This window comes from Hetaerina americana, unplaced genomic scaffold (genome assembly GCF_022747635.1).
Source record: "Hetaerina americana unplaced genomic scaffold, ioHetAmer1.1.p SCAF_4, whole genome shotgun sequence".
Classification (NCBI taxonomy): domain Eukaryota; kingdom Metazoa; phylum Arthropoda; class Insecta; order Odonata; family Calopterygidae; genus Hetaerina; species Hetaerina americana.
Window position 1 is genome coordinate 93,730,777 of NW_027286985.1, and position 144,179 is coordinate 93,874,955.

General features: G+C 39.3%; 3 protein-coding genes across 6 annotated transcripts in view; 1 reads left to right on the forward strand and 2 right to left on the reverse strand.

Moving 5' to 3' along the window:
- Window positions 1–732: 732 nt before the first annotated feature.
- Window positions 733–74,593, reverse strand: Acbp1 (Acyl-CoA binding protein 1). Its single transcript, XM_071589789.1, has 4 exons — window positions 74,463–74,593; window positions 74,284–74,320; window positions 73,487–73,601; window positions 733–1,498 (listed from the first exon to the last, which is right to left on the reverse strand). Exons 2-4 carry the CDS (start codon window positions 74,296–74,298, stop codon window positions 1,359–1,361), a joined length of 270 nt encoding a protein of 89 aa, XP_071445890.1. The 5' UTR covers window positions 74,299–74,320; window positions 74,463–74,593; the 3' UTR covers window positions 733–1,358.
- A 1,126-nt stretch (window positions 74,594–75,719) lies between these two features.
- Pitslre (cyclin dependent kinase 11B pitslre) lies at window positions 75,720–121,567 on the forward strand. The gene is made up of 14 exons (XM_071590732.1): window positions 75,720–75,883; window positions 76,072–76,302; window positions 80,044–80,468; window positions 86,994–87,050; window positions 106,950–107,347; window positions 109,410–109,620; window positions 111,213–111,738; window positions 112,698–112,842; window positions 115,322–115,466; window positions 116,970–117,199; window positions 117,380–117,496; window positions 118,762–118,910; window positions 119,625–119,814; window positions 121,161–121,567. Exons 1-14 carry the CDS (start codon window positions 75,759–75,761, stop codon window positions 121,260–121,262), a joined length of 3,051 nt encoding a protein of 1,016 aa, XP_071446833.1. The 5' UTR covers window positions 75,720–75,758; the 3' UTR covers window positions 121,263–121,567.
- A 528-nt stretch (window positions 121,568–122,095) lies between these two features.
- The window catches only part of GatB (glutamyl-tRNA(Gln) amidotransferase subunit B, mitochondrial), a 25,868-nt gene continuing 3,784 nt past the window's right edge, over window positions 122,096–144,179 (reverse strand). Inside the window, exons 6-14 of one of the 4 annotated variants that reach the window (XR_011701697.1) lie at window positions 141,985–142,133; window positions 139,944–140,182; window positions 137,400–137,633; window positions 135,027–135,163; window positions 133,184–133,307; window positions 132,951–133,040; window positions 131,813–131,968; window positions 128,382–128,466; window positions 122,096–122,283 (exon numbers count right to left, since the gene is read on the reverse strand). Coding sequence is in view for 1 of the 4 variants with exons in the window: in XM_071589769.1 (XP_071445870.1) it covers window positions 131,837–131,968; window positions 132,951–133,040; window positions 133,184–133,307; window positions 135,027–135,163; window positions 137,400–137,633; window positions 139,944–140,182; window positions 141,985–142,133 (1,105 nt within the window). In the remaining 3 variants the exon portion in view is untranslated. Of the gene's footprint in view, window positions 122,284–128,058; window positions 128,467–131,277; window positions 131,370–131,812; window positions 131,969–132,950; window positions 133,041–133,183; window positions 133,308–135,026; window positions 135,164–137,399; window positions 137,634–139,943; window positions 140,183–141,984; window positions 142,134–144,179 lie in introns of those variants that run through there. The other 3 variants (XR_011701698.1, XR_011701696.1, XM_071589769.1) reach the window with 3 other exon arrangements.

Here is a 144,179-nt window from a genome sequence, read left to right on the forward strand (position 1 = left end):
AAAATAGCATACTGGGGCTCTCTCTGCTTCTCTTCAGCTCTTGGGAAACTTCTCAGAGCATCCCTGACAACTGCGAGTGGCCATAGACACTTCAAAACAAGATAAAAGAACAACTGTATGCTGTTCACACCTTACTTACCTTTATCCACTTGATTTACTCTTACTATCAATTCTCTCAATTTAAACATTTTTGTTTGCCATGCTAGTTAATTTTATGCTTTAATTTTTGTTTTGTAATAAAATTCCTACAAATCTGATGCATTGTTAACGATACATGTATAATATGTATAGGTATCTTTTACTTGGAATGCTGTCACCAAACTACAGTGACCAAATCAAAGGGTGATTGAGCATGTGAGGCTAAAGCATCTTACTTATGGTGTGAAAGGTAAGGGTGGAGCCCACCCCATATTATACTAAGCCTAATGCCAGAGTAATAGAGAGTGTCAATATGGTGGCACACTCTATTACAAAAATGTCACAGCTAGGATGCACAGCTAGGAGGGTGGAGGCATCAACTGGATTTGAACCCAGGTCTTCCAGTCAGCAGCCAAATGCTCATCCCAGTAGGCTTCAGTTCATCATTATTTAAACTGGATTATTTGTTTTAATTTGAACTACAGTGGTCTAATCAATGAACTTATAACGAAAGATGTTTTCCACAAACACACGCTCTAATTTACTTGTGATTTAACCACTCTCAAGCCTAAGTGAAAAAAAATACACATTCACTTACGTTATTTATTTTAAGACTTTAATTCTTGTCTTTGATTCAAATATTACAAAAAGAGGTTTTTATTGTGAGTATGCATTTTAAAAATACAGCTATACAAACCACCAACCCTGTGTAAGTCAGACTCTAGCATAGTTTTAAAAAGTACCAATTGAAAAGTGAACATTAACACCAAAAGGAATTAAAAAAATAATTACTTTCTCCTACATAACACAGTGCTCAAATAAAAAACTGATATATAGACAGAAAAGATATTATCTTTCTATGGAGCTGAAAATGCCCTTTACAGGGAATAAAAAATTTGAGCCACAGTTCACATGAATTGCATCATTAGTACTGCTGGTCTGATTCTTTTTAATCTGCACATCACTAAAAAATTCATTGGGTACGAAATGACAGATTAACACATTATAAAATGGAAATAATTTGACAAAACTTGGCAATCACTCACAACCCAAAGAAATCTACACTTAATTAAAAATGAACACCATCACAATGAACAATGTACGATGAATCGAATTGATGCTTTTGCAGCAGTGTATAAACATATCAACATATACACAGACAATTGATTTGAGCGTATTACAGCATGATACAGAATTGTGATAGCACCAGCAAGGGCTCATTAGAACCCAATCGATTCGATGAGCTGTTGTACTTTGGCAATGTACGCCTCCTTGGCCTCCTCACAAGACATTCCCTTCTTCCCGTTCCATGCGTCCCATTTTGCCTTCCCTTTGAAGTCCAGGAGCCCAGTGGGTTTGGCTGGAATGAGAATATATTTCAATGAGAACAAAGTAATCCCAATGTATTATTTGTGAAAGTGTCATTGGTGAAGCACAATAATATAAAAACACAAATATAGATTTTTAAAACATAGAAGTACAAAGAAAAGACACATGATGAAAAAGACATGTAGTTTTGATGGAACAACCCTCATCATCAGAATCTGATCGTGCCATCAAAATGACAAAACTATGTGTGATTGTCCTTTCTTTATATTCTAACAATCTATATGTGTGTATATATATATATATAAGACCCACGGATCTCAGGGTAAATTACATATCCTCGATAGCTCAAGTGGTTAAGAGCATCCGCCCGGCAAGTGGAAAGATCCGGTGTTCGAGTCCCGGTTGAGGAGATATTTTTACTCTTGTGATCCGTTCGATTCCGCCTTCCCCACCTCTATTGTGTTCGTCCTTTATACGTGTTCCTATCCCTTTTCCTTATATATGTTTCTGTATATATGAGTATTTATTCGCCGTTTGGCGGGATTTCGTGTTTGAATGGGCGTATATATATATATATATATATATATATATATAACGATTGTACGGAAAAACTCATACGAGCGGCACAATAATTGGCTGACACAACATAACACAAATAGAAAAGAATAGACACATATAAAAGAACACTTACACGGTAAATTGTTCGAGCTTTCGGCCCTCTCAGGGGCCTTCTTCAAGAGAGACTCTCTTGAAGAAGGCCCCTGAGAGGGCCGAAAGCTCGAACAATTTACCGTGTAAGTGTTCTTTTATATGTGTCTATTCTTTTCTATTTGTGTTATGTTGTGTCAGCCAATTATATATATATATATATATATATATATATATATATATATATATATATATATATATACATATATATATATATATACATATATATATATATATATATACATATATATATATATATATACATATATATATATACATATATATATATATATATATATATATATATATATATATATATATATATATATATATATATATACATTTTACGGAACAATAGAGCACAAAATAAGACAGATAACATGTAAAAGGACAATTACATTATAGATTATTCATATTGTGTCGACGGTTATTTCAGTTTTATTTTGCAAATAATACATCTTGTTTTTTAAAAAGATGTTTAAATGTTCTTTTCCGATCGATCAAATGGCATGTGGTACAATGGGTTTTGAAAACCAAAGTTACAGAACATACCCTGTGCATAAAACCTTTATGAATCGGGAACATTATTAATATCCGGATGTTTTCTTTGGGAAAACGTGGCAGTAATAGCATTATTTAATTTCGGAGTCCACAACTTAGCCTGTAAAAATATCTAGCTATAATGAAAGGATTTCTTGTTGGTTTTATTTTGATTCTCGATGAGAACTCTCAACGATGGCTGGCCAAGGATTTCATGCCATCCCTAAAAATGCACTTGTGCGCGACCCTGAAAATGGCAGACGGAAAAATAAATACCATCGTGCGTTTGGAGATGATGCGAGAGGAAAGATGAATGCGAGCTGCCCCCATATCGGACTGTTTGGAGACGTGCTCTCCTTTTTTTTGCTACAACCGGATGCCGCCGATGAAACACGAGCCGCTGAGAACGGGGTCTCTGCTCCGGCCTCCCCCTTGCTACCGCTTCCACACCCCCCCTGAGAAGTGCACCCTCTCCCACGGCATTCCCGAGAAAATTGAGCGCCGAAGCGTAAACAAAAATGTAATAATTCGCAAGTCACGTTTTAACAAATGTTTCTGCCCCAGACCACAGTTCGGTCCAGGGCCCTGGAGGTCGCTTTTTTCAAAGGTCAGATTACAATACGAACGACGACCACCTGTTTGCGACGAAGACGTGACCGACCATTCGTAGAGGCGTGCCCGCGAGTGGGAGGGGTGATAGTCACGGGGAATGCACATTAGCAGTAGGACATCACCGCACACGCAATCATTTATTTTTAAACAAACATGAGTGTGCATGGAAACCATACACGTATTTTTTCTTAAAAGAATTCCGGAGCGATTTGTACCACTTGAAGCATTTCATGAGCATATCATTTTCCTAAGATTATTTTCACTAACTACGACAGTTGAGACACTGCGTGCCTTCATCATTCTCTAGAAAGATTCATTTACATATTTCGCTAATTTTTTAGTACCCTGCAAGCCACCGCTATGGTGTGTGGCAGGGGGTGAATACACACCAGAATAACTTTGACCCGAAAATAAACCTACCGTGGTCGGACAATGTTATTCTGATCCCTTATCGTTCCTAGAAAAAATGACATCCTAAATCTTTTCTATTCTACACTTAATCTCTCTGAATTTATTGACATGATCTCCCCTACCGTAGAACGATGGGGGCAACAATAAATTTTCAACATCACTGCTATAGAGAGATCCTTACAATTCTTGCAAGAGATTTAATCTGTAATTTAACCTTCGTTCCGTGAGTGATTTTCAGCCTAACTCCTCTTATATTTTTGAATACGCCACTAAGTTTATGTTAACAACGATTTACAAAACTAGATCCTCAGCGCTACACGCGATCCAATCCGATGATGAATCCAACTTCTTGAGTAGTATCTTCGCAGAGTTTGGAAATTAATTCACTTCCATTGCCAATACACCTACTCACTGGCTAATTTTCGATGCTCATTTTTGCCATAAAACTTTGAAATTATTGCAATAAAATCTTTAAAATAAATCTTTGCATAAAGATATAAATCTTATCCAAAAAATATCTTGTATAAGCTTTAAAACCGCTAAGCAAGCCAACCTCATCGCCACCCTCTCTTGATCAACCGCTAATGCAGGGAGGGGGGGGGGGAGTTGTATGTGGGAACGAACTGACCACGGTCGCTATCCTGATAGGCCTTAAGTGAGAGGTACGTTAATTTATGCGTACGCTCACTTCGGGGAAAGCATTTCTTCTACGTAATGTGGGCGAGCCCGCTGTTAGACGCTCTACTTGCTGACGTGTGCGTTAAGTCTGAATTCAGACGGTCTGTTAAGCGGGCGCATGATCGCAGATCGCATTGGCGTAGATAAAATGGCAGTTCACATCATTACCACTGAAAATTTGGCGATGCGAGAGATCTGCGCAAAATTCGTCTCGAAAGTATTGAGCGCTTGAGGCTCCAAGGTAACCGAGTACCTGACGAAGAACGACATCGTGACGATTCCCCAACCCCTTTACAGTCCCGACTTTGCATCAGCAGACTATATCCAATTCCCAAAAGTGAAATCCCCCCTACCTCAAATAACACCACTATGGGACCCCAAGTTCCGTGTACGCGTATCCTTAAGGACCTTCCGGAATACGCCAATCAGGGAGCCTTCGAGTCGTCGAAAAGCCGCCGGCAAAAGTGTGTCGACTATCAATGGATGTACTAAAAAAACTTTTGAGGCATTTAGTGGCAATAGCCGCAATAAATCTATTTTTCAGGAGAAAAAAATCCCGATACTTTTTATACGAACCGTGTAATATGGAGTTTACCGATGACAACATACGTCGTAGCCATGGCAACTATTACTTAGCATCCGAATTTAAGAATCTGATAGGCATTATAAAACTACTGAAAGGGCTTATAAAACCGCAGGCCTGAAAACAATGAAGGACACAAATGCTTCACGAGGTGATATAAAGACTCAACGTTAGATAAAGCTCATTGCAAAAGGCATCGCAACCCTGCGATTTTATAAGGTTTTGGATGGGTAGTTTTGCCGCGACGAAAGGTGGTGATGGGGGTCGCTGCTTTTATTGGGTATCAATTCGGATGCTGAGGCAACACAGTGAGGAGTGAGCAGGCTGGCGGGACAGAAAGGGGCGGACGGGTGATCAGCGTCTAATTACATCGGATTCAAAAACTCTTCAGGGATGTCAAATTTGATTCCTTTCGTAAATAATTATTTTCTTGAAGCAAATTCGGGGGCATATTTATTTGCGAAAAGGTGTTTTGTTAAAAGAGTTTGAGAGCCAGGCAAGAGAGCGCTTTCATGTCCTTTAATTATTACTTTGTAATTGCGCCACCTTAGCGATAAAATTTAATTATAAATTAATTTTTTTAAAGTTAAAGGAACATCGACATTCAACATTCACGTTTTTCCCGAGCACAAATCGCGACCAGAACACCAAGAGATGCAAAAAAAAAAGGCCACCTCACGAGCACGAATCTTGTGACTCCCTCCCGTAACCTTGGCAACAAGGGTCCCGCCTGTCTTCGGCCAAACGTCTTTGTGAAGGCGGTCGATGGGTTGAACATTCCGGGGGCCGTGCAATGACGCAGGGAATATGCCGAGGAACTATTCTCACCCCGGACAATTGATCCGGCAGTAAAACCATCGTTACCATCACCGAAAAAATAACATAATATATTTCACTCGACCCCCTTGGGCATGCCGCAACGCGTCGCGTTTTTCCAATGGCCATCGTTGTTTTTTTGGTGCTGAAGTCCTCCGGAACAGTCGCATGCATTCAACTGGGCTCCCTGGGCGTGTGGGTCGGTGAATATGTGTGCTGTGGAAGACGCGAAAACTCGTTCTCGAGGAAGCAGCCCTCCCGTTATCCACGGGGGAGTGAAGAAGCAGGCGGGGGGGGGGAGGGGGTTTGGTTCACTCGCGTGGGGGGCAGCTGAGAAGCAGGTGCCGACGGTTCGGCCATTACGTACGTACTTCGGAGGAACCGCTGCCGAAAACAGGTCGAACCGTACCGCCGCGGCCGCTGGGTCATGGGGTGAAGGCCCCGGTCGCCTTCATCGACTCCTCACGACAAATTTAACTCCGCTTGTCAAGTCAAAGCCGATTTATTTCGACTCAAAAGCTTTGCATCACCGCAATGATCGCGCAATACAATGCCACGATCCTACATGCTCCTCGCTTTCGGGAACAAAAAAATTAATTTGAATTTCACTCTGGAAGTGCCCTGTCAGATGCGCGCATACTTATTTCAGATATTGACACTAAAATGCCTCAAAATTCTTCAATCAGTACATCCCTTGATCGGCAACATACTTTTGCCAGCGTGTTTTCCACGACTCGAAGACTCCCTGGCAGTCGGATTCCGGATAAGGGTAGTCTTAAGGGTAAGCGTATCGTGCAGGCTTCTTTGACGGCACTTAGGGTCCCATGGTTGGTGTCCTTTGAGGGAGGGAGGATTTCACTTTTGAGAATAAGAAACAGTCTGCTGGTACCAAGTCGGGACTGTAAGGGGGTTGGGGAATCGTCACGATGTCGTTGAAGAAGGTCTTCGCAAGCAGACACTCGATTCTGCTCATGGTCAACCGTCCAAAGACCTTGAAGACGAGTTTAGCACAGATATTTCGCATCGCCAAATATTCAGCAATAATAGTGTGTGCACTGTCATCTTATACGATCCAATACGATCTGCGATCATGCGCACACTTCAACCGATGGTCTAAATTCAGCACTTCCTGCACACGTCGGAAAAAAATTGTTACCGATACTTTTTTATACGAACCTTGTTTGAATGGACAGAATGAGAGAGGGTAGAGGAATTGCGGAGGTTAAAAATGTTGTCTATTGCAATGCCGGTAGTGTTTCGATAGGCCCAGAAGTGTAGCAATGTTTGTCCTCGAAGCGACACCGTAACGCCGAACTGTCTGGAAGTTCAGTCTGCGTGCACCACAAGCTGAAGTTTCACTGGTGCTGATGTAGTAATCACTCTGATAACCGACTGAACTGTCGTAGAAAGGCATATGCAGTCGCCACGGTAGGTTTCCAGAGTTTGGAGTAGGTTTCCGCTGACAGGCGTCCTTCATTCTTCAACTCAACAAATAAGTTCTTCGAAATTCGATAGGCGTCCTTCATTCTACTCTACGTTCAGACAGGGTTCGTCCGGAAAATAAGTGTACTGAGCTCAGGAAAAAAAATTTATTACACTTTTTCATATCTTAAGCTAATATTCCTCAAAATAGGACCCTTGTGAGTCGATACACTTGTTCCAGCGGCGTTCCCATTCCTGGAACGCTCCCGCGAAGGCATCATCGGGAACCTCTCGAAGACTCGTCGTCGACCTCTTCTCTGCCCTCCACGAACATCTTGTGCCACCGAAAGATCATGTTTCTGGACATGGCTGACTCCCCGTAAGCCTGATTAATCATACCGACAGTTTCGGTAGACGATTTCCCAAGGTTTACCGCAAATTTGATGGAATAACGCTGCTTCGGCATCGCGTTCCGTGACGTGGGTCGAGCGTGGAGGTTCGCGTTAACAGAGCTCCTCACTACACCACAGCTCAGAGCCGACTGCCTTTTTCAGCGTCGCTTGCCAACATACCCCCCTCCAATCGCAGCCCGTCAGAGCGGTGCTGGGCGCGCCTGGTGCGGCGGGAAAAAATCAGTACACTTATTTTCCGGACGAACCCTGTACGACTCAAATAATAAGTATTCCCGAGTAGGCAGATAATTGCGGAACGACTCCACGGCCTCCTATCCAACTCATCCTTCGGAGGGAGAGAGAGAGAGAGAGAGAAAGGCGCAGATGAAATGCCATTTCATTCCTTTTTTGTCTTCTTTTCCGAATGCACCAGATGCCGACCGCAGCATCCCCTTCCCGGATCATCGGTTTTGCTCTCTCTCTCTCCCCCCCCCCCTCTGTTACTTTCTTTCACCCCGCTCAGAGTAACGGAATCTCCACTCACTCGGAAAAACCTCACCCCAACGCCCGCCATTCTTCCTCTATCTCATTTTCTCGTACGACCCATTCCTACTGCCGCGCTATCCCTTCCTTTCTCCTAGGCGTCATCAGCCCAACGGACCGAGAGATTCACTCCCTTTGAAAAACGGCGACGCTTGCGATAGACGTGCGACCGCAGATTGGCCCCTTCGACGTCCTAGATTGGCGGATCCCTGAGATGAGGGAAGAAGGGAATAGAGGAGTGGGAGGGAGAGGCAGGTGGGGGTAGACCGGTCAAAGAGGACGACGGCACCTGCGGGGGCGTGGGATGGGAATCGGCGGCCGTAATTTTCCCATTCTCAAAGGGATTTGTAAAATCTATGCATATAATTTATTTCTTACGCTGCGACAGGCTCATTTGGCATTCAATTTTGTTCCGAATTTCGTTTAATTCTAATCAGTTTTATGTGACATAGTAATGAAGGAAGTGAACTCGGAGATGATGGGTGCAGAAAGAAGGAAATAATGAATATTCCAGACGGAGATGGCATTTGGCAGGCGGCGAAGTCACATGATAATTGAAAACTCGAGGCTAGAAGTATGGAGGCACTTGTTTGAAATGTGTATTTGGTGATTACCGTCTCTAAGGCGATGAGGCATGAGCAAGAGCAGAAAGGTGGAATAGATAGAAATATTGGAAATGCGCTGCCGTAGGAAAACGAATCGGCTCAATCGGACGGCTCAAGTTGTTAACGGAGTAGTCCTATGAGAGGAGCAGGGGAAGAAAAGAGCTTGGTGAGGTGACTCTGAAAAAAAGAAGAGATCTTCTCGGGTCCATTTTGAGAGAGGATATAGCCGTCCCTGGTTAAGAGAGAGTCCTCGAGGAAGGAACGAGGAGAATCACAGAGGAAGACCCCGGATGTGAGATAGGATGGAGCATTTATTACTATCAGGGAAAATAAACATGTAGACAGGAAGCGGTTAGCGGTCTAATAGAGGATTGATTGAGGGGAAAATGGCGTCAGTCCAATCTCCGAATTTGATGAGTCGTTGATGGCGATGTAAATTAAGAAAGAAACATTAATTTGATACCGTTTGAAGCACTCAACTAAATGAGCCATACAGACTAAAAGAAATCCAAATATCGATCGTTAAATCTTGAATCCAGACTGCAATTTCGCCTGCCAGACATGTGGTTCGATGCGTCATATTTCTGTTACTCTGGGTATATCTTCGCGAAAGGACCGCCACTTCGGACTAATTGCTATAATTGATACTCTCTCGATTGGATGAAGGTTTAAGGCGAGCACCTTCACCGGGAAAAATTAAGTACTTTTGGACAATTGACAACTATTTCAGTTCGTTGCATTGATTACCCTCAATTCCGTCAGGGATATCTAACACCACCTTCCTACTCCTTCACTGCTTTGTATTTTAATTTCTCTCCAAGTTAACTTTATCTCTTCTACCTGTCACAACTAACAAATCTACGTGCCAAACTCTCAATTTATAGTCATCTGATTTCCTCCTAAGGCCAAGTTTCAGCTGAGGGCACATCTATGCTACAATTCGAATTCTATACGTTGATCTAATCCTTTGATCTTTGCTCAGAGCCTGATCAATCCCCTCTCTCTTGCACAAAGGGGAAGGAAGTCTCTTTAGCAGTGATGTTGGAAATGTATTATTATCCCTATCGTACTACGGTAGGACAGATCATGCCAATAAAATTAGAAAGATCAAGAGTAGAACAGATAGATTTTAGATGTCATTTTTGTCCGCGAACGATAAGGGATTAGAATAACATTGTCTGACTGCGGTAAGGGTAGAAATATTCGAATCAAAATCGGTTTGGGCTGTATTCACCCCCTGCCGCACACCCTAGCGGTGGCTTTTAGGGTACTAAAATAAATAAATATAATAAATCAGAAAGCTCCTCATTCAAATCGTGCGGGTATATAATTGGGTGTATTTAAGATGAATGCTGATAAGATGAGCTCACAAGGGCTTCTTCTGTAATAGGATAATGATCTCTGGTGCGTAGTATACTACCTTGATCAAAAAGTTCCCGGAATAACCACCGTGTGGCGCTCCCATCGTTCCGATTTGAGTTCTGTTTTTTTTGTTAAATTGGTACATCTGTTGTTGATATTCCCTTTAAATCTTAGTGTCATAACTTGACATTTGCAAAATTACGTAGCCAAGAGTACATCTATCTCTGTGTGTGTTGGCGATTTTTTACAATTTCAGAAATGGATTTAAATTTGCAACAACGAACTTGTATTAAATTTTGCGTAAAAAACGGATTTAGTGGCGCACGGACGTTGGAAATGTTGGAAAAGTGTTTCGGCAACGATTCTCTAAAAAAAACGGTCGTTTACCAGTGGCACGGGCGGTTCAGAAGTGGTCGTGAGTCAATCGAAGATGATGAACGCAGTGGCAGACCATCGACATCGAAAGTCGGTGAAAAAATTGATAAAGTAAAAGAAATGTTGGTCAATAACCGCAAATTAACCATCAGAGAAATAGCGGAGGACTTGAACATTGCCTATGGATCCGCCCAAGACATTGTGGTTAATGATTTGGGTTTCCGTCGTGTAGCAGCAAAGTTGGTGCCAAAAGACCTCAATTTCATGCAAAAAAGAGACCGTGTTGACGTCGCAAAATACATGATTTGCGAGGCTGAATCCGATCCCACATTCATCAAAAGGATCATTACTGGAGACGAGACGTGGGTTTATGAGTACGACACGCAATCCAGACATCAGGCAAGTGAATGGCGTTCACCAAATGAGCCGAGACCAAAAAAACCACGTCGTTTTCAGTCAAAAAAGAAGGCAATGCTGACGGTTTTCATGGATTACAACGGTGTAGTGCATCATGAATTTTTGCCAGAAGGCTAGACAGTAAACAAAGAGTATTATTTGGGCGTTATGAGACGTTTGCGTGAAGCAATTCGCCGAAAGAGACCAGAAATGTGGGCAGAAAACTCGTGGATTTTGCACCATGATAACGCACCGTCGCACAGTGCTATCATTATTCGTAATTTTTTGACGAAAAATGCAACAAATACCATCCAACAGCCACCGAATTCACCCGATTTGGCTCCCTGTGACTTCTTTCTGTTCAATCGAGTTAAAAAACCATTACGGGGAACGCGTTTTAGCAGCCGAGAGGAAGTAATGGAAAAATCGCAGGAAGCACTGATGGACATACCGAAAACCGAATATAAAAAATGTTTCGAGGATTGGATCAAGCGCTGGCATAAGTGTGTTGCAGTCGATGGGGATTACTTTGAAGGGGACAATATAGATTTAGATGAATAAACTTGTATTTTTAATTTTCTGAATAAATTCCGGGAAATTTTTGATCAAGGTAGTATTAACATTTTGTTTCTGAAATTTTACAACTTGCTTTTGACAGCAAAGTTATTTCCGGTTTTTTTGACATCCAGTAACGATGAGTGTACAATTCTAAAGTCGCACATAATGAATCCAATTTGAGTCCACTAGGTCGGGAGGGGGGAGTGGATCTCAAATCGACAATTCCGTTTCACAGTGATGAACTAGTAAGGAAGATCCTCAAGGAGAAGATTTCTCAGGCTAATACTACAACAGCCTGCACCATTATAATGCGGATGTGCGCTTAAAAATCTGGGATTCACAAAATGGGACATCAAATTTAATGCTGGATTTTAACAATTTAACAAAGGCACATGGTTTTTATTCATAAAAATATCGGAAAAAGTTTCACTGCACACGATACAACTTAGAAGAAATGCATGTGGTGACGTGAGGACGGCTTGCGAAGGCCTGTTTGTGCAACAGATCTCTCTTTTTTTTTGCAGAAGCCAAAGGGTTGATAGTCTTACTCATTCGGGATTCATATTTCTGTCACGTCTTTATTCCTGCTGCTATTTATATTCCTGCGGGATTATTGCATAGTGTCATCTTGTTTTACGTGTCGCGGAGCAGCGCTGTTGTCACGTGTTATAACAATCACCCCTTCGCAAAATCCTCGCTTCCGATCAGCATATGTCCAAAGCTTAAAAAAGGAGGGGGGGAGTAGTGCTTCTTTAAAGATTATTCCGTACGATTTCTCATAACGTTTCAACACGAGTCCAATTATGCAAGTCATCATTTGATGTATGGTAAGCTGCCTCGGGCGGTGCGACAAACTCCAAGGTTTCAACGTTCAGGACATAAAAAATACTGCTATTTTTTTATTTTTAAGACAATCGTGAGCTAGGGACATTTTGAGGGGGAACACCTTCTTCAAGCAAATAGCTCCGTGTCTCGAAATACTGCCTTATAAGGGGAAGGCTCATCGTGGATGCCTTAAGGCAACGGAATTGTACACGAAATGTCCTTGGGTCCGCCGATTAGACCTCTTTCCAGCGAAGGCACTCTTTCAATATTTGGATGAACTATCTAATTCAATCGAAGAGACAAGTTTCGCCGTCCGGTGGCTTTCCTTTGGGATGCCATCACTTAAACGAAGAAACATTGCTATGGAGAGTACATCTGCATTTCCTACTATAGTATAGACATGCATCGATAGATTTATTTAATTATATACCCTGCAAGCCACCGCTAAGGCGTATGGCAGGGGGAGAATACACACCAGACTAATTTTTACGCGAATATGACCCTACCGCGGTCGGGCAATGTTATTATGATCCCTTATCGTTAGTGGAAAATATTATATCTTAAATATATCTTTTCTACACTTAATGGCTCTAATTTTATTGACATGAACTCTCCTACCGTAGTAGATAAATGTATCGACAAAAAGTTTCACAAAGCTGATGGCTCACCTAAATTGGAAACCCCCTCAGGGATAAAGGATTACCTGGCTTATGGTTTTCGAGTCCTTAAATTGGAGTTTTCGACTTTTTTTCAAGCATCTTGATCATTGCTGACCGTCCCAAGACATCATACCACATTCTTTTTATAACGCTAGAATTTAGGGAATAGCAATGCGTAAACACGTGATAATACAGAGGACTATGAGTAAGTAGGCAACTGATGAACACATTCCAACCATGGAATATTAATCGACCGTAATATTATCACTCAAAGAGGGAAGAACCTAAAAACTAGTAAAAACTATACTACCGCACAGTAGTGTGCAGCTGAAGGCTGGTTAGTAGGAGCGCGACACTCGACATCAACCCCCTTCCACTCGCAAGTGGACACAAAGCAGTGGGCCTTAATCCTCGAAATCCTCTAGTTAATAAAAAATATCCCCAGATTAGTCATTCATGTTAAATTCAAATGAACATACGTAAACACCTTTTCCAGCTACTATCCACGGTCTATTTATTATGCTATAAAATTCTCAAAAATTCCAGGTCTCACGGCTCAATCCCAGGTTTTTTCCTCCAAGGATTCACGGACGGCCGGCCAACCCTATCCACAGAAGGGGCACTTTATTTTGATATTTTAGTACCCATTCAAGCCACCGCTAGGGTGTGTGGCAGGGAGTGAATACACACCAGAATGATTTTACCCCAACATGACCTTACCGCGGTCGGACAATGTTATTATGATCCATTATCGTTCAAGTTAGAAATGACGTCTTAAATCTATATTTTCTACACTCAATCTCTTCAATTTTATTGACAAGACCTCTCCTACCGTAGTAAAATGGGGTTATAAATACATTTTAACATAATCGCTGAAGAGGTATCCTTCAAATTTCTGCTTGAGATTTAATATGTAATTTAACCTTCGCTCCGTGAGCGATTCCCAGCCTAGCAACTCAGATATTTTCGATGCGTTACTAAGTATCTTAGCAACGTTTTACATATCTAGCTCCTCTACGCTGCACGCGATCCAATTCGGCACTTAATCCAACTTCTTGAGGATCCCATATACCAGCAGCATAATCTAAATGAGGCCTAGCCAGCGAAGGACAACGTTTCTCCTCGACTTTTTCATCGCATTTACGTAGTACTCTTCTAATAAATCCTAATTTTTTGTTAGCTTGTCCACACATTCCCCAAACGTGTTTCACCCAGGAGAGGTCGGGAGTGGAGCTAACGCCTAGGTATTCAATCAAGTCTACACATTCCATTTAGGTGTTCCCGATGCAGTAGGCGTTCTACTTTATGCGTCGCAAAATTACCAAATGTTCCGGATGTTCGGTGCCGTTGTTTCGTTTCCCTTCGTTCTCACTTCGAAAGGAAATTGAACGGCGAGGGAGCTTGCAATTCTTTCGCGTCTGCGATGGAAAAAGTTGAGAGCAGTAAAGAATCAACTCACGCGGGAGAGGGTGCAATAAAACCGACCGGAAGTCGAGGCCACTCGGCAACTTGGGGAGCAGAGATACTCGTTCACTTCCCTCTCCAATGGTTCGGAGGGAATAAGTCGCAGCGTAACGCATTATTTACCCAGATAAGTCAAAAGCATCGGGAAACTTTCCCGGCGAGAATTCGGAGTGAAAACTCCGGTGGTCGGAAAGGTGTGCCGGCGTCCAAAGCGGTGCGAAGGACGGTAGCGGACGGATCCCGTGCCGCGCAATTCTCAACACCCCGTCCCGTATCGAGGGATTATTATCAGCGAGAGACACTTCCGTTTTCTTGTCTGACACACGAAAAGGATTGGTGGCTCTTTCGAGGTAGATTGGGTTTTTATACACTGGCACTTAATGCATAATAATCGTTCATTGCACTGTCATTACGAATGCCAAATTAAAACTTCATCATCATCAAAATTTATGACAGCGTAAATGTGTCCATAATTTAATACTAGGCGATATCACCCAAATCGCTTAAATTTAATTGTGTTACAAGTGACTCCAGATTGATGGCGAAGGTAAAACTTGACTCAAAGTAGCTACGAAATTTTTCAACTATTTGGCCAGACAGCAACATTCGTTACTAGTGCAAATCAATCCAAAAATTGTATTTTATATAAGTACCTGCCAGAAGTTAGTCCTCGAAGTCTCTACCGTTGGCCTTATTTAACTATTAATAACACGAAGTGGTTCATCGGCAGCTACTAATCAACACTTTGCTCCGTCTTATACTGAGACACAAATCAAGAAACTAAGTCAAGGCATCATTTTCGCCTTCACTAAGAGAGATTCAAAATCATTGGAACTTACAATACTCGTATCTTCCGATGAAACGGAGAATGCCACGCACATTTAAATCACAAATAATAAAATATTACATTAATGCATTTAAGTATGTGCCACAAAATAACTGCATTGATCCTTCCATTTTTCTTAATGCTTCTAGTGAATGCTATCTACGTCCATATGAGCCCGTCGAAACATTACAATCACATTAATAACTGACTACGGGGAACTTGAAATGGAAAGCGTTGTTATTGGACCTTCAACTGATATTACCTTTGATGATCCTATGTTGACATATATTGAACATCGAAAACCTAGGTAATATCACCATTCCTCGCTCTGGAGTTTGCTGTCAGGTTTTAATTTACTTACAATATGGACAGAAATATCGGGGTCGTGCATAGCCGACGCCGACCGCGCATCCTGTCAAACTCACTGACGAATAAATGCACCACGATCATAAACAGACAAGTAAACAATGAAATAATCGAAATTAAGAATAGCGCCCCTTTGCACATCGGAAATAACAACGCGACTCAGCCGTCAAACAATTGCGTCACAACCATTACATTATTTAAAAACAAAGATTCGAAATATTTATAATATAATAGTAATAGTAATACTGAATAAATCTTCTAGGGAAATCGAAGACCTGCTGACCTTCTCTATTGCTTAAAAACACATTTTTCGTAAAGGCACGAACTATTAAATGAATACAGATAACATGAACTTTATTTACAGGTAACTATGTACACAAGTCCATTGTAAGAACTGCTGAAGCAGCAAACAGACAAGGACATTGTCAAAATCGAATTGAAGTGGCTTTATGCGACGAAAAATTTGCAGAAATGCGTGTGCTGTCCACGACCCGTGTTTGGGTGTTGGCATAAGAGCTAGCAACGCACACGGCTGGCCAAGGCGCCGAATCCTCTCAAAATGGAACCCGCTCAATCATAACTTTGGAACGGAGGCGGGTTGGAAGGTTGGTAGGACTTCCCGTCAATTGACTGCTCAGACTTTCAATCCCCCTTCCACATTTTTTTCCGAGAAGGCATGCGTCACGTGTACGACCCACCGCAGTCATTATCCTCTTCAATGCAATCGTTATGAACATGAAGAGGTTCGGGCGCCACCGAAAAGACTTGTTCTTTTTTTTGCTTGCCTGTGGAAACTTCTCAATGCTTATTTCATGAATCGCTTGTGTTCATTAAATACATGAAAATGCTGCAGAAGGGCATTGGACGTGGTCGGGAGGAAAAAGACTCGAGAAAAACGTCCATAACGAAGGAAGACAAAGAACACTTCCACTGACGTTACGTAAACGGAATCATTACACCGACTAGTAGAAGTCATCCTGAGCGTCAGTCAGCCGTTAAACGCTTTGAGGCAGGTTACGTCCCACGGGGAAAACTCGGTAATTTTCCTTTCACACTTTTTATCCCAAGAGTAGAATAGTATTAGGGGAGATGAGACCGACAGCTGAGGTCATGAGGGATGGATAGGTATGGGAAAAGATGGGCGAAGAGAAACCCGGCGTAGGCATTAAGTAATGATCGGGATACCACTGAAAGAGATCTACCGTCTCCAATATTCGAACGCCAGCCCTCTTGAGTGGGAAGCCAGGGTGCTAGCCACCGCATCATCCCAATACCCCTTTTTATCCATACATACACATAATTGCTCATACGTCTCATGTGCTACGACAGTAAACGATAGCAAAGGATACACAATTCGGATCTGTAAAGAAGAGAAAATGGAGAAAACCATCACCATATTTCCTACTGAATGAATATTTGATCTCGTTTATAAACCTCTTCGGTGCTACCTATATTTCGCCAGAACTCATTAATAAGGCATGCCCTTCCTTTCAACTGTCAATCAAAAAGCAAGCGGAAAAGAAAGAAAAATGAGAAGGACTTTTGAAAATAATCACGTTCCAGGCTAGAGGTACCATTGCCTACGCCATAAGGTTCCCTAAGAGATAACTCGCTTGTTTATATTTTTGTATGTGTGTGTGTGTATATATATATATATATACATATATATATATATATATATATATATATATATATATATATATATATATATATAGGTCGCGGTAGTCCAGGGGTAGAGGGTTGGACTGCGGACCGGAGGGCCCGAGTTCGTTTCCCGGGCAAGCCTCTCTGGGCACCTGCAGCTGCACCCAAGCTATGAGGTTTTTCAGGTACCAGATCATCCTGGGAAACCATACCCGGCACGGGGAGTGGAACTGGCCCCCCTACCCTTATGTGTGAATTTCAAACGCCACATAGGGCTTAGTACTGGGTGAACTCTTCCATCACCTACCAAACCGACCTTCGGGTTGGTTCTGTGTTTATGGTTTTTATATACATGTATGTTTGTGTGTGTGTGTTTATTTATTTTTATATGCTGACGATATACATCACTATATATGACGGGAAACCAATACAGTGCTGGGGGATTTTTCTAAGTAAAACTTGCCAATTAACGATTTTCACAGAACAAACGCCAAAGTATATTAACTTTTCGCCAGGGCGAAGTTCCCCTAGAACACGTGCGTGTATACACGGTTGTCCAGTTCCACGGAAATTCTAATCAAAACACCACTGCGTGCCATCCCGTATCTTAAAAAATTCCCAGTTACATGGGCAAGCATGAGGAAAATGAGCTCCCAGGGGGAACATTCCTGGCTACATAACTGCCCCACCACTCCCACATTTCAATCTTGGGAGTGCTCCTCTCTCTTCGGCCCCGGGGGAAAAGAGATACGGCAATCTGTATGCGACCAGATACATTAATGCCCTCGTAATTCTCTACAAAATCGCCCCGCTTTTCCCACGCTGCTTCCCTCTCCCGACCACAATGCGGAGTTTCGAGTCACGGCGGGCGGCTTCGGAATAGGCCGGGAGCCAATTCAAGTAACTATTGTGAAAATCGATCCAAAACTATAGGCTCGGCAGAATTAGAGGTAGCCTCTCCTCCATCGAAACCGGAAAAATGGGAGCTCTGCTTCGAAATGCAGATAATCCTCGCAGAGCTAAATCAACGGAAATATGTTGCTTTTTGTTACCAAGCACGAATTCATAATGTGCTCAGAATAAATAACCTATGCATGTATCGATATCGACGATGATTCCAGTCAAACGAAGAATTCTTTCGAGGATACCTAAATTCTCCATTTATGTTTTCTCACACAATTATCTCACTTCGCGAACGGGGTAATTGAATAAATATTCCATTACATTTCATTGATATACATTGCCTACGCATTGAATCAGTATAAATTTACACGTTCACCAGTTTAATGAATTGGTCCCTTAAAAAATTTAAATTTCCATTCGACTGAGTCATAATATCACAAACATCACGACCCAACTGATGGGGGCTGGGCCTGTCTAGAGGAATATAAAATAAATTTTATTTAAAAGTTACTTTTCTTACATTGGAAGAAATTATTCAGAGATTATCGTAGGCCATCCAAGAAGAAGCTGGGAGAATTTTCGGCTGACTCTTAATGCGGATGACCATAAAAAGACTAGAAACCATTTTTTCCTGCTACCTTGGCAAAACCAGAATCAGTTTAAAGAACAAGGCGAAAAAAATCACATTTGCGTTGATGACTCAAGCCGCGGGCAAAGCTTCGAGTGGCCTCCGAGCATTTGTGCTTAATCGAAAGCCGTGGGGAGGGGGAAAGACCGGCTCATCAGCATAATTAGCAGAGATCGCGCAGTAATCAGCAGATCCACATCACGCGACAAATAACACTTCCAATTACGCCTCTTCGTACACGTGTAGACGCGAATCACACCAAAAGGCGATAGTAGGCACTCTCGCGTGAAATTTCAAACTTCAAATGTTTAAGCCAGCTGGCGGACATAAGCGCATTTTTTCCCAAAAAAAGCTCGCATAAAGTCAATGCTCTTTCCCAATCCTATAACGGCGTTAATAGTTTTAGAGGGGGTAATCTGGTTTATCACTGCAAAGTATCAGATTTTATTATTATTTTTCCATTCATTTAACTTCCTCCAGACGTAGGCGACGAGGTAGCAGAGTGAACGACAGTCAGTTCGTTCGTACCAGCCGAAAGGAGTTCCCCTCTGGTTCAAACCTCAGTTGATGTTCTAGGAAAACCGACCTTATCTAATGTACAAATGGTCTGATTTGCTGGTCGATCGAGTTTGACAGCCTAATGGTGTCGCAAGGTACTGGAATAAATGGCTCCCACGACCAAATCGTGCGATTTTCATACCACCTAAGGAAGTTGAACGATAACTCGCGAACATGTATCCCCCTATTAGTCACCCATGCATTCACAAAATAACAAATAGAAAAAGGATTATTCACCTTAAGTCAGACAATGATAAGCTTTGATGAAGTAGTACCTAGGGACTCACGAACTAGTTGATTTAAGGGATGTTTTTGATGAAACTTTGCACTATTAAGGCATTCGGGCACTATTAAGGCAAGTCCTGACTAACATTACACCATATGTATATCTTTAGACCCCATACGACATACTACGAAATCTCTTTCTATCGCTCATCACATTTAATAACTTTCTTTATTTCATCAAAAATGCCTATTCTCCTTTCCTCCATCTGTCTCGCTTTCCCAACCAAACTAAAACACTCTTCCCCTCTATACAAGTACTTAAATACTTGTTGTACGTGTGTATCAAAGATTTCACAGAATTCCATTGCCTCTCCTGCATCCACTTGTCCCGCCTTCTTTGGATTTTTCCTAACAGCTCTCTTTCTTCCCATCTCACCATACTTAGAACTTCATCGTTTGCAACGAATGAGACATGGATATTATTCTACCCAACATATTCCAATGCACGGCGCATGAACTTCCTTGAAGATGCTGAAGTGATATATGTTAGAGAAAATTATCTTTTTGGTAAAACGCTAAGTTTCACTCTAAACTTCTTCAGCCACAACGAAATAACACCAAATATCGACCTCATCATTAACTACTTTCAGTCTGACAAGACTATGAATCCTTTATAAAACGTACTATAGAAACAGAAAACGAGGTAGAATAGAAAAACAATTCAATTCGACAATAAAACTAAGTAATATCTACTTATTTTAATAAAAAACAATCGGTTTGGTGGAATAGTCGTCATCATCAGGTAGAAATTACAGGATTTTTGTAATTGTATTTTTTAGTATCCGGCAAGCCAACGCTAGGGTGTGTGGCAGGGGGTGAATACACACCAGACTAATTTTGACCCGAATAGTATGTTAACCCCTACCGCGGTAGGACAATGTTATTCTGATCTGATATGATGGGGTAATAACACATTTTCAACATAATTTTCACATATTGCAGCTAAATACGGAGTATCACTCATTACTCATAATTGCTCCTTCTAATTGTTATTTATTTACGGATGATCCCATCTGATATGGTGTCCTCAACTTGTGAAAAATTACAATTGATTGCGAGGAGGGTTAACCATGTCGCTAGTGTAATGCTGCTGCGGCAATATAGCCGAAGCTATTGCAAATGGCCTCCATTCATACCACTCGTCGGAAAGACTAAACGTCGACTTCCAGAGTCGGATGCCATTCTACAAACCTATGAAAAAACCGAAGGCAGAAAAAAGTGTCAAATTTGTTTGTGTGCGCAACAATGCATATTGATTCACCAGAATGAATAAACGATGTATCTTGGAAGCTGATTCTGCCGTAATACTAATACTATGATTTCAAGAAACTATGGTAGCCTTCTTTGTCAAACAGAAATAAGCAATGCATGGGATCATGCGTACAAAATTTCCGCATTGAATGAACAAAACCATAGTTTAGTGTCCAACAGGAGTTAGTCAACGGGAGTCGAGAGTGTGCCGTGGTTAATCAGTTAAAATAAATTCTGGACTTCCGACTGAGCGACTTATGCAACTCTTATTACCTATTAGCAGCACACAATAGGGCACGATTACTGAAATAATGCTATTTAAATTACTGCTGCGGAGGAAGGGTTGCTCTCATTGGAGAATGATCGCAGTCGAGTGGCGGGTTCGGAGGCTGGTTTGGCGTTTTTTCGTCGCATTTCGGACGATTTAATGCGTCGATACAGGCATGTACATGTGTGACTGTGTAAGAAAAATGGATCCACTATGTAGTACACTCCAAAGACAAAGTAACAGACAAAACAGTTCGTTTCTAAAGGCATTCGGGTTCAGAGGATGGCCAACAAGGTGATTGCCTAGGTTTTGGGATGCACGCTGAATCTGCATCGATTACTCGCAAAAAGGAAATACGATTAATCGAGAGTATTAACATCCGTCGTTATTGCACCGGTTGAGTGAAGAAGTCAAGAGAAAACGTCATTTGGCCAAGAAAAATATCCTCTCCATCAAGAGTACCCACCTACGCAGTTTCGATGGCAAATATTATGGAATTAGGGTTCGATTTGTTATTACAACATCCATAATTATAATCATCAAATTAGACCCCCCCTCCCATTGATTTTTTTATATATCCTTACTTGAAAAAATGGCTCGGCGTAAAACGATTCCGGTCGACAGAGACGGTTTTCGCCAACACAGATGCCTATTTTGAGAAACTTCAGAAATCCGACTTTTTGGGCTGCATACAAAAATTGGTGAAACGCTAGGGAAAAAAAGTATTGAGATAAAAGAAGATTAAGTTGAAAAATAAAAAAATCTACTTACATGTATCATAATTCGTTTTTCCTTTTTAATTATTGAATGACTCACGCTATAATCAGAATGTACAAAAGATAAAATTTTTCAATGCTTACATAGCATAGCGCCGATTGAGAGCTGACTTGTCGTACAACACGAACTTTATCTAATCGCACTCCGCTGTCGCTACGGCATATCTATTTCTGTTCCAATTCCTTGCGCCTAACTTTTTTATTCAATTTCAGAATTTTTAGACACTTGACTCATCACGCATTTGTAAATTGCATCACACTCTCATAATAGCAAAGATATTATTATAACCATCATTTCAAAGAGATCTCATTATCCCATTAAATTGACAAAGAGACGGGATACCAGACAGTGCCCTCTTAAGGAAAGAAACAATTTAGTAATGAGGGAACAATGCGACGGTATTTTGATTCATCTGATTTTGGACCTTCCTTATTTTTCCATATGGATCAAGACGCGGCTCAAGGGTAATTCTTTTGAGATTTTTTTTATCAATTAAACCTTATGCAGACACGAGTAGCGGTATACATTCTAATTATTTCAGTTCAAGCGGGTCTGGGAACTCGATCGCTAAAGGGATGCATTTTGACATTCATCACCTTATCCCTTTATTGCTATTTTTATTATTTTTAAGTAACCTACAGGCCAACGCTAGGGTGCGTGGCAGGGGGTGAATACACACCAGACTTATTTTGACCCGAATATGACCCTACCTTGTCGGACAATGTTATTATGATTCTTTGTGTGTGTAGTTCTAGGAAAAAATGAAATCTTAAGTTTATCTGTTAAACACTTAATCTCTATAATTCTATTGAAATGATCTCCCCATGATGGGGTAAATAATACATTTTCAAATCTTGCAGATAAATACTGAGTATCACTCATCACTCAGAATTGCTTCTCCTAATTGTTATTTATTTACGGATGATCCCTTGTGATATGGTGCCCTCAATTTGTAAAAAAAATTCAATTGATTGCGAGAAACGTTAACCAAATCGCTAGTGTAATGAAGTTGTTCTACAATGACCCAAACTTCTAAATGAAGGCTTGCGTTTCGATTAAATAAATAGTTCAAATGTAAGCTAGGAGAGCATGGATAGGTTATATCAATTGCGTGAGTCCCTATTTCTCACAAAACCGTCTGGCGGACACCAAACCTGTTTCCCAGAATTTTTTTCGACCAGCATGGGAGGGTGTTTCAAATTAGATTCTACTATCGCCATCTCTGAGTGCGGGTTTCGGTTCTATTGTGATGATGTCCTTAAGTTGCACATACATATCCACCGCCTGGGGTGGTGCACTCGTCACAAAGAGGCGGAGAGAGTTGTGTGCCTCACTTCCAGCCGCGCTGCTCGGTGAGGAGCCACCGCTCCGTCGACCAAGCGGATCAAGTGACCCCAACCAGGGCTTTGTTTTTTACTTTTAACCGGAAATTTCTTCAGAAAACTGCTCTTTCCCCGTTAGAGATACCACGGAAGACCGAGGGATACGGGTCAAGTGGCATAGTCCTCTCATTGTTAAGTCGACCTCGGCTCCAAATGTGTAGGAAATATGTAACCTACTTCGGTTTCAAAATAAACCATCGATCCCGTGGGAATCCAAGAAAAATGGAAAGACTCCCAAAATTGAACAAATCATATGACATCCTCTTAAAAATTCCCAACGATACTGTCCCGACGATGATATGTGATCTGCCGCGAACCTCTCATTCCATTACGTGATCTGCCTCTCGCAACCCTCCAGCGAAGAACTAGAGAACAGTTTTACTGTGTACTCTTTGTCTACTCCACTTTAATTTGTTGACCAATGGTTTCTTAAATTCTAATGTGGTACCTAACATGAGACACTTAAACATAACTGTGCTGCTCGCGATTCGCTAAATTGACCACATCTTCGAATTCACTTCATTTCAGTACAAATAGGGGGTGAATATACAACAGACTAATTTTTACCCGAACATGACCCTACCGCGGTCGGACAACGTTATTAATATCCCCTAACGTTCGTGGAAAAAATGACAGCTTTAATCTATTTGTTCTAGACTTGATCTCTTTAATTTTCTTGACATGATCTCTCCTACCAAAGTACGATAGGGGTAATAATGCATTTTGAACATCATTGCTAAAAACACGTCCTTCTCATTTATGCAAGAGATTTCATCTGTAATTTAACCTTCGCTGTGTGTGATTCCCATCCTAACTCCACAAATATTTTGGATACGCAACTAAGTTTATCATAACAACGTTTTAAAAATCTAGCTCCTCTACGCTGCAGGCGATCCAATTCGGCAATTAATCCAACTTCGTGAGGATCACATATATTTGCAGCATATTCTAAATCAGGCCTAACCAGCGAAAGATAGCATTTCTCTTGGATATTTTCTTCACATTCACCCACAACTCTTCTAACAAATCTTAATTTGAGGTTAGCTTGTCCACATATTCCCCGTATAGGTTTCACCCAGGTGAGATCGTGAATGAGGGTAACGCCTAGGTATTTAATTGAGACTACACATTCCAATTTGGTGTGACCTGAGAAGCCGATTCAGTGCAAAGGAGGGTGCAGGGGCAAAAAGAAACGCTGACCCCAAGATGTTTCGACAAATACCGGGGATATCGCGCTCGTTTCGCCGCAAGATACTACGCACACACGCGAAGTCAAAGTGCATGCAATGGAAGGGCGCAAAAAACACCAAGTCTCGGAGAAAGCTATCGGGCAGAGATCTGAGCAGATACCTGACTAATTCAACGCGCCACACGCCAATAATAATAAAAATACCGACAGCAATACACCATTTGCATTTCGGCGCTATGCAATAAACCTGCAATTGAAAACCCCGGATCTTTCAGGAGACCTATTTGGCAATGAATAGATCACTGAATCATTCAAAGGTAGGCTCGGGACATAACGATGATGAAAATGCCGACGACTGGGACGCGGTTCGCGCATTAAGGCGGACAGCACTCCGAATGTGGCCCGTATGGGTGGCGGAGGCCACGGGGGCAGAGCAGGGCGAACGCCAACGCACGAGGGCAATTTGGCCATTTCGCTTCGACTCGCGGATATGGGCTGTCGGCGGCAACGGACTGCGAATGCGCTCCTTAACGGGAAACGATCCCATTCCGAAGGGGCGACCACTGGCCGGTTGTCCACTAAGGCGGGGAGGGATACAGCGGGCGAGCATCGAGAGTCCATCCGGCCAGAACTCAAGGGCTCCTGATGCTCGTCTCTTCGGTCACCCACGGCTGGCAAAGATTTCGGTACTTCGCAACGAATCATTATACACAGCAACACCATGACAACAGTACGCGCATGCATGCAGGTAACAGTACAGAGCATGCAAAGACAGCAGTAATCAACCCTAACGTCGGTTTGATAGGTGCTGGTCGAGTTCACCTAATATTCATACTAATTAGCACAACATAGCGAGTGAAATTCATTCACCAACAAGTTAACAAGGGGACCCAGTTTCCTATATCCTGCGCCAGACGTGGTTTCCCAGAAAGATCCGGTAGCAGAGAAAAATCACGGAACTTGGGTAATTGGCAGAGGGTGCCCAGAAGTGTCACCCGGATTCGAACCCGGATCTTGCGGTCAATAGCCCAGCGCGCTATACCAACTGGCTACCAGGTCCCAATATTTTTATATTATTATTATTCATTCTAACGTAATTTTGGATGGACAAAAATTAAAAACGCCTCTGTTTCATACCTGTAGACTCTCATAATAAAAAGCAACCTCACTCCGTACAACACTATAAACTCTCCTTCAGTTCCATATACTTCTTCCTACCTTCAACTCGTCCAATATTCCTTCACTTTTCCTCCTTAATTCATACATTACTTACAAAAGTATAATATAATTTATGCCGACGGCTGGGAGGACGCTTCGTTGATTGTAACCAGCTGCCGCAAAATTCGACAATCTCTGGTTTATTTCTTTAAAAGTTAACTTTTAAAGTGCATCAATTCGTTGTTTTTCGAGTTCAGTTTTCCTTATGCCTGGCTAAATTGAATCGCATTTGTCCAAAGCACCAGCGGGATTGCGTTTCCAGAGACGACACCGTGATTGAGAAATTGCTTGCCTTAATCAATAGGCCTTGAATACGTATTTAAATCCAGTTACAGCTGTACGGATGAATTGGTCCGGCGATGCCGGGCATAGCCACTAGTCCATGCATTAAAAACCTAGACGAATGTAATTACTGTGCGTGCAGATTATTCTCAAGAACCAAAATTAACCTGTACATTTTGAAACCTGTCAAACTCTGGCGAAGTTAGTAATTCGAAGTGATACACAAAGCGAAGAGAGAGAGTGAGAAAGATATTTGCTACTAAAAGTGAACTGAACTCAATATTTAAATCATCAGGTGATTCCCATGAATGAAACCCTAGATTCTGAACGAAGGCTTCTTTCTGATTCAGTCAACTGGCTACCGAAAATTTGGCATAAAATCACATTCGTTCGTAAGGAATTATTGAACCGCTTTTCATCATTGTGTCGATGATCCGCGGCAACAACATCAGCTTTCACAACATTCCATATAACCAAGACGGCGGCGTGTTTCAGGGCAGTTTACTCAGTCGGACGCCATATTTACATCGCTGATAGAATAAATACTGAGGATTATGCGCGCTAAGAACGTCTATGAATGCATTACAGAATCTGGAAAACTCGAAGAAATCAAGCACGGAATATATATATATATATATATATATATATATATATATATATATATATATATATATATATATATATACATATATATACATACATATAAACATACATACATATATAAATATATGTGCAATGCGTTCATAGACGTTCTTAGCGCGCAGGCGCATTATCCTTAGTATTCATTCTATCAGCGATGTAAATATGGCGTCCGACTGAGTATATATGTATATATGTATGTATATATATATATATATATATATATATATATATATATATATATATATATATATATATATATGTATATATACATACATATAAACATACATACATATATAAATATATGTGTAATGCGTTCATAGACGTTCTTAGCGCGCAGGCGCATTATCCTTAGTATTCATTCTATCAGCGATGTAAATATGGCGTCCGACTGAGTATATATGTATATATATATATATATGTATATATACATACATATAAACATACATACATATATAAATATATGTGTAATGCGTTCATAGACGTTCTTAGCGCGCAGGCGCATTATCCTTAGTATTCATTCTATCAGCGATGTAAATATGGCGTCCGACTGAGTATATATATATATATATATATATATATATATATATATATATATATATATATATTTATATATATTTATACATATTCACACACACAAAATACATCTGCCATCGGTGACGTCAAGGATTTTCATGATGATGTTATTCATCCTCTGGCATTAGAAGTAACAGCGGAGGTAATAAAACACTCGCAGAATTCAAGCATTTGTTTTCTCCGTTATATATTTTAAAAGTATTTTTTCAATATACTCTAAGCCTTCGCAATCGCGTAGCTTTCCAAGCCTTCGCTTCGATTTGACGAAATTGCGATCGTTGCAATGTGGTAAATAAAAGACGAACAATGAAGTTCTTAAATTGCGACAGCAATTGGCGTTTGTCGTCACCACCTCGTTACGAATAAACCAGAATCTCAGCCACGGGTTGTGACCAATGACCTTGGAATACCCTCGAAGCTCCCATTTCCACTCAAAAAACCTCCATCATCCCCTCCCCTCCCTTGGTTCAACAATCGGCTGACCCCAGTTGAGGGTGAGGAGAGTGGCTTTTCGGTGCGCTGCCGGTCCCTGATGTCCCGCGCGAGAGGGAACCATGCACTAACAAGGGGACGCTCTTCCTATTTGAGTGTGTTCGTACACAATCTTCCATCTCCTAGCTGAGAGACTCTTGAGAGCCAACAGTAAATACATACCTCGGCTTCTCCATGATGGGCGTGCCGTGTGATCAACGTATGCTGAGGATTTTCCATTTAATGATCACGCACACATGCAATAGAGCTAGATTATGTAAAATGTTGTCAAGATAAACTTAGTAGTGTCTCCAAAATATTAGAGCAGCTAGGCTGGGAATCACTCACGAATCGAAGGTTAAATCAGATTAAATTTCTTGCATAAATTAAAAGGGAGTCTCTTTAGCAGTGGTGTTGAAAATGCATTATTGACCCAATCGTACTACGGTAAGAGAGATCACGTCAATAAAATTAGAGAGATTAAGGGTAGAATATATAGATTTAAGATGTCATTTCTAACACGAACGATAGGGGATCATAATAACGTTGTCCAACCGCGGTAGTGCCATATTTGGGTTAAAATTAGCCTGGTGTGTTTTCACCCCCTGCCACACACCGTAGCGGTGGCTTGCAGGGTACTGAAAATAAATAAATAATAGGTCTTGGTCAAAGCGCATGCCTATTATAGTAATAAAATGCAAGATAATACATAATAGTGGTGGTGGTAGTCTTAGGCGGCTGCTAATAGTTTTGGAAAGAAAAGAAATCGTGTAAGGGAGACGAGAAGAATACTATACATGGTTACACCTTTGAACGAAGGTGAAGACGAGAAACATCAAGACAGATGAATTACTTGGCGCGGAATTTTCCACAGAAGTCGATCCAATCAGATCTTATCCGTGAATTGGCAGGAAAACAAATGAATGCATGATTAGCGTGTGGTAAGTTCTCCGGCGAACATTCGCAGAAACGTACTTTCGATATTTTTTTAATGGAGATGTGCGTCGACTGAGAACTTAAGTTCCAAATCGCCAGGCTAAGTTTCCATCGGTCGATTATCAAAACTGACAAGAAGTAGTTATCTGAAGGCTGAAAGAACACCTGATTAAACGTAGGGAATCAGTAATGCGATCGAACTATATCTTACTCCTACGAAAGGATCAATTAATCGACGTTGAGCTTTGTTTTCTCGTTTCTAGAGAGTCGAAGGCAGCACCACGGCATACAAGATCAAAAATCTTTTCTTTTGCGCGTAATCGCTCTTAGCAACATGAATTTCCTCCGTAGCACAATAAACCATCACTGATCTCGCGAAACAGACCCAATGATTCGCGATATGACTCATGAATCTCGTTGTTGAATATTGCCAAATTTCGATGTCGATGGCAAAATATTCACAAATTAAACCTGGTTTGACTTGTATTCAATTGTTCCAGGCTCAAATTTGTAGAAGCCCATGCTCATTAAATGAAGAACACAATGCATATTTCCACTGCCCTTAATTTACGTACAATTAGTTTCAGCGCTTAGGCGTCATCATCAAGTACCTAATGATGACGCCTAAGCGTTGAAACTAGTTTCACGTAAATAAAAAACACTGGTTGGACTCGATTTAAGTGTCTCCCAGTTCCATCCACGGGAACAATACCAACTGTTACAGCATTCCAGATAAACAAGACCGCGTGTTTTATTTTAGTTATTTTTGTACCCTACAAGCCACCGCTAGGGTGTGTGGCAGGGGGTGAATACACATCAGACTAATTTTGACCCGAAAACATCTCTACCATGGTCGGGAAATGTTATTCTGATGCCTTATCGTTTCTGGAAAAAATGACATCATAAATCTATCTTTTCTAAACTTAGTCTCTCTAATTTTATTGACATGGTATCTCCTACCGTAGTACGATTGGGGTAATAATACATTTTTAACATCAATGCTAAAGAGACGTCTTTCCAATTTATGCCAGAGATTTAATCTGTAATTTAACATTTGTTCCGTGAAGTAATTCAGTTAGGTAGTAGGTAGTGTTTGAGTAGTGTTTTAGTCCAGTCCAATGATTCGCAAACATTCGTCGTTGATCAAATGAATAACGATAATGCACACACGTCACGAACGCCTAACACTTCAGAATTCATGCACGGAAAATAGAACACCGTCCGTTCGCCACAGGTCAAGGGTGACATTTAGTATATCTATGAAGACGGCACGGATTTCCAAAATCCAGGAAGCGCAGGGGAAAAATCTCGGTGAATTTTTCTTTCTTTCTATTTGGGATTACGGAACGACGGGGACGTGCGGTATAAAAGGAAGCGGACGACGACACGAAAGAGGAAATTTGACAACACGGTAAATATCCGGCGTGACATCAGTCGAATCTCGCGAAAAGAAGTCTTCCGTGTGCCCAGCACTCAACTGCCTTGAAGCTTTGCAAACACGCGTGGGTCAACGATGAGGTGTAATTTCGACAGCCTGGATAGCGTACGACGGGCAAGGAGTAGGGCATCCATTCAAACACTGGACGTGTTATACGATCACCACAAACCGCGCACATTTTCAAGTGCGAGCTAATGGAGTTTCCCTTCAGGTCACGTAAATATCATCCTCAAGCACGCGACATACGCGGAGTAAAAATAGGAAGTGTACTTGTATGAAAGTTGGTCGGTCGCCAAAGACAATCTAACTTCTGCTCCACAAGAATGAAAAAGAGCCGAGACTGAAAGAGACGACGCCGCTTCATGAAGAAAACAAATTCAGAGGTTTGCCGTGATATCCGTGATCCTGAGGACAGAGCAGCTTTATCAGATGACCTTAATGCTATACAACGCTGGTGCGGCACTTGGTAATTGAAATTAAACTTAAAAGTGCGCAGGGATACATTTTTAGAAAAAGAGAAACTCCTTCCCGAAGGGTTACTGCACTAGGAATGTGTAGGCTCAATTAAATACCTAGGAGTTACCCCCCCTCCCCCTCAAGACCTATCGTGAGTGAAAAACGTACGGGGAATATGTAGACAAACTAACAAAAATAGAGGATAGAACAGAGGAGTACTGGGTGAATTTGACGAAAAGATGAAAGAGAAATTTTATCTTAGGCCTCAAAAGAAAATGCTGCTAGTATATTATGGGATCCTCTCGAAGTTGGATTGATTGCCGAAATGGATCGCGTGCAGCGTAGAGGAGCAAAATTTGTAAAACGTTGTTATCATAATTTGATTAGCGTACCCAAAATATCAGAGGAGCTAGACTGGAAATCACTCTCGGAGCGAATGTTAAATTTCAGATTAAATCTCTTGCATAAATTGGAAGGACGTATCTTAAGCAACGATGCTGAAAATTTATTATTACCTTCATCGTACAACGGTAGGAGAGATCTTGTCCACAAAATTAGAGAAATTAGGTGCAGACGAGATGGATTTAGGTTGTCATTTTTACCACGAACAATAAGGGATCAGAATGATATTGTCCGACCGCGGTAGGGGTAAAAATATTCGGGTCAAAATTAGTCTGGCGTGTATTCACCCCCTGCCACACTCCCTAGCGGTGGCTTGCAGGGTACTAAAATATCTAAAAAATAATAATGATGATAATAAAGCAGTATTTTACTGTGAACAAAACGACACAGTCAAGTCGAAAAGAAAAAACTGGAATATTTAATAAGACTACATATACAATATAGTCTTCCGGTCAGAAGTAAGTGTTTGATTGGTCCGCTACTTAAGAACCGCTATATTTCTAAGCTGCACCTAACACGACACTAAATAAATGCAAATCTGCATTACAACATGCTATTCCCACAATCTACATGCTTCCCTGCCTCACTTCATTCTGTCCAAAATACTCATTCTTCCCCTCCCTCCTCCTCGATCACCATACATTCCATCCTACCCTCTCAATCATATTCTTCGATATTCCAACTCAGACAGCATTCTCCTTTCAGGCCTTCGCTGAATGTCTCCCCACAAACATATCTCCTCTCCCACCATGCCCTCCCTCTTATGACCTCTTTGCTTGTCTTACTTTCCGCTCATACAAAATTGAAATGGTAAGTAGATGATGAGATATTATGCAGCAATATGCCAAATTCTCATATTAAAATAAACGTTGTTTTCTCTAACCTGCAAACGTTTCGAATAAACGTCGTTTAAACAATTCTTCCCAACGAGAAGAAGTAAATCGAAAAATGGCAGTGAAAAAGTGAAAGGTTAAAGTATCGCTCAAGTTTTCCGAATCAATATTCCGCAGTCAACCTGCAGTAGCGGGCCGGAGACCTGGGTGTGCAGCGTGCAACAATTAGGAATGCTTCGCCGCCCCTGCGCAGCCATTAATATCCGAATATAAATGAATGCTTGCCATTGCAAAAAGAGTTCTAAGTACTTCAGAGACATTCCGAGGACATGGGTTACTCGTAAGGAGTCACAGTTATTACGGTGATAATATGTTCGGGAAACACTGCCACTGCAACTTTAAAGCAACAGCGAAGTCCTGTATTCTCGTACACATCCCATCCCTCGCACGCCTGAGAAATGAAATCACTTGAACAGATCCGTGCTTATCGAACACGAAGAAAACCTACAATGGTTACGAAATATCGTACCTATAACGATGTGGCCTTCAAGCAACCTTTACATAACGGCGCAGTTTCAAATTTAAGGTCGGTTTGAAACATTTGATCGGTGTTATTCTCTGTCGGGTTATTATATTTCACAGATCTAACAGACGTAAACACTTTTCAAAATTCTAACATGCATACTTGCCATTCCACTTAAACTGCGTCTCTTCCTTTAGATTTAATTTATTTAGTTTAATTAGTAAGTGGATTTTGGAGAAACTTTATTTCCAATCAGCAGAAAATGGAGACATCTAAAGAAGACACTTAGCACCGAATAATATGAAAATACCCTCCCACGTCACGTGAATAAACACGTGTATCAGGTGAAACGCAGTCAGATGAACTATCAGAATTTCTCCTTACGTAGACGTCTGCAACACGATTAGTTAAATTTCAACGCCAAACAACGAAGTAATGAAGGATTAGAACAAGGAAAAAAATTAGTACAATAGTTTCAACAAATTGCAATAGAAATATTCAATTTATACAGGCAAAATACGAAAATGGGTGGAATAATCAGAATGACACGTGATTATCCGTTTGTGGGACTCCTGAAAGTTACTGCATTGGTTGCTGTATTAATTTTTATATTTGATAATAGATGTTTTAGCACCATGCAAGCCACCGCTGGGGTGTGTGGCAGGGGGTGAAAACACACCAGGCTAATTTTGACCCGAATATGACCCTACTGCGGTTGGACGATGTTATTATGACCACTTATCGTTCGCGGGAAAAATGTTATCATAAATCTGTTCTCCATTTAATCTTTCCAGTTTTATTGACAGAACCTCTCCTAACGTTGTACGAGGAGGATAATAAAACATTTACCGATCGTATTGTGCAGAAGTTTCTGAAAAAACGCCACAGACTAATTCATAAATCATGTGAGTTAATATTAGATACTCCTAAGTAAAATATTGATTAAAGAGAGTTGTTCAATAATAATGTTCGGGTAATTAGTTGATCAACTTTACTGAGGATAGTGCTCAAATAAGACGCATCGACAGCTTTCCTAGTTGCGCAGGAAGATGGATCCTCTCCTTGAAGTAATTGTATCTTTCCTATGCACATTCATTTACTGAAAACTGCCAACTGGTGCTACACTTTGAAGATTTTGCTCATTAAAACATTATAGGTCCTCATCATGAATTTAATTTGATTGCCGGATTGAATCACGGGCAGCGTAGATGAACAAAATTTGTGAAGCGTTGCTATGATAAACTTAGTTGCGCATCCAAAATATTAGAGGAGCTAGGCTGGGAATCACTCACGGAGCGAAGGTTAAATCGTATGAAATTTCTTGCATAAATTGAAAGGGCGTTTCTTTAGCAGTGATGTTGAAAATTTATTATTACCCCAACCGCACTACGGTAGGAGACATAATGTCAATAAAATGAGAGAGATTAATGGCAGAACAGATAGATTTAAGATATCGTCTTTTGCATGAACAATAAGGGGTCAGAATAATATTTTCCAAGCGCGATAGGGTCATATTAGGGTCAAAATTAGTCTGGTGCGTATTCACCCCCTGCCACACCCCCTAGCGCTGGCTTGCAGAGCAGTAAAAATATATAAATGAAATATAAATTGTTTTTCAAAACATATATCACGAGCTCGTAGCTCTGGACTACCTTCGGTAAGAATCACTAAGACAACATATTGACAGAACCGTTACATGTACAATATATTGATTAATAATTATTGCAACAATTCCATTACGCCGCTCAGCATTACGTGACACTAATAGGCGCGTAACAATCCCTGGGTTGGCAGCAGACACGACCCGACGCGTGGTAAATATCGACCCCTCGACGAAAGGAGAAAATAATGATAACATTTGGAGTGTACGGGTTTGGCGAAGGCAATCGCCCTGTCGCCGCCACGATGAGTGATTGATGATGACTCGAGGCGTTGCCGTTATTGCGATTAAGGGGATGACAGAGCGCCTTATCTCACCGTCCACATTAGATTCGAATCGCTCACCGTCTGTCTACAGGCTTCCTTCGAACATTGGAGTATTCGCGCTTATCGAAAAAAGTTATGTCATCGCGGACGAGATCACGGGTTCCAACGTTCAACCCGGCTGGGCAGGTCGCTCTTTCCACTGAATCGGCGCGCGAGATCATATGAGTTCCACTCGGTGATAACCCCGAACCGACGGTCCGTCTTTGTTCCCGGCTACGAAAGAGAGGACGGGGCGCGGGTGGAATATTTATTTTTTATTTATGTACCCTGTAAGCCACCGCTAGGGTGTGTGGCAGGGGGTGAATACACACCAGAATAATTTTTACCCGAACATGACCCTACCGCGGTCGGACAATGTTATTGTGATCCCCTATAGTTCGTGGAAAAAATAACATTTTCAATCTGTTCTACACTTAATCTCTCTAATTTTATTGACATGATCTCTCCTACAGTAGTGCGATGGGTTTAATAATACACTTTCAACATCACTGCTAAAGAGAGACATCCTTACAATTCATATAGTTAAGAGCTTCAATCTGCAATTTAACCTTAATTCCGTGAGTGATTCCCAGCCTAGCTGCTCTATTTTGGATACGCTACTAAGTTTATCATAACAACGTTTTACAAATCTACAGGGTTCGTCCGGAAAATAAGGGTACTGAGCTCAGGAAAAAAAATTTATTACACTTTTACATATCTTAAGCTAATATTCCTCAAAATAGGACCCTTGTGAGTCGATACACTTGTTCCAGCGGCGTTCCCATTCCTGGAACGCTCCCGCGAAGGCATCATCGGGAACCTCTCGAAGACTCGTCGTCGACCTCTTCTCTGCCCTCCACGAACATCTTGTGCCACCGAAAGATCATGTTTCTGGACATGGCTGACTCCCCGTAAGCCTGGTTAATCATACCGACAGTTTCGGTAGACGATTTCCCAAGCTTTACTGCAAATTTGATGGAATAACGCTGCTCCAAAAACTTCGGCATCGCGTTCCGTGACGTGGGTCGAGCGTGGAGGTTCGCGTTAACAGAGCTCCTCACTACACCACAGCTCAGAGCCGACTGCCTTTTTCAGCGTCGCTTGCCAACATACCCCCCTCCAATCGCAGCCCGTCAGAGCGGTGCTGGGCGCGCCTGGAGCGGCGCGCCCAGCCCAGGAGTCAGTACACTTATTTTCCGGACGAAACCTGTATCTCCTCTACGCTGCACGCGATTTAATTCGGAAATTAATCCAACTTCGTGAAGACCCTTTTTACTTGCAGCATATTCCAAATGACACCTAACCAACGACAGATAACATTTCTCTTTGACCTTTTCATCACATTTACTAATTACTCTTCTGATAAATCCAAATTTTTTTTAGCTTGCCCACATTTTCCCCGTATGTTTCACCCAGGAGAGATCGTGAGTAAGGGTAACGCCTTAGTATTTAATTGAGTCTACACATTCCATTTTAGTGTTCCTAATGCAGTACGCGTTCAGGTGGAAATTGCTCGTTCCAAAAATTTATTTTATATTTTATTTTATTATTATTTTATATTATGATTCTGTCCAATTTTGTGACACCTAACAAAACACCTCCAGCAACCTTCTCTACATCAGGTCCCTCTTCATCACTGAGTACTTCCTTCCTCCCTTCATCCCGTCCAACATCTTATCCTATTTCTACCCTTTCATCGTTATCCTAACATTCTCCCCTCCATTACAGTCTTCAACATCCCACTGCCGATCAATATACTCTTCATCTATTTTTCCTGCCTCCATAGAATTTCTCCCTACAAACCCCTCACTTCGCCCACCATACGAAGTACTTCCTCATTTGTTTTCTTCTCGGTCCATTGCACCTCCTCCATTCTTCTACACACCCACATTTCAAAAGCCTCCAGCCTACGTCTATCCTCCAGCTTCAATGACCACGTTTCCGCGCAGTACCATAGGTTCTACCAACTTACGCTCCACATCAAAGTTTTCAAGAGTCTTTTCTAAATATCCTTATTCATAGTCTTGTAAACATGAAAATAGTTTCCTAAAGGCAAAGGAAACAATACTTTTAGTTTTTACCAACTCTCAGAACTATCACAACGAGCAGCCACTCTGAGCTCCAATAATATTATTTGCCAATAACATTTACTGTTTTTTACTATCGTTAGAGCGATTAAGAAACCATATAGACATGATTTATCAAAAAAGTGAATGAAATTTGACAGAAATCTAATTTTTGCAATACTAAGGATGATTTCTGAACAAGTCACGAATAACAGCCTTTAATTTTATTTTCAAATCAGAAAATACATTTCCGTCAAATTGAAATAAGAATGGATTACATTAAATTGATGCTGGGATGTATTCAGCTTGCGTCTGGCCTTCACGAAGTTTGATCTCAACATTCATGTGCGGCTATTTCCAAATTTAAAATCAGCCAACAAGCGGTGGGGCACAACTCAATATCCTCAGCGTGATCATCCTCAATACCAAAGGAAAAGTGACCAATCTCAAAAGGTGGGGTTGATAAAGATATTATTCTGGCAGAGTGAGTAACCTAGGAACACATAATATAATCCAACCTACTAAAAGAGGATACCCCCATTAGATTAAAGCAAAATTCTTTCGCGACAGAGCGATTTCAACTGTTTGGTTCTAAAATAGCATGGATGTTAACATTTATCTCCATGAATCCTTTACAAATGATTGGAAAAGTAAATTCATAATTTCGCGAGAAACATAATAAAAAAGAATACTTTTTCTGGAGCCCATATTTCGGCACCAGTCTTTCCAGATATGTAGTGGCTGCTAGTACGATCGCTCTTAAATTAAATAAAGGTTCAACGCAGATTTTTTCAACACACTAGCCGAAAGCATTACACAGTTTTCGGAATACGAACTGGAAAAAAATACGAGCCTCATTGACATAACTGATTAACACTAGTGTTACGAAAATCTTCGCACAATAGTTACACACAGGAAGACAAAAAAACAAAGGACTCTTTGATACACAGTCATCACTTCAATAATTTTACGACTGATCTGAATTACGCGACATTTTCTGTTTCCCATGAAACTGACGAGTAGATAAAAAAATTCCTAGCATATATTTACACTCCGTAAAAATCGAATAATTGGATTCCCAGAAAATTAGAAGAAATACCTTAATTACCACTTAATCGGTTGCTACGAATACAAATGTCCCAACCTGGGGGGCTGCTGTACGTCCTCTCCTTTGTGCGCACGAAATCTTTTACGACGAGTTCCATTGACGTCGTTTCGGCGGACGACAAGGTTGCTAATGAAGCAATTAACGCGAAGGGAAATGATGAGAAACGAGTGACCACAACAGTCCTCCGGTTAAAAGGACCGGGACTGCCCCAACATACACCAAACGAGATCCATTTACAGTTATATTTTCTTTCGCGGCCTTAATGGCCATTCCACCCTATGAAGAAGAATTTACAAGAGACCTCAAACATCATCAGTTAAGAACGGAAAAACAAGGTCGAGACGCAAACAGTCGCATTCCTTCCGGATCTTTTCCTGCCGCCTTTTTTCTCGTGTTCCCGGGAGCAATCTATCTGGATCGATGTGCCTCTCGCGAAGCACACAAAAGTGTACCGGTCTCGAGAGCTAAACCAAGAGTGCCTAACGACGTCATTATTTCATTTATATTTGTTATTACAGTCGTCATACACATTCTTCATGACGCAGTACCTGCAATAAGTTTTTAATTCAATCATAATGGGCTGAATGTCCTTGGCCTCGGATCTGCCATGTTGTATTTGCAGAATATGAAGAGTGAGTGATTAATTTTCTACATTCCCATTATCATCTTTTTCCCGGCATTCCGGACAAGTGTTCCTTCTCCTTCCAGATTACCCTCCGGAAGACTTGGAACCAGATATAATGTACTTTTTTTATTTGGTACATCACCCCCATTGATTAATGTTATCACACAAGTCGGATTTGCGAGAGTATCGGTCAGGGCGCCGGGGTCAGCACGTGCGATGTCCTGCGGCGACCGCGAACTGATCACACCCAAGCCAAATGGAACACAGCACCGGGAGTTTCTCTTAAAATTCTTACTTTCCGTCTCGTACACCCGAATCGCGAATCGAATCCAAGACTCTTTAATAAGAACGCAATTTCTGCCTTAATATTTGGAGAAATTGATTGATTTTTGGTATTTGTCGGAATGAGTTCCCTCCGAAAGAGAGCATCGTAAACAATTATGGATGCGTTTCAATTCCGTCCGGTTGGTTAGCATTATGCCAGAGTGAAATCAGGTTCGGAGAAGAATTAGCTATTCCCTACAAGGGTGAATTTTTTTCTTCGTCATTTGAATGCATAGAGGGCTGTCCAGAAAGTAACCTCCGTTTTAGTGTAGCGAGCGAAGTGGTGGAGGGAGCCGAATGTTTGCTATGTTGACGCGCACAGCCGGTCAGTACGCCTCGAGCCGCAGTTGGAAGGTCGCGTCGGTTATTCTTGGTTAAAAATAGCGAGTCATAATGAACAATACCATAGAAATTCCCGCCAAAATGTGAAGTTCGTTCAGGGATAAGGTTTTCACTGGCAAGAAACTTCAAAGCTGCTGCCATTCATCGGGAAATATGTGATTTGTACGGACGATTTGATGAGTGACAAGAATTGTACGTCAGTGTTGTGCGTTTAAGAGTGAACGCACAAATGTCCATGATGTTCCAGAACTGGCCATTCGTCAGTCCATCTGACAAAACGCTATGCCGACCGCTGCGGTCCTCGTCGTGAATTTTGTTGGAGCCACTTTTAAATTGAATGCACCACTGTCTCACTCCGCCTTCATTTATTATTCTATTTCCTTACACTTAACAAAGTTCCCGATGATTTTCAACTGGCTTGTGGTTTTTTGCCTGTAAAAACCTAATCACAGATCGCACTTCATAACTATTGGGATTTTTCTATTGCAGCGCATATGTTAACAGTTCGCAGTGAGAAAAGTAGAGGAACCACAGTCTACACACACTACCACAGCACGATGCGTACCGAGTGTAGGGTCGTTTAGAGACCAAGATGGTGGCTCTAGCCCTACACACCACGCCACGCTACGACGAAACGTAAGTGACTTTCTGATAAGCCCTCATACGTAAGACGAAATCCATGAATGGAGATTCTTCATTTTTGTCCCCCAAGTGCCAAGCAAACAACTGGTTCCGAAAGGAACGTGTCCTTCCTACTGAAGGCCGTGCCGAATTACGGGGTCACGCTTGTTCAAGTGTGGTGACTTGTACGCACGGTAAAGGTTGGACCTATTTTAAGCCTTCGATCTTCGCAAGCGAAATGGAGCCGTTGCCTAGATTATTTACTATATGGTTCTAAACTAAAATCACTGGGCTTAATTTCGTGAACGAAGGTTTTGAAATCTTCACTGAAAGAAGATTATTGGTGCTTCCTTTCCCACATATTCCTATATCATGCGCACCTCAAAACATTCTGGTTACTGCCAGATGACGATCACGTGAAATGTGATTAGGTATCATACTTTAGTTGGGTCACAGCGTTGATTACATTTGTTGCTCAATTTGATTTACCCGTCGCAATTGATGTTTCAAAGCGAATTGTTTATAGGTAACACTTGGCGAGGATCCAAATGGAAATGTTGTCCGAAAGTCAAATCAATCAGCGAGGGAAGGGAAGTCTAGCTGCCACTAGACATAGGACTTCGGTGGTCAGATTATTTCCACCAATCGAGAAAATACTGCAGCTTACTCAATAGAGCAGGTGCAAGGCTGAAGTCAACGGTATCAAGGGGTTAGTCTGAGATAGGCAAGTTATCCTGACGGAATTTGACCTCTTTAACCATGCTCTAAGAAAGTTTGCTCTAATGGTATTACATAAAAATAGATAAAATCCTCGTGAGTCGAATTTATATGCATGCGCAGATTATTCACAGTAACCTCTTTACTGCTGCAGGCATCCTGGAATGGAATGATGATTAAGCAAGTGTATTTACGAAGATACTCCACGAAAGTCAGAAGAGATTCATACAAAAAAAATGCCGTGAAACTGCAATGGTATAATTATAAGTGGTGAAACCTGAAAGAAGAAATACGTAATGGAGCAATTTAATCTCTAGCCCTGGGGAAACATTGGTGCATAGAAGTGTGACCGGGGAAAGGGGGGGGGGAGAAACCGAGGAATTACTCACGGATTCATTGGAAGTTGGTGTCGACAGCTTTTTTTTCTAAGAAAATAAAAAAGAGGGATTGAGGAGTCGATTACATTTAACTTGAGTAAACTCAATTGCTTGCAGCGAGGGAGAAATTTAATTCACGTCTTGATTCACACTGGCTACGCAACATGCATCATACCACATGATACTATTAGATGCAATAAGATTCATATTGGGTGTCCACCGTCGGAGATACAAACTGGCGAAAGAATTAATTCTTTAAACGAGTACTGAGACATTACTGATAGAGTATTTCAGTAGTATTTCAATCCTAAGATTTGTTTAGTGAAGCCCTTCATTTTTCCCTATTCGGTGTCACTATTTCCCTCTCACCACCTCACAGATAGGGAATAGAAGGAACTGTTTTCAGTCCTCCTTTACTCGTCTCTTCTGCAGTTGTACCTTGGTTTTCAATTGCGGGATCTTCCCCTTCAATTGTTTTTAACTAATCCTCCATTGGACCTACTACATTTGCGCCCATTTCCTTCTAGTTTTCGACTTGGCCGTAGAGTTCTGAAGCTATGCCTATTCTCATTTCCAAGTAATGCTCTGTAAGGGAGAGAATATCCTTACGAGAGGTACTCGTAGTGATAATTCGTCTTTATTCGATAACCTGAGTGAATTCTCTTTCAAAAACGAGTGTAGGACTGCCATCGATTACTCTCTCACTCCAATGCGCTGCGCTTTACATGTGATGTGTGCGATCCTTCCGGATTGCACACATCACATGTAAATGCATTATAGTTTGTTCTACGCAAATGACGCATGCATCCGAAAACTTCCTTGGACACACGTAAAGGTGATTTGTACGCTACATACGAACTCGATGGCTGCCAGTCTAAAAAAAAATAAAAAACTGCCCATCCCCCACTTTGGCAGTAAAGTTACACGTATTGAATCCAGCATCGATTCCCTTAAGCTAAATCCGAAACGAAAAATAATTGCCTGAACACATCATGCAACTAGGGTTAATGTGTCGTTTGAAGAGAAACCTACTTCGCCAACCTTCAGAATGCTTAAAACGCACGAGACACGACTGATACTAAGAAATTGACTCGGGGAAGGTTGGGTGATCAGAATCGCGTTCATTTACAAGAACATGTTCTCACGGAGCACTCCTTATTCGAGAAAAAGGGACGACAAATTGCGTCAAGTCGACCGATATCGAAATTCGCGCGCTGTTTTCACTTCCCCCCCTACAAGTGCATCTGATCTACAAATCTCTTCGGGGTCAGCCATTTAAGTATATAATCCAAGTCGGAGCCTCCGGGCTGTCTCAAGAAGGTGCACAACATGCCCCGGGGAAAGAGTGGACGACGGCGAGACGTCAGCGAATTATGATGAGAAACTGTTCCGTCACATGAACGGATCAAGATCGTCTCGCGTGCACCTTACGGCCACAGAATGTGACGAGATTCAGTTAAACTGTTAACGCCGAAGGTGGTGGTCGTCTAACCTACTACTATTCTTTTGAAGCACTCGTTTTTATTAATAAAGGAATTATATGATCCCAAACTATATAGGTAGATCAGACCACAAAGATAAGATTAGGTGGATAGACTCCAGTACATATGGATACAAATATTCGTTCTTTCCCCGGACTATCAGGAATCATAACAGTAAGAAATCAAATTCATTATTGAAAAAGTAAAGACATTTGATTTACAAGTCAGAACAAGACTAAACACTGCGTGTACATTATTATATTCGTAGGTGCATGTGCGTGTGTATGCTAGTTGAAAGTATAAGTATTTGCATGCAAGTTATAAAAGTTTTTGCATTATACACGTCTCTGCGGGCGTAGATTATAAGGGTAACATGTAAGAAAGGACTTCTATGGTCTCAATTTCGCTCGAATAAAGACGTTTATCTATCTATATAGATTTTCATGAAGTTTTTGGTTTTGCCTGCGGTTTTATTCTCTTTTACGGGTGGTGAACTAATACCCAACCCCCGCCACACGCCCTTGCGGCAGCTTGCGCGATATTTTAAGTATCTTGGAAGTCGAAGAGGGAAAAACAGATTTTCCTTATGAGTAATACCTATAATTTTAGTACACAGAATATGAGTAATACGCGAATTTCTAAACCCGCAGGTATTCGTGAAACTGCCAGCTGGTTTCTTCCAGACGTTCGATTAGGTAATTCACGGGATTTCACCAACAACGACTAATTTCCCGAAGCGAGAACACTTAAAGAGGGCACCTCCGAGCATTGCTTGCACAGCAAACAATACTTTATTTTTTACCAAATCTCCGAACTTTCGCAACGTTAAGTCACTCTGTGCTCCAACAACCAGCAACATTTTTTTGTTTTTTATTACTGTTAGAGCGATTACGAAACTATTTTCACGTTATTTATCGAAAAAGTGAACGAGAATTGAGAGCAGTCTAATTTTTGTAACACGAAGGATGATTTCTGAGCAATTCAAGAATAGAAACCGTTCATTTTATTGTAAAATCATAAAATACGTTTCAATCAAATTGAAGTAAGAATGGAATACATTAAATTGATTCTCGGATATGCATAGATTGTATAAAAATAATCGGGAAAAGTTTGGGAAAAATAGATTTCAGATAAGTCCTCCACAATACCTCAAAATTCTTCAATCAGTGCACCCCTTGAGCGTCGATACACTTTTGCCAGCGGCTTTTTCACGACTTGTAGCCGCTCTGGTAGGCGAATTCCGGAAGGTCTTAAGTAGAGTATGCGTACAAACTTATTTCACGGTACTTATGGTCCCATGTTAGCGTCCTTGGAGGGAAGGAGGATTTCACATTTGGGAATAGGAAAGTCCGTTAGTGCCAAGTCGAGACTATAAGAGGGTTGGCGAATCGTCGCGGTTGAACTCGGGTTTAACTGGAGTTCAAATAGCACTACAACACGTCTCAATGATTCCGCTTCTCAAAACACACTGGATCAATTGCGCAACCTCAAACCTGCGCATGCGTGTTGAGGGGGAATGTTACTTCCACAAGTCACCGGGAGTTCTTCTGAAGGTCATTTTGTTTGTGGCCTACAAGCATGTGTGCATTAGTTGTCAGCCTATCCTCGCAAATCTAGAATTATTGATCATTAGCAATGGATATTGGTAAACCCTAAGGAACTTAAGAATGCTGAGTTGCGCCATTTAAGAATCACGCAAAAGAAATTCTGAATGGGATCCTCAGGAAAATCTGTATCCACGGAACAGGTCACTGTCGCCAAAAATGTCACGGTTTTTAAGTATGAATCCGGAACGTCCAGGTAATAGTTCACCCTTTTGAGGAAGTGATTTGGGTTTTTTTTAGTTGGATTCTTGGTATGACGACACCGCATATCGTGGATTCAAATCCAGAAATATAGTGACGTGACACAGCCTCCTAACACACCCTTAGGAGGGATTCGATCCCTATGTTTGAAACCTGCCAGCCCCTCACTCGGTTTATTCGCAGGTCAACACGTGCCTGAGCTCATTCCTGGGTCACAGACAGAGACGGAAATCGAACGAGCAAAACTCCACGTGGAAGCCTATAATCGCAACCTCGGGGCGCCGAACTCCAAAGGGATAAGGGGTACTGCTCACCCTCCCCTCTTTAACTTTTTCAACTCTTCTACATTTCCTGAAATTTAGGTTTAATGATACATGAAGCACTCTCTCGGCCGACGCATGCAATTAAAATATGCAAAACCGTCAATCAGTCATTATATCCTCTTCTTAAACTTAAGTATGCCTCAATACGGGTTCGAATCCCGGTCAAGGTGAATGATTTCTACACTGAAATTGTTGCATTGAAATGCACATTAGCGGATGACTCCGTTAAAAGTCACTGTTGCGGCATCTCCCGCAGTTTCTTTGGGATGCCATTCCCACATCTTAAAAGATACTGGTTTCCAGCTAATTCTACCGCATTTTTAACGCTGACGAAGTACGCCAAGATACCTTTCAAAAGCTTGTCATTAAACTTTAACGTTCCCTCAATTAATGCATCGGGTTTATCTTTAACGTAGACTACAACATCTTTAACGCCCGTAATCTGATCAAATTAATACTTATAATATTAACCAACTCTCTCGGCTAAACTTGACTCTCGACGCCTACTGCATACTTTTCTGTACCAAGTTATGAAAATCAAAACGCCTCAACACTATGAACTCAATTTCCAAAGTCAAGTCATCCTTTTTTACTAATTGTGTGCATTTATATATTATATTAATAAATTTGGCATGTTTATATAATTATAAACATTTAAATGCTGGAAATTATTTGCCCAATTTTCAATTCTATCATACTTTAATGCATTCATAATACTTTTATTTTTATTTACTTAATGGATTCTTAGCTTGTGTATGTATCGATATCTATGAATGTTTTATCTTAATATTATTATTACTGTAAAAAGTAACATTCCAAATATTATTTTTATATTTATATACCTACTATTCTTATTTATAATTGTTTTTCAATTTTATTCAGTTTCTAATGTGATATTTTTACATACATTTATTCTTCGATTTATGTTTTATGTGATGCATAATGTTTCTTTGTCTTTTCTCATAACATTCGTAACCCTTTTTCTGCTATTAGGTACCCACTTATTAGTCATATCTCAGCAAGCTTCGCAGGAGTTTCATACCCCTTCCCTTTCCTGTGTGGATGGGTGCTCTCGTACAGCGCGTTTTTACCCTTTAAGGATAACAGTCCGGAATCCTAACGCTTTTTCAACTAATTATATTTATTATATATCTTTTCACAAACTATCCGAATTTTCCCTAATATACGAGCAGCATTCGTAGCATTTACTCAATATATTTATTGATATTTTTCATATTTTATTTTGTATTTTCCTATATTAACTGTAAACATTGGCTACACAGTTTGTTTTAATGATTTTTTATTTATTTATACATGTAAATGACGAGTGGTTGGATGAACGAATAGACTATCTAGTCTCAACCTCGACCCAATAACGACGCATTACCGTTATTACCATTTTCCATGAACGCCGATTAATTACCTTAACCCAATCATTTCGCCCTGACGGCAATGCGTGCAGGAAGAATAAGAATTTAGAAGATAGATAGATAGAAGATAGATTCGGGCGAAATTGAGACCAAATGGTCCCTTCTTCCATTTAACCCATAAGAAGAAGTAGGGGGGAAGTGGAAAATAAGCGATGATGAAGTGAGGAAGCTTCTTTTGCCTCCACCCTGCCTAAATTCATAAACGCCAGCCTTAATGTGATCCTGAAAGAGTGTGGGTGCAGCCAGAGCCTTTAAGGGCGCCGTGGTCCTTAAATGGAAGAACCAACAGCCGGAGGGATATGTACAAAAGGCAGTTACGCCGCAAAAAGTACAGGATGAACAAAGGAAATCGAATTCTCAACAATCTCATCCCTCCAGACAGAGCAAACAAAAAGCTTGCACGGGTGCTAAAACTCCACGATCGCGGATTGAGTCGGCAGAGGTATACGAAAGGTCATAAGGTCAAGGCAGAGAAGGCTCGTGAGAAGAAAACAACTCGATTCTCCAGGGTTTAGGAGGGAGTGAGAGGAAACTGCTTTCTCAACGAGGTCAACTCACGCGATGGCGCTGGGAAATTAGTTTCCTTCGCAAAAACAAATCAGTTGACGAACACCTTTCCTATCGGTGTTCCAATCGGCGTGAAACTATTCCAAGCAGGACGGAATACAATGTTGGAAAGTGTTATGCAAACTGTCAAAGGATTTTCGCCAGGGTTGATGATTGTATGATTGTATGCCATGCTAAGAGAAGGAAACACCACAACCACACAGTTACTCTGTACCCTGTGACGAGAGGGCACGGGAGCCACGAACACTCATGCGCCAGATAACACTTATTCGACGTGTGCGTACCGTGCAATTTCACTTACGACGTTTAGGAAATAATCCAAAGTCTCACAATGCACCGATTGGTCGGAGAATAATGGCATAATTTGAGAAGTACGTACCGTAGGATAGTATTAAGGATTCGCTTACCACTCCCGCAAACATCACTACCGAAAAAGTGAGAGGGGAACGACAAACGATTGAAGATCCCTCCCTTTCCTTCCCTAGTTTCAACCACATTTTCAAGGCTGACGTCCTCAAAGTCCCTCCCTTAACGCTCATCCATGAATCCGGACTAGGGGGCACGAGATGGAACTTAGTTCAGCGGCATCACATTTTAGCACTTGCGCGAAAAGTTAACTTCTCCATCGAGTGAAATAATAAGAGCCGAGGTAATCGAGTTTATTCCCGGGATGTGGTGACAAATATTAGGAATGGGAACTTGGCAATAAGATGAATTGCGAAAGCGGAGAACATCGGTCCGGCTTTATCCTCTATCAGCGGAGGTCTCCAAAGGAAATCGGTAGTAAGATACGTTTATTTGCCGACGATGCAGTGGTTTACCGAGATATCCGTAATCCTGAGGGTAAAGAAACTTTATCAGATGACCTAAATACTATATAACGCAAGTGCGACACTTGGTAATAATATTTCAATTTGAAAAAAGAGCTTAGTGGTAAATTTTTGGAAAAGGGAAATTCACTCCCGAACGCTAACTGTAAAATGTTTGAATCTAATCACTTCGTAAAATGTTGTTATAATAACCTTAGTGGCGTATCCAAAACATTAGAGCAGCTAGGCTGGGAATCACTCACGGGTTGCAAGTTAAATTACAGATTGAAGCTCTTGCATAAATTGGAAGGAGGTTTCTTTAGCACTGATATTGAAAATGTATTATTACCCCCATCGTACTACGGTAGGAGAGATCACGCCATTAGAATTAGAGAGATAAAGTGTAGAACAGATAGATTTAAGATGTTATTTATTCCACGGACAATAATGGATCAGAATAACATTGTCCGACCGCGGTAGGGGTTAAAATATTCGGATCGAAATTGGTCTGGTGTGTATTCACCCCCTGCCACACACCCTAGCGGTGGCTTGCAGGGTGTTAAAATATCAATACCTTAAAAAAAGTCGCAGTGATTTGAAGTTCCCTCCGACGGGAGGTCTAATGTCTTAAAAGATGCCCTTCGCGATGAAGAGACTGACTCATTACGCATTAATTTGAGGAATCGGAAAGCCCAGTCCCAGGCGCGGGAAGCCAAAGCATTCGTCTCGAGTATCGACGAGGGATGTTCAACACAGGGAGGTAGTTTTTCGGCTAAAATGGACCGTTTATCACTCTTTAATTCAAATATTAATCCAAATGACAAATTTAAACCTGGTATCACTTACAAGTGTAACATCACATGTAACAGGATTGAATAGATATGAAAACATGTAGGTTCAACAAACAAAAATCACAAAATCCCAAATCCTAGACGAAGGATAACCGTGCGGGGGGGAAGCGAACCCACGACACTGTCCAGCGAGGACGCAATGTCGCCGAGTTAGGCTGGGTTTTATTAGAATTTATTTGGGAGACAAGAGCTATTATACTGAAACATAGCATGAGAAATGTAAATGTTCTCGAAAACACGCACACAGTCATGTATTATATCTTTTTTCCGCAAAACAACCGATAACATACTCCGTAAACCAGTAATTCTGACATTGACGCTTGGAGTGAAGAGTTCTATTTCATGGTCGCTAGTCGATTCAATTTTTTTATGACATCCATGGAGAAGCACTGAATATACAAGAGTGAATGGCTTGAATTAGCGATACTCATAATGTAAAATAGCAGAGGACCACAGGAGTTTCGCGCGAGTTGTCACAACTCCTTTAAATACCGGTGGGAGGAATCAGGATTCAGCGTGACTTTAACGAAGGGCATATTCAGCTTTTATTGAATTCTAAAACGCAAAAAAGATTATTCCGTCACTCTCTTACGCTTCTGTGGCTTTTTAAGTTTTGCCATTTGTTGAATATCGAACGATCTCCAAGCAACAATGCCCGATCTCTTCCACTTCCCAGATAGGAATCCAAAGCAATCTTATCTGACTTATTCCTACATAATTGGTCGATTCAATATATTCAATACATATTCTGGGAATTACCCATCGACGGATAACCGGCCATAAAATTAAATCCCCACCATTTATTCAAGCTCTTAAAGTAGCTGGGGAAGTATGAAAATTGAACTTCCTCATTTGTTTTACTTTCGGTCCATTTCACCCTCTCCATACCCATATTTCAAAAAGTCTCCGATCTACGTCCATCATCCTGCTTCAGTGACCATGTTTCCACACCATACATAACTATGCTCCATGTCAAAGTCTAAACAAACTTACTCAACGCCCCTGTCATCGATTCCACCCTCCTTGTGAAAGCCTCTTTGCCTAGCGCAATTCTTCTCATCACGTCCCTACTACTTTGACCGTGTTGATCCAAAACACTTCCGAGATACGTAAACTGTTCTACATGCTCTAGATTTTGCCCTCCTATTTTAACGTTTAGCTCAGCCTTTTTCTTTCTAGAAATTCGCAAAAAACTTTGTTTAATTAACATTGATTCTCATCCCATATCTATCGCACTGGATTTCCAATTCACACATAAATGCTTGTAGCCCCTTGGCTGACTTACAAATTAGAGCTTAGTAATCAGCAAACCTAACTGATTTTACGAATTCCCCGCCGATTTACATCCCTACCTCCTGTTCTTTCCATGCCTCTTTAATCATTTCCTCTGCATATAAGTAGAACAGCACCGGTGATAATGGGCAACCCTGGCTTACTTCTCTTCCTAACACTGCCCAACCGGACTCTCCATTCCCCACTCGGACCTGAGCAGGCTGAAACGTGTTTTAACAATATACATTCAAAATTCCAGCGAAATCGATATTTAAAAAAAAACCGAGCAAGTTACTAGTAGACATTACTCCGGTAATTGTCTCCTGCATTAGTTTTCTCCTCAGAGGTTCTTATACATGCATCCGCAAAATGCCGCTAGGATCCATACGAATTTATGAAGAGAAAAAAAACGACCCGACCGCCTTAATGGAATCCTCGTATGCGCAGAGGAATGCAGCGGTTCATCCACTCAGAGCCGGCGGAAACCGGCCGTCGTCTTCTGGGGCGGAGGAGAGGGCGATTCTTCCCTAGACGAGGGCGAAGACCGCGGGAGAACGCCTCCGGGGGCAGCTCTCCTCCTCCTCCCCCTCCGTCACCTCAGTGCACACCCAACCCCGCCCCCGCCTGCCGGTGCAAGGCTGTGATGGGGGGGGGGGGGGAGCGAAACGATGGCCGCCGACTCGTTCTTCTTCGCCGGGCTGCGAGCGTGTGCATCCATCCCGGGCACACGCAACCGCGAGCGCGTGTCGGAACCCCCGTCCCCTCATTGCAATTCCCGCACAAGGGGGCTCAAGGGGATTGCGGAGCTGATTTCATCACGGAAAACCGAAGTTCTCATTCTACAGAACTGACCCGAGGAGCGCAAACTTGGATGAGGGAGGATAGGCTCGACATGAGTAAGGGCTAAAGGAAGGCAATGGATTGCAGCGGGAACAAGCAAGACGCGTGAAACAGAAATACATACATGGCTTGCATATAAATAATTGAGAAAAGTTTCGGAAAAATAGATTTATTTAAGATATTGCTACAAAACCTCAAAATTCTTCAAAGTACATCTCTCGGGCGTCGACACACTTTTGCCAGCGGTTTTTCCACGACTCGAAGGCTCCCTGGTAGGCGGAAGGTCCGTAAGGGTACGCGTGCAAGCTTCTTGGACGCTATTTAGGGCCCCAGGGTGGCGTACTTTGAGGGAGGATTACTTTGGGAAAAGGAAACAGTCTGCTGGTGCAAAGTCGGGATTGTAAGGGGATTGGGGATTCGTCTCGATGACGTGGCAGAAGGTCTTTGCATGCAGACACTCGACTCTGCTCTTGGTCGTCCGTCAAGACCTTCGGGATGAGTTTAGCGCAGATATTTTGAATCACCAAATTTTTAAAGATAATGGTCTGCAATCCTTTTATCTATGCTGATACGATCTGCGATATTGCACACACTTAACCGACGTTCTGAATTCAGCACTTGACGCACACGTCAGGAAAAAATGATTACCGATGCTTTTTATACAATCCGTATGTATAGCTCCTAGCATTCTCAAGGATAGATGTTTTCTGAATAATTTCCCCAGGATAAAGCAGTCTCCGGTGATTAAAATGAGCAAAATTCCTTCACCTTGAAAAGAGAAAAAGGGAAAAACAACGAAAAGGTTTTTAGCGTACTTTCTATAAAGAATCTTGGAAGAGTGCCCGTAAGGGAAGAAGAAATTTGATTAAATGGATTAATTTCACCAAGCAGACTTTGGGATCATCCCATAGATGCAAGGAGCATGAGTTTAACGGGATGAAGAATTAGCCAATCGAGGAGGTATTTCTACCAACGGCAGGAACAACAAACGACACCATCGCAGGCACCAGAGCGCGCCGTTTACAATATTTCACACCTGGAGTTAGCATTAATACATCGGGTGCGGTGCATGGGCGGATAAAAGAAGATAAGAGGAGAGATGGGCATGCGCGACCACGAGGGAAAAGTGTAAGCCAAGGGAGTAATGGGAGTCGTCCTTCGAAAGGCGAGCAAGGTGAGAATTAAGAGACAAGGAGAAGAGGGAAACTAATTGGAGCACGAGGCACGAATGTCATTTCCTTGAAGGCCAAGATGGAAGGGAAGAACTAGAAAAGAAGGCAAATGATGGATGAATCCTGAGAAGGAATTGACGGAGGATCCAAGAGGCGCAAGGAGCTATTTAAGAGCGAATGGTGGTGGATTCTGCAAGCCAATCCTAGGATAGGAAACTTGCGATGGAGATTTTTCAGTAAGTTGGAGCCCGAAACAAATGAAAATTCGCTACCCGACACAAAACAATTAGAAAAACGTCTTAGGCAATTAGAATGTAACTTAAAAAAGTGCGTAGTGATAAATTTTTGGATAAAGAGCAACTCCCTCCCGAACGCTTACTGCACTGGGAACACCGAAATGGAATGTGTACACTCAATTAAATACATAAGCGTTACCCTCACTCACGATCTCTCCTGGGTGAAACACATACGGGGAATATGTGGACAAGCTAACAAAAAATTAGGATTTATTAGAAGAATACTAGGTAAATGTGATGATAAAGCCAAAGAGAAATGTTATCTGTCGCTAATTAGACCTCATTTAGAATATGCTGCAAGTATATTGGATCCTCACGAAGTTGGATCATTTTCCGAACTGGATCGCGAGTAACGCAGAGGAACTAGACTTGTCAAACGTTGCTATGACAAACTGAGAAGCGTATCAAAAATATTAGAGCACCTAGGATGGGAATCACTCACACAGCGAAGGTTAAATGACAGATTAAATCTCTTGCATAAATTGGAAGGACGTCTCTTAAGCAGTGATGTTGAAAATTTATTATTACCTCCATCGTTCTACGGTAGGGGAGATCATGTCAGTAAAATTAGAGAGATTAAGTGTCGAACAGATAGATTGAAAATGTCATTTTTCCACGAACTCTAGGGGATCATAATAATATTGTCTGACCGCGATAGGGGTCAAAATATTCGGGTCAAAATTAGTCGGCTGTTTATTCACCCCCGGCCACACACCCTAACGGTGGCTTGGGAGGGTACTAAAATTAAGAAATAAATATAAAGCAAAACCAAACGCTCCATTCGGTCAGGGGCCATTGCCCGCGGCGGGCACTGTTGGCAATTCCATGTTTTTCCGTCGCTTTATGAATGCCCGCTTCGTCCTCTCCGATGGACAGGGTCGGAGTGTGGCGCATCACGATCACGAGTATATTCCAACGGTGACTGCCTCGGAGACGATCACGCGATTTCGCAGGCGTGTGGCCGTCTACAAGGACGATCAAACGCTTACGATGGCGCGTGATTTTCTTGGATGTCCACAGTAGTTTCAAATCGGCGTCTTTCCAAGGTGGCTTTCAACTTGGGAAATAGAAGAAAAGTCCGCTGGAGCAAGATCCGGAGAGTAGGGTGGTTGGGGGAACACTCGGGTGCTGTGTGCATGTACAAGGTACATACGTACATACATACATTGACACTTTTGAGAAATGAACGATTAAAAATATTTTCACACAGATGGCAGCACGTTTCACTCAGAATATAGATTTTAATACGCTCATCCTATACATTTGTCATTGTACGGGAAAATTGTGGTGATCACGAAAATGCTGTTAACTCGTTGGAATTATTCTTCGCAAGAGCAGACAGAAAAATCATCGCTGAAGCGTTTGCAGAAGGAAAAGCTATTTTCCTCATCAACGATTACGTCGAAAGGCAAAGATAGAAGAGAGGGCGGGGTTCGTCGCAAAGGCAGAAGACGAGATCGCAGGACCCGATACACATTTCGAAATATTTTCCGTTACTCGGGGCGAGACGAACATTTTTTAAGGCCCCCGGGTCTTGGTCAACTCATTCGAGGGCCTCATTGCGAGGGGAGTGTAAGATGATCTAAACAAATCATCTCCAATTACATTCCGTCTTCGATTCTCTTCTGACATAACGAATGCCATTTCGGAGACAGCCTTCCTTTTAACCCGTTGAGGTGAATGACATTAAATGAACTGGGTCGGATTATCACATTTTCAACGTTGGCTATTGTTCCTCCAAAGTCGCTTTTCAGCCGACGAAGTTATCAAAAAACATGTTTTTAATCATTGCATTTTTCGGCAGTAAAAAAGCTTGTAGATGCGGAACCCCTTACTACCAAATCACAAATGACTTAACATTGTCGTCCAAATAAAACTCATTCGGAAAAAACCTGAATCGTGTCGAAAACATTCTAACTGGATAAAAAAGTTGTCTTTTATTAAATGTTACTTTCACCGAGTTAACCCCGATTTACAAGTAATTGATAATTTGACTGTAATAAATATGTTCACTATCTGTTTAAACTATAATCGCGGAACGAGTCTCAATGTTTCCGAGGTGATTTACACCACTCTCAATTGATCGTTCAACAAAGAGTAATTTTCTTATTCAAGATAAATGTTTTGGATGGTCGTCCCCAAAAACTATTGTTAGCTACGTATCTTGTGACCATCTGTATTTTTGTGTCTTAAATCATTTCCTCCTTACATGATTTCTTCAACCTGCCTCCATGTTGGTGAAAACATTTCCCTCTTCCACCCCCCGTCCCGCCCACGCAAAATCCTCTCTCTCTCTCAACCACTCTTCGGGAAATCATCCCCAATGTCCCCTCTACTCAAATCTTCTGCCCTCTGCCGACTTACTATATTGCTCCCATTTGGTGACCAGAAAGAAAAACCAGCGCAAGAGAACGATGAACTGATTCCCCTCATTTGGAAGGTTGTTACCGGAGCTGAACTATTAATGCTTAGCGTACAGACAACTTAAAATCTGAAAAAAGACGTAAATACCCAAAACACCAACCTTGGAATATCCTCAAGCTTCATGGCGATAAATGACGTGCGATTGCGACCGCAAATACGGTAATACCAGCCGTGTTTCGGGGGTTTATTTCAATCCTTTAGAATATGCCAGCAAACAGGAATGCCAATGAGGTGGAATTTCAAAACTATAGGACTCAAGGGCCAAATTTATAGCATAAATATACTTGATCATCGGACCAATAGCTCAATCGCATCCGTCTGCCATGCTCAAGAATGTCAATAGCTTCAAGCCAAAAAAAATATTTTAAAACAGCAATTATCCAGTACTGAGAAGCAAAACAAGAGGGATTTTAAAATAGCCTCAAATATATTTTATACGCAGTAGTGTATCTAGGGTTTACGGCTTTCATTTCAACGGATGGAAAATTACCAGATTACAATATAAGGGATCGCACCATGAGATAGGAATTTCAACATGCTCCCATTACGCGACGTAAGACGGGCCATGAAATACTAAAACACATCGCAGTGCATCGAAAACCAGTAGGTTCGGTTTGCGAATCTTTTCGGCTCCGGTCAGCATTTGCGTATTTCCTCACAAAAGTATCGCCGAAGACCGTAACGAGTCATAAAACAAAACGGCAACTCCGAAAATAAAATCACATTCAGAAACTTCCTGCAAAACATGTTTTATTATCTAGTACGCAACCGGTTTCGCATGCAACGGAACTGGAAGTAATTCAATAAGGAAGGAAGGAAAAAATTATTTCGAGACGATTCCGATAAATCTTTCCATTTTCCTTATTGATCCGGTTTCGAATTAATTAGTCGGGGACTAATTTCACTTTCCTGATTCAAAGGCGACAACGATAGATAATGCATTGTAACAGGACAACTATCCTCATTCATTTCAAAGCACAATTTCAGAGTGTAAAAATCATTCGCCTAGACCGGGATTCGAAACCAGATCACTCGTTGTCCGACCGAGTGCTTTAGCCAGTTAAGCTATCCAGGCGTCCTTTAAACTCTGAAATTGTAGGTGCTTTAAAGGAAAAAGATGTGAAGAAATACCGTACATATAAAGCCACAGGCATTCGTAGTCGGTACGTCAGTATACGTATGTACACGTATACTATACGTCAGTGTAAGTATGTACGTCAGAATACGTGCAATGTACGGTATTTCGTCACAACATCTTGTTCCTTTACGGCCCCCAAAATTTCCGAGTTTAATAGGACGCCTCGATAGCTTAACTGACTTAAGCACTCGGCCAGACATCGAGGGATCCGGGTTTGAATCCAGGTTAAGGTGAATTATTTTTGCTCATTGAAATGCATATTAGCGGTTGACTCCGTTTAAATTTACTGTTGCGGCATCTCCCGCAGTTTATTGGAATCCTCATTCAAATTGCTAAAGTTGTATCGACTAATGGACTTTCCCTGGAGGCAGTGCTTGACGAAGGGTAAGATTGCGCCACTGTGAACTTTGAAGCAACAGCTTTGGAAAATCAGATTGGCAGGCGTCGATGGCGCTGGATATTTTTACTAGAGCCAAAAGGGCTTGAGATCTAATTGCGCAAGCGTGAGTTCATGAAGATTTTGGAAGAGGGCGTTTACTTTCGTCTTAGTTTGCTAGCTAAACTGCAAATTCTCTAATAAACGCTCTAGGAAGCTTCCGGTAATTAATTAATACATGAATAATTGACTCAATAATGGTTATTCTTAAACTTGAGTTATATCCATACTCTTAAAATAACAACGGAGTTGAGCATTCCATTCCATTTCATGTCCGCGTTTGAAACCATTAGCGGGTGGAGTCTTGAGGAGGTGGGATCGTGTTACTGCCATCGGGTCAATGTGCCAATGTCTCAGTCCGTCTATCAGTGACGACTGTTGGAAAGGAATAAGACTCCCACACACGAGAATTACGTAAAAGGAGATAAGACACACGAATTGCACAGTTTTTAAGGTACACTTGAGGATTTTATTACGTAAACGGAGATAAGATACGCGACTACAAATGTTTTTAGGACTCTTAAGAGAAATTCCAAGAAACTGCAGGAGATACCGCAAGAGTAACTTTTAATGGAGTCGTCCGCTAATATGCATTTCTATGCAAAAACTTCACAGTGTAAAAATCTCTTTAAGTATACCCTTAAAGAGGTTTTTCTTAACCTTTGAAACATACTCCTAAAAACTTATTCTGAGGTTCTTTTACTTAGGCGGCAATCTTGGAAACTATGCGATGCCAACCGTTTTTTGGAAGAAAAATTAATTGATATTAAGTAAACGACGGGTCTTTAGGTGCTGTTATGTTAATGCAACAACAACTATTGCAAATTGGCATGCGGGACACCAGTTATTCGTGATAACGAGACGTAGTTTCACGACATTCATCCACAATTCTTCGGGAAGTCATCCGATAAGGGCACGCATAAAATCTTGGATTTTCAAAGTCTATTTCTAAGACAACTAACAAACACGGAATGACCCTGTTTCATCATTTTCACTTGATAGAGTGCATTTAAGGCTAGACGTCTAAGAGGTTTTCCCAGATTTTGTCATATAACAGGTAAATTGATGGAGCCTTGATTAAAATGATTCACGATTCAGCAGAAACGCCAACTAAGACTCTGAAAAGGAAACGATGATGCCTTCTAACCAAGACTCCCATAGCAAACCATGAATTACCGGAAGTCGCCGCCCCTTCGCCAATCTTCCACACTAATCGCCGTAACCTTAATCACGTCCAGCAAGTTTTAAATGAATACTAGGGACTTATCGAAGGAGATAGGTGAACAAGTGAGGGAACCGTGAGACGGTGAAACGACTTGCAACGGCCTCCCAATGAAGATCGCCAACGTTAGAAGAATGAAGTAAGTAACATGAGCGGCTACTAATTACACTGCCCATGCCGAGAAAAAAAAAGAAAACCTATTAGCGGCGAGAAATGGTAGAATCGTGGAGGTAGAGTGTGTAATGTACGTTAAAATACGTACCACACTATCATTCATCGTATAGTATTACGCAGGAACAATAACAGCCGCCGCAGAAAAAAAAGAAATTGGAAGTTATACAGGGGAAAGCAGCGCTAGAGGAAAAAATTGAAGAAATAATAAACTCCGATATAGAAGCAGGACTGAAACTAACGACAGAAATAGAAATATTCGTTGTCTCCGGTGTAACTTGATAGAATTTAACACAACATATTGAAATGAAACCATTAAGTTGGTAATTCCACACTCAATCGAGTCACATTCCACACAAGTGTGTGTGTGTGGAATTACAAAGTTACTTCTTTCAATCCAATACAGCAATAGTATGTTAGCTAAAAAAAAGCGAAGAGCGCAAAGAGCACGCGTTAGCTCCCACAAGATAACGATGGAAGTGTGCATGGACGAGAGGAAAGCCTCGAAAGGAAATGCGCGTGTCAAGCGGGCAAAGATACATGAGATGCGGTCGCCGGTCAAATCTGTAAAGATGAACAATAATGCATATCAGGGGATATAAATCCACTCACCCTTATGGTCATTTGGGGGGAGGAGGGTGGAAATAAACAAGCGAAATGAAATCGGAGCTATGGTGAAAAAGACACGACATACTCGTGTCTTTCCCACCTATGTAGACATCTGCGCAGTTGCATTAAAGTCTTCCGAGTTCATCCAGCATAATCAACGCGGAAATATTCGAATACGAAAGCTAAAGAGTGGTGTCACGCCGCGGATCTCGCTTTGGACGGGAGTCGATTATTTGGGAACACTGTAGTGAAGGACTTTTCATTTTGGAAATGAAAAAGACACAAGAAAAATAAGACTCCTTCGTGAATAGTCGTTACGAACGAACAGAAAACCTCACAAGATTTGAAATCTTAAGCTGGTTGCCGATGGGAGCACGAGGATTGCATACACGAATCAAAGTATGAGATAAAATTTTTTAAAAAATCAGTCGAGCTTGACGCTGGCAAAGAATGAATTATTGTAATTCTGCGATACAACTAACGGAGAGAGAAGAACGACATCATGATGGAAATTGTCTGTATAAAGGCCCTAGTAAAGAATCCTGTTTCCCTCGAACTAATCGTGACAGCAGCAAAATTAATCACTCCCAAAAAAATCACCCGAAAAAAATAACACGAATTGGTAATTACACGTAAAAAAAAACTCCAATCACTTGGTGGCCTGACACCGCCCACCATTCCCCTTCTGCCGGTTTGCAATGTTACATGTGCGCGTAAAAAAGCAAAGCCGCGGTGGAAAAATGAATTCCATGATGTAATCGTAAAGCCATCTTCATGAAATCTAATATTACATTTCGACTTCGTTCGAAATCGAATCGAAAGCATTTCAATATGTCAGAGAAAACATTTCATCAGAGAATGCACATTATGGAAGAGAAGAGCAAGTGCGTTGGACTACGCGTTCTATATTTTCACACATCCACACGTGACTCGGTCTTCGCGGAGAAAAAGTTGGCCACACGCTCCTCATTACCAGCAATGAAAATAACACTAATTATAACGGTAGAAAACTGGCGCCTTGACAGTGAACGAGAATGCCCGCGAATGATGTAATTAACGGCAGCCGAACCTTTTTAAACGCTTTTGAGAAGGTTCGGCCGTCACTACGTTAGTCGTAATTGTACGTACCACAACATCCCATTCATGGAGATTCGGTTTTAAATATATTCCTTCATTCAGCTGCAAGCGAAGGATATTTCCTTCGAAAATACTACGTAGATTTTGTTCATTTTGCCAACATAAAGTAGGTAATTAATTTTCAACACGCCTGAGTAAATGCAATGCAATTTCTGCTGGAGTAGTTACGATTGATTCGGTTTTCTGTTCTTCGCGATAAATTTTGAAGGCTTTTAATTCCTTGCATATTTTCGAACCCAATACATGTCCCCATGTTCTCCATAGTAAGGTAGATATGAAATCTTTATTGGACAAAATATTAATCTTTTAAATGTTTACCTCCATAACAACCAAAGCGATAAATGTTAATTCAGATACTAAATATAAAAAACAAAAGAGGACTTTGAGGTATGATATTCATAATGCCAAACAAATACTAATTTCAACTACATATTCTCCGTCTTTGGCGAAAATGGCATGCACTCGTGAATTGGAGACAACCGACCTAGAGCAGCAGCGGAGAACACAACGGATATGAAGGAAGCTAAACGCGTGGGAATAGATTACGATTGGGAGATTAAAAAATCGAGGAAGTGCTCCGAAGAGTGGGGGCCGATAGAAGCTTATGGAGGGCACAAAACAAGAAGTAATGCTGACTGGACACATCCTGAGGCACGATAGCATACAGGAAACTAAAAGTAGTTGTAGTTTTTATGGGAGGCGACCGACAGCTGAGGTCATTTGCGCCATTAGGGATTGCTGTCAAAGGATGAAGGGTGGAGAAAAACCCGGCGTCGGCAGTAGCCTACTCTTGTATTAGAAAGGTGCCAAGGGGTCCGCAGTTTAACATCCCATTTGACGGACGTCGCACTCACTCAAAGTGCTCTCCACAAAGCACCTCAAGATACCACTGAAAATATTTGTTGTCTCCAGGATTTGAACTCCGGCCCTCCCGGTGGGAAGCCTGTGCGTTAGCCACCGCACCATCCCGATCCCCAGGAAACTGAAGGAGACCTAGAGGGAGGGAACTAAATAGAAAGGCTATCGATGAACTTGAGGAAGGAGGACCAGGCGATGGAAAATGTCAATTTAAGGAGCTATGAGAAAATGAAGATATTGGCAGATTGGAACAAGATGTAGTTTGGAACGAACCTACGTACAGAACGAACTACGAACCTGTCTTCTCAGATTGATAATCCCTGATATGGCTCATTCCATTGGCATTTTATTGAATTTTATGTGAATCACGGATATCAAGCCGAAAGATGATTTGGTAGGATTGAGCTCATCTCGTGCCAAGCTCTGTGATGCACGAAATTTACGAATCCAGAGTATGGAGGTCATTTCCTATCCCTTTGCCGCCTTGGGTTCCCCTAGAATATGTGGCACACAAAAAAAAATCACGCTGATAGGGTGTAGGGCAGATGGTCCCTATAACGAACTCGGACCTTCTAGAGGCCGTACGTTTTACCTACTCGAATCTCGCGCCGCTCCGTGATTACTGCGATGATAAAGTCAAATGGAACAGACTATTGACCATTGGGTTCTTAAACAAGTGTCTGCTTTTTTCAGAAAATAATCTACCAATGATACACGAGCCAAGTCAACTTTGACATTCAGCACAACATACACAGACCTTACGAGAATTAAATTTTATTGTATAATAAAAAACATTTTAAAAAGATTTTTAACGTTTACCAGTTAAATTATAAAATAGCAACCTCTCCTTTCGCCGAAATTCACGATTCATTATAGGTTGGTGGCAACGCGGACAGAGAGGTAGGTAACTTGGCCTGAGAGCCCTAGGTTAAAGTCGCCATCAAACCACTTACATCATTGCATGCATCATTTTCTCCCGCCTTTCGGCCAAGTGCTGGGAGATCTCTCCAACTTCACTTATCAACACCACTCCACGGGTTTCTTTGCTTATGAGGATCTGGTTTACCACCTCAGACGGACGCGGGTGCGGCTAAATTCACTCGCGTGGCCAAGATCATGGGTTTTACAGGATAATTCCAACAGAAACCGGAAGGAGGGCCACGCATGAGAGGATGAGTTAGGTATAGGTCTCACGCGGACTGTTGAGCCGCTCATGCATTTAGAGTCCAAAAGTATTCTGGGCTCTGCAGGAGAAGACAAACGTATGCAAGATTCGTATAAAAATTATCTGGGTAACAATTTTTTCCTGACGTGTGCGTGAAGCGAAGAAATCAGACCATCATTATCGCAGATCGTATTGGCATTGATAAGATGACAGTGCACACCATTATCATTGAACATTTGCCGACTCGAAAGGTCTGCGCTAAAATCGTTCTGAAGGTCTTGACGGAAGCCCAAGAGCAGAGTCGAGTGTCTGCTTACAAACACCTTCTGCAACGGCATCGCGACGATTCCCCAACCTCCTCAATCTTAAAATTACGAAAAAAAGATGACAGACGCATCAATAAGACCATCATCTTCGGAAATATTCCAAACTCCGAAGACGAATTCAAACCCCGCTAGCACTCTGGGTGAGCGAATAATGTCACTACTCAAAACGAGACCAAGGCACGAGATAGGGGTGACCAATACGTGACAGTAAGGAGGAAGAGGAGAGGAAACGGGGGAATGAGGTGGGGGAGGGAGCGTGGTCGGGCGGGCGTCGAATGACCGACAGGGGTAGGATTCTCCCGCGCGAGTCACCCGGCCATTCAGTCCAGCGAGAGCAAAACAAAACAGGAACGCGATATTCGCACAAATCGGAACGAGAACCCTCCTCCCTCCCCCATATAGTATGACCTCCCGACCTCAACGACCAAGAGCGAACGCTACGGGCACTAAGAGCTTCATCATCCACAGGGGGGGTTACTCACCAGTTAGCTCATAATAAAAAATAACAGTAGACATCCATATATTATCATCAATTTTGAGTCTATCGATTATGCCATTATCTTCCTCTCCCTACCTCGCTACAACAACGATCTTTTCAATCTACATCGTCAAAACCATCCTTAAACCCATCCTTAAACCCATCCTTAAACCCATCCTTAAACCCATCCTTAAACCGTCCCTCTATCGTAGCCTTCAACATCCCATTGCCAATCAATATGCTCTGAATCCACCTTCATCCTGTCTCCTTTGGATGTCTCCCAACAATTCTCTCTCCTCCCCCACCATACCAAGCACTTCATTTGTTTCCTTTCAGTCCACTTCACCTTCTCCATCTTTTTCCACACCCACATTTAAAAAGCCTCCAATCTACGACTACCATCCTGCTTCAAGGACAATGTCTCCACACCGTGCAATACTACACTTCCATGTCAATTTTTTCACTCATCTATTCCTAGCGTCTCATTCTCTCGACGTCCCAGTCATTGACGTCTCCTCCTTGTAAAAGCTTCTTTGCCAGACGCAATTCTTCTTCTGATGTCCCTACTACCCAGCCCATGTTCGTCCCAAACACTTACTGCACGGTTGTCGAGTTGTGTGTTATAAATATTAAAGTTTAGGCCCTCCAATTTTAACGTTGAATTTAGTCTTCCTATTACTCAAGAACATCATACATTTGGTTTTCAATTCATTTAATCTCTTCCCATACCTATCACACTGATTTTGAATTGGCGAGACAATACTTTTCCCGTATTCGAAAGGCTTATGTCCAAAAATTCTAATACATCGTATGTTCCCATTTTTCTGAGCAGTTTCATCATACTAATCAAGTGGTCGGCACATGAGCGACTAAAAAAATCTCTACAAAAACTATATGGCCACCGTAAAAGTTGCTCGAACCATTATATTCACATTTATGAACACACTATTATCTAAGCGTAGATTGGGTTAGCGGTATCTAATCTTTAATCGTTAAATGCTCATCCTGATGAACCTAGTATTTCCTGTATTCATGACCTCGTGGCAAATATCGATAATTTTGAAAAGAAGGCGAGGCCTTGAAATTTCATGTCTCATATTCCCTCGGGAATCGCAGGACGGGGGTATGCTGTCAGAGCTGTTACCTAATAGAAACCGTAATTTTTCGGTCGTCCTTCTTTGACGTTATCCAAAATGTCTTTTTATGGCAGCGCGCCAGGGGTCAGTGTGGGGACATTTTAAGCTGGGCGATTACGGCGGCAGAGTACAAGAGTGGGAGGGCGAGTCCTTGTTAAAAAATTCCACAATTTTTGTTAGCAGTAGTGCACCAAAAGGAGTCAGGATTTTGATAGCCCAATGATTCCTCAAAATAACCCTAAATTAGGTCTAATAAAATGAAATGAAATTATTGACTTTGTAATTCCGCACACGTTAGTTTGGAATGTGCGGCATTACAAAGTCAATCATATCATTTCAAAAAGTTATGCAAATTCCATAAAGTTACGCCGGAGACGACAAATTTTCTTAATAAGGCCCACTGAACTTATTTTGTCATGTGTTAAGTACTGGGGGTACTACGGATTTTTTTATTTCATTTATTTATTTAACGGCTATTGGGGCGAGATTGAGACTGTATAGTCCCTTCTTCCACCAAACCCCCAAGCATACCCCACATCAATTGATGACATCTACAAACACCCATTCCCTAAGTTGAGGAAAACCCACCTATGCAGGAATCGAACCCGCGACCCCTGGGTTGACAGGCAAGGATGTTGACCACCCACCACCAACTGGGAATAACTATTAGAATTATGCTAATGTTAAATATAATACATGATGGATGACATTCTGGATCTGCTCCGTCAATCATTGTATTAATCACCAAAACAACTTAAACGTACATGTTGAAAAACTCGGCCAGGAGTCTTTTTTTGCGACGATGCATATTTACCCCATTCCGCGCAAATCTACCCTGAGCACCGAGAATGTACACAACCAAGCAATTACTGACTAATTACATTGTGGGGTATTATTCTCTAAACTGTTGGCTAATGATAAAAGTTTTATTTACAGGCATGTTACTGTAAAAAAATATTCTTCCCGAGCTGAATATTTCCACAGCCATTCCCAGTTAACTAAAACTTGTATCACCAAGCGGATTGTCTAAAAGTTTACAGTCTGCGGCAAAAAGCAACTCACCACATCGAACTGTTCATTCGTCAACTACCCATCTCTGCTAAACACCCTGGAAAGGTGCAGTAAAATTAATTTCATTTCCGCATACTTCATACCAGCTTTAATGCCACCCAAAATGCCAATTATTTTCTCCTTTCTTACACCACTCCCTCCCTCCTCTCCATACAACAGCCTCCCGACACCTCATTGCCCTCCAACATACACTGCCCTCCACCTTCCCCGGCCATATTACGCACACCGCCACTTCGTCCGAATCCATCTGCCCGAAAGAACACGCATCTTGGGTTAAATCAGGGGTATCCTAAGTCACCGGATATTCAACCCGGGCTATCCGATCAATAGGCGAACGCTCTACCCACTGGGCCATCACGACCCTAATAATTCGAATTAGGGACCGGATTTCCTACAAAACGGAAAGGACGAAGCCACCACCCGACCGCAAAACGAAAGAAAATTTGAAACCGTTAAACTTATTCCGCGAATTTCCCCGCTTAGCCTCATCTGCAGGTTGCCTTCCTTCTCCCACACCCCTCTCCATCGGTGGGGAGTGGGGAGACTATATCCCAAGCACCTTAGGTTGAGATTGACGTCAAGCACACGTTTATGAAAACACGAAGTGCCTTCCCTCCAATGGCACGGAATCTCGATGACAAACCTTCATTTGATATCTAGAGCTATGTCAACGAGCAAAGGGAGGAGGTGAGAGGGAAGACTATCGGTAAATCGGGAAAGAATAAAAAAAAATCAGTTTGGCGAGATGCCAATTCAAAAGCAATCAGAGAGAACAGAGTTAGGAACCAGACCGCGGGGGCGGGGAGGGATGGGGTGGGGGAAGGGTTGACGAGTTTCGACAATGGGTGGAAAGGGGGGGGGGATTGAAACTCACTTAGGAGCATGATCCAAGTTAGGATGGAAAGACGTCTTGCAAATTGCATCAAATTATATCGATATTCGATATATACCATAAATATCGACTTATACATCGATAGGGCGTTTGTCATGTACTCAAAACCCCCATTGTTTCTTGAGAAGGGGGGAAATTGAACGACAGTGGCGCTTGACCCACGAATACAATAGAAGTCTGCGCGGGCCTGGCAGCTCATTAACTACCAAGGCCAGACTGAAGAGGGCTCCGGGGTCACGACCCGACATTTGCGCACAACCGGCTTTAAGTAGATGCGTGTGCGAAGGGCGAGAGGAACCCAGGATGATTGAAAACATTGAACAGGAACTCGACGTGTCAAACCTTTTGACTTTACCTTCGGTGATGTGCACAAATACAACCATACTAAATACGAGCTTCGTATTTATACCCGTATTTATCGTAGCTTATCATTTCATGGTCTCCCGATTCCGAGGTTCGCTGCTTTTGGTTGGAAATGGCTCATGTCGGCTCGAGGACACGTATCACAAGAAAATTTCTGTCACGAGACTCGCCGTAGGCAGAGATAAAATGAGAGCTTCGTCACAACATAACTGTTATGCACATGCTATCGGGTTTTCGCACAGATGTTACGGTGGCTACACTTTTATCTCTTTGATAACAATATATAAGGACGATAAAGGCTTTTATGTTAAACAATAGACCACAAAAACCCGAACAAAATCATATCTGAAAGTGATATTGCATTGTTCTGCAATAGGATGCCTCGTTACACAACAGTGATTAGATCTCTTAACGCATTAAACAGGAACGGCTGGCAGTGCAGCGTTACCATCAGGTGACAACGTACCGCCGAAGCCTAGGTCGAGCAATAAGACTTGGCGGAAAAAAATAAAAAAGTTTTCTTAAATTAGATATGAAGTGCTTCCATGGCAACACCCGCAAACTTCTCGCGTGTCCAATTCATCACTGTTCCGTAGGTTAATTTTTTAAGTTAGCTTAAAAATTCTCGTTACCTAATTTATCACTTCACTCAAGGCTAATATATTTATGGCATACCTTAAAATTAATTGGTCAGAGAACAATATAATTGTATGACTGCCGTGTCAATTTTTAAAATGCAATCTTTAGAGCAATTTATAAAATTGACTGTCGCACTTTCTCTCGACATGAAGTTCGCTTAAACTGAAAGTTCAACAGGCAAAAATGTATTTTTTTTCTTCAATTTTACATAAATTTTGGGAATAATATTAATTCATGATTTTATATTTATACAAGCGTAAAATAACGAAAATGAAAAAGGCGACTTTAATTAGCTGGCAAATAGTATTACGTATACGTTTAATGCTGTAATTGAAGGATCTGCGCGGAGAACCATTAAAAACAAGAAGTTGGTCGTAATTTTCCGATAGTGAGTGATATTTTGAGGCTCTTGCCGGACACTTTTTTCTTTTTCAAAGGTAAGAATACCCAGCTCCGTAGACACGTGTTTATTTATTTATAAAACAGCCGACGACCTCAAGAGAGACCCGTTTGAAAATCAAACCCACGTGGAGGAACAGCTCTAAATAAAAAATCCATGCTCCCCTTCTCCTCCTCTACCCCATCGTCCAAGGTCAATCAAATATGCACACATTGGCACGTGAGGGGTTCGCTGGACAACGTCATATGCTGCGGTCACGAAACATCGGGGAACCACACACCGATGGTCTCATCTGCTATCCCCGGATAACTATCGCGACACGAGCTGGGAAATCTTAAATGAAAGGTTCAGAACCACAGAGAATATATTATTACAGGTAATCTACCTGTTAAGGTAGGTTTTTGTTGGACAGTAACTACCAAATAATTCTCTTGTATCTCCTAACAAAACAACCCAACATTCTACTCTCCAATAGGCAGATCCCTCTTCATCTCTGTATACTTCCTTCCCCTCTTCATTCCGTCCAACATCCCTATCCTATTCCTGCCCCTTCCTCGTTTCCCTAAAATTCCCTCCTCTATCACAGCCTTGAAAATCCCATCGCCAATCAAATAAGCTTTGTATCCATCTTTACTGCCTCCTGCGTATGTTTCTCCAAACAATCTCTTCTCCTCCCCCACCATACCTAGCACCTCATTTATTTTCCTTTCAGTACACTTCACCTTCTTCATCCTTCTCCACGCCTATCAACAAGCTTCAATGACCATGTTTCCGCGCCGTACACAACTACTGCGTTCCATATCTACAAGTATGTTTTGATGAGCCTTTTCTTAACACCATTACTCAACGTCCCTGTCATCAATTCCTTCTTCCTTGTGAAAGCTTCTTAGCCCAACGCAAAACTTCTTATGTGCCAACTACTTGGACCATTTTGGGCCAAAACACTTCCGAGATACGTAAACTGTTCCAGCCGCTCAAGTTTTTGCCCAATTCTTTTTACGTTTAGTTTATCCTTCCTTTTTTAGAAAACCTTTTTAACTTACACGCATGCCAATACATATACTATCAACTAACATGCAAATGTCACTACGAATATACCTTATGTCTACGCAGTGTTCAGTCTTTTTCTGACTTGTAAAGCAAATGTATTTAATATTTCTTTTGTGACTTTGTTTTCTTGTTATTATGAATCCCGATTGTCCGGGGAGAGTACGATTATTGGGATCTATCTGTACTGGAATCTATACCACTTATCTTTATGGTCTGATAATGGACTACGTCAGTAGTCTGGGGCCATAATAATTCCTTTTGTGTCATTGTTAAACTCGTTTGTTCTGAATATTTCTAAAAGTCTGAGTCTCGCTTGTTCTCTTCGTATTCCAAGTGGCTCCCAGCCTAAATCCCCCAAAGAGACCTGTCACACTTGTGTTCTCATCATAACAACTTTTCAATAATCTGGCGGATTTTCTCTGGACTTGATCTAATTCTTAATGCCAAATCTTCTCCCAAGGATCCCAAATACTTGCGGTATATTTCAAATGTGGCCTAACTAGAGCAAAATAACACCTCTCTTTAACTTTCTCAACATTTCCCCACCACCCGTTTAATGAAGCCGATTTTATTCGAAGCGGATCGGCAAGCGATCCTAATATGTGCTCCCCATGAAAGGCTACAACTAACACCAAATATTTAACTTGATCGGCCTTAGTTAGAACTGAACCCTATATTTCATAATTAATGTCCAACTCATCACTTATTTTGCTCCAAAATTTCAAAACTGCGCATTTGCCTAGCATCAGTATTTCAATCCTAGGATTGGTTTACTATAGCCATTCTACTCTATTTGAATGCAAGGATGCATGTTCTAGGGAGAATACATGTAATGTGGTGGTTTCCCGTTGCCTTCCACATCGCAGAACTGCGGGCGAAACAGTGATCTTCACTCTCGCCCGTAGCTGATGCACGGCCGAATCCACTCGGTCTGCGCCACCAGTGTTTAATGGTGAAACTGCTGCCTTTCACCATTTTTAGTTAGCTTTTTAGTAGGAGCTTTAGTAGAACCACAGGCAGACACGCTACATCTGGTCTACCTCCGCCCGATTTTTCCAAGTTTACTACAAATCCCCATTCCTTGCACCAATCCGATAGGGTGCATAAATCTCTATAGGGCAGATCGCAAACTCATTAGCCCCTTATTTCCCTGCACACCACCGAGTCGTCGGCAAATAATCAGAGGTTGCTACTAACGAATAAGCTTAAGTCATTAACGTTATATTAAGAATAGAAGCGGCCCTTGGTTAACACTAAGTCCAAAAATACTCTCCTTCCATCCAACACTTCCTCTTCCTCATTACCCAATGGTGTTCAAACGACTCATCACCAATTAAAACGCCCTACATCCATCTTTCACGCAACTTTTTAATTTATCCCCTCTCCTCTCTCACATAGCCACACATTCCTCGTTCCCTTTCCTTTCTTTCCACTTATTCTTTACCATACTTCTCCTCCGATTCAAAAGCCTTATTTACATCATTTAATACATCATTTGGCATTTAATTATATCGCTGTCTCTCATATTGACACCTCACCGCCAAAATAGTACCATTTCCCGTATATTTTCAGCAAGCGACTCCCAGCGGCGACGGAAGAAACAACCACAATTCTGAATGCAGTCGCTGTAAAGTTATGGAATCTTCCACGACATGATTTTCAAACTCGATTATCTGCGGAATTCTCTCGAAATGGGAACGCTCGATGCGATCAGCTGCAAGGAAGAACTAGCGCGCGCTGATTGTCAATGTCGACTCAATCGCCCAGTCATCCACCGAAGGGAGATCACCCGCAGACCTTGGGGAAGGTGATAAGGATGAATGACGGGCATCACGAGGCGACACGATGGCACTGCACCCACTAGTGACGCAACAATCCGCAGTACTTGGCACGAGAACGGAGGCGCGGTGCCCCCGAGGATTCATTCCACAATGGCTGCCAGCGAGGGGGAGGCCAAGCACGCGGATTTAAAGTACAAGGGCGACTCGGTAGTAGTAGTATTTATCGGAGGCCACCGATAACTAAGGTCATTTGGGCCATTAGGGATGGACAGGAAGGGATGAAGGGTGGAGAAAAATCCGGCGTCGGCATTAGCCTACTCTTACCGAAACATAAAAATACCCCCCCCCCCGCCACACGCCTTTGCGGGGTATTATGTAGATTTAGAATATTGCCTAAGCTATTGCAAATGGCCTACGCCCATAACACCCGTCGGAAAGACTAAACGTCGACCTCCTGAGTCGTATGCCATTCTACGAACTATAAAGAAAAACCGAAGGCAGAAAAAATGGTGTCAAATTTGCTTGTGTGCACAGCAATGGATAGAGATTCACATGGATGAATAAACATGAATAATCTCGGAAGCTAATTCTCTCGTCATACTAAGGCTACGATTTCGAAAATCCAGGCCAGCAATCTTTGTCAAACAGAAATAAGCAGAATTGGATGAAGAAAACCGAACATTTGCGCTCCCAAGCCGTCGTCACAAAACAACCGGAGAGACTGCACGAGAGTTGTGCCAGTGTGCCTCACTTCCAGCCACCGCTCCGTCGACCAAGCGGACCAACTGACCCCACCAGGACTTTATTTTTTTACTATTAACTGGGAATTTCTTAAGAAAACTGCTCGTTCCCCGTTAGAGATACCACGGAGGAGGAAAGGATACGGGTCAAGAGGCATAGTCCTCTCATTATTAAGTCGACCTCAGCTCCAACCATGTAGGAAATATGTACTTTGGTTTAAAAATAAAAAATTAGTCCCGAAGAAATCCAAGAACAATTGAACGACTGCTATTACTGAAGAAATCATTTGACATCCTCTCAGAAACTCACAAAGATACTGTTCCGATGATGTGTGAACTGCCGCTAACCTCTCATTCCATTACGTGATCTGCCTCTTGCAACCCTCCAGCGAAGAACTAGAGAACAGTTTTGCTGTGCTCTTTGTCTAGTTCACTTTGATTTGTCTTGTTATACAATAAGTAAGTTATTAAACAGGCTAATCCTTCCCAATACTTTGCTGGATGGCACTAAAATTCTGCGATAAATTGTAACAAATACGGAAGTGTGATGCTACGTAAAAAACGAAAAAAGACCAAAATACATCATTCTTTAAGGGAAAGCTATTCCACTGTTGAGATGACGTCCACTCCAGGCTAAGCATAATTTCCCCCCACAAATTCCACGGCATCATACATTAAAAAAGTTAGCTAACAAATTCAAGGCGATGGATGGCTTAGAGGGAGGCAGATGAAATATTGAACTAGTACCTTGTCAACTCTATAATAGCTTGAATAACTGTTTAACGTAATTAATTTTATCCATATCGAAATGTAATCTTAAAACTCTATAATATCACGAAGTACTCTGCAACAGAAAAAGTATTCAAAACGGTAAAAATGGATGTATGTAATTCACACAAATGAATTCTTCGAACTCTCTTCCCTTTTACCGACCGAAACTATTGATAAATGAAACAGCGTTATCTTCCGCCGATCCCCGTTGATATCTCCATTCGGATTCGTGCATCGAAGAAGATTGAGCAAATGAACAAGGGGATAGGACGGAAACGAAAGCGGTGCTTGACCTAAAGTAAATCTTACACCCTCATCTATTCGGGTAAGACCTTGGGGTGACTAACAATAGAGCCACTTCCCACTTTGTTGATTTACATGTATGTAAGTCGACAATGGAAACCACCCTTCGATACGCATGCACGCCTTGACGGGACTCTCGAAGCCCTCGGCCAGCGGCGGCCAGTACCCTTCGCGAGAGGAGAAAGAGAGCGCGGAGGACGGGCGATTTCGTCCTCGTTGAAGGCGGAGGTAACACACCCGGTCAAGCAACCGCGAGGGGGGTCGACTACTCCCATCCGCGGCGAGGAAACTGGTTTTTCGCTTTGGAACCGAAGCAATGGGTTATCTAACGGATGGGGGCAAGGGGTTGGGGTGGGAAAAAAAAAAGACGAGAGAAGTGGCGGTGGGAAAGAGGCTCGAGCAAAGGGTCCATTAGGAAGAAAACGGAATAGCGCACGGGTCGCTATTCGATGACATCTCAAAAATTCCAGTAGCCATAATCGACCGAGGGATGCCGTCGGCCGAGGCAGCAAGTTATCCATATGGCATACCTACTCGCCCACGGGGTCGAGAGACGAAGGAACTCAACATGTATCACGCTCTTGCGAAATTTCAACCCGCACAGTCCCACTAAATACGTAGCGATGACTATGTGCGATACATGTATGTCTGCGATAACGATTTAATAACACCGCATCGATTTTACAATATGCAATGACACCATTCTTAGCATTTTAACGCTTATGTGTGTACAAAACCATGAAAGCAATGTAAAGGACAACTGGCAGTGGGTGTAAGAACACCAGCGTAATATTTTATCCAAATACTTGACAACCACCACCAAAGATTTATGACCTTAAGCTACTAATCAAAAGAATCTATTATCATTATTATTGGTCGTCAACCTCAAAGGTAAATTTTGGATGGACACCGACTGAGCGTTTCTACGTTTCTTAGCCTCGCCTAACCAGACAAAGCCTGATACACCGCATTACAATGAATCCTTCTAGGTTACAACAAAGTTTAATTCGAGTTCGACATTTCGCAAGTTTGCTCGAACTGACAAAATGGTTCACAGAGAGATCTCTGCTAAAATTGAAATTTTTATCAAGAGTTAAAACATAACTACTCACCAAAATAATTCATTCTACCTCCATATCAAATCCTACATATATACATAATCATAGCCATTCTTTAAACGACAGTTAGGAGGGACAGTCTTTTGAATTTAAAACGATGCCCACTCCACAGCTGCTACCCTGGAAGAGATGAAGGCAGTCGGAAACGACGCATGCTATGCGACAAGGGTCAAGGTCTCATCGCTTGGATCATCCGTCGAGCAACGGATGCTGTGAAATGAACGTCCCAAGGGCTACGGCACGCTTGACGTCGAGAAAAGTGAAAACGTTCCACTTTAGAGACCAATTTAAAATTCCAAAGAGAGACCAATTTAATGTATTACCCATCGGGAGATATTCCAGTTGAAAGAATATTTAAGTTTAAAATGAATCCCCTAAGTGTCCGGGCAAGTAGGGCTTCTCGCTTTGCTAATCTGGGGATTGCGTGGTAGGGTCATCCGCGTCTCACCTCGCCACAGGTGAGCAGGGGGTGAAGGGTGGGGGGAGACAGACCCATCCATTAATACGAAAGATAACACGTGAAGGCTCATTGTTCAACGGGGTTACTAGCCCCGCAGGCTTATGGTACTCGTCCCCCGTGAAACCAGATGGCAATCCAAGGGCGACTTATTGAAATTACACAAACTGCGGCAGACGTAACAAAAAATCCTAAACTTCCCTTTCCATCTGATTGCTAGGTATGCGTGGGTCTTGACGATATTTTGATTTCTCAATTTGAATGTGATCACGAATCCATTCCGATAGCCCGTTACTCCTCTTAAATTTGAATCAGAAAATTTTTAATTTACAATTAATGAATGGGCAAAGCTATGAAAAGGGAAAACTTACAGGGATCGAGCCTTGAAAATATTTCCACAAGAGGGCTTAATTCATCGATTACGTACGTCATCAGGGCTACATAAAAAAAGGGCAGAAAATATTAGAATAATTCACTGCGATAGATGCGAACTATCAAGGCGACGGTTCATTTTTCGAGTATCTAGTGGCGACGTCCACACTTGCTGGAGAGAATTGACGCATACTCTACGGCAATGAAACTCAACAAAACGATGACAAACCGCGTACCAACCTCCGGGAGTATGCAATCGATGAATTTCCCATGCCAATTCTTAAAGAGCGGTAGTTAAGAGCTGTCAGTTTAAATGAGTGTGTCTCATTCGGGCCGTCAAGTTGGGACGGTTAAAAGATGACTTATAAACAGTAGCTCGCTGGTCAAAAATACATATTTTAATGCACTCCGAGATATATTACACAAAACCTTGGTCTTTTCAACACTACCTAATGTGAAACCCATTTGCATTACACAATAAATCAGTCTTAATATGAAGTAATGAACGTTTATACGTTTTGATGTCCTGTTTGGTGAACGGGTGAGATATTCTGTGGCTACATAACAAAACATTACCTTCCAAAGTGTGTAATGCCAAAAATATTGCGAACGTGTGTATTGCCTTTAGTAAAATGTGCCAAAATAATTCAGGGTTTCATAACGCAACTTCATCCAGATATAATTACTCGCTATGCGCTAACATGCGATCATTCATTCAACGCTTAAATTGCAGTAACGCGGTTGACTAAAATGACCGCAGCAAAGGCTACAAACTACTGATGACCAGACACGAAGAGCGAATATTTCTCGACGAGAACTTCTCACGCGCTAGCAAGTTGGGAGCACAAATGATCGATTCTGAACACAGAGGGAGGGCAATCTCACCCTCCATATTCGCAGTTCATGCACCAATATCAGTATGCTTCCGAATGAAGCTGAATCCATTTTGAAACAAGCACGTCACTTATTTGCCGAGGAAAATTGGCGATGAGAGCAAGATTCGATAATTGATCCCAATTCCCTTGAAAGTCTGCAACACGGTCTGCATCCCTCGAGCGAAATGTTTTCATTTTTTCCCGGCGTCGACATCCAATTACAACTCGCAACAATTAGACGATCGATGTAGATGTAAATTGGGGAGGCCAGTCACATAGATTTTAGGAATACTCACGGACATTCACATCACCAACAGATCCCTGCTTAAACAAGGCGTAAACCTCCAAGAGGTCATCGTCCTTAGGAGAGGTCTTCAGCTTTTTGACGTCTTCCGCAGCCTTGTTGAACCTCTGATTAAAGAAAGAGCAATGAATTTCATGCCATTTATCAGACGCCGAGTTAAATATACGAGCACAGACTAAACGTGGGTAGCCAAGCGAAGATCAGGGGCCGGTCCAACGATCTCGAGGTTGGGTAAATATAGCATCTTGCGGGATGCTTAGGCTCTTTTCCTCTCTCTTAACATTCTGACTTCAGCAGATATGATTAAAAATGACACAAAAACCTGCTGTTATTCTCTCTATTGCAATAGATATTATGCATGCACAAGTACTGTTGACTGGCAAGTCACAACACCAGTAAAGTCAACTAAAAGCTTGCTTCATCCATAGGGAACCTGATACCCAGAACCGCCATTTACCGCCATAGATAAGAAATGAAAGGAACAAGGAAATTAACTTGCAATAAATCTATGATAACCAACGAGAGGCAAAAATCGCCCTGGCTACACGGAAGAATCATGGTGCCGGCAGTTCGATATCTGTACAAAGATCATTCAATTTCGGCAAATCGCAGTCACAAAAAACAATAGTAATTTTCAAAGACATTTTATATAACCATTATTACCAATGACGAAAATCCCGATGCGTGCCCTGATGAGAAATGAAGCCGCCGGTACGTTTTCACGCCCATATCGATAACAGAGAAAATACAACAATTTATTGCAAGAAGTTGGTAAAACTAACTGCTTACCTCGTCAAGGGACATTTTGTCTTGCTTCTGGATGTCTCTGAAACGAAAGAGTGACGATTTAATAAAAGTTCACCCCAATATTTATATAGCTGCAAAGCGTAGCTTCATAAAAAGCATTTCAAAAAACATTAAAAAATAAGAAAGCCTCTTCAAAAGATGACAACTGCTACTTCTATCACCTTGGAATGAAACACTAATCCGAATGTATCAATTGCCGGGTAAATGAGAAGGTACTTTTCTTGAGAACCTCTTCTGAAGTTTCTTTCAACGACTCGGCAATCCTACTACTCAAATCGTTGCTCTCATAGTCGGTACACGAACGCTCTCTACCAGAGCTTGAGGTAATCACCGTAACAAATGACAAACTACAAAGAAAAATTATCTCCAAACAAGGAGTACTGCGCCATCTGTTGCTTGAAATTAGTACCTTGTCAATGGAAGGATTTCTGCTTAAAGCACTCTTTAGAGAGGAGAAATATATTTTTCAAAAGAGTGAAAAACTAGCTGGGATATCGATAATATAGGAAATCTTTTCCTGAATATTTGGCTTGACATGTATAAAACAAGAATCTGAATTTCCTTCATGTCTTCACTCGGCAGTGTGATAAATCATTGGAATATAACGGCCTGTTTCCTTATTCTGAGCAATCTACTTAAGACTGAGTGGGGGGGGGGGGTAAACTGGATAAAGTCAATGAGCAGCAGGTAGGGGACTGTTTCCTTAAGCAAGAACTTAAACTTCCAAAAGCTCGCTCATACAGGCAATAAATCTCCAAAAACATATCACGTCGCTTTGCAGTAATAGATCGTTGTAATTATTTCTTATTGCATGAATCGCCGTCCAATAGCCATTATGATTACGGGAATTGAAAATTCTATTTTTAGCAATAGTTAAAAGGCGCCACATGTAGCAATGAACTGGTGTAACACTATGAATAAATTAATTTTCCAAGGTAAACACATAATGCCAACATGACATCAAACTAAAATCTTACGAAACCATTAATTTATCAAAGCTGCTAATTCTCTAAGCTTGCCATCAAAATATTCAATTTTTTCTCATGGATATCTGCACACACGAAAGAAGAAACCCGGGTGAAAATGGATTATATTACACACTCATCGTTTTAAAACCGATTGCGCATTACCACACCATTTGTAACAAAAATTTTCCGTAAAACCGATCAATTTGAAAAATTACTTACCAGAACTCTTATCTTACCGATATTTGCGTGGCTTCTTTAATCATTGATTTCCATAAATTGTAACGCAGGTCAAATTTTTCCTTCCGCCAAAATGTAAAGAATTCTCCGCAAAATTTTCTAGGCTAGCATCGTCACATGTGCTGCCACCTTAAAAAATTTTCCGGCACTAAATTTTTAAAAAATATGAAAACGCCTGTGCGCCGTTATTGTTTTTACTTGTTTTGCCGATTGAGTACAAGTAAATGTGTAAGTTTGAAAAAGTGAGTTAAAATGTCTGAATATGAGGACTCGGACATTGAAATGGATGATCAACGTGAGGATGGTGAAATTAGGAAGAGTCCGTCGAAAAAATCGCCCCTATCTGCCAAAAAAAAAGAACTAGACGATAATTTCAGGTAAGCGGCAGAAACTCATTGTGTTTATATATCTTATAAAGATTTATTGCTATTATATTATCACGAAGTAATTATTTTTAGTTTTATTAAGAGCATAAACCGTAGATGAAAGTGTTTTGCTGACCTTCTCAATGGTTTATTGTGAAAGTGTATACTAATTTCTAGAACGGTTAATTGATTTTGCTTAGCAGTATATCCTCAGAGGATGAAGCGGATACAGCTGATTCACTTGATATTAAGCCACCTCAAGCTGCTATACACCACAAGGATCGCAGTAGTGGTCGTAAACGAGAGAAAGGAGACCGGGGAGAAAGACGTTCACACAAAGATTCCCACCGTAGTAAAAGTCATCATCGCCCCCGAGAGCATAGAGAGCACCGAGACCGAGAAGATAGACACCGTGAAAAAAGGCACCACAGGTACGCCAAGTTATTCCCTACCTGTCAATTATTTTCTACCCAGCAAGGCTTAACGGAATGGAAGACCCGCCGTTTGTCTTATGGTTAAAAGTAATCAAGTGTGAAATGAGTGGATCGTAGTATTTCCACAGGGACTGGAATATGAAGTATAAGTATTGATGTTCATTGTGACCAATTATTTGTTTGTGAATCGAGTGACTGTAGACTTCTACACATGATGATTTTCCTCCTTTATTTTTCTGTGATAGTGAAGTAGTTGATTAATAATAAGTATTAATTAAAAAATATTTTTCTTGCGTGATCGGTGTATGTTTGTGTTCTTGGGCCTTATTAATTTTAAAAGTTCAGGCCACACATATGTTGGGTCTACAATGTTTTGCTTTCTACGTCAATCCCAATAATCAAGGAAACAGCCATTTTTGCTACACATTTCTTAGTGGAAACCAGCATGGATTCGTCAGATAGACGTCGCGGAAGCCTAAGGATTAACATTTCTTAGTGTATAAAACTAATTTTCTCCCTATCTAATTGGTTTGTATCACCTGAATGGGAGAAGTCTTCATTCCATCATAGTTTTGTACATGTATGATTCTTTCCAGTACATTGTGTGGTAAAGTAATGTGATGAAATAGCTCTGCTCTTCTTCACACCAGCGTCTTCCATAAAATTCACTTTTCTCTGGTTTATCAAGGTCCTCATGACTGTAACTGGTGCCTCAGTCTCTCCATTTAATTTCTATTAATCCTTCCCAATGCCACTGGATCTGGTCTGTGTTCTGGTCTGGCCTCTCTCCATCGGGAAAAGGTGCATTCCAGTGCGTGCTTAGTGAACCAAGACATTCAGATGGGTTTTAGTTGATTTTAGCAGTTATTGCTGCCGTTTTCAGTTGAAGCTGAGGGCACACTACAATAAACATGGGAAAAAATCCATGCCAGCCGAAAAAATTAGCCTCAATGAGATTGAAATTCACAGTGCTAATGTTATCTGACTGGTATTCTACCAATCAGTCTCTATCTTATTATTAAATTTTATGCGTATTTTTCATTATATCCTGAATTTTTAATTCATAATATTTTCAGTCTTCTGTTGCTTTACATTTCTTCCCTCCTGTACTCTCAACACAAATATGAAGCATGTGTATTTCCTTCAAATGCATCTCGTCATCTTTCATTTTTTCTTGGTTTTCATCTAATTCATGCAGTTTACACAATTGCACTGAGATAAAAGCCAGAGTAATTTAAATCCTGCAGCTAGCAAACTTATCACCACTTTGTCAGAAACAAATTGCTCGGCAATTGACGTGATTGCCCATTATCATGCTTACATGGAAGGCAAAAAAGCCTTTTTTTTCATTTTAACCATTCTCACTGGACTAAATATTATGGGGAATCACAATTGATTTAGTCAGGATATATAATGCAATTAATATTACATGAGTAATGAGTAAATCTCACAATGCACTCATTAATAATGCATATGTATGTGAAACCTTAAAAAACTAAATTGAGATAGATTGGAAATGGGGAATCAGTGCTTGATAGGTTGGGAGTATATGGAGGATTTCTTGATCTTGTTATTAGTTGACAAAAATTACTAATTTTATGTTATATAAATATTCATTGCACTCTTTCGTGCACGTGAGACAACTATGATAGAATTAAACACTCATGAAGAAAAATTTTCTTATATACGGGTTGTTACCATCATTTACAACAACAGAACTTATTCATTTGTTGGAACATACCGATTATTATCCAAAATGTATGGGCCAGTTGTAGGTATGTTACAAAATGTAATGTGTTCTTATATATGTCCGCATTAAATCTTTTATTATCGATGATCACCAATGAAATATCATCTCAGGTTACTAAAGATTTAAGTAGCTGATTTTTGGGATAAGTCTTAAGGAGGTTCTCCTATAACATAACTCTGGATTTTCTGGACAATTTCACCTTAAAATCTCTGAATGTGGCTTCATTCATTGAAAGTGGTAAAAGCTGTACTTCCCTATTTTTCCCTTTCCTTTGTATGTTTCTATATAAGATCCTATGGTTATTGCTCATTTCAAATGCAAATGAATATCCCAGTTTTCTAAAAATAATTGTATAATAACTAATTGTGACATTTTAATGTTTGTGAAAAAATGAACACTCCTCTCCGTGTTAATACAGAAGATGCGATTGTCTAAAGTCATAATGTTTTTTGATTTCTTGTCCAGAAGGATATAATAGCACCTTGATTCAGATACATCGTGTAGTTGATGTGTTCTCAGTTTAAAGTTAAAGTCATATGTTGATTGCTAGATGCCTGGGAACTATTGTGTCCTCTTTGTAATTAAAAAATGCAAAATGTTTTAGGACTTGGTTTAAAAATAATTATGATGGTACAAAATAATTTTTCATTCATTTTACCATTGATGAACATTGCTTTCTTGTTAAATATTTGAAGCTTCCATAGTAATGGTGATCAATGTAGACAATAGACTTCTATTTATAATATTTCATTATCTTCCATCATTATTAGTCATAATAGTATGCATTAATATTGCAAGCATGATTGTGTAATATTTAGTAATGATGAATCAGTTTTATTGTGATGCTATCGCACTGGCTTCCTACCTAGAGGGCCTCGGTTCAAATCCTGGTGGTGTTGAATATTTTTCAGTGGTATCTCGATCCCTACTTGAGGTGCTTTGTGGAGGGCACTTAGAGTGAGTACTAAGTCCGTCAGATGGGATGTTAAGCTGCAGACCCCTTGGAACCTTTCGTAAGGAGTTGGCTAATGCCAATGCCAGGTTTATCTCCACCCTTCATCCTTTCCTGTCCATTCCTAGCGCAAATGACCTCAGCTGTCGGTAGCCTTCCCTAAACACTACTACTACCTGTAGATCGGCTCTCCGTTGACATAAAGATAAGCCATGCTTCCTTGTTTGCGACCTCAGGTTCTTTGAACACAGCAGTTTCCTCCTCTTCACGAACGTCTTCTTAGAATGAGCTATTCCAATTCATAGAGGGAGTACTCATTTGTGGTTAGCCATTCAATCTGCCCATTTGGTTTGATAATGTTCCTGCATTAGACCAAGTTTTGGTCAATACCAATTTTCTGTCTTATGTTGTTATCAGTGTTTCTGCCTCATTGCCATAAAGGAGCATGCATTGTCGGCACTGGTTATACATCCGAGGACTAGTATGCGGCAGTTCTCCAAACTATCCTGCACCATTCCAACCTCTTCATTCCCTCGGAGCTCCTTGCTCTTGTCAATTTTCAATTGCCCGCTTCTCGTAGTTCATCCTAGATCCTCTTCTGTTATTCTTCCTTTTTTTATGTTTCCTTCAGTAATGGTCTTCAGTATGTTATCATGGCTCTGGATATGTCCTATTAATTTCCCTCCTCTTATGGTAAGTTTCCTCTGTTTGTATCTCTCTTTGTCCTCTTTTTGAATTACATGCTTCTTCAATTTTTACTTTGTATATCCATTATTTTGCTGATGAACATAGTATGCTTTAATATAAGTATTTCATTACATTTTTGTATTACTAATTTTCATTCGAATGCTAGATGATAGATTGTTTTCCTTGCACGAGCTCTCCCATTGATTATTTCCTTTCTGATTCTGCCTATTACACAACAAAACTTCTGCAAGTACATGTATACCTATGTTAAATTGTTCTGTGGGTGCACTGAACTAGAGGCATGAGTGACTGTGGTGGCCGCTTTTCATTCTGAATGGTTTTGTTCCAGGGAGCGGAGGGAGGCAAGGGAGAGTCACCGGGAGGCACGGGACATGGGCCGGGACCGTGGATCCTCCTCCGTGTCTGGGAGCAAGGACCGGGACAGGGATTCAGGGAGCGTGGGCAGTGGCGGTGGGAACAGTGCCATAATCATGGAGGACTTGAGGGAGCGGTTGGATCGGGAGAAGCGGAGGGCGGCTGCGATGGCCAAGTCAGGGGGGGTGGGGCGGGGCAAGGAGGAGGGTGCTGGAAGGGGGGGCAGGGGGAGTGGGGGAGGGGAAATGACAGAGCAGGAGATGGCGGCTCGTGAGGGGGTTAGGCGGAGGGAGGAGGAGAGGAGGGCCCCGCTGCCACCGCCTCCTCCCAGGGAGACACAGCGGGAGAAGGCTGAGCGTGTCGAGAAAGAGAAGAGGAGGGAGCGGCTCTTGATTGCAGGTGAGTGGGGTGCGGCAAACAATCACCCACACCTCTGGCCATCAATGCTCATGACTTGACATTATTTATATTTTGATTTTGAAAACATGCTGGTACATTTTAATGCACTAGTAATGCATTTTAGGGTAATGATGTATATCAATATATTGATGGGTTTTATTTTAATGATATACTTTTGATTCGATTCCATTATCAATGCATTTTAATGGCATGTTTCAATTTATTAATGTGTGTCGATGTATTGATATGTTTGATTTAATTATAAATTTCAATGAATTGATGATTTAAATTAATAGTTCTTTATATTACAGAGAAATTTCATACTTACCAATATCAATCCAACAATTTCAGAGTGTAAAAATTATTTGCCTTGACTGAGATCCCAGTCAAGGCAAATTTTTACACTCTGAAATTGTTGCTTTGAAATTCACATTAGCGAATAAGTCTGTTAAAAGTTACTGTTGCGGCATCTCCCGCAGTTTCTTTGGTATTTTCCAGTATGTTGATTTATTTGCTTACATAAACAAATATTGTATATTTAAACTGAATTGATAAAGAAAATTTTGTGTCTTTAGCTGTGTAAGCAGATTCTTTAGCCCAATCACACATGTGAAATCGCTGTAAAACTTCTCCAGTGTCCTGAGTACCACAAGGAACTCCAGACTTCTCGATTGAACGCTCATATAATGCCTCTGAAGCTTATAAGCTCCCAGGTATACCATTATATGAGTTGGGTCCCAACAGACTTCTTCCTCGAAAACTGGGCATTGGTCATATCGATCAGGAACTTTTCCAAATTAGCAGCCCCTCTTACGTGCTTAGCTTTCCCCTAGGTTTCATATAAAATGAGTTTTGAATAACTGATTTTATTAATTGGTCAGAATGTTGTAATAAAAGATATTTTTTTATAGAGATTGCATGAACGTGTCCTGTAATAATGTAAGTCTTTCATAGAAGACATATTGGAATGCTGTTAGCAGTTTCATTAAAAAATTTGTGAGCATGCAGGAAAATCTAAGGAATTTATTTCCAAATTTATATTTTTGAAGAATTTAACATCTCTCTCATCGGCAAAACTATTAGCAAAACCACTGCATAAGCAACTGTTTGACCATGAACACATCTGTTGAGGATGCTTGCCAATTTGGAAAAGTATGGACCAGATTTCTTCCCAGTTCATGGGGAAAGAGCTGTGTCCTGCTGAGATGGGAGTCTTCCTTTGAATATCATTCAGACTGTCATGTTCAAATACATGAGATTTGTTCCGTAGCCCATCAAATAAACATAATATTCAGCATTTTTGGGAGGTAATCTTGTGATGTATAGATAAACTTTGGTTGTAAAAGGGTTGATTTGCATTGATTGGTTTGCAATGGATAAGATGAGTGATAAAAACTAGATTTCCTCCCTGAGTAAAGTGCTTATTTAAACAATTTGTTCCTCCAGTCAATAATTACAAATATTTATATTTCAATGAAGAGACAAACAAAAATTTCAATGTTATTAGAATATTTCAAACTTTCAAACAAGCTATCATTTATATCTTACAGTAATATTTTATATTGATATGCAATCTTAGTGATAGATTATAATTAATATGTCAATCTATTCAATGTATTGGATTCAATGTATCATATAATGTATTTTTGTATCATTGCATCTACATTTTTTGGCCGTCCCTGCTTGCGCAATGCCATGTTGTTCTATGTACTCAAAAATTGGCAGTTGATCATCCGATCCCTGAAGACAGTTATTGCTCGCCATGGATGCATTCACAATGGCTTAGATGAAAATTGTATTGAGAATTGCAGAAGAGGAAAAATATGTCCCGTGAAATCCATTCTGAATGATTCCTATGCTGTTTTTTCGGCACCCTTTGCATCCTGGGCTTCAAAAAATTATGCCATCTTTATGTCAGTTTGTTTTGACTCTAGATTCTGAAGATATCATATCATTTGTCAAAATGCAATTGATGCTGATGAAATCCAAAGTGTATCTTTTCCTTCTCTTCTATGACAGAGAAATTCCAATTTGTAAATAAAGCCTGTTATCATTTATACCACACACTGAGGATGCCATATACAAGTAATCTACTAATTGGGCCCACCCATTTTCCAATCCCACGGTTGGTGGTTCTACAAATGGTTTGATGATAGAGCATCTGAAAGGGAATCGGAAGGCTTGTACCTTAACCTTGATATGTTCAATATAATTTTCATACCTTCCACAAATTTTCATCCCACAGTTCAATAGAGTATCTGATAAATGCTTTGATAGTATGCCAACTTGAATGCCTGTTTTCAAAATTTATTGGTAACAGCTCCTTCGATGATAATCCAATCCTTCTGTGGTGTCATTCATTGATAGTAAACTAATGTCGACAACAGATTTCTCTCATCCTTACTTCCACTGTCAGTCAATGCCCCTATTGACAGCAACAAATGTTCCATCAAATTTTTATTTCAAATGCTTTTTTATGCAACCTCTTTCCATGATAACCAGTGTCAGTTTGCTTCTGACTAACATGACATTGCACATGCAACTCACCAACGAAACTCCCTGCCAACTTTCGCACTGCTGAATGTACTGCAAGGATTTGGTGATTTCCCAGCACACAATGTGAGTGAAGTTTTCATTGGTGGTCCACTTGGTCTGGTGATATCATTGTCAACCAGTGAAATGTTGGTAGCTGAATATAAGACCTGGTGAAACATCCACAAAGACTTCACTCACCAGCTGTGTGCTGTCTGTCTAATGTGGATCATCTGAACTTGTCATTGAATTTATAGAATTATGAAAATATTTTGAATTTCAACACTCAACCAATGAATCATTCCAGTTATAAAGTGGAGATTTGCAAACATCCAGTTAGGATGAATAGTCTGAGTAGACAGTAATCGACTCAAAGTTTGGTTCTGATAGGTGAGAGTGGAGTTCACCTCATGCAGAGCACCAATGTGTGTGTGAAATGCATGTATTGATAGGGTAATTAAGAGGCTCAGTTCATTTCCCTTTGCCATGTGCAGTTTTCAAAGAAGGTCTTGTGCCTGAAAAATGACGGCTTGAATGAAGTTCAGGGCATCCAGAGCTGTCACCTAGATTTGAACTTGGAAGCTGAACATTTTCATCTACCACACCTGTCTTTGGTTGCATTAACAGGGATTTCACGACCACAATTTGGAATACTTGTGAATCTCTATTTCATTGGTCATAAACAAATTTTGCCATCTAATGTACAAGGTCTGTCCAATCATTAGTGTTCATAAGTTTTTATTTGCATAACTTAAACAATCCAAAAAAAATTAGTTTTTTGCTTTCAGTTAATTTTATTTCATTTTATTATTCCCTAAAATTTAATATCTATTCAACTTAATGTGTATTATATGCATGGGTGAAGTTTGGTTGATTTCAGCTGTTGCTGGGAAAACATGTTCAGTTCACCTTCAGCAATGCTTGTGATAATGAAAAATACTTGCCGCAAAGGTGTTTCTTCACATTTAAGAACAAGCAAAAATTCGAATGGGGCTAGTTCTGAACTGGATTGAGGTTGAGGAATAACACTTCACATTGATTTTTGTGAGATAATCATGATTTCATTGTGAATTTGTGAAACTCACACTGTACAAACATGTCTCATGTGCAATTTTTTGCTGTTATTGATGTGTGGATGGAACCCAATGGAATTTTAAGTATCAAGGTAATTAGAAAAGTTCTCGGATTGGAGTAGAAATAAACGACTCACCATTGTGAAACAATTTTATACCTCAATGTAGTCTCCCTGTACACTAATGCACTTGGTCCAGCGGTGTTCCAGTGCCTTGATCCCATCTCAAAAATTAGATCACTTCAGGCCTGCAAAATACCCATCTACTTCGGTTGTTAGTTCTTTGTTTGACAAGAATCTCTGTCCACTAAGGAAAATTTTGAGCTTGGGGAAGAGATGGAAATGTGATGGAGCCAAATCAGGTGAATAAGGCAGTTGTGGCATTGATTCATATGTTAGCGCATATACTTTTGCCATGGCGACGACACTTAATTGTGGACGTGGATTTTCTTGATGAAAGATGATTTTCTTCCTTACCAAATCTGGCCTTTTTTCACGTATCTTTTGCTTTAGTTGGTCCTGGAGGTTAGTGTAGCATTGTCTGGTGATTGTTTGACCAGTGGGAATATCATCTATGAGCAGAATCCCATTTGCATCTCAGAAAACTGAAGTCATCACCTTTCTGGCCGAACGTATTGTCTTTGCTTTCTTTGCCAGAAAATCAACATGTTTCTGCTGCTTTGACTGCTGTTTTGTCGTCGGAGTATTGTAGTGGACCCAAGTTTCATCTGTGGTCACAAACCGGTGCAGAAAATTCTGTTGGTTGCTCTTAAAACGGGTCAAACATTGTATGGAAATTTCTATTCTGATGCATTTGTGATCCTGCATCAAGAGCACCCATTAAGCAGATAATTTTCTCAAATCCAATTCCACTATTAAAATGTGATGTGCCCATTCAGATCACATCCCTACAGCTTCAGCAATTTCTTGCACTTTCAGTTTGTGATCTTCCATAACAGAAAATAAATACTTGCTTATTCCATGTATATTTTTTACTAAACACGACCCGGGTTTCGACTTACAAAGTCATCATCAGGTGTCAAGCCAATAACCAAATATTTATTTTCTGAAAAGAATCGCTTTCACAAAGTGATGCCTGAAACCATTCTATTAATCTTCCATGACCATTTTATACGCTTTGGCAATAATTTCTGGGAGTTTGGCACATTTTGGATGACCACTACGCGAGTCATCATCTAAGCTATTTCAACCAAACTTAAACTCATTTGTCCACTAGGCAACATTTGAATTTGAAGGACCAGACTCACCCCGAGTGTTCTGAAACCCTGCATGAATTTCCTTTGCTCTTAGAATTGTACCTTTCTTTACAAAGTATTTAATCACTGTGCAAATCTCAATTTTTTCCATCTTCACAAATCACTAGATGGGAACAACAACAGAGAGGTGTCTACACCACAGATATTTTCCAAGAGCCCTGACATGCCTCGGGTTTACTCTTAACTGATAACCTATTACTACGTGGGGAACTTGTTGTGCTAGCACTGACGTCTGGTGATGATTCAGAGAACCTTTCTAACTACCCTCATATTTCTGATAATTCTCTTAATGCTGTTTGGCAAAAGATTTGTAACAGATATACATTACACATCAAGCTAAGCAATATATTAAGTTAAAGGTTTGCAAAATAAATTATGTCAAAAAGCTTATGATCACTCTTTATTGGACAGTCCTATTAGTCAAACTATGTTTCTCACTCATTTAATAGGATGGCTGTTGCCTGGAAAACCAGAAAGTATCAGGAAGTTCGTATGTCCAGGGTAAATCAGGGTGTTGTGCTCCAATTGCCCACCTAGCTTGCTCCAAAAGTAGGCAAAATCTTATACTTATTTGTGAATGATCAGTTTCTTATTAGATTTTTTAGAAAAGTTTTACTGTTCTATAGGAAACTCACTTATGTTGGTGAAATTGAACTATAAAATTAAATGTATATATTATTTTAAATCTTCTCATACAGCCACATGTCAACTTTTTCAAAAATTGCATTTTGGAAAATGGTACGGAAACTTGTTTGAATATCCAGCAAAAGTCTGGGCTGTAAAATGTTTTTTTTTAACAATCTTTTGCAGACTCCCATTAATACCCACCAAATATTCATGTGCACCACCATTATATGATTTCCTCCCCTCAACTTCATCATTCTAAGAGGGTGGAAAAAGTTAATATGTGAAAAGTTGTTCAAATAATTGTATATTGATTAAAATAAATGGTATGAAAATAGAATTTTGCTAGATGTAGGCAAGTAGAAGTTTCTCCCGCAATCATGTGCTTATCTTTTTTGTTAATTATGCAGGTTAAATTTTGTTTACTGAAAGGTGATCTTTTAGAGTCATTTGCACAACACACCTATTAAGTATGAAGTGTACATTGTTGAGTAAATAGGGTAAATTCAATTATGTATTTTAAATGTTAGGATGAGTGAAACGAAATATGTAAATTCTTTTCTTAAGCTCGCGCACTCTTTGGTGGTGTAGAAAATCTCAGGGGAGAAGATCTTTGGGGTACTCATGAACATTTGGTGTCTATTTTATTTTGTCATTACTTTTGGTGAGTCATGTAAATCAGCATAGCCTCATTCGCCAATATTGGAGTGAGAACACTTAAACTCATATATTTTAATTGTCATCAGAAAATATCAAAATTGTAATGCAAAAAAAAACCATTTGATTCGGAAAATCATAGAGTTGCCATTAATCTTTCCTCGATAATTTGACATGCCCCTTTGAAATAACCGGCACTCACAGTTTTCCATTAACTGTTGGGCATTGTACAAAATTTAAGATTTGGATATTTAAAGTAGTTTATTGATTACCACAATAATAATAAAAAATAAAAGTTTTATGTCAAGGCTTACACATTGATTGTGCATTGTAGTGATTAAAGTTCATTAAAAACATTCACAGAATTACAACTGGTTTCGGCTAATGATCGCCTTCGCCAACACTTCTATGCAGAAACAAGTATGTATGTTGTGACCCCTTGTTTGTGTTAAGTAATGAATGTGAATTGGTGTTGAAAGAATTGATGTCGTGGCAAATGCAGAGGGAGTTTGTGAGCTATCCCCCAATGCATTCCCAGGTAAATGTAATAAAAAGATGGTGTAGCTCACATAATTCGGGGTAATACTCAACCCTTTTGTGTATATCCTACGTAGAAAGTTAATTACCAAATTAAAAGATTAGAGGGGAAGAGTTAATTTGTGGCTCTGTGATTAAAGGTGATTGTCCAATTGAGGAACTATTTTTTTTTTGGTAAATTCTCTCATGCCAAGGATGGCCTGATAAAATGGCTAAGCCCAAATTGATAAAGAATGAAATTCCAATGATTTATAGGCCAGTCAGTCTATCATAATAAATAAAGACGTGATGAGTTGAAAACTATTATCACAGGATGATCCCATTACAATATTTCCTCTGTATGTTTGTTGTTTTCTCTGTATTTAGATTCCGTAATTACAAGGCAATATATTATTCCTGACATAATGTTACCTGCATATGTACTGGCCAGGGATATTGGTTCTCAGCTAATCTTAAATCCCTTATAGGAAATCGGTCATAATTAAGAAATTATAAAAGTCAGTTCAAAAATACATACATAACTAATTAACAAAAAAAACTGAACGTCTATTTCTGCTGAATTGCTGATAATTTATGACATACCTGATTAAATTTTTATTTGAGATAATTCTAGTAGTGAAAGGAATGGGTATTTTTGCAAATATTTATTAACCTAGGTTTTGAAAATACTAGATTTCTCTAATTGCTGGGCAGGTAACTTATTGTATTGTTTGTTATTGTGTCGTATGGGCTTTTTTATGTGTGTTATGGAGTTTTTTGTGTTGAATGTCTACATTTTGTTAAAAATAATGGAATATAATTTTCTTTATTTATTAGAGTATGAAGCAAGCTATGATTTTGCACATGTGATGGCTCTTAGCATTGGAATGCTGCATATTTTATTTTAAGATATTTTATTTCATAAATTATGAGTCACAGGAAGCCTTGTGACTAATTGCAGCAATGGCCCTGGGGGATATTTCTTGTAATTTAACAACACGGGTACTGTAATCTGACTAAACTTCGAAAAACTGTTATCATTGTCGATGTTAGCCCAGTGGGTAGAGCATCAGATTACCGACTGGAGGGCGCAGGTTCAATTCCCTGGGATAAATTTTTAGCTAAATTGTGTTTTACGAAGTAAGGAAACTGGAATTCATATGTCTCCATGGCTAAATTATGGATTGGAAGACCTTCCTTGTGTGTCTTATTTTCTTTCCCATTCTGTCTTAGTATTTATTACATTCCATGCGGAATTACTTATGTATAGTGTTCTATTTTCATAATGGCATGTAAAATTAAGAAATATCCTTGAATGGATTTTGTTTTCATTTTCTCCTTTCCAAAGTGTAGGGGAATACGGCAAAAGATTGAATGGGGATAGATAATGTAGAAAATAGTGCAGATATGCTGTTGTCAATTTGAAAACTTTTACTCTTTTGTAGTTTTACACCAAGAGAATTCTGGCAGATTTGTATGTGTTTTAACTATCAGAGGTTTTTGATGCAGTTTCTACCATCACATGGCCTTATTTTGTTCTTGAAAACATTAAAACATTAATAAAACATTAAACACACTAAATTAATCATCTCTGCTTACCATCTTCTTACCTTTGTGCTATCTTAAATGCATCTTCTCTGACCTCTGTACCCCTCCATCTCTCATTATCTCCTCTGTGCTATTTTTCTCCCTCCTTCAAAATTCCTCTTAAAACTTCCTGTCTTCATTATCTGAATGGAACACCTTTGATTTTGCTTCTCTATTAATGTTTGTCACTTATGCTATTCTCCTTTGTATGCGCATCTCTTATGTCCTGGACCACCCTCTCTTCTCAAAGACCAGGTTTAGGAGCCATCAGAACAGAGCTTCATGTCAAAGTCTTCACTGACCTTGTCTGTTCAGCTTGATGTCAAGTCCATATGATCAATCCCCTGTTATTTTCAATTGCTTCTTTTGCCGATAGCAAAACAGTTGTCCACACACGATTTCAAGTGGATGGGTTTTTGATTCTACAAAACATGGCTCCAAAACTAATTGAAAGCTTGGGCCACTATAACTGTAACATGCTGATTCAGTTTCCAGCCCACTCCTGTGCTCACCTCGCAGCCCTTCCCATCCCCCTTTCTCCATTTCCTCTAAAATTTGTTAAGCATGAGCAATCATGTACAACTCTGTTTCACTATCCCTGTCTGCCGATCACTACCCATCCTGTTTCTTCACCCACTGCCCTTATGTTCATGGTCTAAGTCACCTAGCAGTTTCAAATAAAATGATTGTCCTCAATACTCTGATATTCTGCAGTACTATCATTAACTTGATTCGCTCTACTATTTACCTCTTGAAAGCCTTCTTTTTATATTAAAAGTTTTTTATTTGCTTATTATTTTGAAGAAGCAAATAAAAAAATGTTATTATATTCTCTATTTCTTTCTTTTGTCATTCTCATGATTGATTTGTCAAACTGCCATGAAGGTATATGGCAGGGGATGTATAGGATACGCCACTTTTTATTGTGTAAATTTGGGTGGATGTGATATGTTTGTAAAATGGATTTTTGAGAACAGTGAGGCTCTTTTAGAATTTTGTTGGTGAGGTTAACTTTGTTCCTATTATGGTGCAGGAATTTATTGAGTGACGAAGAGCATCTCAATATCCCAATGGGTATACTTTGCTGTTTGCATGTGCTTTGGCTGTGCTGTAGTTTTATCTCACTCTTTTGATGGACTGTTTTTAAGCACTTATGTCACTTGAAATAACTGCAATGATGTATGTAAAACATATTTCAGCAAAGTTTCAATTCCATTATGAAGTATTTACCATCATTATTTTACAGGAAAAATAAATGAAGTTACATTACAGGCACTCCCCTCTCAATAATGTTGGGTTAAGCCAGTGAACATATGTCTCTCTTGCTAAATAATCTGGTAGTAATGATGATAAAACATATTGCCATTTCCATAGTTTTACCTTGATACACAGTGTGGTTCACGCAGTGAATGGGCTCAACCAGCTCTTAGGGACAACCGGACCCCATGTATTAAGCCTAGTGAGTACATTTATGTGGATAGGGTCCTCCCCAAGGCCATAAACTGTGTATGTGCATAACTGAGATATGTTGGTCAGGGAAGTGCTGCAGAGAAAGGACTTCATCTTGAGTACACCCACAATCTGTGGGAGGGAGACAGTCACAATATTTACCATTACTCAATATTCTTGCTCATTTTGCCAGCATTACAAATGAAACATCAGCATCATCATAGGCCATAAATCAGAGAATTCATGACTGTGCAGCTCCCCTTTCCATTACCCTCCTCTCAATTATCTACATCTACATCAATACCCTGCGAGCCACCCAAAAGGTGTGTGGCAGGGGCTGCAGCACCAGTAAGAAAGGGTGAGGGGGTTAGGATTTTTCAAATGGGTGGGGGAAGGTAGGGGGAACTTACAGAAATATATATATATATATATATATATGATGATATATATATATATATATATATGATGATATATATATATATATATATATATATATATATATATATATATATATATATATATATATGATGATATATATATGATATATATATATATATATATGATGATACTATTTGCCATATATATATATATATATATATATATATATATATATATATATATATATATATATATATATATATATATATATATACATCATATGTGGCCTTCCTCTCATTCCACCCCTCCATATTTCTGCCAATTCTGATCTCCAGTAAACTCTTGTGCACCAGGATATGTGCAATCAATATCCTTTTCATCTCGTAAATGTCCTCTGTAGACTTCTCTCATCATATACTCGTTTGTGTTCTTCTTCCTTTTTTACTGTCTTTCATTTTCATCATTCATCTCTGGTAGAGCCACATTTCTATCACCTCGAAACCTTTTCTTGGCCAACCCTGTCATTCACCCCACGCATCCAAGGAAAGGAGATACTGTGTATGTATACATTTTAGGACATCCCTTCCTTCTGCTCATGATGATACTATTTGCCAAAAGTAGTTGTTTCTTCTGATATAAAGTCATTCCTATTCCACTTAAATATCCCTCTTCCTTCTCCTGTTGATATTGCTACCTGAATAGCAGAACTTCCATTTGTTCCAGCCCATCTTACCCTAGTCTTACGTGGAGGATATCTTCTCAACTTGACTGCAGACCAATGCCTTAGTTTTTATCCCCTATATTGAAGCATCATACAAACTCTAATTTGAATATGTTAAACCAAAAATATTGAGGAATATTTGAGTGCTTCTTGAACATCCCATGAGTTGAGCTTGGCTGAAGCTTACAAACTCCGATTTCAATGAAGACTTTGGTGATGATGATTTCTCTGTCATAATCTCCCATGTATGCCAAAATAGAAATGTGAAGATTGTTATATTACCTATTCATTTGAATACTTTATACCAAGTGAGACTGTTGATTCATCAAGATGGCTGTATTATAAGCACGGGTAAAAGATTCATGTCAAACATGTAGTGAATTAAGGGAAATAGGAATATATGTACAAATTGTACAGTTGTGTATAGGTAAATTAGAACTGGTATGACAATTTGACTCAGCTGTGACAGTACTGAAGCTTTATTCCATTCTTTAGTTAAATTGTCTGACTATAATGAAGTGCCATCATAAAATAAAGGACCCAGAGAGATTCAATATCTGTGGTATAAGAAGGGGCAAAAGCAAAATAATTTTTTAAATATTTTGAAGGCAATTTAGGACTGATGAATGTATGTATTAATATGTGTATACATGCTGCCAATTCTAGAGTTTTTTATTTTTCTCCAGAGAATATGAATTAGCAAATGAAAAATGAATGAAATAGTGTGTGTTTACATTTGTTTTCTTCTCTAATTTTGAGTCTTTGTAAATGGTTTCTGTCATTTATGCCCTTGCTCCTATGATAATCATTTCTAAATCAAATGCTGCCTTTCCCTTGCTTTCAATTCAAGAAAGGCTTAGTCACAAATTTGCTTTAATTCCACTTCCTTGTTCAGAAGTTATTTGATTGCCATAGATATCAATATGTTGAATATTATCCAATACAGATGTTCTTCATGATCAATCCAAGAAAATGCACCATTTAGGTAAAGTGAAGTTGCATTATGTGAATTGATACTTAGTTATATTTTTAAAGGCACTCATTGCCTTCTAATTCAGTGTAATCTAGATCAGATTCTCTATTTATGTACATTACAGATTCAGGTGTGATGTGGTGGAACTGTTTCATAATAAAAGAGATGAAGACTATTACAATTTTCCACTTAATAATTACAAAGTGGAAAATTGTAGTAGTCTTCGTCTCTGCTCTATTAGTGGTTTTACTTGCACTGGTATTTCAATTGTGTTGTATTTAGATTTTGTATTCGTCTTTTTGAATTCAAATTTTAGCAAATTATCTGCAGTGAACTTGTGAATTAAAAGAGAGACTTATTTTTTAAGCCGTCTATTTTTGTTGGTGATGCATTGTGAATACTTGGTAATGTAGGGCGTTGAAATGATTCAATAGAGTGTAGAAAATATTTTCCTGCAAGTTTGGACACGACCTGCCTTGGGTTTGAGATTTAACAGATTAGATGGGGCCCAGACGTAAGGGCTGACATCAAAGGTGATGAACAATGTTAGCTTATGTGTATCAAAAGTTTGTTTGGAATTCAATCATAATTCAAGGAGCGGAAATTCAATCATAAGAAGTTAAGAAATCATCAGTTAAGAATAATCTATTATTTGGAGTTAATATTATTAAAATATATTTGTTATTTTTGTGAATGAGTTTCCAATTCAAATTAATGAACAAAAAATGAGTATTTTATCTATTATTGGTCTTATTGTTAAAGTCATTGTTAAGCAAGCCATTTTCATTTTTCTCATGACATAATCAATTTTTTTAAGAAGTTGCAAAGCTAAATTGAACATTCTGGCTAATATACGAGGGTAATCCCTAAAGTAAGTTGTCCAATTTTTTAGAAATAGAAAAAAACATTTATTTTATATGACATATACATCATTTTAAAGATTGATCTATTTTTAAAGAATTATCTATTTTTCTACTTAATCGCCATTTTGGTCAATGCATTTTTGTGAACGCTGTGACAGTATTTGTATACCCATGTCATACCAGCTCGCTGCCATAAACGAGTTTATTCTTCACGTGAATTTATTCGCCGCTCTGCAGATGAAAAGGATGGATTTTTGGACTCAAATGTCACGGGTGATGAAACCTGGGCATTCGGCATTCCACTTCACACCTGCAGCATCCCTCTTTGCCCTGGCTGCAAAAATTCAAACAAACACAGTCTGCTTGTAAAGTCATGACAACGTGAGTTTTGGGATTGGAAGGGGGGTATTGTTGGTTGACTTCATGCCTGCTCGGACCACAATAAACACTGACAGGTACTGTGAAACATTGAAAAAACTCAGATGGGCAATTCCGAACCAAAGAAGAGGAATGTCGAGCAAGTGCATATGTATTCTCCGCTACAATGCTTGCTTACATGTTGCCCGCCAAACCATCGCTCTCCTGCAAGACTTTGGTAGGGACCACTGACCCTATAGTCTGGACTTGGCCCCCAGCAACTTTCACCTGTTCCCTAAGTTGAAAGAACATTTAGCCAGAAGGCGATTCAGCTCCAATGAAGAGGTGAAAGATGAAGTTCAACGTTCCCTCAAGGACATGGTGGTAAGCTGGTACGATTTGGGCATACAAAAACTGTCACAGCGTGTACAAAAATGCATTGACCAAAATGACGATTATGTTGAAAAATAGATAATTGATCAATATTTAAAATGATGTATGTATCATAGAAAATAAATGGTTTTTTTCCATTTCTAAAAAATTGGAGACTTTACTTTTAGGATTACCCTCGTAGTATGAGGGTATAAATTAGATAATGGATATTTGGGCAGTTTTCCATGTGGGAAGCAAGAATAATGTATTATGCTTGTAAAATATCTCCATTTGGTGCAGTTAGCTGGATTTGAGGGTTAAAATCGCATATCGTATAATATTAAGTGGTTTAAATGATAATGTATTTCACCCTTGAATGAAACCATAAAGGAAATTAAAATGGGAATGATATTTTAATGGGAGAACTTTGGCTTTTCTCCATTTTCAGAAGTCAAAAACATTCATCTACTGATATCTTGGGCATAAATGTTTCATAAGTCAGAAGTGAAACTCTTCAATATGCTTGTCAGTGTAAAATGAGTTTAGTATGAATGAGAATACAATGGCTGGATAAAAGATTCCTCATAGAGATTTCTCGTGCAATTTATCGGCATTTTGTTTTGAACTAAAATACAAATGTGTATCCATAGTTATTTAAATTTTCATTGGAATTGGTGGCACTGGGAAGTTTAATTTGTATGAGTCGGATATGAAAGACAATATGAATATGAAACTGTGGCCTTAATATATTGTGCTTTGATGTGCAATAAAAATTATTGGCTACAATAAATTTGAAGGCATATTAATATTGTTCATTATCTAATAGAGTGGCACCTCTTCCAGCAATATGTTTATTAAAATTTGTTGAATATCCATATTGGGTATAAAAAATTACCCAAATTGGTGCCTGCTCTGTTAATTGACATATCCACTTGCTGCAAAATTTGCAGCTTCAACTTGGTTTTAGAATACATATATTCAGTTATTTCATGTTGAGATACAGGTTCGAAACGGCTGAATTATGGTGGGAGTTGGCAAAAATATAGGAATATGGGAACTTTTAGTGAATTTAGAAGTTTCTTGAGAATGATGCGCAATGCCACGTACATGTAATGAAGTTTTAAGGAGGTAAATGCCCCAAAATAAAAAGTCAATGGCAGTTGATTAATGTTTAAGTTATAAAATAGCTATAGAGAAGTTCTAAAAGGTGTAATATCAGTGAAATTAAATTATGAAGACTTGTATGTATTTTTATCAATTACAAATTGGCTGCCACTTCATTTGATTGATAGCACAAGCAAAAGAAAGTACTTACCTGGAAGGAATTGGCCCGTGCATGAGCCATTCTATTGCATCTTGTAATTTATGCTAATAACTAGCGAGTTTTAGGATGGCCTAATGTAAAAATCTTTTTTGTTGAAATTAGTATCAATAAATAAATAATAGTTGTTTTAAATCTTGGCAATAATAAAATAAGGAATATTGTGCAGATATTGGTTTCAGAAGATTATTACCCCAACTAATCATTACAACGAACCATTCCAATTTTGTAGTTAACAGTAATGCTTTGCAACACAATTGAAAATGAATTACCAGCAATAAAAATTGCAAAGGAGCATTGTAACCTTATTGCTGGAGGATATTTTTGGTTAAATCCTACTGAAAATATGTATGTGACTGGCTGTGGAAGAATTTTTGATAAGAAGGGAAGTCAAACCACAACCTGTGAAGGTGAAAAGCTGTACCAATGGAAATAGAAAATGAAATGAAGAGTTGGGTTGCAGGTCAAAGGAACCTAGGTACTGCGGCTACAGCGAAAATATCATATATATCGTTTTTAAAGCTAAATTGAGAGTAGCTGTATGATGAGATTGCAATATTTTGTGCATGGTACTATAGAGTCATGAAGAGACATGGATTAGCTGTGAAAACACAAATGAAAATAGTACAGTAAATGCCTTACGAATATAAGAACATAATTATTAAATTATACATGTCCGATAGGAAATAATGATGAACTCGGTCAACGGGAAAACGTAGATAAAGTAGCATTTTTCTGTTGATGCACATTTTAATGAGACGGTTGATGCAAAAGGTGACAAAACAGTGTGAGTAGCTGTAATTCCTGGAGGAGGAGGATTAATCAGTCAATTGAAACCCTTGAATATCTTAATAAATAAGCCTTTGAAAAAGGGTACACACAGAAAGTAGGGATTAAACGAATGTGGCACTCCTGCAGAATGAGGTACCCTTAAAGGACACTGTAAAAATATCTGCAATTGAATTGCTTCGCTTGAGGATCAATAATTGTTTGGAAGGAAATTGAAATGGGGACAGCTGTGTGGTTATTAATGAAGTGTGGCATTAATCATGCTCTTGACACTAAAAGAGGTTATTTTTTGTGAATAAACAGACATTTCTGACTCTAAGAGCCTTGGTGACCCTAGGCGTTGGGCTTAGGAATGCATGGCAATGACTAATTTTGATGAAATTAGGAATTATTTTAAAGGATATATATATATATATATATATATATATATATATATATATATATATATATATATATATATATATATATATATATATATATATATATATATATATATGCAAGAAACATATTCTTATTTTTATGGAAAACAAGAAATTTTATAAAGTTTATTATATAAAGTGCTTTAAAAACTGAATACTGTTTAGCAGGTTGTTATTAATTGTTCTAACTGCTATTGATAAGCATTCTAGAAACATTTATATTGCCCAAATTTGGCTTAAATTATTATTATACTACCTTGATCAAAAAGTTCCCGGAATAACCACCGTGTGGCGCTCCCATCGTTCCGATTTGAGTTCTGTTTTTTTTGTTAAATTGGTACATCTGTTGTTGATATTCCCTTTAAATCTTAGTGTCATAACTTGACATTTGCAAAAGTTACGTAGCCAAGAGTACATCTATCTCTGTGTGTGTTGGCGATTTTTTACAATTGCAGAAATGGATTTAAATTTGCAACAACGAACTTGTATTAAATTTTGCGTAAAAAACGGATTTAGTGGCGCATGGACGTTGGAAATGTTGGAAAAGTGTTTCAGCAACGATTGTCTAAAAAAAACGGTCGTTTACCAGTGGCACGAGCGGTTCAGAAGTGGTCGTGAGTCAATCGAAGATGATGAACGCAGTGGCAGACCATCGACATCGAAAGTCGGTGAAAAAATTGATAAAGTAAAAGAAATGTTGGTCAATAACCGCAAATTAACCATCAGAGAAATAGCGGAGGACTTGAACATTGCCTATGGATCCGCCCAAGACATTGTGGTTAATGATTGGGGTTTCCGTCGTGTAGCAGCAAAGTTGTCAAGTGCCAAAAGACCTCAATTTCATGCAAAAAAGAGACCGTGTTGACGTCGCAAAAGACATGATTTGTGAGGCTGAATCCGATCCCACATTCATCAAAAGGATCATTACTGGAGACGAGACGTGGGTTTATGAGTACGACACGCAATCCAGACATCAGGCAAGTGAATGGCGTTCACCAAATGAGCCGAGACCAAAAAAACCACGTCGTTTTCAGTCAAAAAAGAAGGCAATGCTGACGGTTTTCATGGATTACAACGGTGTAGTGCATCATGAATTTTTGCCAGAAGGCCAGACAGTAAACAAAGAGTATTATTTGGGCGTTATGAGACGTTTGCGTGAAGCAATTCGCCGAAAGAGACCAGAAATGTGGGCAGAAAACTCGTGGATTTTGCACCATGATAACGCACCGTCGCACAGTGCTATCATTATTCGTAATTTTTTGACGAAAAATGCAACAAATACCATCCAACAGCCACCGAATTCACCTGATTTGGCTCCCTGTGACTTCTTTCTGTTCAATCGAGTTAAAAAACCATTACGGGGAACGCGTTTTAGCAGCCGAGAGGAAGTAATGGAAAAATCGCAGGAAGCACTGATGGACATACCGAAAACCGAATATAAAAAATGTTTCGAGGATTGGATCAAGCGCTGGCATAAGTGTGTTGCAGTCGATGGGGATTACTTTGAAGGGGACAATATAGATTTAGATGAATAAACTTGTATTTTTAATTTTCTGAATAAATTCCGGGAACTTTTTGATCAAGGTAGTATGTTAGATTAAACCGTATTAATGGTAGATGTGTAAGAAGTGGGTTTTTTAATAATTTCTTAGACAATCCAAGAGATGGGGCTTGTAGTATCAGAAAAGGTTTGCTTGTAGTAAGCCTCATGTTCCACTAGACTGACACTAAAATTTCAACTATATCCATCTCGTAGTTTATTTTCATAGATGCAACAAATTTTTGTTTTTGTGAAAAGCTGGAAAAAATGAGTTTCATGCCATGTTTAAAAAGCTTTAAAGAGTTTTGTTGATATGATTAAGGCTTTTGACTGTGTACGACGGAAAAAAGTAATTGAAATCCTAAAAGAAAGAGATGTGAACTGGAGAGATAAAAGACTGCTTGGAGTATTAGTGGTAGATTTAGGGGAGGCTACTGACAGCTGAGGTAATTTGTGCCATTAGAGATGGATGGGAAAGGAGGAAGGGTGGAGTCCAAACCCCGGTGTTGGCATTAGCCTACTCTTAACGAAGGGCGCCATGGGGTCCACAGCTTAACATCCCATCCGACAGACAGCGTTCTCACTCAAAGTGCTCTCCACAAAGCACCTTATTCATAGAGATCAGGATATGACTGAATAATATCGGCCATTTCCAGGAGTTGAACCCAGGCCCTGTGGGTTGGAAGCCAAGGCACCAACCTGATCCCAACTTTGATTGGAAATTTGTACTAAAACCAGGAAGTGTGTCTCAGAATTGGTAAAAAGAGAATGGATATTGGGAGGGAAGTTAGGCAGGGGTGCTGTCTCTCCCCCAACCTCTTCAGCTTTTTTGTGGAAAACATAGAACATGCTGGAGAGAAGATATAGATGGAGTGTCAGTTGGAGGAAGGACTGTGTGCACCAGGTTTGTCGATGACATGATCCTCTTTTTCTGTGTAAGAAAAACAGTTAATTTGGATGTTGCAACACCTGAATGGCATGGAGAAGGAGTGCATTTTGATGATAAATTGGAGCAAAATTTAAGTGATGAATGCTGGTGGAGATGAGGAAATAAATATTTGAATGGAAGGAGAAAGGATGGAATAAGTGGAGGGGTATAAATATCTGAGTGCGGAGGTAATAAAAATTTGAAGAATTGAAAAGGATTTAAAATGAGGATACTGATGATTAAGGAAATGTTTAGCAGAAAAGAAAAGTATTATGTAACTGAATGGTATTGGGCTGAGAAAGAGACAAGTTAAACGTAATTTAGTGTTATGTTATTTGGAATTCAAACATGAACTGCATTAAAAAAGGACCAGAGAAGGCTGGAGGCATTTAAGATGGAGAAGAATGTTGGTTGGTTGGGGAGAAGAATGCTGGATGTAAAATGGACAGACCGGGTGAGGAATTTGGGGGTGTAGAAGAGAGAAGTTCTCCGAAAACAATCAAAAAAGGAAAAGAAATTGGCTTGGATATGTGCTACAAAGGAAGTGCTTCTTGAAGGAGGTGCTGGAAGGGTCAAGCAAAGGATGGCAGAGTTTCTAAAGGACGGACTGTGTGGAAGAAGGTGATTGGTATGTAGAAATGAAGAGGAAAGAAATACATAGCGGAGAAGGGGCCCCCATGGGCCAATGATGCACCACGGCAGATGACCTGTGATGATTTAATAGGCCTAACACCTAAAGAGAGCAAAGATGAGTTGGGTGAAACTCATGGCACACCTGCATCTGTGTTTGTGACTTTTAACAATTGGGAAAATATATTAAATATAATATAATGTCAGTCTGATGATGAAGGTCTCTTAGAATAAAATAAAAATGCCAAAACAATAAAAATTAAGAACACCTCATATCATCTCAAAGAACAAACCACGATGTGAACTCTACTTTTTTTGCTTCTTGTCAGGAAATTAACAAAATAATGCAAAATCAGTGTTTAGATTGATGAGATTTCATTACCAAAGATAAAAACAATAAGTCAACATGATTGAAACAGTTTCCACCTAATTAGGATAAAAATTTCAAATGGGCCCCAAGTCTACTCCGTGTGCGAGTAAGAACAAACAGGCTATTTCTTATATATATAGTCTTTCGGGAGTGACTTAGTGGAATTTTTTCCATGAAGAATTATGTCAAAATGAAACTTATTCAACATATGAAATACACGTTAATTCAAGTTTTCACTGCTGTACAGTATTAATAGGCAAAGAAATTACATTATATATATATATATATACATATATATATATATATATATATATATATATATATATATATATATATGTATATGTATATATATATATATATATCTTCGAAATGGAATGCTCTTCGGCAACGCACAAATATATAAAAACACGGATGTAGATTTGTAGAATATGGAGACACATAGAAAGGACACTCACAATATGTTATTTGACGTTTCGACAGCACAGCTGTCGTCTTCAGAATCAAGAATGTGCAACCATTTTTGAATTGCTCAAACTATTCATCAATATATATATATATATATATATATATATATATATATATATATATATATATAAATTCATATATATACATAGATATATATTAGCAGATACATGTGTGTGTACATTTATGGGCTGTAGGGGTGGGTCAATAATTGGGAGAGGAATAGGTTGAGGGTGTAAGGAGAAGAATAACAACTTCCTTATCAGCCGATTTGGTTGTTTGGAACAAAGGAAGGAGAGGAGGCGGGCAGAAGCAGGCCACAGGATTTGGGTTCCTCTGAACTGAGACTCATGTGTTTTGCCACCCTGAGGAGAGAGGAGTACAAGTTAAACACAATGTCATTCCTTTCTTTTTTTCCTCTTTGGGATTATTTCTACGGCAGTTTTTGGAGATTTTCAGCCTGGCACCTTTCGAAGTGTAGAACGTGAGGGTTGAAATCACAGGCATGTTGTTTTTAAGCAAAGGAGCCAGTCCATCTGGTGCATATTCATGATGCACAAATCCTTGCATATCAAAGAATGCAGCATAGCCTTAATTTTGCTTCTCACATATCATGCTTTTTCTGCCTGTGGGGACTCGGGATGCTGCCATTGCAATGACCATGCTTTTGTTTCCGAGTTGTACATGTACACCAATGGCTCATCTCTAGATACCATAGTGTTCAGAAACTTGGAATCAGTGTTGGATAAGTCCAGCAGGTCCTGGGCAACCTCAAGATGGAGTTCTATCTGTTCCATTAACAGCAGCATGGGTGCAAATTTCACAGCTACTCTGCAGACGTTCAAATCTTCATGCAAAATTGCATGTGCAGAATCTTTACTTATCCCAACCTCTTTGGTAATTACTCAAGCGGCAAGATCCCATCACCAGATTTCACACCTTACAGCAACAGCTGTACAAGTGGTTTGTGGCCTCCCTGAATGCTGGTCACTCTCGTCTAATGTGCAACCATTTTTGAATTGCTCAAACTATTCATTAATGTGTGTTTCCCCCATAGCACATCATCTCCAAGCACCTGCTGAATCATACAGATTGTCTTGCTTTTGTGAATCACCAAGCTTTTGACCAAATTTGATGCAGTATCTTTCCTTGACTCATTCAGTCATACTGTAAGAAAATGAAAAGTGATGAACATGTACAAGTGAGTACAGGCCCTCACTTGAGCCGGCCACCAGGTAGCGACTGGCTCAATAGGAGGAAGAGAAAAAATGCAAGCATGTGTTAATCCAACTCCTTTCACTGTGTGCAGTGGTGTCATCCTGGCATCACTGCTGTGCACAGTAAAATTCAACATTGGATACTTTATCGTCAGGCCATGTATATCTGAGTGTGGTTTCCAGAGGTACCAGCTGTATCATAACCCAAGTTCCTATGATCAACAGTCAAGTGCTTGACAAACAAAGCAAACTATCCCTGATAGAGAGCTGAAACTTAGTTTGGGAAAGAATTGCATGCATAATTCATTAAGCTTTGAGGTGAATTGCAGTGCTTTGCTTGCTTCATTGCTTCCATATTATGTGAAGTTTTTTGAATAGGGGCATCGATATAGAAATGGTTAAATATTGATGCTACAAAATTAAGGAAAATTAAAAGATCAGAGAAGAGACATTCAAAGTTCCACAAACATATAATGGAACTAATGCTCTGGCCTCGTCAGTATTTTTGCTGTGATATTACCTTCAGTGCCTACTTATTATGAATTTATTCTGTGATAAAATATTCTCTATATTTTGGGAAAGTAAACTGGCAATGAGGAAAAGATGAAAAGGTTTTCTAGGGGTATATCATAATTTATGGAGTTTTTTTTGCTTATATGAGTTGTAGTTTCCTATGTCCCTCCATTGATTATACCAGCTAATGCATTTTATACCATTTCCATTTTGCCTTTCAGGGGCTGTCTACCTGAACTGTTTCTTAAAACAAGTCAGAGAATATACTCTATTGTTTCAGGCTTCACTTCGTGGAAGTATTTAATATCCATTACTAAAAAAGAAAGAAAGACTCGTACTTTTCCACAGATTTTATTATACGGTACAACGCGTTTCACTGACTTGCGGCATCATCAGGTACCTGATAATGCCGCAAGTCGGTGAAACGCGTTGTACCGTATAATAAAATCTGTGGAAAAGTACGAGTCTTTCTTTCTTTTTTAGTAATGGATAAGTCAGAGAATGTTTCTATGACCATTAAAGTGAAAGGAAGTATGAGGAATACTTTGAGCTGATACTCTTAGTGAACAGAAAATGGTGAATAAATTGTTATTTGATGAAAATATTTAGGAATTATATTAACATACAATGTTAAATTAAAGAGATCATAGTGCCCAACACATGCACACTTCTGCACTCAAGTTACTGCTCTGCAGTGTGTGAAACACATTAAAATTACGTATTTGTGTGATTTCTTAACATTTTCATTAAATTCCATCTTTTCACCAATTTCTCCCAACAAAGAGTATTCATGTTTGATCTTTATAAGGTGGCTAGCCAGGTCAATAACTGACCGGAGAGTTTGGGGTTGATTTGTGGGTGTGAACACTAAATAAAATCAGTCCTAGTTGACAGAACTTCATGGAAAACCAAATTATGGTACAGGAAAAGTAACTGGTCTTCCTAAATCACCCTGTTAATATATGAATTCATGCATTCAATGAGGCTTGGATGGAGTTGAGTTCTCTTCAGTTGTCAAACCTAAGTGTGGACCACTGTGATTAATAATGTGATTCTGATTGCTTTATATTATGCTTAGGATTGTTTTATGCAGACTTGTAAAAGAAATTACAGATGCTTTGATGAATGGGGCTGTGTGGTATCCTACCTCTCCACCTTCCATCAATTAGAATTTTCAATATGGGTATCATTACTTCCTATTGCGTTAGTCTTTTCTGTGTGATGCAGTATTATCTTTCATGTATGAAGTGGAATGCAAATGTCTAATGGAAAATTTTTCTATCAAATTGCATAACCATAACAGTTGTAATTAACGCAGAGGTTTTTTTTTTGATGGGTGATTGTAGAGTTTACCCAATACTAAGCCCGATAGGATGTGAAACTCACAAATCAGGATATGATGGGAGACTAGTTCCTATCCCTATGTCACCTCTTGTTTCTAGGGAAGTTCTGTGGTAGCCAAAAAATCATCAAGTTTGGGTGAAGCTGAGAGTGCCCAGAAAGGCATGCCCTAGAATCAAACCCAGACCCTCTGGTCAGTAGTCCAATGCCCAACTATTGGACTACCATGTTTCTATATTGCTTATAATGGAAGAAAAAACATTGTTAGCTGTGAATAAATTCAATTTCCCTGAGAAAATTTTTAAATAGCTATGATTTCATAAATAATGGTTAACACTGACCACTCATAGAATGTTCATGGTAAGGCATGATTACATGGACAGATTCAGAGATTAAGGAAGATTGAGATGAGGAAGGGAGAAAGGGAAGGGTTCATAGATGGAGTGGAAAGTGAAGTAGGTTAGCGGTAGTTAGTGCAAGTGGCATTAAGGGTCCATTTAACCAAGAGACATCACTTAGTTGGCCACAGAGATTTTTTTCCAGGAAGGGATTTTCACAAACATCAGCTACCCACATAAATTACACAGTTTCAGGCACCACATGGTGGAAATCCTTCATGATGAAAGGAGACACTGTGCTTTTCCATGTAGAATATTTTTATTACGACCTAGGTTTCATTACAGAGTAATATCTCTTCTTCTTTTTCATTTGCCTAACCTACATATGTCGCAGTGTTCAAAATTCCATCTGCCATTGAGCCCATTATTTAGGGCAGGGCTTGCCTGGAGACAGAGTAACTGTCACTATATTCCTGAGCCTCATTCAGTCTGACATCCCACAACAGATCCTTCTTCAATTCTGCATACTTCCTGCCTTCCTTCGACCCTTCCAGCATGTCTACTCTCCTCTCCTCCCGTCTCATCCACACCCAACATTCTCCCCTTTATGTCGCAGTCGTTGAAATTCCATCTCCAGCCAAAATACTTGGTATTCATTTTTCTTGACTTTGGATTTCTCCCAACATCCTATATCATAGCGCATATTTATTTGATTATGTTATTATTATTATAGGTAATCTACCGGTTAAAGGTAAGTTTTGAATGGACACAACTACCAAATGTTTCTCTTATTTCTCCTAACAAAACATAAGCCAACATCCTGCTCTACCACATAGTCTCTCTCCAACTCTGTGTACTTCTCTCACCCTTCATTCCGTCCAACATCTCTATCATATTCCTGCCCTTTCCTTGTGTTCCTAATATTTTCCCCTATGTCACAGTCTTCATCCCACTGCCAAAAAATAAAAACAAATGGATGCTCTGCATCCATTTGTTCTGTCTCCTTAAAATTTCTCCAACAATCTCCTCAACTCCCCCACTATACCTAGCACCTCCTCATTTGTTTTCCTTTCTGTACATTTCACCTTCTTCATGCCCAAATTTAAAACACCTCCAATCTATGCCTATTAACATGCCACAATGACCATGTCTCTGCACTGTTTACTTTGACGATTTCAGTACAAAACGCTTCTGAGATACATAAACTGTTCCACCTGCTCTAGTTTTTGCCCTCCTATTTTAATTTTAAGTGTAGCCTTTCTATTTCTGGAAAACTGTATAACCTTTGTTTTATTTATATCAACTGTCATCCCATATCTACTGCACTGAATTTCTAATTCACTCAGCAATGCTTGCAATCTCTTAGTTGACTGAGAACTAAATCTTGATCGTCAGCACACCTAACTGATTTTATGAATTATCTGCTGACTTTCATTCCTATTCCCAGCTTCCCATTCCTATTTCATCATTTCCTCCACGTATATGTTGTGGATTAGTCTCCTATCCTTCCAATCTATTTCTATAATATATTAATTGGTTTTCCCATTTCACTCCTATAAAATGCCTTTTTGAAATCTAAAAAACAGGCAAATATGTCCTGATTGTATTCTATATTCCTCTCAATTAGTGATCTCATTACTGCAATGGCATCACGCGTGCCTACCCCCTCCCTTAACCCAAACTGATCATCCCTTAATTAATCATTTTCCATGCTCTCCACACTTTTTTTGATGATCCTGAAAACCACTTCAGCTGTGTGCAAAATCAAACTTATTGTTCTCTAGTCCTCACATGAAGTAGTGTATACCTTCTTTGATTATGTCATAATGTATATTGTATTATTTATCATGAAAGTTCACTTGAATGTGATGTGTTGGCTGTGAAGATTTCAGATTATAATTTGTTTTTTGACCAATTGTAATTGAGATCCCTAATTATGTTCCCATCGTGAAGGAGAATGGTGAAAGCGAAAAAAGTATCTCAATCTGTCCAGCCTTTGGGCTGGAGACTTTGTTTTTGTTTTTATGGCAAAGAACCAACGAGTTCATTTTACCCCACTGTTCAGTTGTGACCCCATTGCATTGCCCTCCCCACATTTTGCAGGGGTGTGGTGGTCCTTGGGCCTTCTGAAGCATGGGATTATTTATTGCTCACCCCTTCAGATATGAACCTCTGCACATAATCATGGGTGAGTGCATTCATTTTGACTCTGCAGATGTCCAACCTCTCTGTGTTGTTGTATGTAGATCAGATTGAGAGATTCCATGCTTTAAGATGAAGAACATAAGGATATAAGGATCATTCCCCCTACCCGTTCACCTGCCCTCCACATTTACTCTTATTTTTCCATCCCCTTAAGGTGTTAATAACCCCCTACCCCTTAAGCTTTGGGTGTGTTTGTGTGTGTGTATGTATATTATCTATATATGTGTGTATATGTATGTATGAGTTTACATGTATTTATCTATAATATATATATAACATATATATATATATGTATATATTTATATATGTGTATATATATATATATATATATATATATATATATATATATATATATATATATATATATGTATATATATATGTGTATATATATGTATATATATGTATATGTATGTATATATATGTATATATATATGTATATATATGTATATGTATGTATATATATGTATATATATATGTATATATATGTATATATATATGTATGTATATGTATATATATATATGTATGTATATATATGTATGTATATATATATATATATATATATATATGTATGTATGTGTATATATATATATATATATATATATGTATATATATGTATATATATATATATATGTATATATATATATATATATATACATATATATATATATATGTACATATATGTATATATGCACACACACATATACCGGTGACAAATGTGGAAATTTCACTTCTGAACTTTATTTTGGACTATGGATACTTAAATATTTCCACAAATCCATAACACCCAAAAAAACAATGTATTTTTTAATTGAATTTTTTATTTGGTGCATTGCATTTCACAAAATGTGCATCCTCATCCGGTATCACTGTTTAATTCATTCGACTGAATAAAAAATTCCTTGGAAAAATATTATTTTCCCTCTGACATTATGGATACATTCAATTTCCGTTAAGTTATTAAGCCTCATATCCTTAAAAAGTTTATTTCCATGACAAAGTCAAGCCGGAAACTTTTGAATTTATTTTTAGACCGAGAGATGGTTCGCCAGAAGGAAGTGTGGCGCCGTGAGTTGGAGGCAAGGCGTGAGCGGCGCCATCTGGAGCAGCAGGCCCAGGAGAGGGTCTTGCGGGAGATGGCTCGTCAGGGAGAGCGGGGCTGGGAGAAGATGAAGGGTGGCGACCCAAGGGTGGGGGGCCAATCGGGGGATGGCAAGGGCCTCGAGGGTGGTGAGGGGAGTGGAGGAGTGGAGGGTTTGGGGGAGGAGGGCGGGAGGGGCGAGAAGTTGGGCCACGACTCTCAGGAGGAGGAGAGCGACGACGAACTGTACGACGAGGAAGAGGATGATGAAGAGGAAGAGAGTGAGGAGGTGGACAACGACAAGGGGGAGGGGAGCAAGGGGGCGGAGGGGAGTGAGGAGGAGGAGGAGGTTGAGGAGGAAAGTGAAGAGGAGAGCGAAGGGGAGGAGGAGGAGAGCGAGGAGGATGATGAAGAGGAGGGGAGTGAGAAGAGCGAGGGAGAGTGGTTAACCTTAGATATCCCATGTGAGTTTTGCCTTTTCATTTCAGTGTGGCTCATCCGGTACAAGTCCAAACATTGGGTGGAGGGTTGCAAAGTTTCAGGTCACTCAAATCGAGAAAATCAGGTAATTGGGTTGAATTTTAAGAAAAAAGTGAGGAGTATAATAAATGATTTGAGAATTCCTGATTAGAGCAATAGTCCTTTTATTTTTTTGAGACTGGTTCATTTTGTGCATGGTCCATTGTACATTTACAAACCTTGGGGAAAAAAATAGGGAGAAGTGGCAGGAATGACTGTAGTAGTGTGATGACACATGGCATGCAGAGAAATATATATGAATGAAAAGTGCCTTATCAAATTCCCAGTGCACAGGAGAAGTTTAGAAAAAAAAAGGGTGGCATTTTCGTTTGGAAAATGAAGAAAGATTTTGGATTTGGAATCTAGAAAACGTGTCCACACTCTCTCTTTTCTTGTCAACTTTATATCCCATCTTGGTTTTGCCTAAGGGTTGAATAATGAAGATTATCTCCCTCATAGTTCACTTATTGTGCCTGTTTACCAAGTTACAGTATCTTCTGGAAAAGAATATTCAAGGAAATATATGGTGACAGAAGTATGGGTTTTTAATTTCAGTGTTGCTTCAATAACGAGTTGAAACCTGAACTAGTATAATTTACCATATACCTACTTTTATACAATAATGTAAAAGAAAGTTTAATAAGAAAAGCTTCAGTTTTTCCCTTCAGAATTATGTCCCTTCCTAGTGAGTATTCATATTCATTTTGACTTGGAGCTGAGGTGATTCCTTTTCTCATTATAACTTACGTACCCCTCCCATGCAATGCCGTCACTGTGTCTAGACAATGTTGCACAATTAGTCGAGTGGTACAACTTCCCTGATTATATGGTTTGATAGCTGATACTGAAACCAATGATGGCAATGTTTTGATAGTACATTATTTCCCCTGGCACATACAACCACGTGAATTTTTAAAAAATAAAAAGCATTCAAAGGGAAATATTGTCTGAGCAAAGCTACTTGAATTAAACTAGTGTATACACTGGTTCCGGGTGCATTAAAATAGCATTTGATGCTCAGTTTATCAGGGGTGCGGCATAATAGTATGTTGAAGGATTCAGTTTGACTTTAGGGCTTGAGGGTTGGAGTTCAATACTGGATGACTTTTAGCTCCCTTGACGTAACCCAAGGAGTTAATAATTTTCTGGGCAATAAATCTTTATAGGAAATCACGCACGTCTCAGGGAAAGGGAACTAAACGTGTGGGCCACCTGTGATATAGTTTACCAGTTAAAGCTAAATCATTCCAGTCTTGCCTGACCAATGAATATAATGACACCACTCGAAGCTCATGGTGAGCCAAATCTTATGCAACTAATTTTTTTATGCAGAGTTAATATGGGCTATAAATAAATGCCTTAATCTTTATGTTTAGTTTATTTTTTCATGTATCATTTGTTTTCTTGACTCATATGATGATGTTTGTGTGGTGATGTGCCACACTTTTGGGAAACTCTGATATAAATTTTTCTGGGATGGAACCCAAATAGATCAAGTTTAAAGAGTCTCTGCGATTGAATTTGTTATATTTATTGAATGGGTATAAGTTGAACTCAGTAAACTTATTTAACTTCAGTAAGCTCTGGAGCTTGAGCATTTAAGGTTATCCCAATTAGGACGATAAACTCAGTACAAGAAAATGGTGTGGCATATTGAGACTAGAACCTTTGCTAGGGCAGGAGTCGAACCCATGGCCCGAAAGATAGATGGCAAGGATTATCCCCAATGGATCCCTTCCTTGGGGTTTTACGTACTTACTGTTGACGGTTCTATCATAAATCATGAGGAAGTAGTCATGCTTATATACATGTGCCCTATTTTCTCCCTTCCACGTCCAGCTTCGAAGCACATGAAGGAGCAAGAGGCCGTGAATCTGGTGACAGAGGAGGAGGACGACGATGAAGAGGAGGAAGATGGGAAGATGATGGTGGATGGTGGTGGAGGGGGGATGAAGAGGGGTGGAGAGGCGGAGGATGGGGGTTGGGGAGGAGGCCAGCAGGGTGCAGGGGGGCAGGGGTCAGGGGAGTTGGGCAGTGAGGAGGACGAGGAGGAGTCCAGTGATGGGGAGAGCGAGAGCAGCACAGACACAGACGAGGACGCAGGTCAGTCAGTCCAGGTCAATGCCTTGTGTGGTCATTGCATCCCACAGGCAAAGCGTGCATGCAAGCCTGTGGGATGCAAGAATCTTGTTGTGGTTTAATTTTGATGTGAGCAGGGGGGACTGAGTGATCTCGAGGATTTAATATTTCCCAGTTTCTGATCACTGTACAATAACTTGTTATCGTTTACAAAGTCCATTCAATCTGTGTTTTGAGAAAGAGTGTTCTCAATATTGAACAAATAATGATGAAGCTAGTACGGTAGACAGTGGAATTCATTCACCAAAACCATCCACAAATGTTTTACAGTTGCACTAATTCCGATTATAATGCACAGGTGGGCGATTCTCAGTTTTACAACTGTCGTCTCAGTTTTCACAACTTAACTGCATTAGAATTTCAAAATACGGAGAATCTCATAAATCTGGCATTTCCTTGAGACCAAGAGGGAACAGGATTTTTGAAAATACTTTTTCAAAAAGTATTGCTTATAGAATGCCTTTCTCTGGGAGAAAGTGCTTAAATATGAACGATGATGTGTAGACATGCAGTGTAGAAATATGTATATGTCTGTACATTACATATAAAGAGGAGAAGTATGTCGTGTATTTTAAAATTTAAAAATTGGTGCATTGCCAAATTATGGATTACTTCAAGCTCATGGATATGTATATGGCCACATTTCAATTAACATTCCATTTAGATAAGTGTATACAACAAGATGAAGGAGAGTTGAACCCTCACCTCAGAAAAATGGTCTTCACCCATGGTCCACATCATGTTATTTCTGGAAAGATTTTTATGTAGGCAGGGAGAGCTTCGTGTGCATTAACTCTCTGGTAATTAATGATATAAGAAATAGTCTTCGGCATGTCTTAGTTGGCATCTTTTATTCTTAGAAAGTTTGGTGAAATGAAATTGAAACGTCCTGTAATTTTATTGTTTTTCATTGTTCTAAGTATTATCACCTGATCATGTTGCATTGCAATGAAACCATATTTGTGGGTATTAAAATCGCGCTTGGAAATTGCAGTGTTATTTCAAAGAACTGCAGGAGATGCCATCTTTTCAGCAGCAGCTCAGTAGCTTTTAATGAAGTCAACTGCTAATATGCCGTCAAAGCAAATGATTTTTAGACTTAAGAAATTTCTGCATTGCACTGTTATTTCACCAAACTTTCAAAGTATTTGCGACTTTTGCCAAGTGTTTCTGAAGATTTTTTTTCATTGGAGTTGGTTGATTTATGATTTTTCATTTTATCACAGTATGTATGCTACAAAATCATACCCAAACTTGGAATGATTAATGAAAGTGAAACAAAGAGTTGTTAGTTTTGGAGGTGAAAGGAATTAGTGATCAATTAGAGAGTGCGGCAAACCAGCCATGTGAAGGAAGTCCGTAGTATGAAAAATCTTGTTTTGGGCAGGAGATGCTGTTGAGGGCCCCACTGCTCTGGAACCCCACAATGAAACAACGGGTTGAAATTAGTTCCATTCTGTTTGACACAGTTTAGCTCCTTTGTTTTTAATTTAATTCTGCCCTTTCTCACCGTAAACCTGAGGACTTAAATAGTTGTGATTTCATCCTACTCACAGATACAGACGATTCTCGCCACAAGGACAATGATCGTCTGTCATCCCCTAACTCAAAGCTGATGATGAGGGCAGATGCAGAGAGGAGGAGGGGGTTCTTGGGCATGGGCAACAATGCCAGTGAGGACTTCATGAACATCGGGATGCCATCATCATCATCAAGAAAGAGGAGGGCGGTGATGGTGGAGGGAGCAGAGGATGAGGGAGGGGGTGACCTGGATGCCACCGGGAGGAGGCGTCGGAGGCGGGCGCTGGAGGAGGGGGTGGTCAAGGAGCAGAGGGAAGAGGTGGACCGGGATGGCATCCCTTACGTCAACGATGACTCCCCCAAGTCAGATGTGGTGCTCCGGGAGGAGGGTGATGAGGATGGGGAGGAGGGTGACGAGGAGGGGACCGGGGAGCAAATGGGGGGGACCACAGCCACTGCTGAGGAAGAGGAGGAGGCAGGAGAGGAGCAAGTGGTACTGCCACCTTATCTCCCGGCCATCCAAGGTTGCCGAAATGTGGAGGAGTTCCAGTGCCTGAACAGGTTCGTTTCCATTGGAATATCTGCGTATTTTTTAACCTTTGGACATAAATATGTGGTGTGTTTCAGGAGGAAAATGCAGTGTAGTGGAAACCAGTTCATGCGAAATGTATGGGGCCAAGTCTCTTGTTAACCCAACTTTGTGCTCTCAGAATTCCATTCTCATTTTTCCTAACCCCTTTTGAGTTATTTATCTATTAATTAAGGGTGCATATCATATCCTTCCTTGGCAACTAGAATACATGCAAGTATGCATATCTGTCATCTAAAGACTTTGCCATTCTGGATGAAACATCCTTTTCTGGACCCTGGTTGATAATTTTTCCTGGTTTGTGATGATAATGGAAAAATTGAATTTCATTTTCCAAATTTTTGGCAGATTTATGTTTTGGATCTTTCACCAGTTTCAAGGCTTGGTGTGAGGAAGAGTTCCTTCTGTGCCCACTGTCTGCAGTTAACAACTGGACTACAGACATTCGCTTTGCTTTTACTTCCTCTAGAACAACTCTCAATACAATTTTCTCATCTTGATAAAGGTCTCTTCATTAACCAAAATAGCAATATTAAAATATCTTTTTTTATTATACATTCCTCAGCTTCCAAGTACCCTTTGGTATTGTCTGCTAGCACCGCACAATTATTTCAATGACCTGCTCGTCAGCCTTAAGCTCAAAGGGGTTATATTCGATGGCAAAACCAACTTTTCACTCAAATTATGTGAATTGAAAAGTTCCTAAATGGGATGTTGAAACTTCTGTAGAGTTTAGAGCTCTCATTCACTTGTAATTCAGAAAATATATTCACTTATTTTTATTTGAAATGATTTGCAATCAGATCAAAACAATCAATCTAATGTGGAACTTAACTTAATTGTTAATTGACAAGTTCACCAAGGATATTATTATTATATATTTCTGTCCATGTTTATGCTATTTAAGAAGACTTGGCTGATTTACTTTTAGGATTGAAGAGGGAACGTATGGCATTGTCTATCGAGCTAGAGACAAGAGGACTGAAGAAATTGTGGCCCTGAAGAGACTGAAGATGGAGAAAGAAAAGGAGGGGTTTCCAATTACATCATTACGTGAAATCAATACCCTTCTGAAGGTGAAATATTTTCTCATTTGTATTAATATTTTTATAGCCATTTTTCCTTGGCCTTTATTTTTATGTGCAACTATTTACATGTGCAATATCAATAATTAGGTATGCATTTGTACAAAATTTGGCAAATTCGTTACTAGCTTTAAAATTCATAGATTAAAAGTCAATACAGTGCATGTATTTAAATGTATACAATGGAAAAATATCTGATGTACCATCTGATAAAATTCCGGGAATTATTTAAAAAGTTATTTCATATCCTTCAATCAATGATGACATCTGTTCTTTCCATTTGGTATTTTTGTGATTGTCTGTGTCCCTCCTCACCCTGGAAAAAATAATTTGGATCTTTTTCTGAAGTTGATCAATCGCATATCATTAGAGCAGAAATATTCAATTTGCAATAAAACGCCAACCTTTCTGGCCAAAAGATCAAAATATTTGATCTTTAATCAGAATATTTTTCACTAACGTTTTGGGCTCATTCAAGCACCGGTTAATCCAATCAGTTAACATCTTCGCATCATAAACCCTCTCCTCCCCTTTGCAGACACTTCTTCACTTTCAAGATCAGAGAGCAGGGTGTCCTTACATTTCAAAATTTGTTTTCTCACTCATAATTTTTGGAGGGTTTCCTTCATTGACCAAGATCGGACTATCACATTGTGACTGGTCACACTCATGTTGACAGTTCATTATCCAATGGAGGTTCATTACAGTACAACAATTTCTAAGTGTACAAACTCATTCACCTTGACCAAGATCCCTCTGTATTTTGGCCAAGCGCTCTGCCAGTTAAGCTATGTACCTGCCAGTAAGGTATACTCATACACACTATAAGATTTTTTGAATGATCTTTACTCCATGACATTTTTACATTGTAATGCACATAAGTGGATGACGCTGTTAAAGTTACTGTGTCAGAATCTCCCCCAGTTTCTTTGGATAATGAAGGTTCAATTAACATTTGTTCATATGGAGCATTATTCAGTGTCTGTAATAAGTGGTTGTTTGGGAAGATGGTTGTCAAGCCAGAGAACTGTGCTGAGAACAATCAAGGGGCATTTTTGAATTTTTCTTTTATTTTGGTACTCAAAAACAAACAAAGGGTGCATATATTGTATGAGCATGCATAGTACATACTTTTATACAATAATTTCATTTAGATAACTAAAAATTATCAGTGTTTAATGACAAGGGAATAAAACTATAAATGTTCTTGACTACTAAAAAGTTCATTACCAGCATCGTGTACATTTTATAGCTCACTTGAACTATTTCAAGTCAGCTTTTTATTAATTTAGAGAGTGCAGTGAATTTTATTTAAATTTTAGGTATGAAATGTTGTGCTCTCAAATCAGAAATGAATTTATGAGAAATTATGTCAAAATTAACTTTTAGATTCCACTGGGTCCCTCCCCCCCTCCTCACAATGGCTTTGTGTTGCAATAAATTTGATTTATAATATCTTCTCTAAGAGGGCACCTTGATAGCTTAACTGGCTAAAGCACTTGACTGGACATGTGGATTCTATTCTGTTCCATTCTATTCTATGCCATCCTCAGGGAGATGATGTAAGGAGTTGAAAACTAGGTTGTACCGCGCAAAATTTAAAGCTTTTTCCTTTTCCTCTCTGATTTATAAATGCATTACAGTGAGTCTGATATGTTATGCCCTGATTTCATTTACAAACTCTGATCATATGCACATGTAGAAATAGGTCAGTTTGGTTCCCATTTCCACCGGTTTTAACATTAGACTGGGAGCAAAGTGAAAAACCTTAGTTCTGGGGTACAAGTATTTACTGTGATTCTAAGTCAGATGTCTTTCGTGCTCTTAAGCATCATGTAAGAACTTAATATTTGTGGAAGACACTTGAAAGTTGTTCACACAGAAATGGGCTTTGCCTGCCTCACTCGTCTCCTCATACTCTGGTCCACTTCCCTCTTACTCTACCCTGGACCGTGCTCATGTTTACACTAACCGTGTAAATTCATTCGAGTTGCCCATTTTTGTTAGAATGCCTGCTTATTCACTTCAAGATATTGTGAACTGAATTACGGAAAATGATGAAAGCTCATAATTGTAAGAGGAGTAATTTGCTTTTTAACTCCTACCAGTACTCAGTTTACACAGAGGGGGTTTTATGTATTCTCTACTTTCTTTCTAATCTCTTTCTCGTTGCGAAAACTTAAAGATAAACCTAAAATTACAAGTTTGAAGATGGAAATCTTTTTAGCTTTTTAGGTTAGTAATCATCTTGTCTTGATGTCTCTGTATTAGCAATAATGCTCTTGATTTAGTAGAATTGATCAGTATCCTAGGTATTAACTCCCACGAACCTCCTTGGATCCACTTGTCCATGGCACTAATGAAGTCGGACATGACTTTTGCCTCACTGCATTGGAAGATTCATGTCTCTGCTTATTTCACTGATATATTTATTAATATGTAATATATCTTTATCATTTCTGATTTTCAGGCACAACATCCAAACATTGTTACAGTGAGAGAGATTGTAGTTGGAAGCAACATGGACAAAATATTTATTGTGATGGACTATGTGGAGCATGACCTCAAGTCACTGATGGAAACAATGAAGCAAAGGAAGCAAGTTTTCATTCCAGGTTTGCTGCTTTTTTATTGACTTCTTCTGTCTCTGTACACTGCTCAGATTGTCCTTGAATGTGGCCCATGGCCTTTGCTCTTATTTGATAAGAACTCAATCCTTATTAACTTTACAAATATTGACTAACTTCCTGATTGGTAGATCAGCTTTTAAAGTATTCTGGGATCATAGAATAAATGCCTCTCAAGGTATAAATCTACTATAGTAGAAGTAGTTTTAGGGAAGGAAACAGCTAAGGCCATTTGCACCATTAGAGATGGATGGGAATGGAGAAAGGGTGGAGAGAAACCTGGCATCAAAATTAGCCTATTCTTAATGAAAGGTGCCAAGGGGTCTAAAGTTTAGCTTCCCATTTGACAGATAGCGTACTCACTCAAAGTGCTCTCCATGGAGAACCTCAAGTAGGGATTGGGATACCACTGAAAAAGACCTGCCATCTCCAGTATTCGAGCTAGGGCCCTTTTGGTGGGAAGCCAGTACGCTAACCACGGCAAGATATCAATACTCTCTTATTTCAGTTTTCAGAACTAGATATATGATATTATTCATTTGCAGGGTCTACAGGGGAATTTTCATGAAGTGCATTTTCACAAAATTGTTTACCTTTTGCCTTTATTAATTTTTTCTTGATTTCTTGAAATATGATGAAGTCATGACTCATTATTTTTTTGTACCCTAAATACTTGTTCAGTCATTGATGATCCTGGAATCTTTTTTGTGAGGTCAACAAAAATCACTTCTTTCTTCTCACAAATGATGTTCCAATTAACAGTATTGCATTTCAATTGTTTTTCATTTATCACTATGAGAAGCATTCTTTCAACGTGATTGAGAATAGGTTACCGCTGTGCTGATATCATTTTCACTCCCTTTGAACCATCTATCCCCTTAATTTTGTCCTTGTTCTTGAGGACAGTGCAAATTGCTGATCTATTCCAGGGTTATTTTTGTTCACTTAGGGCTTTTTTCTTGTGACTTTTTCTTTGGGGGACATATGCATATTAAAATATGCATAAAATATTATTAAACTTTTCACAAAAAATTACAAGTAATGTCTGAACAGAAGTTTGGAAAAAATGTGTTATCACTAGCGACCCTTAGGTGCTAGCAGAACAAGTGCTGAGTGCCAACTGAAGCAGCTGGCAGGCAATCAATTTGGGAAACCCCCTCACCTAGTCATTTGTTGTGTGAAACTTTGCTTGTTAAGAGAGTCATTTTTTAAAAACATGTTTTGCTCATTATGCTAATGACTCATTTTGTGAGGCGTTCATCAAGCAAGATTTCACTATAATGTTTGCATTTTTCCTGGGAAACATTATTTCTGGTTCAGAATCTCTTATTGTTCACATTAAACCAGAGGTGCAGAACTTTTCTTTTGTCACAGTAACCCATATCATGAAATAAAGTTTTAAATACTCTTCAAATGTGGCAAGTTCTCAATTGGCATTTAGCTGACCACTATGAATGATGAATTATTATTATCATTATTTTTGATTTGCAGGTGAGGTCAAGTGCCTTATGCAGCAGCTTCTTAGAGCGGTTGCGCATCTCCATGACAACTGGATTCTCCACAGGGACTTGAAAACGTCAAACTTACTTCTAAGCCATAAAGGCATTTTGAAAGTGGGAGACTTTGGCCTGGCGAGAGAATATGGATCGCCTCTCAAGCCCTACACCCCCATAGTTGTGACGCTATGGTATCGATCTCCAGAACTACTTCTGTGCACCAAGGCAAGATGTTTTGAATTTCATCTGATTATTGGTCACTTTCTCAAAGAAAAATCTGCAATCCTGTGATTTTTGTGCAATGTGCTCTCTCAAGCATATGTTTACTCATGCATAGCTTCAGATGTGCACAGCAGGCATCAGTAAAATTAAAGAGTTGATGAAGACTTGGTTTTTCTTCTACAGGAATACTCAACACCTGTAGACATGTGGTCTGTAGGGTGTATATTTGGAGAGTTCCTGTCAATGGAACCACTTTTCCCTGGGAAATCTGAAGTGGACCAGCTCAATAAAGTATTTAAGGTATGTTCATCTCATGCTAAGGTATATGCCATTGTCAAATGAATGACAAATATACCAAATGAATGCCAAACAATTCCGTTATTTGGTCCATCTTTTTAAACTCTGTCATTTGTTTAGTGGTGTATAGATACGAAGGTATGATATGGTAAACTTGTCAAAAGTTAGTACTCAATGCATTTAACTTTGAGAAATATTAATTCAGGTAATAGATAATGGATGAGACGTACCAGGGAATGCTTTTTGGCTAGATTTTTGTATACCCCGGATCCCTGATGGGTAGCACTAAGCATAAATACAGCATTTATGAAGGCATGATCATTAGGGTAGTCCCTAATCAACAAAATAGAAAAAAATCAAATGAAAATGTTAATAAGGGTGTGATGCTATACATGAGTCACCTTCTTGAGCAGTGAGAATGATTCCATAAGAATCGCTAACAAATCTTTTTTGCCATAGTGTTGGTTAAATTGCACGGATTGGCCGGCCCTGGTGGCGGTGGGTTAACGTCCTCGTTTGCTAATCCAAGGGTCATGGGTACGATCCCCGCCTGAGTGGGTTTTCCTCCACTTAGGGCTTGGGTGTTTGTAATCGTGTCCATTGCTATCATTGTTAATAGTCCGATGTAAAGGCCAAAAAGTGCTGTTTTCGAACTAAGGTGAAATAAATAAACAAGGTTAATTAAGAGTAAAATCACAAATCTGTGGTGATACCTAGAAATGTGCTAACATGTAATTAGTAAATGGCCCAGTATTGCTGTTCAAACCCACCTTTAAAAATTCAAGATATTTTCCTTTTTCAAATTTTTAATGTTCTTGAAATTTTGTTTGTGCTATTCTTAAAATATAAGAGATAAATACAATGCATTTTTGAGGATTCGGTTGGTGTGGCAGCCAATAGACTTGGATGGACTTCCTGCACCTAGGGCACATGTTTGAATTTGATTGATTATTGGTTTTTCACAGAAATTTCATTGTCCCCTATACTATATACACACAGTTGTTTTTCTCCATTATATTGCACGAAACCCTAACTATGAACCTGAATCTATGGATATTGTCATGATGAGGGTATTCCACAAAATTAAACCTGAAACTGTCCTGAGTATTGTCATAATTTGGTGAAAATATTTGATTGTCATCATATTTAAAGCATAGCACAAGTCAATTTTCACACTATTGTTTCAATGCAATGATTATTGAGGATGATGTATATAATGGTATAAATTTTGTTTTAGAAGGATTTAATAACTTTTATGTGTGTTTTAGGATCTGGGCAGCCCAAATGAAAGGATATGGCCGGGCTACAGTAAGTTACCTGCTGTTCAAAAGATGACGTTTGCAGAATACCCTGTGAGCCAGATACGTTCTCGCTTTGGTACAATGCTCACTGACCTTGGATTGGATCTCATGAATAGGTGAGAGGCATTTCTCATTCTTTTGGAGTCCATTGAGATATCTAACCACTGGAAGTTATTAAAAAGGCCAAAAGGGGCTAAATATTATATCCTAACCATCAATTAGCTATTCTGTTCTACTTAAACTAATGATAGACTTACCTGAGGGTTTGGGCTGAAAGATTGGTGTGTTTAAAGAAATGCTTGAATGTTTCAATATTTTTGAAAGTGAAGTTGAGGTTGAAGAAGACAGTGGATTTGGAATGTAGTTAATCTTTCTACCTTTTATCAGAAGAATTTTACTGAACATTATTTACATCAGATAGGAATAATTCATTGTAATGATCATTAGTTCCAATTAATACTCGAAACAAGTAAATACGTGTAAATAAATACAGATACCAAATCTTTGCTTTGTGTGCTTCAAATGGTTTCTGTAACCTCATCCCAATCAATGTTTAGTTATCATCTTAAAAGTTAGCCGTATTAATCATTCTAGCAAATCGGGGTTACCTGTTGAAAAACCTTAATGCTTAGGGCAAGTACATTAAAGTTTTGTTATTTCTATTATACAAAATGGTACCTCTAATTATCACTTATGTTGTACGTATTATTGTTATATCACTTATGTTTGTCAGGTCCTGTTGATGTAGTCTGTTGATTTTCTTTGACATGCACTAGTGGTTTCAGAATATATAGATATGAAATACATTTCACAATGAATTTTCTCCCCAGGTTCCTCACGTATGATCCGGCACAGAGGGTTACCGCTGAGGATGCCCTGAAGCATGGGTACTTCAAGGAAGCACCTCTGCCCATTGACCCTGCCATGTTCCCCACGTGGCCAGCCAAGAGTGAGCTGGGGCACAGGAAAGCACCAGCCAGCCCCAAACCCCCATCTGGAGGGCGAGAATATAAGCAGTTGGTACGTGGCTGTTTATTTTGTCTTCTCTCTCGCTCTTAAAAGTTGATTAGCTGTAATTTCATGGGTTAGTGTGGGTTTTTTAGGACCTAGGCTCTACTCACTACTTTACTCGTAACTAATACCACACAAAATATCAATATACTCCTTATGGCATGTTAAAATAACTCAGTCTTTAGCTTTTCATACATCCTACCTTCCAATTCTACTCAAAATGTTTATTCTTTTCCTCCCTATGCTTTGATTTCCTAGCACCCTACTCTCTATTCACCATCTTCAGCATCCCATGGCCTCTCTCATTACCTGCTCCATCCACTTGACGTGCCCTCTTTGAATTTTAACCAAAAATAATATTCTCTCCTCCCCTTCCTTGCATAGAACTTCATTTTTTGTTTTCTTTCCCATCTGTTTATTTTCTCCCCTCTTCACCTCTCCCACATCTCAAAGCCTCCAATCTACGTCTATCCTCTTACCTCCAAGTTGCCATTCCATGTTAAACTATGCTCAAAATTTAAGTTCTCACCAGTCTTTCCTTTACTGTCACCAACTCCTGCCTCTTGTCTAAAGTTCCTTTACCTGATTCAATTCTTCTTTTAATATCCTCACTACTTTGCCTACCTTCTGCTGAATCACTGCCTATATGGATGAACTGTTCTAGTTTGTCCCCCCCAAATTTAATGATCATTTTAGCCTTCTTATTCCTCATTACCTTCATTTTATCCTGATTAATTCTCATCCCAGACCTATTGTGCTAATTCTGCAATGCAATGAATCTCACAAAGGTGTGCCCTGAATTGTCATGAACTTATTTCTCTGAATTACCCATCCCTACTCCTAACCAAAGTTGTGTAATTTTTTCATTATCTGGTAAACCTCTTTGTATCGCTTTCTGCCTCTCAATCATGTTCAAATAGGGACTGCCTGGATGTTGCTGGAAGAAGTGGCCAAATGGCACTTCCTCCACTCTCCTCTGCCTTCTCCCATGCTCATCTCCTCACACTCTCTTAAAATATGAATTTCACTTGCCAAAGAGCTAAGTACAAGGCGAGCTCTACCCTCACCTATCAACCCAACCTATGGATTTATTACTTTTATTTTCTTGCAGTTGAAAATGAAGTATTTCACTCATGCACCCATTTAAACATTGCACAGTAGAAGTTGAGTGCAAGTGACTTAATTGGATATGACTTTCAACTGCTTCATAATAGATTAGGGTGGATAATTTCTCTTATTTTTGCATGTACATACAGGCTTCATGATTTGATGTTCTTTTATTGGACTCATGAATTACCTAAATGATAATTGAAATTTGAATGACCATCTATTTTATAAATTTTCATTCAAAACAGGGCGATACAGATGATGATGTGACTGTTGGCGGAGGTTTCCACATGGGCCTCATAGAGAAGGGGCGAGCGGCCATTGGGGCAGGGTTCAGCCTCAAGTTTTAGAAGCGCATCCTCATGTGTAAGTATGTGTGTGTCTAGCCAAAATATGTCATCCCTCAAGTGCGTTAGCTTTTTGTGGGGTGGTTGGAGCCTGCACAGTGCAGTGATTGACAATTTAAATTGCAAAGTGGTCACACAATAGTGTGGATGGTATGGATATATTTTTATATGAGAACTGTGCAAATGTGCATCCTGACATTGATTTGAGAAATATAGAGTACAGTTTTTAAGAAGAGCACTGGAACATTTCAATGTTGGTGCGGTGAAGTTTTGGTTTACCAATGTTTTCAGTGATTGTTACTGATCATGGATCTCCATGGTAAGTGTACTCCTTGATTCCTTTCTTAGTCTTTTGTAATAAAAAAATATACATTAGTGAATTGCATTTTTTCTTCACTGAAACAAAGGCCACCTTTTTTTAGAATAGGTTCCCCTTGCGTAATTTTTAAGTTGAAAATTTGAGCTCAGTGATCCAACACTTGTTTTGCTATCCTGAAAGTTCCATTACCATTGTAACAGTTAATTTGTTAATATTTATTCAGAGATGAAGCAAAGTAACAAGAAGACATATAAAATTCAGTGAGTGTCAAAATAATAATTTATAAATTTTATCAATATTATGTTTTGTGTCAATTAGGATACAAGATGTAAAAATCCCTGAAATATCACCTCTCTGTCATTGTTGGGAGATCAATTGTGAGTTTTTACTTTATTTTTATAAATTTACGTTATTTACTTTCTGGTTTCTGAAATTTGATACTTAAGCACCTCAAATGAATTTTTCCTAAGTTTCTGGTCACTACAGAATGCTTTTTATTTCTAATATTAAGTGGGACTTGAAGTTGTATGACATTTTATCAGCATTGAGATTTGTTTCACTATCATTTTCCAGTACGTTTGTCTTCAAAATGTGAGGTGTGTGCACACCTAAAATCATAGTAAAAACAACAAGGGTTCATCTACATCTACATCATACCCCGCAAGCCGCCGCAAGGGCGTGTGGCAGGGGGTGTTAGGTCACCAACTGTAAAAAGGAAAAATACCACATGTTACAGGGTTACAGAATGATAGCTTGTAGCATAATAATTAAGTTTCATAAACTTAGGTATTATTTACCATAATCATTAGAAATATTTCATTGAATTTTGACAGTATTACATAGAAAAAATCATGAATTCTTTTTTCCAGGAAGTGGTATGAAATAAAAATGATATGCTTGTTTGTACATATTGTATAATTGTGAACCTGACTCAGAGGAATATTTATGTATACATATGAATGATGAAGTAAGTATGTACTATTTCAGTTTGCTTATAAGAAACTGCACCATATAATATTACAATTGAATCCACTGATGATACGAGGGTCATCCGGAAAGTAGTACCCGTTCGTGAAATAAAGACACAAAAGTAAATATTAACAAACATAAAAAATTTTATTTGAAAGAGGATACTTTAAACTACTTCTCAACATAATCTCCAAGCAAATTAAGGCATTTGTCATAACGTGTGACAAGTTTCTGTATTCCTGCTGCATAGTCCTTCGCCGCCAGCTCATTGAGATACGCGAGGGACCCATCTTGCACAAATTTTTGCATAATGCAGATGGTGTTTAACAATTTCATGAACAATTGTTCGAGAAACATTGGGAAAATGCTCACAGATGTCATCAATTGTGACGCGCCGATCGTTCCTCACGAATTCGTCAACTGAGCTCACCAGTTGGTCTGTAATGACAGACGGTCTCTCCGAACGCTCATCGTCGTGTGTGTTCCCCCTCCCCATGTTGAAGTTGCGACACCACCGCCGAACAGACGACTCGTCCATTACATTGTCTCCATACACCTCCTTTAATTGGCGATGAATATCACATGGGCGAACGTTTCTTGCATTGAGGAATTTAATCACTGCCCTCACTTCACAACTGGCGGCGTTCTCAATTTTTTTAAACATTGTAAACAATCACAGAAACAACACAGGCAATGCTAGCGTCACGCAACTTGGCTCAGAGAAGGCAGACAAGCCACTGAAGCTATCTGACCTCGTCCAGCGGCTACTCGCGTCGTCAGCACTTCATGCGGCACAAACGGGTACTACTTTCCGGATGACCCTCGTATATTCCAAGATTTATGGGCAAGAAGTAAAACCACTTTCAATGCATAGAATTGCATGACTAAGTCTCATGACATCTAGGACCACTCGATGAGAATGTTTAATCTTCAGAAATAAGGCTGGTGATTGAGAAATAAATTCAATTGCCATATATTTATGAAATTTTGTTATTTTGATGGCTGGCATATTCTGGTTTGCATGAATTTTTGTTCCCTCATCCACAAAAACCTGCTGTAATTATTTTTGCAGCTATTAGTTCCATAATAAGTATAGATAACGTAAAGATGTATCGTCTTCCTGACTCTTATGGACAAGATGTGTGCAGATACAAACTCCCCAACCCATCATGACTGGCCTGGCAAATGACTAACATGAAAGCACTCTTGAAATCAGCACTGGAGAGATGTAGTCTTATGATATCTGACTTATGGACAGTTTTACAAGCAATAAAGTATCCTTTCTAGGGGTCTGTTTCATCACCTATTCTCCTTGAAATTTTTAAAAACTGCGTGGATAAATTTTGAAAAATCCATTCATCCACTTCCATATAATGTGTGATATTGCTATTGCTTTGTAGACGACATCATTCGTCTTTGGACTGGGAGCAATTTATCACCTTACTTAACTCCTTTCAACTAGTATATCACATTGTGGTAGATATTTACATGAACCAACTTAACTTCCTTATAAACTAATGCATTACATTATCGAAATGAGGTTTTTTCCATCAAATGTAAGCATACAATTACTCTCCATTCTACCGTTCTCCAACAATTCCAATCAACATCACACGTACTCACTACATTGTGAATAATCTATTGATGAGAACTGAGGTCCAAAAAGTGGAATGGATGAGAAGCAAACAGGAATGAGATGGTGCGCAGGGGAAAGAGATTGAAAAAGGTTTGTGGAAGAAAATTGGAACCTTTAGCTTTTTTGAAGCCAGTGGTATATTCATCGGGCAAAGGGTGTTTTCTTGTAATGAATAGTTACAAACTGACTATCCCACTTTGAGATCAGGAAACTAAACTCAATTCACAAAGACTGTGCTGATATAAGTTTACATGTATTAAATGCCCCGGCAGAAACATCAGTGGAACCACAGTTTGATTGGCACAGTGAAGGGAACATATCCAAGTTGTTAGATATTTTCAAAATGCAATATTATGAAAAGTGCAAGAAGAAAATGCAAAATTTACAAAAAAACTTAATATGTGGTAACATTTCTTTCACTCTAAAAAATAGTAAATATGCAAATTTAATTTTATCTTTAGGGCCTTCATCAGTATGACTTTTCTTTGATCATCATTGCTCAAAACACCTCCTGCGATAGTGATAGCTTACTGCTCGCATAACATAAACATTGTCCTAATTCATTTCTTTGTTCCCCAAACTTCAAGGAGGAAAATCTCCTACAAAATTGCCAGTTAGCAATTAATTGTACCCTTAATCTTTGTCAAGCCAGTATTGAAACTTCAGTGAATTCTGTCATGGGAGCTATCAGCAAAAGAATACTGTGCATGAAGCTCTGTATGCCACTTAAATCAGCTCAACTCGGACCTTTAAAAAAATACAAGGGTAATTAGAAAAGTTGTCAGAATGGAATAGAAACAAACGATTTACCTCAGTAAAACTTCTTTTATTTTTCAATGCAGTGTCTCTGTACACTAATGCACTTGGTTGAGCAACGTTCCTATGCCTTGACCCCATCTCAAAAATTAGATTCCTTCTGGCCTGCAGAATACCCGTCTACTTTGGCTGTTAGTTCTTTGTCAGGGAATCTCCATCCAGTGACGAATACGTGGAGTTTGAGGACGAAAGGGAAATTTGATGGAGTCAAATCCAGCAAATAAGGTGGATATGGCAACAATGCATCTCTTAGGTCACATACTTTTGCCATGGCAATGGCACTTGTGTGTGGGCGTGCATTGTCTTGATGAAAGATGACTATCTTCCTTATCAAGCCTGGCCTTTTTATGCGTTTTTCCTGTAGTTGGTCCAGGAGGTCAGTGTAGTGTAGTATTGTCCAGTAGTCATTTGACCACTGAGAAAATAATCTATCAGCAGAATCCCTTTTGCATTCCAGAAAACAGAAGCCATCACCTTTCCAACCAACCGTATTACCTTAGCTTTCTTTGGTGTCAGAGACTCAACATGTTTCCTCCCCCTTGACTACTTTTTTGTCTTAGTATAGTAGTGGACCCAAGTTTCATCTGTGGTCGCAAACTGGCACAGAAAATCTTGTTGGTTGCTATTTAAATGGGTCAAACATGGTTTGGAAATTTCCATTCTTATGCATTTATGGCGGGTCGTGGTAGTCCAGTGGGTAGAGCGTTGGACTGCTGACCGGAGGGTCCCGGGTTCGATTCCCGGGTAAGGCACTCTGGGCACCTGCAGCTCCACCCAAGCTAATGTGATTTTTCGGGTACCAGATCTTCCTGGGAAACCATAACCGGCACAGGGAAAGGAACTGGCTTCCCTACCCTGATGTGTGAATTTTCACACGCCGTGTAGGGCTTAGTACTGGGTGATCTCTACCATCACCTACTAAACCGACCTTTGGGTTGATTACTGTGTTTATGGTTTTTTTATGCATTTATGATCCTGCATCAAAGAGTCGCAGCACCCATCTAGCAGATAATTTTCTCATACCCAATTCCACTGTTTAAAATGTGATATACCCATTAAGATGACATCCCTACAGCTTCAACTATTTCTTGCACTTTCAGTCGGCGGTCCTTCATGACCATTTTATGCACTTTTGCAATAATTTTTGGGGTGGTGGCACATTTTGGACGACCACTGAGCGGATAATCACCTAAGCTGTCGCGACCAAACTTGAACTCATTTGTCCACTTGGCAACAGTTGAATATGAAGTAGTAGTAGAGTCTCTCAGAGTGTTCTGAAAGTCACCATGATTTTCCTTTACTTTTTATCTTCCCAAATCACTACACGGGAACAACAATAGAGAGGACTCTGCACAGCAGATCTCTTCCCGGAGAAATGATGCATTACGTGTTTACTCATAAAGGATTACCTATTACTGTGCAGGAAACTCGTGCTAGCGCTGACATCTGGTGGGGATTCTGAGAGCCTTTCAAACTATCCTCAGAAATGTATGGCCATAGTGAATGGAAGCTAAACAAAAATCATAGATCATATTTTTAATAAAGCCTGTAGATAATAGATTAGCGATGTCTATGTTCTCGACATTGGCCCCCATTAAAAATCAGAAAAAAATGGTGCAAAGCACTATTCTTAGGCAATAGCTCGTTTACTGTTTCCTCATGCTTCTCCTGAGATAAATACAGAATAGCTCACACATGTCCTCAACCCTGAACACATGTGTGTTTGTTTCCCACCAAAGACTCCTTGCTTCTCACTCAAAAAGCATTTATTTAACTCCATTGAGATGACTGCCCAGTAAAATACATTGGTAGGACAGAAAGCAGGGTCAATAATAGTCGTGTGAACGCAAAAAGTGCTTCAAATAAAAGAATGTGTATTCAATGTTTGCCAAGCATCTCCTGGATAGCAACCATTAAAGTGACTTTGTGTTGCATATCTTCCATGGGGAAGACAACAGAAGAGGACTTGATGCATTGAAGATGCTAGAGATTGTCCAGCAATGTTCAATTAGCTAATGACCAAGTGCTTCCTTCCCATTCCCCACTATTCTCTCTTTTACTACAACAACTATTTCATCATTTCATTAGATTCCAAATCTGGTCACGGAATTGGGAAAGCTTTCATTTAGTAGATTGGCATATACTAATAATAACTGCTCCCACAAAGAAATTAGTACATAGTACACCAGTGGGTCATTTCTGCATTTGTTGTAATTGCTCTCTGGTGACAGATTCAGGCTGTCTTGTGGTGATATAACAGCATATATTTACTGAAGATATAACAAATATTGTTTGTTGTTGGCAGAGAATATACTGCCTGAAAATGCTGCTGCGTACTCTCTCCCAATACACAATTGCAGGTTTACCAAGTAAGGTAATTCCATGTGTTAATTCATGTGTATTTAGAAAGCAATACTAGTGTTAATAAGCATAAAAAAATTGCCATTCAGGGAGCGAACCACAATTATAACTGGAAGGCTGGTTTGATAGATTAAGGTAGAGCTTCAAAGTAATTGTAAAGTTAAGATTTTTGATTCAGTGACAAATAGAAATTAGCACAGAATTTATTAACCAAAGGCAATATGTAGGTCTCAAATACTTTGTAATTGAGGTGATTCTTAAAGAATTTCATAACATCTTCAGGTACCTTAAGATGTTATGCTTACGATACATAATGAAACCTACGTCGTAATAAAAAAATTCTATGTGGAAAATCAGTGTCTTCTTTCATCATGAAAGATTTCCACCATGTTATGCTTGAAACTGTGTCAAAATTTCCCTTTGCGAGTATAGGTGGAAAATTATTTCCAGATGATAACAAGGCTAAATTTCTCAATAATTCACCTCTTAAGTAATTATGCAAAGATTAATTGCCACAGTCACTTAATAAACCTACTGCACTGAAAAAACATTATCTACCCAGTACGCCAGCAAAAAAAGAAAACCAGGAACGAGAATTTGAACTAAGAAATTATAAAAGACTGAATACCGCAAAACGAGAGACTGAAAGTGAAAAAAGTGAGGTATGTGTAAGTTGAAAAGATGCTTTTATCAAGATTAACAAAATTTATTCAATTATTAATTTAATGCCACTCAAAATCAAAGGATCACTGTTGAATGTAAGGAAATGGTGGCTCTCATGAAATATGCATTCAACCCATGCTATCAATAGCATATCATTCATTAGGAGTGGGTGATTTTCTTCCTAGTCCTGATTCCAACAAAACTTTTGAACTGCTCTCCATGGTTACTTAATTGCCGACGGAGATTGCTAAATTCTTCATAATGGAGATGAGAAGAACTGGAAGCATTCAACATTGAGATATTATGGGACAAAATAACTAAAATATAACTACAACTGCTTATTTACAGCTGGATTCACCTTCCAAAATTTGCTGAAAAACTGCACTGAAGAAACCTATCCTGAAGACTGATTCTGTGACACGGTGTGCAGGAAAAAATACCATCTGAAATGAAAGAGAAATATTTCAGGAAATATCAAACAATGAGAATGTTTTTTAAGCAAAAACTGTTTCAAACACATGAAAAAAGAACACCAAAGGTAACCTGAATTATCAAATTAGGAAATTCTCTATGGGCAGATCAAGCTTGTGTGTAAAGTATGTATGTAGCTGCAAACCCAAAGGTAAAGGATCCTCGTCCATCCTTAGGTATGAACATTTGTGAAAGTTCAAAATCTGGGAAAAGATTAGTGACTAGCAGAGCATCATTTATTTATTTTAGATTTACTTTGCAATTAGGCGATTTTCCTGGTGGCAACGGTCACATGAACAGCTATAAGTATATGTCAGGCAAAACAAATTAGGTAAATATAATACTAGGAATACTACATAATATATTCCTGATGGGGATCGAGATGGTGCGGGGGCTAACGTACTGGCTTCCCACCCTGAGGGCCCGGGTTCAAATCCGGCGGTGTTGAATATTTTTCAGTGGTATCTCAATCCCTACTTGAGGTGCTTTGTGGAGGGCACTTAGAGTAAGTACGCCGTCCGTTGGATGGGATGTTAAACTGCGTTGTTAAACTCAAAATATTGTGAAAATGTGACTCAGCATCATCATATCAATAAATATCTAGAGTGCATCACCACTGCTTCATTAGAACGATGCTTCATATGCATGCTATGATGCAACAGTTTCCCATGACCTCGATATCACATTTAGCCTGCTCTTCTGGATTTATCACTTTTTGAGGCCTTGTGGAATTTCTGAATGGCAAAGAAGCAGGGGTTTAATTCTCAAATTGCTGCTCACATATTAGTCTTAGGGGAGGCAATCAATAGCTGAGGTCATTTGCCCCATTAGGGATGGATAGGTAAGGAGGAAGGGTGGAGATAAACCAGGCATCAGCATTAGCCTACTCTTAATGAAAGGCGACAAGGGTTCAGCAGTTTAACATCTCATCAGACATCTCACCCACTTAAAATGCTCTCCAAAAAGCACCAAAATTATTATTCCATTTGCAACAAAACCGTTTGCATTTGGGCAAATAGAGGCATGAGAGAGCCTTTCATTGGCTTGTGGCCCGGCAATATATTCTCCTATGCTGTTGTGTGTACATATATAGGTTTGCTTTGGCATCTTCTTCCAGTAGAGGCCTGTCTCGTCACAATTAAAAACCTGTTGCGACAGGTAACCATCAACATCTACGTGCTTTTTGAAGTCACTAATGATGTTCTCTGCTGCCTTTGACTTAGAGCTTGCTGCTTGATCATGCCTCTCTATGACGTGGATGCCGGTTCTTCTCTTTTATCTCTCACACCATGCATGGCTCCTTAAAATACTTCTTCAGTTGTTGATGATCCTGGCATTAGTAGAAGCATCTGTCTTCTTAAATTTTGCTGTTGTTCTTGAGGATGGTCCATTCCATGGTTGTTTTTATTCACTTATGGCTGTCTTTAAGTGGCTTTTTCTTAAGGGATATTTTTTAAGCAATGCCTAAAATATTATAGAACTTATCACAAAAAAATCACAAATAATATGTCTGAACACAGATTTATAAAAATTTGGGATCACTAGTGACAGTAAGATGTCAGCAGAACAAGCACTAAACCAAACTGAGGAAGCAGGTGCGCAATCATTCAGGGAATTCCCCTCTCATCGTCCCTTGTTACATGAAAAGTCTCTGGTTTACAGTCATATTTGGTCAAAATACAGTCATATTTGGTCATGTTTTTTTCTTGTCATGCATAACACTCCACTATGATAGGTGCTCATTAAGTGAGGTTCCATTGCACTTAGGGGATGATCAATTTGGATTCTGGAAAGGGAGAGAGGCACGAATGATGCCATAGCAGTAATGAGGTCACTAATTGACGAGGGGATTGTTGGGAGAAATCGAAAGGAGGCAGGAAAGGAGGATATTCAGAGCATTTTGATTGGCAATGGAAGACAGTGATATAGAGAGAGGAGGAAGTTAGGCAGGAGAGAGATGAAAAGATCAGCCATGTTGGATAGGATGAATGTGAAACTGAGGAACATTTTAATATAGTGTCGAGTCTCAGGAAGTGTCTTTTTTGATGACACTGAGAAATATAACAATGATAAGTCTGTGTCCACTCAAAATATATCTACAACAATAGAATACTCATCGTAATGATAATGTGGAGGAAATGGTAAGAACAGCATGAGGAGGCTGGAGTGAAATTATGAGTGGCAATTGTCATACTACTTCTAACTTCTTTACCCTGCTATTATGTACAATGTAACTTGTTTTTATCTATACAACAAAGGTTCTTAGTCCTGATTACTTAAGTAATGTAACCTATTTTGCTTTTGATTTTTATTTGGAAATGATTGCAAACTAATATGCCAAGTTAAGAGTAGTCTGGAGGGTCACCAACTCTTTACAAACATATTTAACCCATAAATTGAATAGCTTCAGGCGTGATGTGGTGGAAGTCGAACATAATGAATAACTGATTGAAGCACTTTTCCACTTGATAAGTGGAAAAGTGCTTCAATCAGTTATTCATTATATTTAACCCAATCTGAAAGAGCTACAGTAGATGCTATAACAGAGACTTTTAATGGAATCAACCACTAATATGTATTAAAACGTAGAAATTTCAAAGAATATCCTGGTCAAGGCGAATAATTTTTACACTTTGAAATTTCTGCAAATATATTTAATTACATGTATATTTGTAAACTACTTATATTCAAAATTTATGAGTTAAAAAGGAAAAATAAAAAAATATTGTCAATAAGTTCGAATTCTGTCAATGAAATCAATTGATTGCATTTTATTATTCTACATTTTAAACTTCCAAAGGTGAAACAGAGCCATTGCTTGAAGGACTTTGAAGGACTTTCAGTTAAGTGTCCTTATACAGGCTTCATCCTGAAACTAAATAAACTAGGTGTATAACAATATGTTCAGTCCTAAGAGAGTTCTAATACATTTTCATGCTTATCACGTAATTAAAGTTAAGCAATTACTCCAACAGAGAGTCTTAATACCAGCTCTAAAAGGTGTGAACTTATGACAGGTGCATTAAGTAAAGATATTAAGAGAAAATTTTTAAAAATATAACAGTTTTGTAAGGCTTGGAAACTTGGTTGTTGAGGCAAGAGGATCATAGATAGGAGCTTTTTGAGATGTGGGTTTGAAGAAAAATGGAGAAAATAAAATGGATGGAAAAGAAAACAAACAATAAGTTCTAGGCAAGGTTAAAGGAGAAAAGAGGTAGATGTTGAAAGAAATTTGAACAACTATGTCCTAGACTAAAGTAGAGTACATCAAAAATCCATCAGACTACTGCTTATATATTTATTTTGTATGATAAATACCTCTCAAGAATGAAGCTCTTAAATTCATCCTTCCTTCAAGATTTCTTTCAGTATCTTCCCAGCTGAAGCCATGTCAGCCTTTTGCTGACTTGCTTTAAAAATCTCCCCCATTATGGCTGCAAAAACTTTGGTCTTCCCACTCCTGTACTGCTTCACCTAATGAGAAAAATAGTATTCCAACTTATTTGAAATATTTTTGAATGCCCATATCAACACTCTTGTGTGAAACTTATTAACACAAAAATATGAGGGATGTGATAAAATGACAATGGATCTTCTTTTGTTCTTTTCATCCCACACACAAAAGAATTTATCACAGTCAAACAATGCTGGCAGCCAGAGGCTTGAGGAAATACTGCATTTTTTGCCTTAATACCAACAAAACATAAGTTGGGAGACACACGTTTACTCTTTCTCACTCTTCCTCAGTAGCCTATGGCTGCTACCTAACTAAAAGAATAATTAAATTAACAAATGTGGAAACCATTAGCTCTACATATTAAGGTTCATATACTGTAGGTTGAAATACAGTAGAGTAGTAAGGTGGAATTCAGCTTAAGCAGCATTAAAATGCTGTTTAAGCTGAATATAGTAATGACATTTGTATGTGTTCCAATCACAGGTTATTAGGATCATCGGCAATGCAGAAGGACATGACAGCTACTATATTTTTTTTGACACAATTGAAAATTATTATCTACATATATATATATATATATATATATATATATATATATATATATATATATGTTATATATATATATATATATGTTATATATATATATATATATATATATATATATATGTTATATATATATATATATGTTATATATATATATATGTTATATATATATATATGTTATATATATATATATATGTTATATATATATATATGTTATATATATATATATGTTATATATATATACATATAATATATATATATACACATAATATATTTTTGACACCTAATTATAAAAGTCACTACCATCAAGACGAGATGTGATTGTATGATATAAAGGGAACAGCAATTATGAGAAAGGATTTCAACAGCATTGTCTCATCCCCAACTGTAATGATGCATACTTTGAATAGGTATAAATAAAAATAAGTGCATGAGGAAGAAAATGTAGAAACTTACCAAATCAGGTCTACCTTCTATGACACTACGACATATTTTTCTGATTTCCTTAGGATCAGTGATTTGTCTCCAATTGTTTTCATCCACAATCTTCATTGTTAATTACAAACAGTTTCACCACAGCCAAAAGAACAAAGTGGTTATATGAAAAAGAAGAATTTCATGTAATCAATTAGAGCATTAGATGTTTTAAAAATACCACTAAAAACTCTGATTGACTTGACGAATATTACCTGACTTGGTGTGCGATGGTCACCTTCCAAAACACACTGCATAAGTTTCCTGCCAATTTGATTATTCACATAATTGCTCTCCAAAAGATCGACAACTTCCCCAATGGATGAGGTAGAAATATCACTGTATTACCAGGGCAGTGGAAACAAGAAAAAATATGTTAGCTTATATGCATTCATAAGCACACACACACACACACATAAGAGTCGATTCTAAATCTGATTGGTAAAGAATTCAATAGATGATTAATTTGATAAACTCTTATGTACACCAAATTAACCACCTGAAGAGTTGCTATTTACTGAAATGAAAGGGATGAAAACAATGAAGGCAATTAAAGACCAATTTCACTTTTATCTCAACCCCCTAAAAGATTTAAATTAATTTATTTCTACAAATTATCTGCCCACTTAGACAAATTGAATTTACTACCTCCTAAATGAGGATTTGTAAAAGCAGATCTACAGAAACTGCACTCCTAAATGCCAAAAATTTTATTCCTGAATCTTTGGACAGCAACCTTAAGTTTTTACTTCATATTTAGATCAGGCCAAAATATTTGACATGGTTAATCATATTCTGTTCCCACAAGTGTCAAAAAATAGGTACTAGATGGGTGTCCCTTAAACTTCTGACCTCTTACACGTCCAACAGATCTCAAGAGAGTTGAAATTTCACTAAGAAATGAGAAATACATGTCAGATCCCCTCTCAATATCAAGTGGCACACCTCAAGGATTAATCTAGGAGCCAATTATCTTTTTGATCCATGTTGATGACTCACCTTTACTTAAAACCAACAGTTAATGTAAATTCCATATTATTTGCCGATAAGAACCTCTTCAGAAATCCAGAGAAATCCATGGATTCTCTCTTTTATTAAACTTGGCAACGACTGGACAACATTTGGAATGGCTGTGATGATATCAATTTGACACAAAATTTTGAAAAAGCCAAAGTACTACTATTCAATCAATGTCACATGCAGAACAATTGCAAATTATTTCTTACAAATATTCTATTAGCTTCTACACCTACTCCCTCATTTCTAGAGGAGCATTTTCATTACAATGACAGCTGCTATATCCATGTAACTGAATTATGAAAAGAGTAAAACACATGTCATGTATCAAGCAAGATTTCTTTTTAATAGAACATCATTAAAAATTTTAAAATCAGGTTACCATTCTAACTTCCATATTAAGAGTTTCCTATGGGTTTGGTCACTATGGATTATGTGAGCCAATTAAAATAAGTATTTTTAATTAAAAAAAGTTAATTAGAAGAATGGGAGTGTCCTATCATACCCCTTGCATACCATAACTGGAAACAATGGAACACATTAACAGTGCCCAGTGGATATCCACACATATAGGGCAGAAGAATTAGCAACACCATTCTTGAGATTCTTGCTCTGTGCTCTAGCCAGTTAAACTATCGAGGCATCCCTTTAAACTCTGAAATTTTGGGGTCTCTAAAGGAACAAGATGTTGTGACAGAATACCGTACATACAATGTCACAGGCATTCATAGTTGGGCAAGACATGCCACAATCCATGAAGTTAAAGCCAAATATAAAAACTTAGGGCCGGACATTGAGGGATCTGGATTTGAATCCCGGTCAAGGCAAATAATTTTTACACTCTGAAATTGTTGCATTGAAATGGATATTAGCGGATGACTCCATTAAAAGTTACTGTTGCGCCATCTCCTGCAGTTTCTTTGGAATTTTGAAAATATTACTCATCTCAATGAATACATTTTAACTCATTCAATTGCATACATTGATTAATGAACATACCAATTGTTCACTTTTACCCGGACAACATCATTATACACATACCATTTGTCTAAATCGAGGTCAGCCTTATTCACTGATGTAAGCAATTCATTGATAAGAACATTTGCTATCAGCTTTGGATCCCTCCCTTTCTTGCCTTCCAAGACCTTGAAGAAATATGAGAGCAGCACTTCTTCATTCTGCCCAATGAGAAAAGAATAAAAACAATCAATTCAATGAAAAAGAATGATGAAGACTTCAAAATGTCCAAGAAGAAATGGATTTTCTTGGACAAGGAAACCAAATTCTTCCCACCAAATGAAGCTCCCAAACTCCTACACAATGATACGCAATAACTTGCCTCTCCTAAAAAAACACAACCCAATATACTACTTCATGAAAAAAACCCCTTCGTGTCCGTAAACTTCCTTCTTCCCTTCATTTCATCCAACATCCCTCTCCTATTGCTGCACCTTCCTTATTTTCCTAACATTCTCCCATCTATCACAGCCTTCAACATCCCACCACCAATCAATCTTCTCAGAATTCATCTTTCCTGTCTTATTGGATTTCTCCCAGCAATCCCCTCTTTTCCCCCACCATACCCAGCACTTCATCATTTATTTTTCTTTCTGTCCACTTCACTTTCTCCACATCCACATTTGAAAAGCCTTAAATCTACGTCTATCATCCTGCTTCAGTGAACATGTCCCAATGCTACACATAGCTATGCTCAACATGAAAGACTTTTCTTAACATCCTTACTCAACACCCCTGTCATCAATTCTCTCCTCCTTGTGAAAGCTTTGTGGTCCAATGCATTTCTCCTCCTTAAGTCCCTACTATTTAGACTATTTTGATCCAAAATACTTGTTCCACCAGATCTAGTTTTTGCCCTCCTATTTTAGCATTTAACTTAGCCCTTTCTTTCTCGAAAACTTGAGAACCTTAGTTTGATGTAAATTTATTCTCATTCTATACCTATCGTACTGACTTACAAATGTACTCAGTGGAGTTTGCGACACCTTGATTGACTGGCAAACTATAGCTTGATCATCCACAAATCTAAGAGACATTATCATGAAGTAAGGGCTATTTTCTTGCATTTCAATATTAGCTAGGTAGAATAAAGTTGTATGCATTCAGTGTGTTCTATTAATTGTTTCTGAAGCCACTGAAGTCATTGCTTTGATTCTGTAGTTGTTCGCCTGTCGTGAAATGCAGATAAAAATGTCCGAGAAAATCATTACTCCCTCCAGTTGGGATGTGTGTTTTGTGATTCCATTTGTATGAGAAAGAGGATCATCAGTTGCCCAATTTCACCAAGAGTTGTCTAGTTCATGGACCAACAGTTATGAGTGAAGGAAAGGAAAGATAATGGCATCAAGGCTTCAAAAATGGTGGAACGAATGTGCATTGTGAAGAGTGGAGTAGCAGGCCCAGGATTCAGATCGATGAAAATATTCATCGAGTGGACCAAGAACTACAATCTGATCGACAATTGACGATTAATACACGGGCTGGTATATTTCCTCTTATTGGACATACCACTAATTACATGATTGTTAAAGAAAAGCTCAGATATTACAAATTGTGTGTACAGGTACTGAAAATGCCTACTGACTTCCTGATAACATAGAGAGCAAAGAATGTTAAGTGGATGAGCATTTTTCAATCAATATCGAAAAGAGAGAAATGATTTAGTGGTTATTTCCTCTTCTTCCCTTGAAACAGTGGCTTGGCCGATGGCAGTTTTAAGATGACGAGGAACTCAAGACCACCATTGTCAACTCCAGGCAGTGAACCGTTCAATTCCCAAGCAGTGAACTTTTATGTTGAGGGATTAAAGAAGCTGGGGCAGCATTATGAAGAGTGCTTGATAGAGTGTGGCGATTATTTTAAGAAGCAAAATAGATTTAAAATCTCTTCCTAACAAATATATTTTTTTAGATCAAATGAAACTAACTTAAAAAATAATCCTCATAGCTAGTTTTATGGATTGTCCACTGACCTTCATTCTGCAAAGACAACCTTTCATCTGGCCCCTACCCTTCATCCTATCTGACATGGGTGACTCTATCAGAAACTAAAGTTGTTGCTCCCCCCAGCACAGCTCTAGGGGTCATTGGAATGCTCAAGCCCTTTCACCATATCCAGGTTTTAGTCCACAGGGAGGGCAACAGCACATAAACATACAATATAGATGTAGGTATGTTTATAAAATCTAGGAAAATATGCTTTTAGTACAAAGGATTCTGAAATTCTTTTTTGTAAATAGACTAGGTGAATACACAGGTGGTGCATTTAAATTTTGAAATTGACCTGGAATCCTTATTTGCATGCTATATACATAAATCATAAAACTCATGGAAGGTGGCATAATAGTAGCCATTTATAAAAAAACACATGCATATCCAAGCAATAATGAGCACTTACCACTAATATGTATGATGCCTCAATGGGAAGGCCTAAAGTTTTTCTCAGTTTTTCTCTAGTTTCATCAGGGAGTTCTGGAATCTGAGCTTTCAAGACTTTGACGTCAACTGGAGGTGGCCAATTGGGAGAATCATTGGTGCAAAGTTTTTCAGAGCTAGACCCACTGCTCTCTGATTCGACTGCATTCAAGAGGTGTAAGGGTGGCAAATTTGGATCAGGCATGAACCTGTAGTCCTGCAGAAAAAAATATGCAATTTGGTGAGATATGATACAAAAAGCTGCAAAAAATGGAAAACCTATACTCAACCTTAATTGAACTTCAACAGAATTTCACAATTAGCACGTAAGTACATGAGTTATAGTGGCATGTGAAGTTAAATATACAAAAAATTAATTCAAGAGTTGAGTTACAGATTCCTGACAAGAAGTGAAATGTAGAACTGTAAAGTAATTAATCATGCTTTAGTCAGCCAAGGGTTAAAATCATTATCCAGTGCATTAGGAAATCAGTGTAATAGGTTTGGGATCATCGTTGCAACCAGATTAATGTAAGCAAAACAAAGGTCATGAGGTTTTCAGGAAAGAAGAATGCTAAGCTAGATTTTAAAATGAGAGGGCAAAGTGGGTGGAACATTTTACCTATCTCAGAAGTGTTTTGAACCATATTGTTCGAAGTAGTAGGAATATAAGAAGAAGAATTGCATTTGACAAGGAAGCTTTCACAAAGAGAAAGGAACTGAGGACTTAGATGTAGAGGAAGGATGTTAAGAAAAGGCTCATCAAAACTTTCATATGGAGCAGGGTTTTGATCAATTCCACCTTTACACAAAAGAAAACCCTACATTTTTCTTTAATGACTTTTGATATCCTTATTTGATACATTCCTGATTTCCTTTATAGTATTCAACTCCTTTTCCTTACTCTTAATTTTCTCAATAGTTTGTAGATATTCCTTTCTAGCTCTTCTAGTTAATTCTTTTACATTCCATTGTCTAAAAGATCTTCCCTTTTTTATCTCTTTGAATCAACTGCTACATTTCATCATTACTAAATTATGATCTGAATTTGCATCTACTCCCAGGAAACTGTGCAAATTGAGCACACTGTTCCTAAATTTGTGCCTAACCATGATATAGTCTAACTGATATACAGTATTCCTTAATCCTAGGCACTTTCAATTTATACCTGTCTTTTGTGATGTCTAAACCAAGATTTGGTTACGATTAACTGCTCTCCCATGTGTTCAACGTCTGATAAAGTTCTTCTCAGAGATAGCTCTTCATCATGTTCTCTCCCGCTGCATATGGAGTCATGTGATAGCATTTTACAATCCCGTCAATATTTCACACCTCACACTACGCTGAATGACATGCCCTCAAATTCCTGCATCTTCTCCTCTTGAAAACAGGACTTTCTGCATGGAAGATCTTCTCTCTTTCTTCTCACCCTCCATCCAAGCATGCACCACCCCCAGCACAGCAGAGTCCCCTAAAAATCCCCAAATTCCATTCATCTATTTCCCAACACTTGCTAGTCCAAAAAATCTCTCCCCTAGTCAATACCCTTATAATGCATTCTCCTCTCCTCCCCATGAAGCAAATTCTTCATCTCCATCCTTAAACACCACATTTGCAAGAAATGTTTTGTAGGCAATGCCTCATTACCATTGTTCCATATGTTATTCGATACAGTACCCAATGAAAGGTCATGCTATCCACTTGTTACCTTCATAACTCACTCTTCTCATGACTATCACCCAAGGACAACAAGTTTAAATGGTAATTTCAAATATCTCTCTCTTAGAAACCACCACAAACCAAATATCATTCACTACAACCAAAATTACTCTTTGGATACCGTTCCCAGCAACCTAATGCAAGCATCCAATGTATATCGATTTGAATATGTATTTGTCAAGAATATCTGTTTCTATTTTAACTAAGTATTTTGCTCATGCCTTCCATATGTGTCACAAGTATTAAGTATCCGTATTTCACTAATTTAATACGTTTAACTACCTATATTGTTGTATGTTTAATGTATTTTTTATAAATATAATTGACAAATTAATATTTACTGGCCAAAATCAACAAATAATTAATAGGTGCATATGCATCATCCATATATTTTAAAATACATTTCTTTTTCTGAGATAAAACATATTTTATGAATTGTTAATTATGATTTTGCTCTGAGGCAACCCTGCCGTAAGCAATGATAAATGCCATTCAATGACCTTTGAGTCTCTGAATAGCATCATACTTCATTGCCATCTTAAAGGCCAGGCACTTGAGAGTGGTTCTGTAGTCTGGTGGTCACATCTACCAGCTACAATTGGTCAGACTGTGGTACATTATTATTATTACAATCATCATTGCTCTTGTCCTGTTGTAATTCATTACTTTGTCCCTCAGAAAAGGCCTATGTTCCTGTTTTCAGGGTGCTATAAATAAATTCAAAAAATAAATCATTCTTCCCCCGAGAATGGAAGAATTCCACAGTCTTCAGTACTACGCTCATTCCTTGCGAGTGACCAAAACTTACCTGCTGGACCTCCTTGTCCCTCATGGGGACGGTCATCTTGAGGTCGGCATCCCACGACCTTGTGTCCCCCCCCACTTTCCTCCCATTCTCCAGTTCCTCCACCTGCCGCCTAATCTCATAATCCACGGCCAGTGCCACGGCACGGATGCTGCCCAAATTCTTGATTTCACTTCTTGCCCCCAGGTGGGGAGAACTGCTTGGTCGTACCGAGACATTGGCATCCACTCGCAGTGCCCCCTCTGGAGAGAACAGAGGGCAACGAGAGGTGTGACCATGAGAGAAACAAAAAAATGACACACCTGGCTCACATTTTGCCTAGCAATACAGAATGATGCCCACCAATATTAGGAAAGTTTCAATATACTCGGGGACACTGGTAGGTAAACTCTTCTCAGCATGGTTGTTCCACCTATTAGTTAGTCTTTCATTGAAACACTTACAGATGCATGAACAGTATCATGCATCACTCTGTGCAATTACTTCATGTTTAACTAGCACAATGCTCACTTGGGGGAAGAGGTACGAGGGTGATTCAAAAAGTAAGGTCCCCTATTTTTTTCATTAAAAAATCAAATTTATTCTCAAATTTTAGTACATCGTTGGAAAGGTTGAGCATTTAGCTATTTTTCTACATAGTCGCCTTGACGATCAATCACTTTTTGCATCCTTGCAAGCAGCTTTTTAATAACGGCGTCGTACCTTTCTCCCTCCACGTCGTGAAGCCAACTGATGACTGCTTCTCCGAAATAAATTCATCGCCATTTAGTGGAAGTGTATGGTGAGAAGTGTATGGACATAAAAAATGTGCGGAAGTGGTGCAGGGAGTTTTTTGATGGCCAGGAAAATGTCCACAATGAGCAGCGGTCAGGGCGGCCAAGTTTGCAGGAAGCCATGGTGGCTTCAATTGACGAGATGGTATTCAATAACCAGAGAATTACCCTTCATGAGATAAAGGAAGGCCTTAATGAAGAGAGTGGCTACTTCTCCATGCAGAATATTGTGCCAAAAGTCCTTGGTTACAACAAGGTGTCTCACCAAAGGAGTGTATTTGCATCATGACAATGCACGTCCACATGTATCACATCAAACGATCACCCTACTCAATGAATTCGGCTGGGATATCATCGACCACCCTCCTTACAGCCTGGACTCTGCCCCCAGCGACTACTTGTTTCCCGCTCTCAAAAAACACCTTGGAGGACAGAAATTCAAGTCAGACGAGGAAGTGCTAGAAGTAGTCGTCAGTTGGCTTCGTGACATGGCGGGAGAAAGGTACAACACCGGTATTAAAAAGCTAGTTACAAGGATGCAAAAAGTGATTGATCGTCAAGGCGACTATGTAGAAAAATAGCTAAATGCTCAACCTTTCCAACGATTTACACAAAGTTGAGAATAAATTTGATTTTATCATGATTAAAAAAATAGGACACCTTACTTTTTGAATCGCCCTCGTAGTTCAATTGATTGAGTGCTGGACTGTTGGCCGGACAGTCTTCACCTGAGCAGTGTCATTTTTTAGGTTGTACCAGATCTTCCTGGGAAATCAAATGGCACAGGGAAAGGAACTGTCCCTACTTACTGCCCTGCTATAAAACAAATGGTACAAAACAGCCTGGGTGAATTTCACTGGCTGTTTTAGTTAGAGATATGCATGTATACAGTTTATTTGAAGATAATACCACAAAAATCCTTCTTGATTGGTTCCACTGTCAGTGCAAGAATTATATATCCTTGAGTTTTAGACTCTAGGTAGGTGCTTTTTTAGGTAGAATTTTTAGTGTCGTTAAGACTCACACGTATCAATTACTTTTGACATAATTTCTAACTTAGGGGTGATGTATAACCGTGGATAGACATCTGAGCTAATGACCAGAGAGCCTAGGTCTGGTTTTGAGACACACGACTAGGCACCCTCGGCTTCAATCTATCCACATGGTAACTGACCACCACCACCAGGGTGCCAATTTTGCCAATTACAAATATTGTCCAGTGAACCTGCGTTTTGGTCATTTTGATATAATATCGGACCTTTTTTACTTGCCTTCCATTCGACATGTACATGTTCCCAAACGTGTGAGGATTAGAGACAATTCCTTGACCAAAGAGGCTGCTTCTTCGCCGCTACAAAGATCCGGGGCAAACACAATTTCCATTAGGCCAACACCAGCTCGGTTCAAATCCACTAGACTCCTGTCAGTATTAAGCCATTACAAATTTCTCATCAGAAACATTACATTCAACTAAAGGTAGACTAGTCAATATGAAACTCCTACCATGAGCACGCAAGATTCCATTTCATCAACTACATATACTTTCATATATTTATTCACTTATAATAGCATTCATGCAAAATCTATATTTACAAAATATTAACCTTTTCAAGTCTAATCAGCCAATGTAGTTATCTCCATTTTAAATTTAATGAAACATAGGTGGACATTTTTTCAGGTTTAACTTTGTGGAATTCCTTCATGATGTGGTTAATAAAGAAACTTCACACTTCCACAATAAAGATTTAATATTTCACGAGTAGCAGTAGTATTTAGGGGAGGCGACCGACAGCTGAGGTCATTTGCGCCATTAGGGATGGACAGGAAAGGATGAAGGTCGGAGAGAAACCCGGCGTCGGCATTAGCCTACTCTTAACGAAAGCAACAAGGGGTCCGCTGCTTAACGCCCCATCCAACAGACGGCGTACTCACTCAAAGTGCCCTCCACAAAGCACCTCAAGTAGGGATCGAGAAACCTTAGAAAAATATTCAACACTGCCGGGATTTGAACCAGGGCCTTCTGGGTGGGAAGCCAGTACAGTAGCCACCGCACCATCTCGATCCCCCTTAATAATATTTCACGACCATGGTTTCGATGCTGTGCATCATCATCAGGTAACATACATCACCATTTTGTCAACTTATATAGTCTGGCTCCAAGAGGGGAGTAAGAGAGAGGAGTGGGGGTAAGGTGAGGAGAGTAAGGGAGAGGGGGTAAGTTGAGTTAAGGTGCAGCAGCCTATTAGTGGGCTAGGGGTAGGGGAGGGTATGTATTGTAAGGTTACTGGCTCAAATTTGTGAAAGTGTATGTTAATTAAATGATCATTAAATGAAGAGCACAATGTAACACCCCACCATTTTTAGAAATAGTGATGGAAAAAACGAACGGATGTGTTCTACATTTAATTAGGGAGGGTGTTGGTCTACAATGGTTTGACCTTTATTTTGGGATGATCGACTGTCCCTAACTAAAGTCAACTATATAAGTTGAAAAAATGTTGATGTAATTACCTGATGATGATGTGCAGTATTGAAACCATGGTCGTGAAATATTAAATCTCTATTGTGGAAGTGTAAAGTTTCTTTTTTACCCTTAGACAAGTGGTTTGTGAAAAAGAATGATTAAGCATGCACAAATTGGATGATCGAATTTCAAAAGGATATTCTCTTAAATAAAAAACTTCCAAGAAGAAACACTTCAGAGGCCTGTCCCAAAATTCAACTCTCATGATACATTACAATTAGATTTCACTTTTAAATTTTGCAAGGACAAAAATAACAGCTGATGCAGTAATATGAGTACTGGAATATTTTACCTGATGATTTAATTTATATCAAACAAAATTTCATGGAGGTAAATACACCAGAATAAATTTAAAGAATGAATAAATGTTATATAACTTGAATTGTAAGAAGGCTATATATTCAGGAAAACCTTCCATCAATAAACATTTGACCATACAGGTATGATATTTGTTTCCCAGCTTTATAAATGATTTCCCCCAGCTCCAGGTGGAAGTTTAGAAATTGAAAGGACATTAGTTGGGAAAAAATCATCATTTAAATTATAATGGTGTTAAATGGGATGCAAGGAATTAAAAATGTCAATTGCCAAATTTTACTTAGCTCTTTGTTACTCAGTATATGTTCACAGACATGAGAAAAATCATGAGTCAGCAAAATAATATCTCCTGTGGAATAATTCAAGATTAATAGCACTAATAATTTTTACATATATTTATTACATACAAACTAATAGCCCACTTTCAATAAACACAAGTTTCAGGTTTAACTTTGTGGAATTCCTTCATTATGAGGGTAAAAAAGAAACTTTACACTCCCACAATAAAGATTTAATATTTCACGGTCATGGTTTTGATACTGCTGTGCATCATCATCAGGTGATGATGTACAGCATCGAAACCATGGTCGTATTAAATTAATTGAAAATTAAATAATCGAATAT

Bases quoted from the DNA above. Each gene is read 5' to 3' on its own strand.
- Acbp1 (XM_071589789.1), bottom strand. The intron at 1,499-73,486 runs GTGAGTATTCCT...TTCTCATTCCAG, and splicing joins TGTTGGTGATGTGAATGTCC to CCAAACCCACTGGGCTCCTG.
- Pitslre (XM_071590732.1), top strand. From the start codon at position 75,759: ATGTCTGAATATGAGGACTCGGACATTGAAATGGATGATCAACGTGAG. The intron at 75,884-76,071 runs GTAAGCGGCAGA...GATTTTGCTTAG, and splicing joins GAACTAGACGATAATTTCAG to CAGTATATCCTCAGAGGATG. The intron at 76,303-80,043 runs GTACGCCAAGTT...GTTTTGTTCCAG, and splicing joins CGTGAAAAAAGGCACCACAG to GGAGCGGAGGGAGGCAAGGG.